At 33.4% G+C, this 144,179-nt stretch overlaps 8 protein-coding genes, 1 long non-coding RNA gene, 1 other non-coding gene and 1 pseudogene across 12 annotated transcripts; 7 read left to right on the top strand and 4 right to left on the bottom strand.

Moving 5' to 3' along the window:
* Positions 1 to 5,139: 5,139 nt before the first annotated feature.
* LOC122606630 (pectinesterase inhibitor 9-like) lies at positions 5,140 to 5,737 on the top strand. Its single transcript, XM_043779469.1, has one exon. The coding sequence runs from the start codon at positions 5,174 to 5,176 to the stop codon at positions 5,735 to 5,737; it is 564 nt and encodes a 187-aa protein (XP_043635404.1). The 5' UTR covers positions 5,140 to 5,173.
* Positions 5,738 to 10,806: 5,069 nt separating this feature from the next.
* On the top strand, positions 10,807 to 11,376 carry LOC122606617 (pectinesterase inhibitor 9-like). Its single transcript, XM_043779460.1, has one exon. The coding sequence runs from the start codon at positions 10,807 to 10,809 to the stop codon at positions 11,374 to 11,376; it is 570 nt and encodes a 189-aa protein (XP_043635395.1).
* Positions 11,377 to 42,134: 30,758 nt separating this feature from the next.
* Positions 42,135 to 47,251, bottom strand: LOC122606625 (annotated as a pseudogene).
* LOC122606623 (RAN GTPase-activating protein 2-like) lies at positions 47,217 to 49,278 on the bottom strand. The gene is made up of 2 exons (XM_043779464.1): positions 49,129 to 49,278; positions 47,217 to 49,029 (listed from the first exon to the last, which is right to left on the bottom strand). Exon 2 carries the CDS (start codon positions 49,017 to 49,019, stop codon positions 47,424 to 47,426), a length of 1,596 nt encoding a protein of 531 aa, XP_043635399.1. The 5' UTR covers positions 49,020 to 49,029; positions 49,129 to 49,278; the 3' UTR covers positions 47,217 to 47,423.
* Positions 49,279 to 55,519: 6,241 nt separating this feature from the next.
* Positions 55,520 to 60,617, top strand: LOC122608717. Its single transcript, XR_006325297.1, has 3 exons — positions 55,520 to 55,719; positions 57,805 to 58,000; positions 59,735 to 60,617. It is a non-coding gene; the product is annotated as an uncharacterized LOC122608717 (long non-coding RNA).
* Positions 60,618 to 67,771: 7,154 nt separating this feature from the next.
* TRNAT-AGU lies at positions 67,772 to 67,845 on the bottom strand. Its single transcript has one exon. It is a non-coding gene; the product is annotated as a tRNA-Thr (tRNA).
* A 63-nt stretch (positions 67,846 to 67,908) lies between these two features.
* LOC122607626 (peptidyl-prolyl cis-trans isomerase NIMA-interacting 4) lies at positions 67,909 to 71,159 on the top strand. Its single transcript, XM_043780642.1, has 5 exons — positions 67,909 to 68,015; positions 69,485 to 69,643; positions 69,740 to 69,849; positions 70,651 to 70,793; positions 70,935 to 71,159. Exons 2-5 carry the CDS (start codon positions 69,505 to 69,507, stop codon positions 70,975 to 70,977), a joined length of 435 nt encoding a protein of 144 aa, XP_043636577.1. The 5' UTR covers positions 67,909 to 68,015; positions 69,485 to 69,504; the 3' UTR covers positions 70,978 to 71,159.
* A 1,668-nt stretch (positions 71,160 to 72,827) lies between these two features.
* On the top strand, positions 72,828 to 78,252 carry LOC122607248 (ribulose-phosphate 3-epimerase, chloroplastic). Of its 2 annotated transcripts, none has more exons than XR_006325019.1 (10): positions 72,828 to 73,058; positions 75,021 to 75,132; positions 75,285 to 75,425; positions 75,502 to 75,615; positions 75,918 to 75,996; positions 76,423 to 76,532; positions 76,613 to 76,669; positions 77,111 to 77,180; positions 77,267 to 77,386; positions 77,984 to 78,252. XR_006325019.1 is itself a non-coding variant. In XM_043780185.1 (10 exons), the coding sequence occupies exons 1-9, from the start codon at positions 72,934 to 72,936 to the stop codon at positions 77,314 to 77,316; spliced, it is 858 nt and encodes a 285-aa protein (XP_043636120.1). In that variant the 5' UTR covers positions 72,830 to 72,933; the 3' UTR covers positions 77,317 to 77,358; positions 77,984 to 78,252. The 2 variants fall into 2 exon arrangements, 1 of the variants encoding a protein (XP_043636120.1); XM_043780185.1 differs by having other exon boundaries at positions 72,830 to 73,058; positions 77,267 to 77,358.
* Positions 78,253 to 79,519: 1,267 nt separating this feature from the next.
* Positions 79,520 to 81,069, bottom strand: LOC122608977 (putative pentatricopeptide repeat-containing protein At1g74400). Its single transcript, XM_043782043.1, has one exon. The coding sequence runs from the start codon at positions 81,067 to 81,069 to the stop codon at positions 79,699 to 79,701; it is 1,371 nt and encodes a 456-aa protein (XP_043637978.1). The 3' UTR covers positions 79,520 to 79,698.
* Positions 81,070 to 84,167: 3,098 nt separating this feature from the next.
* On the top strand, positions 84,168 to 87,858 carry LOC122606517 (two-component response regulator-like APRR1). The gene is made up of 6 exons (XM_043779376.1): positions 84,168 to 84,461; positions 84,782 to 84,943; positions 85,041 to 85,174; positions 85,856 to 86,023; positions 86,089 to 86,185; positions 86,581 to 87,858. The coding sequence occupies exons 1-6, from the start codon at positions 84,290 to 84,292 to the stop codon at positions 87,540 to 87,542; spliced, it is 1,695 nt and encodes a 564-aa protein (XP_043635311.1). The 5' UTR covers positions 84,168 to 84,289; the 3' UTR covers positions 87,543 to 87,858.
* Positions 87,859 to 117,773: 29,915 nt separating this feature from the next.
* Positions 117,774 to 125,661, top strand: LOC122609552 (LON peptidase N-terminal domain and RING finger protein 1-like). 2 transcript variants are annotated; one of them, XM_043782580.1, is made up of 18 exons: positions 117,776 to 117,970; positions 118,630 to 118,734; positions 119,191 to 119,273; positions 119,433 to 119,517; positions 119,623 to 119,709; positions 119,826 to 119,887; positions 120,954 to 121,135; positions 121,217 to 121,277; positions 121,360 to 121,537; positions 121,997 to 122,035; positions 122,373 to 122,434; positions 122,518 to 122,554; positions 123,540 to 123,589; positions 123,684 to 123,753; positions 124,251 to 124,326; positions 124,486 to 124,565; positions 124,639 to 124,707; positions 125,326 to 125,661. In XM_043782580.1, exons 1-18 carry the CDS (start codon positions 117,893 to 117,895, stop codon positions 125,368 to 125,370), a joined length of 1,449 nt encoding a protein of 482 aa, XP_043638515.1. In that variant the 5' UTR covers positions 117,776 to 117,892; the 3' UTR covers positions 125,371 to 125,661. The 2 variants fall into 2 exon arrangements, with proteins under 2 accessions (XP_043638516.1, XP_043638515.1); XM_043782581.1 differs by lacking the exon at positions 121,997 to 122,035 and having other exon boundaries at positions 117,774 to 117,970.
* Positions 125,662 to 144,179: the final 18,518 nt, after the last annotated feature.

Genomic DNA, 144,179 nt, shown 5'->3' with positions numbered 1-144,179 from the left:
GGAGACTGTTAGTGCATGATTCTCAGTGACATGATCATTCTAGATATATGAAGTATATTCATTTATAAGTTCAAGTCTTGTAATTATCTTGTAATTACAGTTTGTCTTTGATATTACCTTGGCATTTTTTTTGAGCCAATTGGGATCCAATTATGTTTATATGTTTGTTTCATTATTATTTGTACTTTGTAGGTTTTAGACATAACATGTAAAGAGTCATTAAGTTAATATTGTTTCTGCTTATTAACAGCAGTTGAGATATTAACTTAATGTACTTCCAACGGGAAGTTAAGATAATTGTGATCTGCGTATTTACAGCAGTATAAACATTATCTTAAGTATATAATTCCAATAGGTAATATAGACGACGTTGTTTCTGCGTATTTACAGCAATTGAAATATTGTCGAAGGCTAATGCTAGTTCTGCGTATATTTACAATGATTAAAGCATTAGTTGAGTTAATGTCGGTTCTGCGTCTTGACAGCAGTAAAGACATTTACTCACCATATCCTAAGTGTTATTTGAGGGTTCTTAGGAACAAGCAAAAGATTTGCTTGTTCAAAGTAAGAACACTCAAATGGTCATTTGAGAGTTTCTAAGAAACAAGCAAAAGTATGCTTGTTCTCAAGAACTTTCAAATGGTTTGAGAGTTTCCATGGAAACAAGCAAAAGTATGCTTGACCACAAAAACACTCAAACAGTTTTGTGTGTTCAGGGAAACGCGCAAAACAGGCCAAAACCCTAATGGGCTTTGGGCTTAGAAACACGCATGGGCCTGCGTGTTTAAGAACACGCAAATGGTCATTTGTGTGTTCCTAGTCCTTGCCTATAAATAGTGGGTGTGTCTCATGCGTGTTCCAACAAGAGTGTAGAGAGAGAAACGAACAAATCCTAGAGAGAGAAAACCAAGAACACGCACGGTATATCTTGTGGGTAATACTCGTCTCGTGCACGAACCGCAAACACACACCCAGCCCCCCGAACGGCTCGTAGATTTAGATTACCATGTGTTTGGTAAGGTGAATCCGGAGAGCCGTTCCCGGAGTGTTTACTATCTCGCAAAAAGATATATATATATATATATATATAGTGATATATATCATCCAAAGGTTGATATATAAACCGTGGGTTATCTCGAGGAATTTCCGCACCTCGACATATCCTTAGGTCAATCTCGGTTAGATAAGAGTATAAGACCCGAGGGACTTACAGAACTATTCTTAAACGGCCCATATCCGGCCTATGAAACTCTCGTCTATGTCTCCTTTAAGATCTTCAAACACAACTTTTCAATGCTTGAAAATGGAAAAGACTTAACATAAATCAACGAAATCAAGCTGAAATTAGCTTCAGAAGAAAACGACGAGAATAAATACCTTGCCGCAACCGAAACTGAAACGTAGCCATGTTATTTTGTTTGGGGGCAATAACACGGCTGATAAAAATTACATAATAAATAAATAAAGGAATAATGTCATGTTCTTTAAAAAATGCTATGTAATCAAAAAATGTCTACATCATCATGTACACGTGTTAAATGTTACTATTTCCGGTAATAAATGAAAGTTCATTGTGGAAAAGTTACACTTTTAAAAGTCAATGTTATTTTCGTGAATTGATCGAAAAGTGTTTTCTATTATCTGCAGTTATCTCCATTTTATATCTAATATTATAAACATATTTAATATATCTGATTTATATACACATTGGAAATGTAACTAAACATAAAGTTTTAATATTTTATGAAAGAGAAAAATATTTTATAGTTTATAAAAATATTTTATACTTTATGAAAGAAGAAAAATAATATGTTATAAAAAAAATTTATGTATTAAATGATAGAAATATCGGAAAACTTTTCTCTAAGTTGATAACTACAAAATATAATAATTATAAAGTAAGTAGTTAGTGGGGTTATGAAAGATAAATTGTTGATAAGAAATATATATATATTTGTAACCCATTTTTACATTCATAACCCATATGAATAATTTATAATCCATATGACCAATTCATAACACATATTGTTGTGGTTATAAAAAGATGATTATTTAAAAAATAAGATTTTGAACAACAAGCGAACTCAATGACAATGTAGGTTTACGGTTGGATGAAAAATGCTAGTAAATTGTTAGTGATTATGGCTATTGTTAGATCAGATACAAATAAACTGATGTGAGTATTGTGTTTTGTTGCTATGTTGAAAGCATCGTGCAGTCTTGTGGTCATCTTGGTTTTGTTATTGCGGAGGAGGTGAGTACCCTTGTATACATTTATATGTGTGTTTGGTCGATTACAATATGTTAGTGAATTCCATGTATTATAATCGATTCGGCTTAGGCCTACGTTGTGTCCATCATTCAAGCGTAAGTATTACGCTTGAATTGTATTGTTGATTATGTGGATCCATATGTGTGTGAGCATGAAGGTGAGTATGCAAGAGATGGTTTGACGGTTCCATAGGGTACATAGATAGTCTTTATGCTTTTTGCAATCATTCGTATGTATATATGTATGCAATTGTAATTACTAAGCATTAACTTACCCTTTAGATGATTACTTCTTTAATAGGTGGTTCCGAAAGTGGAAATAACCGGGGATTTTAATGAAGTTAAAATTGAAGCTTAGCTTGTGAAGGTATTTCCATTTTGTGAAAAATGCTATGCGATAAACCGTAGTTATCCCCTCAAACTCTTGGCTTTTGATGCCTTGTGTCTTTTTATGTAAAAATGATGTACATGTTGAAATTCAAGTCCTTAAGTCTGAATTTGTATGGTTGCATGATTGATATGGTGTCAGGTGGTGGTTTTGACGCTTTAGACAATGGGTAAATGACCCGTTTAATTTGGAAAACACGGTTTCGTAATGGTTATGAATATGAAATCTCTTTTATTGTTGTATTATGTCTTTTGTCCTTATGAAGTTTTGGTTACCTAAATTGTGATGTGGAAATGAATTAAGGAATGTTTGCAAGTCATTTTATATGCCAAAAGAATAGAAAATTTTTTTTATCAATGCCAATATTCGACGCATACACGTTATATGCCGCACATATTTGGAGTTTTTAAGGTTCTCAATGCATTCTGTGCATATATATGATATGCGGCACATATTTCTTGTCTAGTCAAAATGAAAATTGATCGGGTCAAGTATGGTTCTTTCATTACGGATCTATGTGTCAACTATATTTAGTCACATGACTAGATTTTAAACGGACGTTGAGGCTCAGAACCAAAAGTGTTTGATTAAAAAAAAAGTAATATTGGACTCAAATTGTAATAAATAATAGCTAGAGATGAAATTCGCAAGTAGACTCAATTAATGATATGGAGTTTTAATTTTCAAATCAGTTTTCATAATCTTCAATTTATAAGTCTCTTTTTACCTTCTTATATTAGATTTACCCGATTTATTTTATGTTTGTGTTGCAAATGGGAGCATATAATATATTATTTTTTGAACGATGTTTTAGTTGGTTAGTGATTTGAACCATAATAATGATATACAAGTAGACAATAACCCCCCAAAGTGGTTCACGCCCGAAACCATCCATGGTCTTCAAGCGAACATCCTCTCCTCCGAAACCCTCAAAGAGGTCCCCAGGTTGCCACGTGATCTAGACCAAGTGGTTTGGGACCATATAATGTAGCCGTGTATCGCACAATTTTAACCTACTATACTAGATAACTACATCACGTATAAAAAATAATCACGAGATATATATATGGTAGTGGGGGAGATACATGTATTTGGTTTTGATTATTTCCATTCATCTTTTTATATATATAACGTTTTTAATATATATATCAATTTATATATATATATATAACTTTTATTATCGTTACGTTTTACGTTCATATAACTTTTAAAGCATTAATATAGTTATTTTTTATGTTTTTATACAAAAAAACCTATACACATTTACAAGTTCTTTATGTATGAAATGTATAACTTCTTATAACACATACTCATAATACTTTTAACCAACTTTTATTTTAACCCCTAAAGTTTTCATCTTTTAACTTTTGTACCACATCAAAAATAATTTTGTTTTTATTTTCTTAACACTAAACTTTTGGGTTTTAATGGTTTTATCAGACAAGGTCACACGGTTATGATTTTACTTTTAAACATTAATTTGGTATTGATTATTTTCATACATCTTTTTATTTAAATAACGTTTTTAATATATAATAACAACTTTCGTCATTGTTTCGTCATTTTATAAAGATAAATTTTTTGCGTGTGGAAAGCGAATACAGGGGCAACACACGGGTACAACAATTAAATATATACCACTTACCATATTTATTACTAATATATTTGTGATAAAAATGTTTCTACAATGGTTTAACTTAAAAAAAATAAAGATGTACAAAATTAAAATAGCTAAAACACAAACAAGTTTATTTTATACACGAACGAGCTCTAGTCGAGCTCAAAGCTCCAATATATATTACATATGAGTCAACCTCGAACTTGACTTGTAAAACTCAAAATCATGAGTGAGTCTGAACTCTTTGAAAATCAATGAGGTCGAGTGGAGCTTAAACAAACTCAAGTTTAACTAGACTTGTTTACGGCCCTAACTGATAATTAATTAAATTTTTCTGAAATAGACGCGCATTTAGCGACTGTACGTTATAGTTGGAATTTGTTACGTTAAGGTGTTTCTTAATTCGATCTCCACTTTGGTTCATGTACCATCCTTTATGTTGAGATGTGATGTATGTTATAATGAAGAGTTTAATTATAATTATGTTTATAATTAACATCTTTAGGTTGGTTAATAATCAAAACTAACGTGTGTTAGCTAACAAGCACGTACCCTTGTCATATGCCAATCTTTGCCATTGCTTGCACAAATAAAAGGTCAAACCTCCACCAGCTAGCTTAATTGATGCATTAATATTTGATGTATTAGTATTGATTTTTGCAAGTGGACACGGTCTTATTAGTTTGATAACCGAATCATAATAATTAAAAAGCATATTCAAACTACCACAAAATAATTCATTTACTACGAGTATTTTTTTTAGCAAAGTTGCATGTCAATTAATTAGATTCGAACGCATATTACAAGGTTTTCTATATATATAACCACATCCTCATGTTTTCGTATAAACCAACACAACAAACATCACAATTTAAGACAAACAAAAGCTACCAAAAATGACACAGATGATGATTATCTCATTGTTGTTCCTCTCTTTCATAATCTTAGGTTTTTTGGGCACGGTCGAGTCACGTGGTGCACGGACGTACCTAGAGGCGCAATGTCAACCAACGTTATACGCCGATCTATGTGTAAGAACTCTCTTACCATATGCGGAAAAAAATGAACTCCCTAGCCCGCAAAAAATAGCTCAAATTTTACTTACTACATGTCTAGACAAAGCTCGGATCTTAAAGGCTTATGTGGACAAGATAGCAAAAGCATATTATAACAAAATGAAAAATCCTGAAGAACACCAAGACTTGGCAGACTGCGTGAATCAGATTAAGGACAAAGTGAACCAAATTACTCAATCTGTCAAGAAGTTACAAAAGATGGGAAAAGACGGGGAGGAGAAATTTGCGCGGCAAAGCTGGGTCAGGGCTTCCCTAACGGATACGAATACATGCGCCGATGGTTTTTCAGGGAATGAAATTGAGAGCAAGGCAAAAAGTATGATCAAAGAAAAGTTTCTGAACGTGAAACAACTTGCTAGCAATTCTTTTGTGCTGTTAAATTAATGTCAATTAATATTTGTGATAATTATGTACGTGTGTATGTTGAAATAATGAAGACCGAGTGTCGTGGGGATGCCTGATGACTTGTTTTGGTTCAGTCAATCAACAGTTTGACACATTCTTACTCGATCTATCGAGTGTTTAGTTTTAGTTTGGTAGTTTAATTTATGTTATCTCGTGTAATTGCCTGCTTATTTTCCGTGTATGCTCCTTTTTTATATGCATGTGTCCTGCTTAATTAATGTATGCTGTACTACTAGTAGCTGGCTAATTTTCATATGATTATAAAATTTCGAATTTTGAAAAAAAGAAAAAAGATAATAATCCCAAATCATAAGTCTTTTCCGGTGTGTGAGTGTTATTTCCTTGATTGTTCTATTATACTCGTAGTATATCATAGCAATCAAAGGTTCTGATCGCCAATCCTTTTATTCAACTAGTACTATTAACGAAGAACATTACTATTCACTAACATCACAATAATATATACTCGTAATAAAGAATCAATTTATCAAGATTTCAATACAACAAATGAAAATCAACGTTGAATTAACAAATTAGTCAACAATAATGAAAATCAACATTGAATTAACAAATTAGTGCAAGTGTCACATATTGTCTCATTTCATCTCAGTAGATGATGATCTAATTAGCTACTCATAGTGAAAATATATACACAAGCGATAATAATTGAATAATATTGTACCAAATGAAGAAATCAATCCAATAAAGTACCAGAATCATAATCTAAATGATGAAATTATTCCAATCGTATTTGTGATCTTCAAAGATATTGAATGAGATGAATATAGCCTTGAAGACCCTCAATAATGACCGGAAGAATGTAAGGCCCGATTAGGTTTAGTTAAGGCTAGATATTTATAGTTAAGCCACAATTCTTGTTTTCTCCGAACTCCGGATACGACGCATCCTCTTTAACTCCAACTTATGAACACTTTGCATCCGGATCTCCCAAGTAACTAAGTCATGGATGCGGCGCATCCAAAGCTTCGACATCAATTAATGTAGCGCAGTGGAATGAATGCGAAACACTAGCTTTTAAGTCTTCAATATTGTGGCGCACCAGATGAGGATGCGGCGCATTGAGACACTCGGACACAGTTAATGCGGTGAATGCGGCGCATTGATCTCCTTTCTTGACTTTGCAACTTCATTTTTTGCCTTGTGTTCTATCTGTAAGCACCTTTTGGCCTCCAATTGTCGTTTTCAGTAGCAGTTAGATATGAAGCCTGCTAGTAGCCTGAAAACAATAACTTATACAAAAAATGCGCCAAATATATTCAAAAACGACTATACTGAACACATAAATGGCCAATAAACGAGGTGAGAAATATGTATGATCTAAGACACATTACGGTTATGTTCCTAAACGAGTTTAAACAAACATTTTATACATTAACTTATAATATAATTTATATAAGTTAAAACTATTGTTTATCGTACACATATAGAATTATTTCAAGGGAATTGAAGCTCGGGTGTAGATGAATCAAAGTATTCGTTTACAAGGGGATAGTGTACATGTAATTAATGGTTGCGTACTGGTGGTGGTGACGGACGACGGGTGGTAGTGGTGGCGATGGGTGGTAGTGGTAACGACGAGTGCTGATGGTGTGGTTATTAATATAAAAGTAATTGATATAATATGAAATACTATAGTTATTTTAATTGTTTGTGAATCTATGTTGTAAATTATTTTATAGATAATGATAAATCATTCTAATTCATATACCCAATAATAACCTAATAATAAAATTAGGAAAATGATTAATCTTCCTAACCTTTTGATCACAATACTTGGTCAAAATAAATGATAAAGTTAGGAGAAGGGAAAAATCCATAAAAAGATAATCTATTTACATGAAATTTTTATTAAATTTAAGCTATTTTGTTTTCGTCTATTTAAAGGATCCTATTTTTAAAAAAAGCCTAATAAAGGGTATGTCATTAGTTTTTGACAGACGGAGCTCGTTAAGTGCCACGTCACTGCTGCCACGTCATCACTTTTGCTGATGTGGCACTTGACTTTGACTGACCCAGTATATATATATTTATATATAAAAAGACATATTTTTGCCCAATCTGTTTCCCCAAACACATTTCCTTTTTCAGATCTTTAATATTAGAGATCATTCTCATCTTCTTCCCCGTAATAATCCCACCTACCTACATTCTTCAAAATGAACATCAGATTAATCATTCACATTACTAATAACAATTACAATAATAATAAGTCAATAACCAGATAATCAAAGTTAATTTGTCAAACAAAATCAATATCAAACCATTATAAAATATCAAAACATCATATTCAAAAGAATCTCAAATTTACTATGTAATTTAATGGATAAGAAAATAAGAAAAAAACAAGATGGATACTCGTGATACATGGCCTGCAAAGAAAGAAGCCACTTTTTGATTTCCAATCTCATACTATTCTTCTATCTTAATTTATATCTCTTAAATTTGTCTTCACCACCATTTATCCATTAAAAAGGATTAATTGTTAGGTCTAGTTTTTGTTTAAACTGAACAGTCTCCAGTTGCATCTGGAGACCAGAAGATTTGTCTAGAAATATATTGAAGTCTAGTTGCAGCGTACAGTTAATGTAACTGAAGACTTCCTCCAGTTGAGATCTGATCAGAACTGAAGACATTCTAATTGACGTCGAAAACAACAAGTGGAAGATAGAAAAATGACGATAGCAGTGAAGCCCAATTGGCATTCTACTCAGATAAAAACTGAAGAACATCAATTTAAAGCATTTACAATGCTTTACACTGTTTACGAGGATGACCTTTTTGCTTTATGCAGGTTTATACATACAATATCATTTGTCTATGATTAACGTACAAAAGTATATAAAGCAGGTTGGATAAAGTAACATCTTGACTTACCTTATCAAGCATTTGAAAGGAACTCATCTAGTTTCCTTAAATGCTATCAACCATCTCTATACGACAAAATTGGAATTCCAATGCCAACTTTGTCTATAAATAGAGGTCTTTGCACAACAAGAAAATAACTTTGCATATTCAGACTTTTGCAATATTCTTGGTGGACTTGTGCAATATTCTTTCAATTGTAAAAGGGAACACTTCACAACTTTAAGTGTTTCGGTTGTGAAAGAGAATTTTTTCAAGTATAGATCATTTGTATTTCATAGGTTGTTAGGATATTTACATTTATGTATTATGTTGGTTCTGCAACAACCTTGTATTTTATTTAACATCAATAAATAAAATACATTTGAAAATTACAACTTGGTCTCACCATATTTACTTTATTGTATTTACTTATTGCATTGTCATTTACTTATTGTCACCAGTTAAGTAATCTAACTAAGGACTTGGTATACATTCACTGTAGCTGGTCGTCTCCAGTTCAGTAGTTATATTGCAAAGAAATCTCACCATTGACATAGAGGTGTATTGAGTTAGTATCATCTCTTGAGTTGGGACTTACATTAATACAACAATATTAATTAATAACAACTTATATTTTACAAACAAAAATAAACCCCTATTTGTTATTACAAACTTTACATAATATTAATGTAAAAGAAAGGGAATACACATTATAAAGTATATTTTTTATTTTCTATAAATAGTATTTAAAAGAAAAAAAGAACCTCAATTAGAGTTAACCATTTTTCAATTTCTTGATAGAAAAAATAAATGGATTTGTGAAGAAGAAAAATAAGAGATAGAGACAACAGATGAGGGAGAAAGAAAATGGGGAAGAAAAAGCTACCAAACCTTCACCTATGTATTCTTTTAATCGCAAATCCATAAAACTATACAACTGAAAGCTTAATCATATAAATCTTGGTTTGATCTCCGACCAGATGTTAACCAAACCATCATAATTCATTTTTAGATCCAGCCACAACCCACACCTACTAGTATTCTTTATCTTCAACCCACTCAATCACCACCAGATTTAGGTTATTTATAAAACATATAATTGATAAACATTAATAGATTTGAGCATTTTTATATTATATTTGGTTGGTGTAATGAACATAAACTTCAAAATTAAACATAAGTTATTTAGAAAACAATCAACAAATTTTTTTCTTGTAAAGAACAATCGTTAGTTGGGCTTTGATTTGAAAAGTTCTCAAAGGTTTTCACAAAAAAAGGGTTCTCAAAATAACTTTACCCTATATATATATATATATATATATATATGAGGGATGGGAATATAAGGTTGTCGGGTATCTAAGCTTAAGTGTGAAATACTCACATATTGTTTTTTTAATCCATAAAAATCATGGGGGCCCATGCATTTATTCATTAAATAAGAAATAATAAAATATTAGTATGTGAGGAATTTCACACCTAAACTTAGGTGCCGGACAGCCTATATTCCCTTTTCCCTATATATATATATATATATATATATATTGGGTTGATCAAAGTCAAGTGTCACGTCAGCAAAAGTGATGACGTGGGAGCGGTGACGTGACACTTAACAAGCTCCGTCTGTAAAAAACTAACAACATACCCTTTGTTAGGAATTTTTTGAAAATAAGATCCTTTAAATAGACGAAAACAAAATAAGTTACCTTCAATAGGAATTTTAAAGGAATTTCATGTAAAAATGTTATTTTTTTATGGATTTTTCTCTTAGGAGAATGAATAGATTACAATTGTTTTGATTTAAGATTTTTATTTGGATAATCATTTCTCATAAAGATTATGACATGTTGAAGAATCAAAGGATGACCCTTGTCTTATGCAAATCTTTGTTATTGCTTGGGCAAAGAAATGGTCAAACCTCTGCCTAACTTGATGAATTAATTATCTCACGTATTAGTATTAATTTTTGCTAGTGGGGCCGGTCTTAGTTTTATTAACGATTCATAATAATTAAAAAGCATATTCAAACTACTACAAAATAATTCACTTACTACGGAGTATTATTAAGCAAAGTTGCATGTCAATTAGATTCGAACGCATGTTACAAGCTCTTCTATATAACCACATCCTCATGGTTTCATAAACCACACATAAAGATGATTTAAGTTAAACAAAGGCTACCAAATATGGCACAAATGATGATTATCTCATTGTTGTTCCTCTCCCTCACAATCTTAGGTTTTTTGGGCACGGTCGAGTCACGTTCGAGTGCAAGGACGTACCTAGAGACGCAATGTCAACCAACATTATACGCCGATCTATGTGTAAGAACTCTCTTACCATATGCGGAAAAAAATGAACTACCTAGCCCGCAAAAAATAGCTCAAATTTCACTTACTACATGTCTAGACAAAGCGCGATTCTTAAAGACTTATGTGGACAAGCTAGCAAAAGAGTATTACTATAATAAAATGAAAAATCCTGAAGAACACCAAAACTTGGCTGAATGCCTGCAGCAGATTAAGAACAGAGTGAACCAAATTACTCAATCTGTCAAGAAGTTACAAAAGATGGGACACGACGGAGAGGAGAATTTTGCGCGGCAAAGCTGGGTCAGGGCAGCCCAAACGGATACCACAATCTGCATTGATGGTTTTTCGGAGAATGAATTTGGGAGTAAGGCAAAAAGTATGATCAAAGAAAGGTTTCTGAATGTGAAACAACTTGCTAGCAATTGTCTTGTGTTGTTAAATTAATGGCAATATTGGTAATAATTGTAGAATGATCAAGCTGTACATGGTTCAGTCAATAAGCAGTTTCACACATTCCTACGTACTATCGAGTATTTACTTTTCGTTTGGTAGTTTAATTTACGTTATTTTCCGTGTATGCTCGTTTCTTTTATGTTTGCGTCCTACTTAATGTATGTACTACTAGCTAGCACACCTTGCTAGCTAGCTTTCATATGTCAATGAAATTTCGAATTTTGAAAAAAAAAAAAAAAAATCTATCCCAAATTCAGAAGTCTTTTCCGGTGTGTTATTTCCTTGATTGGTCTATCATTGGTTCTGATCACCAATCCCTTCTCAAACGCCTCAACCTTTCTACTCATCATGAAAAAACCTTTGGAGATGATATTCGACATTGTTGTCAGCAAATGTAGATTTGACTTTCAAAGTCAACAAGTGGAATTTTTTGTCACGTTACAAGCTATTCTATATAACCACAGCCTCATGTTTTCATAAACCAACACAACAAACACACATAAAGATTAAAGATTTAAGACAAACAAAAGCTAACAAAAATGGCGCAGATCATGATTTTCTCATTTTGTTGTTCTTCTCTCTCTCTCCTCATTGACGCACAATCTTAGATTTTTTGGGCATTATTGAGTCACATTCACGTGCAAGGACATACCTAGAGGCACAATGTCAACGGATTACATCACAACCCGATCTATGTGTAAAAATTCCCCTACCATTCGAGAAAAAAAATGAACTACCTAACTCACAAAATAGCTCACTTTACGTGTCTAGCCATAAAACTCGATCCACTTATAAGGCTTATGTACGTAGTTATGTGGACTGGCATATCCAGAGATTCAAGTGAGAAGGCGGAAAGAAAAAACTTACTTGAAAAAGAAATCAACACACTATAAAGATTATATTTGAGTACTTCCACACTTGGCAATTTGAAAAAAAAAATTCATATTTTTGTTTAAAACTTGCATGAAAAAGAAATCAACACAGTATAAAGATTAAAACATAACTTAACAACAATTCACAAATCACACGTTATATTACTAGTTATATTTTAACTTCTAATAACGAATTTTATAGCTCAATTAAACTTTCATCATCTCACATTTTAAATAGAGAAAATCGCGATAGTAGCCAAATTTCGTTGTGATTGTACTAAAATAGCTAAGTTTTTTCGGATTATCACAAAATAACCATGTAAATTGCAATATTTCTGGAAAATCGCATAAAGAGGCACAAAATCGCAATAAGATTATCAAGAATCGCAATATCGCAATGCTGAAATCGCAAGATCGCAATGCGAGTTGGAAGAATCGCAATGCGAAATGGAAGATCGCTATACGATTGTGAAGATCGCTATGCGATTATGCTAGATATTGCGATTTTGAATTTTGTGTTTTTTTTTCCACTATTTTGGGAGTTTGATAAATACCGTTCTCATTAACTATATGTACCCTTGTTATCAGTAGTATATTTTAGTTGTTACCAATACGTGTATATATAGTAATGTGTACATATGGACGAGATTAATTGGTAGAAGCTTCAATGTGAATGGTGCATATCAGTAATATATTTTAGTTGTTACCAATACTAATATGCTTTAATTAGTTGTTACCAGTACGTAGTAATGTGTAGAAGCTTCAAAGTGTTATCTCTTTGTATACTCCATTGGAACAAAAGAGAGGTAGTAGTATCTTAGAAAACCGATTGGATAGAAAGAAAAAAAAACGAAAAAAAAACGTGTCTTGTTGATATTTTTGTAAGGATGTAAAGGTGCAAAGTGCTAGTCAAGATACTCTATATTTATTTATATGCAAAAATATATATTTAAGGTTTCCATTCAAATAGATATTAAACCATTTGAATATTTACCCTAAATACTATTTATAAACACATTCATATTTTCATTATCTTCCAATATGGGATAAACACACAATACAAACATACATCTTTTTGTAATAAAGAAATTACATTTAATCATATGTTTGGCTTTTATATTCTATGAACTTGCCAAAGCATGCAATAATCTTGGACGTAATATGTTTTGACAGCGTGACTAATAGTCATACAAACATACTAGCTTATGTTTGGACGTGATATGTTTTGACAGCATTCAATAGCAAACATACTAGTTTATCAACTTCATGACAAACATACAGAAAATCACAATACGATTTTCATAATCTTGTGATATTGCGATTTTTTTTTTATGGATTATATTTAATGAACTAGTATATTTTTAAACAAAGTAAACATTTTGACTATAATACCAACTCGATACACATTACAGTGTATTCAATCATCGCTTATAGCAAGTATACTAGCTAGTATACTACTACAAAACTAAATAAAGCATTCTTTTTTACTCTAAAAGTAAATTATATGGATGGTACCTGAAAGATACCTAGATTACTTTTTTGGTACAAACTTTTGAATCTCTACTCGGACCATAACTAAAATTTTCAAATCCTGTTAGTACAGTACCTAAATTTGAGGACTGTTTATTTGGCTGTTAAGTCCATCCACTTAAAAACTATTTTTATAGAACCAAATATGTGATTATGTATATAATAAAAAAATTAATTATTTAACAAAATATTCGTATACTTTTCACACAAAATATATTTTAATGTTTTAATTTATTTTAATAAAAACTCATTCTCAAAAAAATTAAAAAATAATAATAATAACAAATCAACAAATAAAAAATAAATCAAATTTTTTTTAATTTACTTTTTAGTGAAAATATAATCTTAGATCCTCCACAACCTACCTCTAACTATGTGAGTCCCCTACACAAGATGTTAGGCAAATATAATAAGATAATACAAGTATATCAAGTAACCCAACTGGCAAGTAATTCTGATCTAGATAAAGACTAGTTCAGAATTATGATCCAGATATGGATAAGAAAATACGAGAAACAAGTGCTTGAAACTATATAAATAATATGTATAATCAAGTATTAGGCAAAGAGTCACAATGTATTTTTCAATGTATTTTATTCATTGATATAAACAAAATACAAAGGTTGTTGCGGAACAAAGATAATCACACTTGTGAAAATATCTAAACAACCTTGAAATACAAATGATCTATCAACTAGGAAATACTCGTAAGAATTACTTAGAGTATATCTCACAAGTTGCAATGCCAAAGTTCCAAGCATTTTGCAAGTTATGAGAAGCGTTGTATTTATAGGCAAAGTTCATGATGACGTGGACTGGGCCGTACAATACTTTGTTGGGATACATTTAAGGAAATCAATAAGATTCCTTAAATCGTATATTTTAAGGTTAAGTGTAAAAATTATTTGATGTGTGTAGCAATCGTCAAATTTCCAAGTCAATATTTATTCTAGATTATATTCTAATTAGTTAAATATGGTATGATAAGATTTTATTTTACTGAATGCTAAAAGAAAATACCAAATGTTAAGTAAATCTTTTGGAAACTATATTTTATTTAGAGCAATATATAGTTTGGTTGACTATCATATTACTTGTAAAAATAGTGACAATTTCTTATGAACAAAATTATGACTTTTGGTACTTTTACTCAACCCTTATGTCAATCATCAAGCAGTTAAATCAAAAATTCAAGATACATGATAGAATATATATCATCAATAGCAACATGAATGAGAATCTAAGATTTTACAAGTTCATTCATTCCACCATCAACATCAGTATATAAAAGAGCCCAATTATAGCAAAAACAAGGAAAGGTTCAAAATACAATATGACAAATAACAAGTAGAACACATGAGTTTTCTAAACATGACAGCCAGATTATCTTTTTACCAATAGTCTCCATCTTGTCAGATTATATTCTTGACATCTCTTCCTTCTTATACTAACCAAAATATTTTATTGATCATATACACGTTACAAGATAAAGCACCCCATTTCCCATTATTTCTTTAAGTCGATCGGTTACAAGGAGGCACCATGTTTACAGGACTCTTCCACCCAGGAGACACCTTTCTTGAATCACCAATAAAACCAGTTCAAAACATTCCTCAACACTCTCCTGATCGGCTCCAGTCCTCTTATAAATAATCATCCCATTCTCCAGCTCAAATGCACCAAAAACACCATTGCTAAACAATCATTTATAATACTTAAACTCCACCTTACCCTCCATGTTTTACCCCTGTTCTCAAACCAAAAAAATATAGCCCATCTCACCATAACATCATAAACACTATGACCATGACTTTCAGTTAGCCGCGGTTGTCATTTGTTGAGCTTCGTTGCTGTTTTGGGTTCTAGTCTTGAGTCACCAAACGTTTCTGTTAGCTCTCGTAAGTACCTATGTATTCACTATATCATTCGAGTTTTGTTTTCTTTCTAAATGTGTCATTAAAATCGAACTCGTTTTCTTTGTTCAGTATCACGCGTTTTCAGTCACCGTAACTCAGGAGCTCGTTTCATCTTAGAATTATCCCTACGCTTCTCGATTCCTGTTGCTGTAAGTCTTTTGGCCCTGCTCACCGATGTAACGATTCTAAAAACTCTTGTCACGATATCGCTTTGTCAATGCTATGAGTAAACTTCAGGAGAAATGGATTCTAAACATGAAATGCTAATTAGTGTTCTAATCTTATAAGCATAATTCAAATGACCTTAAGTAATGAACATGGACAGGGGAGGACCTAAAAGACTACATGCTTAAACCCACATATTAGTTATATATACCTGGCCAAATAATGTTACACATGTTAAATAAATTGATTGACTTAAGAAACCATAGATGAGAGACTTTTGCTTACATGACCTACTAGTGAACATGTATATGATCAAGTGTAAACGTCTCAGGAGGTCCAAGTTTAGAGACATGAAAGGTTAATATATCAATACGAACGAAATTATATAACGACGATCTCATGCCTATTCAATAATTATGGATATCTCGACTTATGTTTAAATTCAAACTTTGAGTTTTAGAGACACTAACAAATTGAAACCGATCCCACTGTTATTACTATGTAATAAGATAATATAGTGCTCTTATCAAACTAGCTGATGGATTATTCACATGGGGTTTAGTTGTATAGACACTACTAATATGAGTTCATCAGGAGATTCTAATTTTGAATATATAGTGATTATTGGCATATAGGCCTACATATGAAGAATAACTAAAATAATGAAAACCTTCTGACTATACTAGTATTATGGGTTTCTTGATTCATACTATAATTTAGATTTTGAGCTTTACAAATAAATAAACTTGGCGTTGGTAATATGGACAGTAATATAAAACGGATAGAATTTAAGTGACCTTTTGACTTATAAAATCACATGATTTATTTAGGACACACATAATTCCGGAATACTCAACTTCGAATCACCATTTTCTCGATATCAAGCTAAGGTGAGTTCATAGTCCCTTTTAAATATTTCATTTTTTTGGGTGAGAATACATGCACTTTTATTTATTTTAAGATTGGACACAAGTACTTTATTACTATATATTGCCTGAGTTGTTTCTCATCCTATTAAATCCCCTATTTCAATACCGTCAATTATGGACTTAAGCGCGAATATTTGTGAATAGATCTATTGGGTTTGACACCCCCACCCGAGTTAGTAGCACTAACTTGATCGGCATGATCAAACGGGTGCATGATATTTGATTCATAGTACTTGAGGATGAAAGTACTACGCATGGGGTAAATGTAACATCGTTAAGCTTCGGTATTGGGAGCTCAGTGCTATAGTATTATATATATTATGTATATAAAAACCTTGTGATCCATAAACTATGTTGATATGATAAACCTATGACTCACCAACTTTATGTTGACGTTTTAGCATGTATTTCTTAGGTAACTAGTGTTATGGAATTTCATGGAGTGGAGTAGGAATCTCAAGTATTCAAGAGTCATGTACTAGATAATAAATAAGAACTCTTATGTATTCTCTAGCTACTTTATTGTAAGGTTATGTCTTGAAACGTTGGTATTAATGAATAAAAACGACACGTTTAGTGTTCGTTCTCTTGTACAATTTGTGTTATGATCCTTTGTAGTCATAACTCGCCAAAATGATTTGGCGGGGTGTGACAATGTGACATTTCACACTTTATTCCCAACCATTTGACTTAACCAAAAAGCTTTCCAGAGACAATGTTATTGTCTGGATAAAGCATGGGAAAGTAAAAAAAATAAGGTTTCCTCGTAATCAGTGCAAAGTGGTGTAAGTACTTTACACTGGGTAGCTTCAGATCTTCAATCAGATAGAATTTCCTCAGAGCTCTGCTTCTCAGTGGATTCTCTTCTTCAGTCTTCAGTCTTTGACTTCAGAATGAATGTCTTCAGTTGGGCATCTTGATCTAAAGTGAAGCTTCAGAGAACTAATTCTGAGAGAGTCCTCAAAATTTTTGTACAAGTATTTTCTCTGAACCTCAAATATTTCTGAACAAATTACACTTGGTTGATTTCTGACCTAACAAATTCCCCTATTAGTTCTGAAATAGTGCATGCATTTCAGACTTCTACCTATACATGTTTGTAAGTCTGAAATGCAAGTTTTGTTTAAGCTGTATAAATTTTCTAAGGACATCTTATAGATCATTGATGCCTCGGAATTTACGTTGTTTTTCTAACTTAAACCTATCATCTACTTGTGAAATGCACCATGCAACTTATATACAATACTGAACTGAAAAGTTTGTTACAAGTACACAAATTAAATGAAATATATACAAGTACATGATAAACTGAATAAGGAAACTACTTCTTTGCATGCCTTGAGCCAGAAAGTGCTTCAATAGCTTTCCTTTTCAGTGGAGAGTGATCCTTCTTCCCAAACAATCTTTTTTCTATCTCAACTTTGGCCTTCATCTTTTGTTGTATTCTTGATATCCAAGCACCATTTAAGTGAGATTTAGGCTTCGCCTTCAGAATTGGGATCATCTCTCTGTGTTCTGGTATGCCAAACTCATGAACTGAAACCTGATTGTACTTTTCAGCTGCTCTCCCTTCTCTTTTTATCACCAAGTCAAACAATTTCAATCCATCCTCCTTAACTACATCAACATCAAGTATTTTGGCAGGATTGGATCTATGCTTCATATAATGTTCATACTGATCATTTTCATACTTATTCTGGATCAGAATGACATCTTTATACATTGGTTTGAATGTGGAGAGATCAGCACCACAAGTGTTTTTCCTTGATGATCTTGGTCCAGTCACTTTGGCTTTTGATGATGGTGGTGGTGGCCTGGTTAGTTGTTTCTCAACCTTTTGAACTTCAGCCAGAATCTCCTTTTTCTTTATTTCCATTTCATTTTCTTTATTTTTCTTCAAGTCCTCAGTGGGCATCTTGAAGGTGAGACTTTCTAACTTCTGATCCAAAGGCGAGTACTTCTTTCCATATTCATAATCAGCCATATCAGTTATGGCCTTCTGCACTCTTGGGTCTTGTTTAATTTTCAAGTATCTTTCCAATGACAGACCAAGAGTTGCAGCATCAATGTGATCAAGGGTTCCCATCGAAAGATGTTATGCCCTTTATCTTTCCGTGTTTTCCCTCCAGGCTATGAACTGATTTGAAACCCTTTTCTGAAGTTCAAGGAGTTTCCATTCATCTACTGCTTTATCATGAATTGAATAGCCAAATTCATCAACATTTTCACCGACCATAAGTCCGGAACCCTTAGAACCTTTGGACTTGGGTTCTTCAACCATCTAGGTCTTGCCCTTATCCATCCTAGCAGGCTCAGGCTGCTTCTGAGGTTGTTCCCCCTGAACCGAGGCACTACCAGATGGCACCTCAGTTTGCTTCTTGGTTGCTTTGATTATTTCTTGAGTACTTGAAATCAAACCAATAGGCACCTTCCCCCCTTTGGGAATCTTTGCAGGCATCTTTGTTAGAAATATTATTTGTAGTAGTTGATTTGTAATAAAAACTTATTTTGTACTTGTATTGTAATGTTCTTAAGTATGGAAGGGGGAAAAGTGTAATTTGTATAGAAGTATATAAACCCCCTCCATAGCTTTATTTTGTAAATTTTCACTCATTAAAGAAATCTCATCTTTCATAGCTTTATTTTGTAACCTTTCACTCATTAAAGCTATCTCATCTTTCCCTTTCATTCTTATTTTCTCTCTCGACACACACACTTTCTCACACACATACATTTGCCATTAACACACATTAAAACACACACTAAAGCTTAATTTAACTTCATTACATTTGGTATCAGAGAAAATCAGCTAAACTGAACGATCCAGAAGCAAAATGAAAGCTGAATTTGTTCTTATTTTGGTGTTTTGAGCTGTTTATACATTTGATATATTTGTCGAGGTTATTGTTCGATTAATTTCAGCAAAATTAGTGTGTTTTTCTTCAAACTTTGATCACTGATCGTTTAGGATTCTGTTTCTCTTCATTTAGTTTCAAAATTAGAGTTCAATTTCATCATTTGGTCAGATTTCACTTAAGCTCGGCAAATGCATAGATCAATGGGTTTGAATTCTGGTATTTAGGTGGTAATTTGATTTAGGATTTGTTCGCAGTTGTTTTCTGAACATTTTGGTACAAATTTGAAGTTTTAATTCACAAAATTGAAGGAGAAAATGAAGATTTTCAGTGAGCTCGACAGATAAGTGTTGTTCTGGACGAAGAAGACGATTGCAAACCAACTATCTTGTCGTTTTGTGATTTCTAGTGTTTACCGAGGTGGTTGATTGGAACTTTTTCTATTTGCAGAGCTCCTTGCTCGGTAATTACAAGTTATGAGAAGTTTGACTTAATGTTGAGTAACTTGTTCTATTTGCAGAGTTCTTAACTCGGCAAATAATTGATTTCACTGAAAGTTGTTTAAGTATTGAGACGAGTTGTTCTATTTGCTAGGAAGTTTGCTCGGCAAATACGTGAAGTTGTAGGTGTTGGTTAAGACTTGGAACAAGTTGTTCTATTTGCAGAGATATTATCTCATCAAAATAAGTGAAGAGTGATATTTTGGTTAAGTACTGGAGATCAGTGTTAGTGATTGTACTATTTGCCGAAGTATAAGCTCGGCACTTAGTTAAAGTTGACATTGATTCAGTATACTGGAAGGATACTTATTCTGTTTACCAAGATATTTGCTCGGCATTCTTCACTAATCCAATTTGCTTTTTTCAAAGAAAATTTGTTTCTGGTTTAGATCTTAATCTGTTTTATTTTAGTTATAAAAATTTTTCAATTATTCAAAATCATCTTGCTTTATCTGCCGAAGTCTGAGCTCGGCATTCTTCACAAGTCTGGTTCAAATTTTTTAAAATTTCCTAAATCTTTTACAATGTCTTCAAGAGAAGCTTTGGCTCTTGGTTCGGATGGAAGACCTCCTGTATTGTTTAGAGGATCTTATTCTCGATGGAAGAAAAGGTTTTTGAATTGGACTGATCGTCAAAAGAATGCAAAGAACATCAGAAAATCTTTAAAAGATGGTCCTGAAATTCCCAAAAATCCAGTGAATAATGAACCTCTACCAAAAGAAAGCTGGAATGCTTAACAGAAAAATCGTGTTGAGGTGGATCAAAAATCCATTGCTTATCTTTATCAAGCTCTTCCAGATGATATATATATTGTAATGTTGACTCATATGAAACTGGAAAGGACATTTGGGATGAAGTTGAAAAACAAATGGAAGGTTCCGATGTTTCAAACACCATAAGATTGTCAACTGTTTTGAACATGTATGAGACATTCAAACAATAGAAAGGAGAACCTCTCAGTGATGTCTATATCAAGATTTGGAATATCATCAATGAGTTGAGGAAAAATGATATCAAAAGAACCAACATGGAGTTGAACATCAATTTCATCAAAAATCTTGAGGAGGAGTGGCAAGTTTATGGGACTCAACTAAATCAACAAGCAGACTTTGGGAACTTGACCATTCACACTTTGTTTGAAAAATTGACATTGAACACTGATCAAGTTCTGAAGACTCAAAAGAAGAAAGATGAAATTGTTTATTCTGATCCATTGGCTCTAGTCGTTGAAAAGAAGTCTTCAAGAGTTTCAAGGAAATGTAGAGTTGAAGTTGAAACTGATTCTGATTTGAGTGAAGTAAGTGATCCTGAGCTAGATGAAAAGGACCTTGCGATGTACAAGGAACTAGCTTATTTCACAAAGGCTTTCAAAAGGAAATTTTTCAAGAAGAAACCTACCAACAATCAGCTTAGGTCTTCCTCAGTTTCCTCATATGCCCAGAATGCAAGTGTTCCTAAGTTTGAGACCTACAAGGAGTCAGTTGGTGAAAAGAAGTTTGATAATGAGAAGAAGTTTGAGAGGAAAGTCATGGAAAAGAAGAATGTGGATAAAAAGTGTTATAATTGTGGTATTTCTGGTCATATTGCCATAGATTGCAACAAACCTCGTCAGAAGAATTCAGAATACTACAAATACAAGCTCATGCTGGCAAAACAAGAAGAAAGTGGGATTGCTCTTCTAGCTGAGGATGATAAATGGCTTCACCTCACTGATGATGAGACTGATGAACTTGCAGCAAATGTGTACTTCGTGACAAAGATCAAGAAGTCAAAGGAGCTTGATAGTGATGCTGAAGATTCTACTAAAGAGGATAATGAGGTAATCACAATACCTAAGAAACTCTTAGGATTTTACATGGATAAAAGTGAAGCAACTATTCAAGAAGGTAAAATGAAAAGTAAAGAGATTTCAAAAATAAACAAAGATTTGAAAGAAATAGACCAAATTTTACATGATTTTCAAGTTAAATTTGATCTACTTCAAAAGGAATTTGACACTTTGAAATCTGAAAAAGCTGTTGTCACTTTTACTCCAAATTCCAAGCTACATCTTGAGAAACAAGAACTTGAAACCAAAGTTCTTGAATTGAACAAGATCATGAAACAATTGGAAGTTGAGAAAACAAATGAGATGCTTCGAGCAAATGCTTTGGTTGAGGACATAGAGTCATTAAATGTCAAATTGAAAGAGTCTACCCATGATTTGAAAGAAATGGAAGATAAAATTTCTAACCTAAAATATGATTGTTGCATAAAAGATTCACTCTATCAACAACTTGAAAAGAAAAATGAGGAACTCAAAACTGAAATAGATTTTTTTCAAGAAAAGTTGTACAAGATTAATCAAACTTATCAACAAATCTATTTGAATAGGCCAAGAAATTCAAAAACTCAATTCAACTCAGGGTTAGGTTATGTCAATTCAGAACATTTGCTCAAAGCACAAGAAGAAGTTCCATTCTTGTATAAATAATCTCATATGAAAAGTGGGATGACTGATCAATTTGTTAGACCAAGTCATGGTGATGTTGAGGCAGATGATTTTCTAAAGAAGGGTGCAAATGTTTATTTCAGTTATAAGTTAATTGATGAGTCATTTGATTTTTTAACTCGTCCTGTGTGTCAAAGTAATAAAGATATTCATGAGATTGAGGTTTCTGAAATACTTTTTAAGGAAAAACATTTAGATAATTCTATTTCATTTCCAAAAGCTGCAAACGTCGGACCTTATATATACCTCAAAGTGTTTTGGAAAAAGAAATTGATAATTTGAAAAAGTCTCTTGATGAAAAACAATCACTCATAGAAAATTTGAAGACTCAAAATTATTGTGTTAACATAAGAGACCCATCCAAGACAATTTCCACCATTTGTGATCAACCAGGGTGTTCTATATGAGAAATGGTGAATGAAACTGAGCAAACCAATTATGAAAATATAAAAAATTCAAATCAGTCTACTTGTTCAATTTGTGAAATTGTGAATGCATCTGTGCAAGCTGATTTTAAAGTTGTGCATGTTTCTGTTCAAACTGAATGTGATCAAGATGAATATGATGATTTTTTTTTGTTAATCCAAATGATATTTATTTTGATACATCTATTCCTAAGCTTTCAGAAGAAACTCAAACTTACTTGAATGAATTTGATGATGCAATCAAAAAGTTTGAAAAGGAAAAGGAACAACGAATAAAAGTGGTTTAGGAACTTAATAAAGTCAAAGTGGAATTAGCTTTGACACAATTGAAACTTTAATCATTTTTGGACAAAGAAAAAGTATCAAATTCATTTAAGCAAAGTTCATGTCAGACAAATGTGACTGAAACAAGTGTGAAATTGGAAACAGAATCGCAGTTGATTTTATGAATGGAAATCATAAATTTAATCCTGACTTTGAGAAAAATTTTGAGAAAAAGGAAAACAAACTTGAAATTACTGAGACAAAGATTCCAAGATCATACTCTTCGTCGCATACCCAACAAGGTAAGTTGACAAAATCAAAGCCCATAAAATCTTTCTCAAGTTCGCATACATCAAAGACTTCTGGTGACCCAACACTGACTAAAGTTAAATCTGAAGTTAAGTCACCAAAAGAAATAAAACTCCCCAAGGTTTCAAAACCAGTGCAGAATGAATTATTAGGTAACAAACAACCGAAGACTCATACATATTCTAGTTTTCCTACTCATTCTCAGACGACCTCTAAGTCCACTTTGAAGGTAGTTAGAGACACAACCTCAAGGATTACTAAATATAAAGATCAGTATGGTTGGTTGTCACCTAATAATATCAAGAAAGGTCAGAAGAGTAACGAAATCATCAAGAAGAATCCTGACAAGAACATAAAAACCAATTTGTTTTCTAATTTAAGGAATGTTCATATTTCAGGTGACGTGTGCTTAACTAGTAGCAGTAAGTAGATTCCTAAAGATAGATTTTTACATGCTTCTAGAAAAGTCAAGCTTGATGGAATTTCGACTCATATCAAACAAGTGTGGATTGTTCGTAGATTAAAATCAATAGATAGTGCTAATACATCTAGAACTACTCCCGCTTGTAACAATTGTGTTTAATCTGTATCTTTGTTTAACTTGTAATTCGTAATTCAAATTTGGACAACTATGTGTGTTTATTTGTTATGCTTGAATAAAACCATGTTTGTGTGCTCTTGTTTGTTTATCATTGTGTATATATGTACTTGCATTTTATCCCTCTCACCCGCAAGGACCCAGTATATGTGGGTACCTTAACAATATAACTTGTCCTTGCAGGAATATCTCATTTGTGTTTGGTATGTTGACTCGGGATGTTCTCGTCATATGAATGGTAACAAGTCATTACTCACCAATTTTGTTGAGAAGTTTATGGGAACGGTTAGATTTGAAAATGATCATATTGCTCCTATTCTTGGTTATGGTAACATTGTCAAGAATGGAATTACAACCAAGAGAGTCTCTTATGTTGAAGGTTTAGGGCACAATCTTTTCAGTGTTGGACAATTCTGTGACAATGATCTTCAAGTGCCTTTCAAAAGATACGAATGCAAAGTTCAAACTGAAAAGGGGGTAGATATTCTCACTAGAACAAGGGACAATAACTTGTTCACCATTGATCTTAATAATATTCCAACTCCGTCTTCTGAAATTTGCCTTCTTTCAAAAGCCTCTGCACAAAATTCTTGGTTATGGCATCGTCGTCTGTCTCATCTTAGTTTTCAAACTATCAATGCTTTAGTGGATAAACAACTTTTTGAAGGTCTTCCTGATTACAAGTATGAAAGTGCACATGTTTGTCCGGCATGTGCTATTGGAAAGATGAAGAAGGCATCTCACAAACCAAAGAAACATCTTAGTACTGAAGGTCCTTTGCATCTTTTGCATATGGATTTGTGTAGACCGATGAAAGTTCAAAGCATTCATGGAAAGCGATACATTCTTGTAATTGTTGATGATTATTCTTGCTACACTTGGGTAATCTTTCTTCACGCCAAAAGTTATGCTCCAAATGAAATTATTGATTTCATCAAGCAAACCCAAGTCAATCTTCAATCATCAGTTCGAATTGTTCGCTCAGGCAATGGCACAGAATTCAAGAATTCAACTATTGATTTTTTCTTTAAATCATTAGGCATTACACATCAATTATCTGCCACAAGAACACCTCAACAAAATGGAGTAGTTGAACGTCAAAATAGAACTCTTGTTGAAGCATCTAGAACAATGCTTGCTTACTCAAAGCTGCCTCCAAATCACTGGGCTGAAGCTGTAGCTACTGCTTGTTTTACTCAGAATAGCTCAATTATCAACAAGAAATTTGACAAAACTCCATATGAGGTGATCAATAAAAGAAAGCCAAATGTGAACTTCTTACACATTTTTGGATGTGTTTGTTATGTTCTCAATGATCGAGGCAATTTGGGAAAGTTTGAACCAAAGGGTGATGAGGCATACTTCATTGGTTACTCAAGAGAATCGATTGCATATCGTGTGTACAATCATCGGATGAAAAAGATAGTTGAGAGTATGAATGTTCGATTTGATGAACTCTCAGGAATGGTTCTTGAACAAATCAGTTCAAGACCCGAACTTAATCGACCACAAGCTTCCGCAACAAAAACCGCTTCAAATGTCAAATCTAACTTCAGTGCTCCGACCACAGAGGATTTGGATATTCTGTTTGAGAAATTTTACCATGATCATCCAAGAATGTCTGAACCCGGATTAGATACAAATGCAGTTTCCAGTACCATTATTACTTCTTCTGCACCGAATGTATCTAATGAGTTATCACCATCACCTTCTTCAGATGTAACTTCCCCATCGTCTGATTCTCCTCTTCCTGCTGCTAATTCTGATTTGCAAGGTTCACCTCTCCATATTACTCAATGGACAAATCCCGACACTAATACTGAAGTATATGCCACTGACGACTTTGTTGAGCTAATGGCAACTTCTTTTGAACAAGTGACTGCACAACATACTCCTCGTTTTATTGATGAAGAATTCAGTGATTCTCAAGATCCTCTTCCACACTCAACCAAATGGACTAGATCTCATCCTATTTCTCAAATAATTGGCAATCCAGATTCAGGAATACAGACAAGATCTTCTTCCGTGAATGAATGTCTGTTTGTAAACTTCCTGAGTATAGTTGAACTGAAAACTGTGAATGAGACACTCAGTAGTACAGATTGGATGGAAGCTATGCAAGAAGAACTCAATCAATTTGAGAGTCTTGAAGTGTGGAGATTGGTTCCAAATCCTTACAAGAACAAAGAACCAATTAAAACCAAGTGGATCTTCAAGAATAAAAAGGATGAAAATGGAGTTGTTGTACGAAACAAAGCACGTTTGGTTGGTAAGGGATATTGTCAACACAATGGCATAGATTATGATGAGAGGTTTGCACCAGCTACACGAATTGAAGCTATAAGCTTGTTTCTTGCTTATGCTGCCTACAAGAACTTTATTGTATATCAGATGGATGTCAAAACAGCATTTTTGAACGGAGTTCTCAAAGAAGAGGTCTATGTTGATCAACCAGAAGGCTTTGTGAATTATAAACATCCGGACTATGTCTACAGGTTAGATAAGGCGTTGTTTGGTTTGAAACAAGCTCCTCGTGCCTGGTTTGACGCTCTCACTAAATTGTTTTTAATTGTATGCAGAGCTTTGAGCTCGGCATACTTCAGTCTTCATGAAAATCATTGTATTCAGTCTTAAAAGTTATTATTCGCAGAGCTTTGAGCTCGGCAAATAGTACAAGTTGGTTCGAATGTTTGTCATAAGTCATCTTCAACTATTTGCAGAGCTCTAAGCTCGGCAAATAGCACAAGTTGATAAATGTTTCTTCAAAAGACTTTGTATCTGCTTGCATAGCTCTAAGCTCGGTGATGATATACCCATACCGAGCTCTAGCTCCGTATCCGAAGCAGAAACAGAATACGAAGTCATCTTCGTACAGGTAAAGCTACTTATACCCTTAACGGAGCCCGACCTCCGTTCAGTGAGATTATTCTGGAGCTCTAAAGGTAATAAATACCCAGCTCCGAAGAGATGCACGAAAAAGATCAGATATAGATATGTCCTACAATTAATCTATTAAACATATATTGAAGCTCTGATATACTCGGACACGACTTGGTAACAAGATTACCACAAATCTCCTCAAGAAGGAAACAAAATATTCACAAAAGAGGAAGAGATTTACCCTAATTCTCTTACCCTCCTCTCCAAGATATCTACCCTCTATATAAATAGAGTAGGAAGCCTCACGGCATATTCATTCATTCACATCATATGAACAACATACAAAACCCTCACACATAGTTTATTCGACCTCCGAACAAACCCTAAATAAAACCCCTAAACCCTAAGTCGATCAAATCGACTTAGACACACAATATCCAGCGTAAAGCGGTCCCTCCGACCCTCTGACCATAAGGAAATACCAACAACCCAACCCATACCTCCGGTTGAGCCATAGTGCGATTATTTGATCAAACACTCGGCAAAGAGCACAAGTTGATAAATTTTTCTTCAAAAGACTCTGTCTGCTTATAGAGCACTAAGCTCGACATTTCATACTTTTCATGAAAAAGTTTCGATGTCATGTTTTTGTTCAATTTATACTATTTGCAGAGGTTTTTGCTCGGCAAATAGTTAAAGTTTTTCTGATATGACTTGAAAACAAATTTTCCTTGAAATGATCCTTTAACTTTTGGCAATATTCTTGTTGTTCAAATCAAAGGAGTTTTCGTACATTTCTGTGAAGTCAATTTAAATTAGCTTATTTGCCTAAGTAATTGCTCGGCTTTCACTAGACTTTATACACTTTGCAAAAATTGATGGTGTAAACTTACATTTCTTCTATTTGCGGAGGTTTAAGCTCGGCAAATAAAACAAGATCTCAAAATTTTGTTGCCAAAATCAATTTTTTCAATTAAATATTTTACTGGACAACATGTTTCTCCAAAACATGTTGTTTGCCGAGATCTTAGCTCGGCAAATACATGAAATCAAATCTTAACTTTGGATTTTTTTTATATCTTTCTTTACTTAGTATGTGTCAAGTTTATTTTGGTAAAGCACTTGTCTATATTTGTCTTATGTGTGGTCATTTATAGTTTTCATAGATATTAGGGTAAGAAGCAAGGTATCGAACGCCTTTGTGTACTACCTTTGTTGTCTTATCTTTTAATACTTATGTGATTCTATAAATTGTCATGTTTTGTAAGGTGCCCTATCGTTGCGTGGATCGTAATATGTGATTCGTTATGTCAAGAATGCGGAATCCTCTTTAGATAACTAGATTGCTATTGCCTTTTGTTAATTAATAAGTGATTAATTAACCCAAGGAGATGCACAAGGCTTGTGGTTCGTGTAGAAGAACACACGAAGGAACAATTAACCTTAGCTCTGAAATTCATGAATAACTATCAAGGATTTGAAAATCATTAACCTAATTTCGTAGATTAGGTCTTGTATTTATACTAGTTAAGTATTGGATCGTGTGGGCTTAGGCCTTAATCACAGATTAGGCCCGCAACAATAAGTCAATCGACTTACCTCGTGCTGACGTCAGTACGAGGTTGTTCCTACATGCTAATGACGTCAGCACGAGGTTCGACCTTTGACTCTTTGTTTTGCTTCGTTTAGCTCAAACATAACATCCAATCATCTTTTAAGTGTTCTACGACACTTATAAACCTTGATTCTATGTTCTTGTACCTGCAAAACAATATATAACACACAAACACAATACAAAACATAAACAGATATAATATTGAAGTTCAAACGTAATCATTAAATATCAACACAAGTTCTTATTTAAATGATTACACACAAGTTCCAAAAACATAAACGATAATCAAATCTATGTTGCGATTGTCACAACGAATCTGCATCTACATGTTTCTTATATATCTTAGAGTGAGAAGCAAGGTATCGAACGCCTTTGAGTACTACCTTTGTTGTCTCATTTTTAATATATGTACGAAACATTGTCTTTGTGAAAATAATGTGTCTAAGGTGTTCAAATGTGTTTATTTCTTTGAATTGTGTTTAAAGTTTTTTTTTTCCTGGTCAAATTTTGGTCAGTTTGTTTTTCTTTCAGATTATTCAATATTATAAAAGGATGGCAATGTTTGAAGAAGGTGCTTCAATGAAAATGCAAGCCAACCATGCACTTCAAATTCCTTTCACTTCCAAATTCTCGATTATCACTAAAATTCTAAATCACCATCCGTTGAATGTTGTTCTCACAAATGGTGTTATAGTTCCTGAAAAGTATCTCTTCGATCTATGAGAATCCATTGAATATACAAAAGCTGATAAGAGAAAGAAATCTAAAGACTACTTTTAGTACACTTTGGAATCTGAAGGAAAGTATTATATGTGTAAATTTAACTTGGAACAATTCAGATCCATCTTGGGATTCCCTGAAAGAGAAGAATATGAAGAACTGCCATATGTAGAAGATATGTTGGCTGCAGTTCAAACCTTGGGATATGAAGGAGAGTTAGCATCTTTGAGAGATTTCAAGAGAATGAATGTGGCTACTTTATGGCACACATTGTATAATGTTCTGAGTACCTACTTGACACCTTCTCAGAAAGGAATAGATGCTATGGCAAAACATTCGTTGTCATTATATTATGTAGTCACTCACAATGTGGAGTGTGACTATGCAAAAATTGTCTGGGAGAAGATGGCTCAGGTTGTTAAAGCCAAAGACAAACAAGATAGAAAATACATCCCTTACATCAAATTTTTCACATTGCTGATTGAAGATGTTCTTGATTCCACTGATGTAATTCCAAAATTGAACGACAGCTTCAAATGCGTCATTGCCATGTACAAGTCAAATATCAAAGGCACAGGCAGTGAGATTGCTAAACCTTTTCCTATTCCACCATTCTTGTTAAACTTGGTGTCGACCAACAGTCCCCATCTTAGGACTTATAGAGAGTGGTTAGACACGGTTACGGGGTCTGAAAGTCGACAGACTCCTACCCAAACTGTGCATAGGTCGCCAAGTGAGGGTCCTAGGAGTTCTAAAAGAAAAAGAGGGGTTAGTGGAGAGGGGACTGTTGAGCCAAAAAGAAGGAAATCAAAAAGAGTATCTTTTGAAAAAGAACATGTTCTTGAATCTCCCATCACACCTATCATTCCATCTTCTCAAACAACACCACCACCATCTCAATCAACACCATCAATTCCATCAACACCTTCTACACTACTTCCATCTGTTTCTTCTCCAATTCCACCAATTCTTTTTCCACCTCAATCATCAACAATTCTTGCAACAAAAACAAATATTCCTACTCCAATGCCTGGCAGAAGATTGAAAATGCGTGCTAGAAAGATTAAAACTAAATCTGGTTTGTTGAAGATCACAAAGAAGAAGCACAAAAAGAAACATTCTGCTTCATCTTCTAGCTTGCACAGAGAGGGGTTGGGTACAGTTGATATTGATGAAACTTTTGGTACCTCGACATATTTTGATGATGAACATATCGCAAAAACCATTGAAAGTGTGATATTTGATGTTTATGTTGAGGGTCAGGGCACTGGAAATGATTTTGTGCCGGAGGAACAAGGCGGGAATGAGGGAGAAGTTGAAAATACCAGAGAGGTTTAGAGGTCCGGGCTAGGACAAGGGCAAAAAGAAAACGTTAGCCCTCTGATAGTTGAAACAAATGTATCTATCCGGGATGACAACCCTAGGGTAGAAATCGAGAGCTCCCCACTCTTGCATGCACATAACCCTCCTCGCCATTTTGACTCCTCACAACAGGAGTTAGTCTCAGATATGCACGGGGAACAACCACGTTCACCACACTCTCCTCATTTGGAGGATGAGAGTGTAAAAACAAGAGAGGACCAGTCCCACCTCTCGCCTTCATTTCGTGCACTTGAGGCTAGATCTCCTAGGGACACAAACCTGCAAGCTCAGTTGTGTACTGATGCCGAAACAAGCGGAGAGGGACCCACTTTGTGTGACCCTTTAGGACAGCTTGGAAGTCCTGCCTTAGCTAACATTATGCCAGCTTTAGCCGCAAGCAACAGTTCTCAAACCGAGACTGTATTAATGGGCATTCTTAGTGACCCCGGTATTGTTAGTGGTGTTGCCCAACAACAAGTCCCGGACAATGATTTATCACAGTCTAAGACACAACCCGATTCTGGTTGCAAAGCCACTGAATCTGAAAGTGCTTGTGAGGGTCTAACCCGAGGATCTGAAGGAAATCCTGAAACAGCTTCGGCTGGTTTAGGTCACACCACAAGTGTGCTAACAACCTCCGGGTTGGTTTCACCATCTCCTCAAACACCAACACCAATTCAAACAACACAAATACCTCAACAAACTTCATCAACTTCTCACCAACAAGAAAAAGACAACACTTGTAATCATCTATTACAAATCTTGAGGTCTGAAGGAGATATGATTAACATGATTGACAGGGGAGTGTTGAATGCTTTGAAGTTGAGGGATAGAGAACTTGAGCATGCGCGTCAAGTCAAAGCATTGAAAGAGCAGGTGCAAAGTCCAAAGAATGAATATGATGCTAAACTTGCTGCTTTTGAGCTACGGTTAATTGCTCTAGAGTCTTGCCGACCGGCCTCGGTTTCTACAAGAGGGGATGATCCTGATTCCAATGATCACCCAGAGGGGGAGAACCAAGGAGATGGTCAAGCTAATGATAACATTTCTGCAAGAGTTGAAGATGTTAGTGGTGATGTAGAAATGGGAGAAAGAAATGATGGTGGAAATCAAGAAGTGATTGAAGATCAAGCTAAAATTGATAGATTAGCTGAATGTAGAGCTCAGTCGAATGAAATGTGGATAGAGCTTGGTCCAAATGTGAATGAGGTTGAAGATATTGAAAGTTTGGCTAAGATAAATAGGAGAATTGAATTTTTTGGTGTGGAAGAAGAAGAAGAAGAAGAAGAAGAAGAAGATATGATTGATGAGGATGTTGTGGATGAAGCCATAATTGAATTAGCTGAAGGAGAGGTGGATGCAGAAGCGATCAAAGACAATATTGTTTTAAATGTTCCTGAATTTGTAGAGACTCAAGAACAAGAACATGGAGAAACTACTGATGAACCAGTGTTTGAAGAATTTGCAGACCTTGATTACTTTAAAACTGGTCCGTCAAGTAGAAGTGAAGTTGAAGAGTCGACGAATCTTTATGTGTCAACTCCGAAGCAGTATACTTTTAATGATTTTGAGGGGTTTGATGAGCTGGGAAAAACTCCTGAAGCTGTTTCTCAAGACTTCAAGAAGTCTAGATTCAAGCAAGTGTTAAGAAAAGCAATCATTTCTGAAGAAGAACCTCTTCCTGACTATTTCCCTACTGAATTGACTGAAGAATAGTGAAATTTTGTAAATAGGGGATACTTTCTAAGGGATCAAGCAAGAATGGTTGCACTTGTCATTAAGCCAAAGCAAGCTGCAATCAAATCAAGATTTTTGGAGGAAAGAGCAGTTCCTATCTTTTGCGGAGCTACTAAGGTTGCGAAAGTAGAAAGACCAGAAGTTTCTACTATGTATAAGTTTAAGGACCCAAAACAAGTTGAAGAATACAAATCTCTCCTTAAACTTACAGATAGTTACAATCCAGATATTCTTGAAGATCAAAGGAAGTTCAAGATCTTGGTGCTTATCAGAGTGATTTTGATAAGAAAAACTCATATATCTATACCTTGCTTCCATGTGAAGAGAGAGAATGGCTTGATATACAGATTCAATGAAGCTTAGTGTATTTTGGTAAAGACATTTGTATCATTGGCGATTTTATTATTAATTCAAAATCTGGTAGTGTTGGAATAAAATTACTTGCAAATTAACTCATTTTAATATGTTAAATAACTCAACATTATTAATACTAAATATATCCGTGGACAATATGTGGTGGTGGATAAGTCTTAAAAAAATTTAAATTTTGGGTAAATTAAATTCAATAATAAAGTTTGTAAACTATAATTAGTATATGAAGCAAGTAGTGTCACAGTTGCGTTAGTCGTTGACTTAGGATTATTTAATGTATCGGAATATAAAAATTGTGATATTTGGCAAACTTTGAAAATGAAGTAATTAGACAGAATAAAAATAGGAAAATATTTAAAAATTTAAGTCTATAAATTCTTTTCATGATGTAGTATAACTTTCTATGTTATTATGTAGAAAGTTTTATACCATAATTTATGAAAAGTTCGCTTTCAATATTTTTATTTGACTTAAAGATAATATTTTGATATTCAAAATTTTATATTGCTTTCATAATTATAGTAGTTTTTTAAAGGTTAACCAATGTAATCAAGTTCATTATACATGCAATTAAGATAACGTATATTAGATATCCCGATATTCACGAGTAATTCACACATTTCTTAAAGAAAAAGTATAAATTTAGTTTTGTTACAAATTAAAACATACAATTATTTTTCTTGCAAATTAAAAATTAAATACGTTATAACTAAAATTGTAATTTTGTATAAAACAATTATGATATCACATAATAAATATTTGCTATATGCATTTTGTTTTATACCATTAATATGTTAAGACTACTTATTTGTATATGGTGGATTCAATAATATTTAAAATAATGATAACATCATTATTTTCAATTATTTTTTTATTTAAATATGTTAATATATATGTTTACTCGGGTAATATAATCAAGTATATATATATATAAGAGTATGCTATAAATAAAATTATATTTACATTTAAAAATATTGGTTATGAGTTCAAAACTTTTTAAAGGCATATTGGGAAGTATTTGCCAATGAGGTGGAGCATGGGGGTTTCCTCTAGCATTTAGCTAGTTAGTGGGACTTCCACCGTCAGTCTTGCCCTCGGATTGACTGTGCTGGTGACTTGGTCGATCTCTACCGGACGATGAAGAGACATGCCGCTGAGTCCAATCACCACTGTTGTTCAAAAAAATAGAATGTTCACGAACATAAAAAAAACAAACTACTACCACACCACCGTCGTCGTTATCATTACTTCCTCAATATTGTCATAATATGTTTGCCAAAGTTAACTTCTTTTGGGTCTGTTCTGTCTGTTCTGACTTCCAGCATTGTGTTTCAAAGCCATCATTTATCAGCGTTTAAATAACAAGCACAGCCAACAGAAATCGATAAAAACCTGGCGGGCAAGAAGGATATCTAACACCTCAACTAAAGCGGAACGATATGTACAGAAAGTCGAGTATTTAAAACAAAAAATCATAGGTAACATTCACCATAGCTTAATTTGATAAAAGAATTTTACAAATGCACAAGCATGTGAACCAATTTCTAAGTACAAATGCGTCCACCATACTTGGATATTAAGTCCACGAAACAAATAACAAGTACATGAAATAGTATACTACAATGATCAAGGCGGATTCCATTGCCCATCACAAGGTTTGATCTTTGACTCCAAAGTGCAATGCAAACAATCGTGATGCATATAATTCCTCATAGCTTATGCTAAATCCTGAAAAGCATGAAGAAAAAGTGTCAATTACGAAAACGTAGTTGGTGAGTGCATATGTTTTTAAGTAAATCTTGTTACATAACCAATTTTAAATACGTAGAAAACATGTTATTAGATGTCAACATAAGTAGACCACATGACCGGCAAAATTCCCATATCAGACTATCAAGTTTTCCAAATACCATAATGTTATTTCAAAGCGTTGAAAATCCATGGTAATTATAGAGTTGTCATTTGTCATTTCATCATAAGAGAAAAAGTATATCAAACGACTAATCATATATCACACCCAAAACCATACGATCATCAAGATTTCAATATTCACCAACTTCAATAACTTTCAAGATTCCATATAAGGTCCAATACCCAAACCGTATGTTCAATCAATAATAATTAACCATCAATAATATCAACAACACTTGGCCAAATGTAAAATTTGATGAGTTTGTGCTTGAGCCACTATTAAGACTCTTCGCGTCAAAATAATAATAATAATGATAATGATAATTTGCCCCAATGAATTTATGATAACGGCACATGCTGTTAATCATGTGTAATAATTAATAATAAATAGGTTTGGTGACGACCAAATATAAAGTAGATTAGAGCACCCCATGACCGACACCGTTGAAGGCGGCCACAGAGGCGGCCAAACAACATGTCGCCACTAATGTGAGTGAGGGGACGAATCCTAGTTGCGCAACCCTCTACCTACAGGCCTCAATGAGTTAATAGAAGTGTACAGGGGACTACCGTTTGACAGTACTCAAACTCATCATATAACACATATCACAATGAACATACAATACATATCTCATATCATAAACATCCTTTCAATAATCATATCATATATAGAAAGCAATTTTATTTATCATGTTTTTCACCCCGAAAGTAAAACACATAAAGAGTTTGAAAGGGAGATATGACTCGCCTTGATATGCCGCATATTATATTCACTTATCCAAAATGGGTACTTCCCATTTATCGCTTCTTTGATCATATATCCGTCATGTTCCTCAATCACATTTCAAGCCAAGACTATCCCTATGAGAGGACTAATACCCATAAGTTCTTATCTTAAGCCATCACTTAGAAATGTCACTTTCATTATGTTGCTATCAATTGTGGGATCCAAGTGTATAGCTAATATTCGCATCGTTTTGGTTGTAAAGATTGATGGTGTTAAAGGTTACTTCCATTATATACGCAGTTATAAGTTGTCAGAGTTTCGGTAACTTGGCTTCATTTGTGGTTTTGTTTGGCATCTTAGGTTATCATATGTAATGCCATATTAAGTTATGTTAACCTTATTCATCATTTGATGTGTAACCAATTTTTGCACGAATTAACATTTGTGATATCAATTTATATTTTGGTTAACGTAATTACTTATGTCCATCTCACTTAATTATCTTTTTTTTTATTTTGATTACACTTATCTTCAACTCGCATATTTCTCGATATGTCTTATGATTACTCGGTTTATGAAATTAGTTTAAGTGTTATGGGCCATTATCAATTGGGTCGAAATGTGATGGGTTTTTAAGTGACTTGGGCTTAATTTAGTTATTGGGCTTAACCTTATTTGGGTTATGTGCTTAATGGGTTATATTGGTTATTGGGCTATATGTGTTATTGGGCCAATTGGGCCTACAGACTTATGGCCCTTTTGGGTTCACTAGTTGGGCCTACACAAATTATTAGTTCACTTCAGAATTTTCTGTTTTAACTTCACATTTTTATGTAATGTTGGCTACTATTTGTGGTCAAGACGAATTATTTGGACTTTCATGATTTTTACAAAGAGACTTATGTGTATCTAGTATTTTTGTGAATTTTTCGTGAATTTTTAGATAAGGTTTACTATGCATAAAAATTATGTAAACTAATGTGGTCAAAAAGGTTACTGTTTGGCGACTTGAAATGTTTTATAAAAGTTCTTAGTGATATGACTTTCAGAAAAATCCCACAAATTTATTTTAAGTTATGGACACATTGAAATCACTTTTCACCAAGTTTGACCTTCTGAAACCTTATGGATTAGGAGATAAAAAGTGTTAAAGTTGATAAAATATTCAGACAAAAATGCAGCCTTGACCAGTTTTAGTAGAAAAATCATATCTTTCTTTTGGTTCAGTATTTTTGAGTAATTTCAGTTGGTTAAACTTAACTCGTTTGTCTACAACTTTATTTTGAAAGTTTTGCTTGAAATTGCCCTCACATGCTCGGTTTATCCATCCCAAGATAGAAAACTGATTCTGTCAGATTTGTTTTTGGTTATATCAACTCACCAATGACCTTTCTTGCTTAATTAACACTTAAGTTTATCACTTACAAGATTAATACTTTATTTTGTTGTACTTTTAACATCAATATTACTGATTATAATCCTTTCAATTCCATTAATCATCATCCAAAGATCCATCTCAAATCCAAACTCCTAACAAGATCAATCTAGTACAAATCTAATGCATGCATGTTAAGATCTAACCATTATACATACAAATAAGCTATAATCTTTTACATACTTTTTGAAAATTCCATTTTATTGAAAAACTACATAATATAAACACATAATATTCATCAAAAAATCAGATTTTGAACAAGATTCATCCATCACTTTTAAAAGCTAAATTAAAAGACACACTTTTGATCTTGACATAGGTTGGATCATCGAATCTCCTCATAGATCTCAACATGCATGTGTCTTAGTGAGTGATTCTACCAACATCAAAACTCCATCCTCAAGATTAACAAGAAAATAAGAATAAAATACAAGTTTCATGAAAAGCTTTTTGAGGAAACATGATTAAAACAAGTTGTTGAACAAGAAAAGAGTGTTTCTAGCTACCTTCAAGGACTCGATTATAGGTGAATAAGGGGCTGATTTTTGTGACATTTAAGACCACCAAATGACTCCATACTTGACCTTAGATGATAAATTGACAAGAAAGATTATTATTACAATAGTTTAGATTAGATTTAAGCTCCAATTTTGCTTGTTAAATTTGAAAATATGAAGAAGAATGGTAAGAAAGTTGAGAGAGAAGTTGGAGGAAGTGTGTGTGAGTGGTATGTGTAAAATGATGCAGAAAATTGGAGTGTTGGGAGCATATCCACGTGAGAGAGGAGGAGAAAAGTAGTTGGGAGAGTGGTCATTAGTCTAGTTGGGTGGTGGCTTAAAGCCCATTGGCTAAGCAAAGTGTGTGTTGTGTAAATTTGAATTTAAGGGTGTATATGGTTGTGCTTTGGTCTAGATTCATGCATGAATATTTTTGTATGTATGTATATATATATGTGTGTGTGTGTGTGTAGTGTAATTATTTAAATTAGTTAGTTGTTTAAAGTGTAATATTTAGTATAGGCTCATGTATGAGGATTTATTTACTAGTTATTTAGCAATTTATGACATGATTGTGTACATATATGTGTGTATGTAGCCGTGTATATATATGTATATATATAATTTTTTTATGTGTTTCAATTTGTTACTTAATCACTTTGTTATAAACTTGCACTCACAATAGACGTATATATCCACTTATTATTATTACTTAAACTTCCCTCATGTACATGATAGTTTATAATTACATTTTCAGGATGGTCATTATGTATTTATGTGCATATATACTTCAATTAGCTTGGTGTTTAAATTGTTGGTGTTTAAATTGTTGGATATTTATAAGATTGTTTATTGTTGTCACAACTTGTGAGTCTTGTACAAATACTTTTATAACTGAACTTCTCGAAATAAAGTGCTTGAGATTGTCTTGAATGATTATAGTTATTGTTTATGGCATTTCTAAGATTATTAGTCATCTACGGTTTTTTATTGAACTAGAAGGCAATTATCACTATGCCTTAAATGTCTAGAAGGTCAATTCTCTTAATAAACCTCTAGGGATAAACGTCTAGTTAAGTCCAAGTAGATTGACCTAGTCGGAAATTGAGGGTTGTTACAGGATATGTTCCTTTGTTTGTGGCATAGGCCCATCAGGGGCAGAAACAACCAGAGTTCCCCCGTCCATTTGAGCACCTCCAGTGATCATGTTCCACATATTAGGAAAATTCATCAGAAACTGCAGTGCACATATGGGCCATAGAAGAAATGTAAATGACCAAGATAGCGAAGTCAAATCAGTATTGAACGAAACAGGAATAAGAGTGACATTGTTTCAGAATGTTTTTATGAACTAATTTGAGATCATATGACGCTTGATGAAGAAGGTATAAACCAAATAGACATATAGAATGCGAGTTTACAAATTGGTCAGTGTTCCACTTGCAGATAATGATTCTCTACTAAAAGATACAGAGCACCACCTGAAATTGTTCTGGTGCCAACAGATCCCATTAAAACTTTTAAACAAAGGTCTTGTTTCGAATAATTATGTGTTGGACAAAGCATAACCATGTCTATCATCTATCATTGTTGCCTACTTTCCTGGAAGATGTGAATTTTACGAACAAAACAAAGTCTAGCATAAAAAATCACGTTTCACGTCACAAGACAAAACATTATTGCCATAAAATGTCATACTCCATATTAAAGAGCACTTCTTCTTTTGGTTAACCTAGTCATGAAAGCTTGACCACAAACAAGGTGACAGCAGTAAAGAACATGCTAATATCTCGGAACACGCCCCAAAACACGCTCTTTTCATTCTTTTAGGGGTTTAATTTGATGGTATAATAACACATATATACACCATTACCAATGAGAAATTAAATGGTCCGAAGCAGAAAACTATCTGGTCAGGAAAACATGCACCAAACTGTGACTTGCAGATTATAGCACACTCACACTCCCATAGTTAGCACAAATAGAAAGAGCCCAAGAAAGTATATCGAACAAAAAAAAACTTCACTACATATATTAACATCCCACATCATACAATTAAGTACAGACCTTACAACCTTTGCATAAATCAACAATATATAAATATCCTACCTTGACATAATCAGCATGTCCGGGACAGTCAACATGAGCATAACGTCGTTGGGCCGTTTCATACTCAACGTGAGCCTACATAACCAGACATACATAGAAAAGATATATCACGGATCAAAACTTTGTTCCGTCGATGGATGCGATAAAAAAGAAACGTTAGTTAGCCGTTGCGATGGTGATTCCTCTCTTTTTCTCTTCAGGAGCCTTGTCAATTTCATCAAAAGCAATAGCCTTTGCTTTACCTTCATCTGCCAGAACCTACGTAACACTCATCATTACTTCATTAGCTATATTAGAGTGCAAATAAAAGAACAGATAAGACATGATCAGATCGATAAACATAAAGGGTCCAACTTTCGTTATCGCAGCCGTGAGTGTCGCTTTCCCGTGATCAACGTGTCCAATTGTTCCAACATTAACATGAGGTTTTCTGCATCGTAACGGATTATACCATTAATGACACTATAGCAGGAAATAAAAGCTACATCATGCATAATAAAATCACTATGAAACACTGAACTAAACATTATTTACATTATATATTACATATATACATCTATATCTATCGAGGCAGGATTAAACATAAACTATAAAGTAAAAGAAAAATGATCATTTCAAATAATAATAATACATTTTATCACACAAAAAGTGACAAATTAAATGACAATGTGAAATTCAGTAATAACAAATAATAAACAACAGGTAAACGGAAAAAAAAAAATGATGACGTGTAATAGAGTTAGGATCGTACGTTCGCGTAAAAGTAGCCATGGATCTCCACCATTGATTGTCATTTCCGGAAACAAATGATGACGATGGTGGTGAAACGACGGCGTAGAGTGTGATTGTGGTGAGAGTGAAATCAAACGTCGGGAATTAGGGTTTCTAAATGCAACCGAAGCCATGTCAGTCTGTGATGTGTGGATCAAAATGGATGCAGCACCATAAAAAAAAGGGGGGTTTTGTTGGGGTTTTGACTTTATTTGGGCTGGGCTTCAAAATGGGCTCTATCATTTTCACAATTCATAGTTGCTTTGATACACGTTTCTCTTTCTCATTTCATATTCAATTATTCATAAATCATAATCAATAATATATATAAATATACAATAGTATAAACGAAGTTTTACTTAATCCCATATGGCGAGTCATATGCGACATAATTTGGATAATTCTTTCCTTGTTAGATGTATATTTATTAAGTTTCAAAGTCGGATATATATATATTTTTTTTTAAATAAGTCACCTAACCACTAGACCATCTTTGTGTTCAAAGTCGGATATATATATATTTTTTTTTAAATAAGTCACCTAACCACTAGACCATCTTTGTGACGGCTATTTATAAATACAATGTGTCAATTTGTATATAACTAGTTTTTTTTTCCTCTGGCGTTGCCCCGAGAGACATTACGTAACATGTAAACATGTGGAAAATTATATAAAATGAAATTTTTGTGGCAAAAGTTAAAAAGTGAAAAGTTATGTGATAAAAAGTAAGAATAATGAAACGTTGGTGGCTGAAGTTGGAAAAATAAAAGTATAAAAAGTAAATAGAACAAATCTTTGTGTGAAAAGTAGAAGAAATAAAAGTGATGTGGCAAAAAGTAGAATGACGAAAAATTCGTAAATTTATGTGATAAAAAGTAAAGAGAATGAAACTTTCGGGACAAAAGTTAGAAAAACAAATGTATAAAAAGTAAATAACACAAAAATTTCGTGCAAGAAATAAAAGAAATAAAAGTTATGTGACAAAAAATAAAAGTTTAAAAGTTTCTGTGATAAAATAGTAAAAAGAATGAATTTTCGTGGCAGAAATTAGAAAAACAAATGTTTAAAAAGTAAATAAAACAAAGCTTTCGTGCCAAAAATAAAAGAAATTAAATTTATGTGACAAGTAAAAAAAACTGAAACTTTCATGGCAAAAGTTAGAAAAACATATGTTTAAAATTAAATAAAAGCAAACTTTTGTGCTAAAAGTAAAAGAAATTAAAGTTATGTGACAAAAGTTAAAACATTAAAGTTATGTGGCAAATATTAAGAAACCTAAAGTTAAAAGGTTAAAGTTAGCTGATAGGGACCATTGTTGTAACAAATTTAACAACAGGGACTATAATTGCAGGAAAAAATTAGCAGCCGTTAGCTGAAGACCATTGCTGCAACAAATTTAACAATAGAGACTAAAAGTGTTGAAAATATATGACGTACGCAAACCAATTCATGTTTTTTAATATGAAATATTATATATAGTGCTATACTCTACGTTTACAAATCCTTATATTTATGTGATTGTGCTATACGGCAAGATGAAAAGAGAAGAAAGAATAAGGAGAAATGTACTTGACAGATGTTTATTCGTTCATTTTTACGTGTAAATATAAATGATGTCAACTGAACTAGCTCAAGTTGAGTTAAGAGTACAAATAAACCAAACAAAAACTCTTTTAACATTTTTATATGTTTGATACCTTAGCTTTATGCGTATATAGACACCTAAACATATTATACAACGCTAAAATAACTCAAATAATTATACAAAAGTAACAAATATAAATTCAAATCAAGTCCTCGAAAATTCGAACTCAATTTGTTATAGTTTCAAGCTTGTTTTTTTGAACTCGACCTCTAGGAGTCTAGGGACTGGCTAGGGACTGGCTCAAACTTGATAAAGTGTGACTCTAATGCGCTTGATTTAAGCTCTAATAACTTGATATAACTTGGGTTAATACTTTGACCATAATTCTTTAATGCTCAGCTATCACCAACTTGACTCATTTAGCACTCAAAAATCTAACTTTTATACAAAGAACAGAGACATGATGGTTCAAATGTACAATTTTTAAACAGCTAAAAGACCCGTCCTGTCATCAGGACTACCTTCTCGTGTTCCAACTTGACTCCCTTTACGTGAACTCCGTTTTGTTGCAACTAGATGAAAATCATCATCCTCATCAATATCCGTCAATTCAATTTCCCCGCCTTTGAAAACCGGATGTATATAAGCGTCCTTTAGATATGTCTTCAAATCCAATTGTGGTTCTGTTGCCCTTTCTAGTTTAGAATGTTTTCGACGTTAACACACAGGCAATTTTGCCTTCAGAAATGAGCTGAAACGGATGCATAACTTTGTATACGTTTAATTTTTCAAGGTAGACAACAATTTTAGGACAAACTGTTGGACTAATATAGTAGTAATATTTAAACCATGTGGGCCGAAATTGTCACCTCTTCCCCTAGGTATAGGCTAAGGGGCCCGGAATGTAAATATCAGCATGGAACAACGAAACCCAGAAACCGAACAAGAGAGGACCAAATCCGGCTACATAGTTCAGATCACATTTATAAGCTCTTCATATATATGGCCCTCAATTCGGTTCTCTTTTGTCAATACTTATTTTTCAAATTTAACCCTATTCCAATTGGCAAGCATATATTCGTTTCATGATTCCAATTGGGACAAAGCTGGTTAAGATCAGTCCATTCTTATTTATGCTTCTTTTTTTTTTTGTAATTTACGGGTTTGGAAATTTCTGACACAGTCCAGTTACGACCTAATGAACACCGCGTTAATTATTTCTAACCTGTAATGAGAATTTACGGAATGCGGATTCAAACCGGTTCTTGCAAAATCGATGAAACCAAATGGTTAAGACCGGAAGTACGAGTAGGAAAGGTGTCAAGTTTGCTGCCTGTTTAGTGCTCAGCAATCCTAAGAGCGTAATATGTGAAATTAACAGATTAATAACGATACGCCGATGAACATCTGGCCAAAAGGATGCTGCACTCTCGTACTTCTGGTTGTAGACATTGATTACCTGATGCCACAAAAAAAAATTAATAAAACTAAAAGTTAGTCTCAAATTTTACACCCTTGAGCTTTAGACAGAAGTAAAGAACGTTGTTCGGGTGAAATGGGCCGGGGTTAACCAGGGATACTTTTTGTCCAGGAATATTAATTTTTGATATTATGAACAATCAGTATGTCAAATAGGATGACAAAAATTACTTTCTTTCAAAGATGATCTACATCTCTAAAATTTAATGGATAAGAAGATTTTATGTAGTTAAAATACACTTTGGTCAACTTTTGACCCGTTTGAGCGATTTTTCCATATTATCTAACTCAGTTTTAATTATTTGCTTTTTAAACAGATTTCGCCATGAAAGATATAACATACCCCTAAGTGATCACATTTGTAAGGAAATGGGAAGAAAGGGTAACATCTGAACAGGGAAAAAAAAACACTACCTGATGCCGGAAAAGAAGAAAGCAAAGAATGTGATTCTGAATGGGAGGAGTATAGGAGTGACAGTAGAGTAGACAAGTCCAAGCAAGAAGTACAACTGTAAACGGGGCTCTGTTATTGGCCAAGCCAATGAACCAGGATCCATTGCCTCCTCTCTGTCCTTTTCGGTTTTCACCAAGAAAACGTTCTTCAAGTAATACAGAATCAACGGAACCATTCTAAAGATCTCAGCGGCAACACCAGACCAACCATCTACCATAATATATGTAATAAAAAACGTTGCTTTCATTGGAATCGACACGCCCACGGTTTTAGGAATCCTATATCATAGAGAAAATAACTTCAGATATCAAATCAAATTCAGTATAAAGGACACAATTTTAACCCAATTAGAGAAAATAACTTCAGATTATGCTTTAACTCAATAACAGATCCAAAATGATCCAAAATAAAAAAAACTTGGCTAAAAACAAAACAGGACAGACTTCTTCACCAGTTATTTGTAATAAATAAAATCTAAATTGAAGGGAAAAAACTATATATATTCTTAGTAATATAGTACTTGTCATATTTTTTTTTGAACAACAAACTTTAAACTACACTACCCTACTTAAATACACAAGAAACACCATTGCCAAGGTTTGAACCTTGGTCTTTTCCCCAAGAGGACAAAGCCTCTACCACCCCACCAAAGTGGTGATGGCATAGTACTTGTCACATTATTTTAAATATTGACTATTAGTTGAATCTTAAAAAAAAGGTTTAATAGTAACATGCCCCTGTTGACCCGTTACCCAATCCGCTTCACCGCTTCTACACATGAAGCTTAGAAAATTGAAAACCGTAACCACATACTCGGATGCTGACTGGCTCAGGAACTCTTTGAGTTGCTGCAGAGCGGTTCCGGTGACAATGCTTCCAATAAACATGTTCACGAGTAAAAAGAGATGATATTTTCCAGCTGATCTTGCTTCCAAAGCCGAGACTGCGGTGTACCCCTCTACTTTAGACATTTCCATAAGAATCATTGGAAGAATCAAAAGAAAAATCTTTAGCACAATCCCGGGAAGAAATCCTTGAATGAAAGACTTGACAGATCCTCTGCAACATAATCATGAACTTGATATTTACAAAATATAACTTGATTTTCTTATACATTGTTATGATTTATAGAAGATTTTACTTACTTATTGATAAGAGGTTTCAAAAAGGGAAGTATTTTCCCGATTGATTCAATGTTGGCCAAACTTTGGACAAAGGCAATAGGGAACATGAAACAGAACGTAAGGCCAAAGAAAGCAGCACCCATGATCAATTTCCACACGTTGAGTTCCAAGAAAGGTATTGCTAGGTTGTTCCAGTAAACATCGTGTGGCTCAGGAGCCCAATCTGTGAGCCAGCGAGTTAGGTTCTTTGTTTGTTGTGTTTGAGCGCAAACAGCTGCACCCCATCGTGATCTGAACAAAACAAACACAGCTGGGACCACAGCTTTCGGGTCATCAATGACTCTTTCTCGTTCTGCTACTTCCTAGTTTACAAAATCATTTGATGTAGCAAGTGTTAGATGCGGCGAAATAAGTGGGTTCAAGTAAAAACAGGTAAATTCTTAATGAGGTTCAAGCTCGGTCAAGTCAGGTTTAACTGACCTGCTCACCTGCCATCACCTTTATATCTTCTTTTCATTTTATTCTAATAGTATCTGATATATTGAGAATGATCATGTAAAATAAACTATTGAAATAATAATTAGGTTTCCAAATAAACCGATTCCTAAGGTTGCATGGGATCTTCTTTTTGAATAAGGGTTGCAGGGATCAAATACAGTTTTCACAAGTTTTGACCCAATTGACCCTTCAACATAATATAAAACCCAGGCAGAAAGAACTCTGGTTGCGTTAAACACACAGACTTTTTTGTCCAAGTTTTTTTAATATACCTAACTGATGCAACTTGATGATTGCAAAATCAAGATTATTATATTATACATGTACTAGCTGGGGTTATGTGAATACCAAAAAGGTACATGGGCCTAAGAAGTTCCCATCAATTTACCCTTTTTTTTATATAATATACATGTAAATCTTTGTACAAAAATAATTTAAAAAGGTCGTAAGCATTTGAAATGCCTTTACATGACCTTCAGCACATTTAAAAATGGCATGTTATGGCCCTAAGCCCCTAACCACTTTCGACAAGTTACCTAAGCACCCATCTTGCCGCCCTTAATCAAGACCACCGAGAATGAAGCTTCTTAAGTCTTATTCATCTCATATCAAACAAGGTATTTACCTAGATTAAACAACCCCTAAATCTGGCCTAGTCAGAGTAGTCGGTAAGGTTTAGGACCTATATGATTTGTACCCTATGTGCTACCAGAAAATTAGGGATGACACCCGCCAGTCGAAGTACTAAAATCTGCTTGCTCCATACCAAGATGAGACTCAAATATATAAACAGGTTAAGGGGCTCTTTGGGTATGTGTTCAAAAAGTTATTAATCGAGTATATGACACTCAAAATCACAATCAGATTTTTTTTTATAGGGGTTAGAAGATAGCGTACAAAGGTACTTTGGTCATTTGAAGTTCAGATAGTATGATAAGATGACAATCAGACATTTGATTGTTTGGCAAATTTAAGTATTTAAAAAGTTAAAGAATAAAATAATGACATTATAAAGGATACCTTTTTGTCAGATGGGAGTCAAATCTTTCACATTATGTCATAACTTAGGTAATTAGGTACATATATCTGATCTAATAATTAGTTCAGTTCTGCTCCAGTCAGTATAAAACTGATAATTCTACCAGCAAATAATTAGACAATCCAGAATAAATTATGAAAGTTCTGATCGAGGCTTCAAGTCTTAATAATCAGACAAACAGTTCCAAAACGCAAACCCAAAAGGTTAGTCAATACAATGTGTTGGCCTACAAATTTCCCGTTGCACAAAGAAGGGCCGCTTTGCATAGACGACGTGGAATAGTTGTGCTGCACATACAAGAATCACAAATACAAAAATTACCTGGGGATGGCTTGTGGACAATGGGATCCTAGCATCTCTTACTTCTATCACAACATCCATTAACTTCAGCTGTTCCTTCAGTTCTCTTTCTGTTTTTGCAATATGGCCCAGATACCACTAATGTTCACAAGAAAATGTCAATTTCGACACTAATGATAGTTTTCCAACAGCTTATAGTTTCTAAGGGGGACTCAGACCTTATAAATACCTGAACAGGCCACAACGTCTTTGTCCAGTGGTAAAGATCGGCCTCGAAATCAGTCCAATCATACTCATTTTCAAAAGAGTCAATTACATTACTAGAATTCAAGTCAACATTTCCATAACATAAATAAATAGAATTAAGAAAAACACCACCAAGTGCCATAAATATAGAGTACAAATGCAACTAATAAGTAGTGCCAACTGCCAAATACATAATAATTCAAATAAAAGATACAAAACTAAACATCCATCCATATCCTACAAAAGGATTTCTGATTAGCTTCCTAAATATGTTAAAATTGAACCAAAGCAAGCTAGAGAAAGTCATACCAAAAATGTGACCTCTAATCTTCTTCCTGCTTAATGTCAAGCCCCTTGAGTTTGGATTCCAACTCGTCATCATCATCGTCACCATCCCCATCCTCATCAGCCTCGTTGTCATACTCTTCACCATCAGGGTCATTTTCGTCCAAACTTCCAAGCAGATTAGGCGAATTCTTGAAAATCTCTTTCACATCCTCAACTCCTTCGTCAGATAAGAAGTTACCATCAATATTCAGCAACTTAAATCCTGGTTTACCTACAACTGCCTGGGCCAGGACTCGAGCTCCAGCCCTTCTAATCTGATTGGTGCTCAGGTCAACTTCGGTCAACTGTGGAAAATCCTCCTCAAGAGCATTTGCAATCACTATAGCACCGTCATCTTTCAACTCATTCTCAGATAAAATTATCTTCTTTAGAGTTTCTTTCCTCACAGCTACAAAGGATGCTAATGCAGGCGCTGCTTGAGAAGTAATTTCGTTTCCAGATAGTTCTAGAACTTCTAGGCGAGGGGCAGAAGCTTTGAGAGCCTCTATAAGTGCTAAAGTTCCATCATTTTCCAAATTCAAGTAACCAAGGTAAATTTCAGAGAGATGGGTAAACTCAGAGACAGATTTACTCAAAGCACGGCCAGCCTCAACTCCAAACATATTGTCACGAAGATCTAGCTTTTTCAGATGGGCACACTTAGCAAGTGCTTCAGACAATGCAATTCCCCCTTGAGAGTCAACACGAGTAGACGAACACCTAAAATCCTCTAACAATGGAGATTTTTTCAGAAGCTCAGCAATGGCAATTGCCCCATCATCTCCAGTCATGTTGTTAGCAAAATGAAGAATTTTTAATTTATCTGTGGACGGAAGTAACTCACACAGAGCCTTTGCAGCTTCCTCAGAGATACCGTCATTGATTAGATACAACTCCTCAAGATTACTTTGGGAACTCAAAAGCGCACTAAATGCCCTAACCCCTTTTTCGCCCATAGCATTGTCTGAAAGGTTCAGATACCTCAGTCCAAAACCTTCAAGAGCTGACGAGAACATATTCATTACTTCAAGGGCCTCTTCCTCGGGCCTTCCAGCAACAATATCTGATAGGTCAACATCAGTCAACCGACCACCCTTGAGAGAGGACAAAATGGGGCCAGCTATACGGGCTGCATTCAACCCGAAACTTCGGTTGCTAAAACATATCTTGGTATACTTGTTTCCAGACTCTTGCAGCAGTGGTTTTAGCAGTTCCTTAGCCTCTTCATCCTCAATGAAAGATCGCACTCCTCGGGAAATGTCAAATAAAGATTTTTCGTCTTTTTCTTTAGGGCCTCTCTTGACAGCTTCCACCATTAGTGTACTCGATTCTTTTGCATACAACTGCACAGCAGAACCACCATCACCATCTGGCTCCTTTTCAAAGTGTTGGTTTGCAATAGCATAGGCTTTAGACTCAATTTGCTTAGCGTCTTCGACTGCTTCTTCTTTGCTTAAAAGACCATACTTTCTTGATAAAATTGATGGAGTTGTGAGATTCTTTATTATGCGCTCCACAAGCACTTGTCTTGTATTTTGGCTAGGAGGCCAAAGCTTGATTGAGTACAAGCGGTGTTGGACAGCAGAATCCATATCAAATATCCTGCACCAAACCAATGTACTTTTCAGCGATATTAAAAACAAGCAAAACAAATACCTTACCATTAACAAAAATTAAAGGTATAAGAGGAGGGATACTTACTTGATTTGGGATAAGAGGAGATGAAGAAATCTAGCCCTTATGCCCGGAGATGAAGAAATCCAGATGTATAAGAGGAGGGATACTTACTTGATTTGACAGATTTGTGGGAGGAAGCACAAAAACCCTAATATATAAAGGGAAATGATAGAAAGAAAAAAAAAAAAACAGGCGGTTTTTGTTTTGTTGTGTAGTACTGCCAAAAAAAAAGAGACGCGCTTTCTTTTCGTAGGGTACTGCGAATAATAAATGGGCTGTGAGTGTAATTTTATTTGATTAAGCCCATGAAATAAGAATGTAGACCAATTAAAATTTATACTTTAGCCCATTATCTTTAGTAAATATATCAATAATACCTTAACATTAACAAAAATTAAAGGTAATATTAATGTTTTTAAATAATTATATATAAGTTTGAACTTTTGTACATATAAATTCATAAATTAGTATTTTCTTTTTTATTATAAAATATTAGATAAATTTTTTATTATCGCCTCGACCTTACGCCTCTTGAGCCGAAGGAAAAACCCCTCGAGACTCGTTTCCGTACATTTAAACCTTGTTCCACACCGACTTTCCCTATGGTATGTAACTTATAGATTATAAAACGAACTTATAGATTATAAAAACTGCTTGTAACAATAAAATGAACTAAATCAAATCCAATGATAGTATTATTTCATTTTTTATGAACTAAACTTATCATCTTATCCTAAACCTAAACAATAAATCAAAAACGAGATGTAGTTTATATATAACACAGATATATATATATATACACATAAACAATTAAAAAAAACCTTAGATTTACAATAACTGAAGAAACAATTTTAAAAAATGAAATAAATAATAAGAACAATAATAATAATAGTAATAATAATAATAATAGGGGATTTGATGAGAGTTACCGGCAGTTGAGATGACGAAAAGAGATTCGATTGAAAAATAGATTACAGTTTTCCAGCGGAACAAGAAATGAGAGGGGGGTGGGGGGGGGGGGGGGGGAGTTATGAGTAGGGGTTATGTGTGTGGGGGCGAGAATGAATGTGCTTTATATTTATATTTTTTTCTCCCTCTTGTTTTCAAGTTGAAAAAATTGAAAATTGAAACCAAATATTCATTTCCCCCCCCCTTTTCTTACAAAAATAAAAATATAATTATACGAGTAACAAGATAAATAATGTACTCGTATATGGGTAATTAGGTAAACCGTAAACATACATAATCAATGTAAACTATACGTACATGTTATAGAATAATAGGTTTTATTAATTAAGGTATGTAACATATATAAGAATAATTTTAACAAGATACAAATGAATATATGACATACTTACATAGCATATAATAACTTTATTAATATAGAAAAACACATCTTAATAAAAGTTAAACTTACACACCAGTAGTCCCTAAAACTAGCTTTCCACACCGACATTCCCTATGGTATGTAACTTTGCATGTTCCATACCTCTCTTATTATAACGAAGTGTTACAACTAAAAAGACAACGACAAAAAAGGTGACAAACGTAAATGACAGTACGTAAAATATTTAAAAAATAGAGTCGGACGGTGTAATTTAGTACAAACCACAAAGACCATATGTGCAATTAACTAAACTAATAGCAACAAAAGAAAAGAAAAAAGTTAGGTAACATTCATAATATATTGAATTCACAACATCCATCTAATGTACTAGCATTAAAAATTACATACAAAATATCCTTAAGATTTTGTAGCCCTGCAACAATTAATATTTAATACAATTAATATGAAGAGTAAAATGTAGTTATTAAAGTTAAAAAACCCTAAATTAGATAGTCAATATATGAATAAATATATAACTACTATCAGTAAAAAAAAATTAAACTGCTAAAATTTACAAAACCTATATTGTAAAATGAAAAATAAATGGATTATATATATATATGTATATAAAAGGAACTTATAGATTATAAAAATTGCTTGTAACAGTAAAATGAACTAAATCAATTCCAATAATAGTATTATTTCATTTTTTTTTATGAACTAAACTTATCATCCTATCCTAAATCTAAACAATAAATCAAAAACGAGATGTAGTTTATATATAACATAGATATCTATATATCTATTAAAAGAGTAGTTATCCTAACATTTTAAAACATCTTTCAATTTAAAACTATTTTTAAAAATTGACACATAAGCTTTTATCCCATGTGTCATTTTTATAAATTTTTATAATATTTATCTTATTTAAACATATTTAATGAATTCCAAAAATTCTATATATGGCAAAGATATTTTAATAAATTCTCATCAAATATAAATATTAATATTAATAAACTATTTTGGGGTTTATGAATTTTTTATGGTCATCGTTTGATTTTGACAAAAAAAAATATTATTTAGATTTTTACATGTATAGTCAACTTAATCGTTTGATTCTAGAGGACTTAGAACACGTTTTGGAAGAATTTGGATTCCACATTCCAAAGAACTCAAGAAGTTGTTATTAGATGAGGCACATAAATCAAGATACTCGATTCACCCTGGAGCCACTAAGATGTATCACGACCTTAAAACAGATTACTGGTGGCCAGGTATGAAAAGAGAGATAGTTAAATATGTAGAACAATGCCTTACATGTCTACAAGTGAAAGCTGAACATCAGCAGCCTTACGGAAAATTGCAACCTTTGCCCCTTCCTGAATGGAAATGGGAATGAATAACAATGGATTTGATTACCAAATTGCCTAAAACACCTCGACAACATGATGCAATTTGGGTAATCGTAGATCGTTTGACAAAAAGTGCTATCTTTTTACCAATCAAAGAAGCTTCATCTTTAGAGGTTTTAGCAAATCTGTATTTACATGAAGTGGTAGCACGTCATGGAGTCCCGGTATCTATTGTTTCGGATAGAGATAGCCGATTTACTTCAAGATTTTGGAAGAAGTTCCAGGAAGAGATGGGTACTCGTATTAATTTGAGTACAGCATATCACCCTCAAACCGACGGACAAAGTGAAAGGACGATCCAGACGTTAGAAGATATGCTTAGATCTTGTGCCATAGATTTTGGAGGTAGCTGGGATACGCATTTACCATTAGCAGAATTTTCATACAATAATAGCTACCATGCTAGCATCAAAATGCCACCGTATGAGATGGTATATGGGAGAAAGTGTCGAACTCCTATCTGTTGGGGGGAAGTTGGACAAAGAGAGTTGGGTAGTACTGAAGTTGTCCAGAAAACAACAGAAAAGATCAATCAGGTACGTGAAAGACTTAAAACGGCTCAAGATCGACAAAAGTCCTATGCTGATAAAAGAATACGTCCAATAGAATTTAGAGAAGGAGATAACGTGATGTTGAAAGTATCTCCGTGGAAGGGAATTATTCGTTTTAGAAAACGGGAAAACTTGGTCCACGATATATTGGTCCCTTCAAGATATTGGCAAGAGTTGGCAAGGTGGCCTATAGATTGGAACTACCTGATGAATTGAGTAGTATTCACAATACCTTCCATGTATCGCATTTAAGAAAATGCTTGGTTGATGAAGCTGCGTACGTGCCACTAGAAGAAATTGTCATTGACAATAAACTTAACTACGTGGAAGAACCAGTTAAGATCCTTGATCTTAAAGTAAAGAAACTTAGAAACAAAGAAGTTAGATTGCTTAAAGTGCAATGGAAACATAGAAAGGGATCTGAGTTCACATGGGAGCCTGAAGATGAAATGATTAAATATTACCCGGGAGTGTATCAAGAATGGTTTGTGAGGACACAAATAGAACAAGTGGGGGAGAGTTGTAACACCCCGTAAATTAAGGTAATTTAAATAGGTATTTTTTTTATCTATATAAACTAAAAAAATAAACAATATGATATATAAGTTATATCTAGTATATCTAGTGTATGTGTAAAGTATCCATCGACTAGTTAGTGCCTTTATCGTACACAGTAACTTAACTTAGGGACTAATGTGTCATATATGTAAAGTTCATTTTATTAAATGTAGATAAACTAAATAGATATATATGTAGAAATATAAAAGAAACAGTGAAAGAAGAAAGGGAAGCTAACATAACACTCTCGAGCTCTGCTACAATACGTGCATCTAGTGTCCCTCGTGAGTTAAAGATGGTGTGGTAATCTTGTACCACCATGTTTTAGTTAAAAAGAGAAAGATATGTTTTATGAGATTTGATTATACAAGTTTTGCTTCATATAATTTATTAGTGATTTAGTAACAAGCTGATTGGAATTGATGTAGCAGATACATGGATTTTTACTTAAACAAAAGAAGTAATTTTTATAGTGAATAAAATCATGTAGACAAGGTGTTTGATGTAATTCCTCAAAGAAAACTCGATTTTCAGAGAAGGGTCATATTAGCTAAAGGATAATTTGTAGTTATAAGCTGATGGAAAACAACCCAAAAAGAATAGATAGTTGCATTTTAACCTTTAAGTGATACGTGTATTATGCTTTGTGTATAGGTGATACAAGAGATCAACCAAGTTTTACTTAATAGCTAACGGTGATCATAAGGTGAGTAACGGATATAATAGAATGGTAGGTAATATCCGGAATGCATCTAGATATGTATGAAGGTATGTACCTATCACATTATCAGAAGGTTACTTTATACGAGATTGATCTAGATATCTCTCGTATGAGTATGCCATTTATTTCATGAATGTTGAATGCATAGAATGATTAGAAAAGGAATTCCTTACATATTAGAATGTGACTCTGAATTTGTTTCAGATCACAACAGAAAGATTTATAGATTATGCATTCTTTACATGCTAAAACCCGTTTACTCACTAAGTATTTATACTTACCGTTATATATTATGTTTTTTTTCTTTTAGGTGAGACAAGTGGAGCCCGAAAAGATCCAGGGAAGTGTATAGCTTAGCACTAGCGGTGTTGCTCGTTGGATGGTAACGAGTATCTCTTATGCCTTCCTTTGATACTAGTTACGCCCTTTTTGTGCAACTTATAAAGTTGCAGTTTAAACCAATTTGTAAACCAACTGTTGAAACATATTATGGTAACTATATAAGATCATATTGTAAGTAACTAAATATGTAGTTTATATCAGCGGTAGTCTCGTTATACAGATCCTGGTCATGATCCCGAGCACCTAAAAAGGGTCATGTAAGTGTCTTGAAACTTACTAGTCGTTTTGCATGTAAATAGCCAGGCTAATGTATTTATATCCATACCAGTTTGTATAGGGGGTTTTGCGAGCAGGTCCTAGTAAAACATGTACAGTCGTTTTGAAACTAGCAAGAAAGTAGCGTTTGTATCAGCTTGCATTCAGGCCCTGTTCCATCTTTCCAGTACCTAAAACTGTCATGTATATGTGTCGTAAACCCTTAGTCATTTTGTATGTAATAGTCTTTTGAAAGTAGTAATGAATGAATGCTTTGGACAAAACTAAAAGTCGAGTGGTAGTTGTAAGGTAATTTTCTAGCAGCTGCTCCTGGTAATCTATGCTTTTCAAAGAAACTCCCATCAGCATGGTACATTCACTGTTTGTACAGGATAACCTAGTCATTGTTGGTCTTTTTAGTTACTTTTGCAAGAAAAAGGAAACTTCTATCCTTACCTGATGGTTTATATATATTAATCGTTTTTATGTCAAAGTGTATCAGGTGGTAGTTCTTAGAAATTGGATAGAAAAATCTTTTCATGGAGTCTACTTCATAATACGACTTTGCTTCTAGTCAAAAGACTTGGGTTGTTACTAGTATGCTATTTTAAAGATTCAATTCTACCAGTTTAACTACTTATTGGAGCTAAATATTGCTGGTCTTTTGATGCTCTCACAAAGAAACCCAGCTGATGGTTTTGTTAAAATTACGTCTTAGCTTCTGGTCTTTGAACAAGAGTCAGGTTTATTAGCAAGTCTCATATAGTATCAATCAGGGACTTATGTTAAAAACTACCTGATGGTCTATGGACCAACTGTTCGTTACCAAAGTTATTCAGGTGGTAGTCGTCTTTCAATAATTGATGTAAAATCTGTTCATTGAGTTTACATAGTAACTACACTCGGCCCTTGGTCATAACTCTTGAGTCATTAGTTTCAGTCTTGTGTTTAACACTTCATATTATATGATGTAAAGATCACATGTTTGGATATTGGAAAGGTATACGTGTCAAGTAACAAGTGATAAAGCCAGGTTCTATTTTGAGGTTATACAATGATTGGTAATAGTTACGACAGAAAAATAAATGTTTCTTTTAAATAAATAAAAAAAAATGTTACGCGCGTTTCATGAAACCTAAAGAAGAATTTGTTTTTGAGATCACAGCCGGTTGGATTAAGAGCAAAGAAAAGTGTTTCTCATTATTAAAATCTCTCTCTCTCTCTCAAAATAAACAGGTCAAACCAAAAATAACCGGGGTGCTTCATCCAAATTAACTTTGTTCACTTTTACTTGAGTTAAATATATGTTAACATTGCTTAATCACTATTTACATCCAACTACAATAGTAAAGAAGTTGATAATAATAATGATAATAATTTGTTGATGATCTTAGCCTCTCAGGTGTCGATTGATCTTGAATGAATCGCCGATCCATTGTTGCGTTGAAGGTTGGCTTTCTTTTATTTGGCTTACTCTTTGTATTCTGTAGTATATCAATTTTATTGTACTGCCCTGAACGTTATCATGTTGTATAGGAAAAATTTTCAACCCACCAACCTAAGTTTTTTAAGGTTGGTTTCAGCTTTGTCAAGTCGTCCCACCAACCCGAAAAATATAATTAACACCGACCCATCTTTCCCACTTGACCAAAATAAACCCATATGACCTGCCAAGTACCAACCTACGTGACCCAAAAACAACCCATTATAGTTAACTTGATTCACTGAGGTCGGGTCCGGGTTGAAATTTCTAACCAGAATTTATAATGGGTCAGGCTAGGGTCACAGATTTTCAGCCCGCCAACCCGCTTACCTGACGCAGGTGGACTAGATTGACAACCCAACTTGACTACACACGGGCACACAACTCAGTGTAGAAGTTCAACCTTACATAAAATGACCTTGATAAATGAAAACAAAACATGTAGATCTCGTGGATTAAAAATCAATGCTATTAATATTTTCTGGTCACTCCAATTGTCAAATAAGTATTACAACTTATTAGGCGTCTGCTTATAGAAGCGTCTTTCATGCATCCAAACCAACTAGGACTCCAAACGTTATAGGCAGGGAGCGTCCAAACCACTGCGTCCTCCAATTCAGTCCTCCTGTGGACTCCTCAAGACGCACTAATGTGGGGTACATGTGGTGTAAGTGTGAGGTAGGAGAGAACTAATGTGGGGTAGCATGTGGGGTATTATGTGGGGTAGAAGCTTGTCTTATAGGCAGGGAGAGTCCTAGGGGGAGTCCTGCTAACGTGGCAGTGAGGAAGCTGGAGGATTCTTCTCCTTATAAGCAGAGGCCTTAGAGTACTAAAACATGTTGCGCCTGTTTTGGCTACGGCAGAAAAGTTGGTTTCATATATCTAGACCAAGCTTCTTGAAGCGAGTATAACTCTAACATAGCCTCTTACCCTCCTAGTAATGTGCTTATATAAACATAATAAGTAGAAAGAATGCTTGAATCAGCACTGCGAAGAAGTAATATCGAAATGGAATCTAGCCCCAAAAATGCACTTGTTTTAAGGTAAATAGATAATATATACTACTGTATATATCTTAAGAACTCTCATGGATGGAGTATAAACCTAAAATAACCTTATTTATCTCATAATCTTGAATCTTGATTCACTCTGAAGCACCATTCCCAATTCATCTTGTATTTTTAAGATTTTTTTTTTAAAATTTATGGATATCCATCAATGTGAGTGGTGATAGTAGAACTTTGAGTTAAGCTTCACTTATCTGAATTGTAGTTCTAGAATGCAAATGGTGTGCAAAGTGAAGTTGTTTTAAAAACTTACGGTGCAATAGTTTCCTATTGTCTTAAATATGTATTGTGATTGGAGTGGGCATGTATTATTTATGAAACAAACATCGTGAATGTGGAATTATACCATCTTTTAATCAATGACAATCACTTGGAAACATTTGTGCCTTCATGGGCCCTCACCTAGACAATGCTTAAAATACGCATTGAGATATCTTGTGTTCTATAGAATGTAAACCAACCTGTTTTGAAACAAAATAGTATGCACACAACAAGTTAGAATCGGTATCTTAGGAAGTCATAAACTCATAATTTATGAAACTAAATAAAGGACAAAGAAATGTTGGTGAGTTGACCAATCTGTTTTAAAATGCCCTAAACAGTTACTCATTTCACCTGTTACCCAGCCCGTACGACCATCTTATTTTGTTCCGTATGATCTTCTGCATGATTTGAACTTATGACTTATGAGCCTATGGAAATAGTTACTGAATGCACTACTCTTGAGTTCACCTGAACAAATAAAACTGTAATGAGTAACCTGTTGCAAACTCTAGCAAAGTTTCTCAGCAGAAAAGTACCTTCAGTTAATAGCATATGAATGATGGTGATGAATGTTTGGGTAATTTGGGCAAAGATAATGAAAAAAAAAAAAAAGAGGGGGGCCCGGGGAAGGGGGTATCGTCTCAGTATATTGGATTTCCAATCAGCTTTATTGTGTAATATATCTTGTTCGTTAGCTAATCATGACTTCGAATCTATAAGGTATACTGCATTTTCTGAGCTAGTGCCATTACCTGGCTGTGGGCACAACTCCATTGTTGAAGGTCGATAACATTTGCCAAGAAAAAATTACCAGTAATCTTACAATAGATATTTCCATTACATTCTCTGGCCCTTTTGCTACTTTCACGTCCACTGCATCTGCAACTTTGAAGTCCGAAGTCCCTAAAGAGTATAGGTATGCTGTTCTTTTTCTTGTACGTTTCAGATTGAAATTGTTAGATTTATTTATTTACTTTTAAGTATTGTGTTGCTATTAGAGGTGGCAAAATGGGCAGCTTAGATAATGGGTAAAGATGGCTTGGTTCAAATTGCTCTGGGTTGGGTTTAGTTCATTTTAATATTTCATAAATACCATTATAAGGAAATGTTGGCTGGTTAACCAACCTGTTTGAAATGCCCTAAGCAGTTGCTCATTTTTACCTGTTACCCGACCTGAACGACCAGCTTATTTTGCCCCGTATGGTCTTCTGCATGATTTGAACTTATGACTTATGAGGCTATGTATATAGTTACTGAATGCACTTCTCGTTGAATTCACCTGAACAATAAAACTATAATTACCCAAAGGTGTATTAAAATAAAAATGTGTCAAACCGGATGAATGGGTCAAAGTATATAAAAGTCCTCCAAAGGTGTGATAGAATATATAAGTTCCGCATTTTGTTTTGTTAAGATAAGTTTGATGATAGTAGTTTTCAGTTTTAACACAATAAGTATCGGGAGGGGGTTCCCTAAAGTTATCCCAACTTGACTACCTAAAGTTATCCCAACTTGACTAGTCAAGTTGGGAAGATCTTGACCCTTAGATGAAAATCAAGGGTCAAGATTTAATACTTTAATTTAAATCTTGACCCTTGATTTCCATCCAAGAGTCAAGATTATCCCAACTTGACTAGTGAAGTTGGGATAACTTTAGGGAATCTTTTCCCCTTTTTTATTGAGTTTCATAGATACTTATGGGAAAAGATTCCCTAAAGTTATCCCAACTTGACTAGTCAAGTTGGGATAATCTTAACTCTTGGATGGAAATCAAGGGTCAAGATTTAAAGATAAGTAAAAGAGAAGTGTTCGAATGTTTGATTGTCTGTCCAGCAAATTGGCAAGCCTATTTCAACGCGTACTAAAAATTACCAGTTTTGATCTATCACCCTACTGCCCATTTTCTTAAATCTGCCAATCCACCTTTAGCCACACATACAATCTTTTATGGTCGTTACTCTGAAAGAGGCAAATTTTGACTTTTAGCTCAAACTTACCTTGGGTTCAGAACAAAACTGTTGCTAGATTTAGTTAAACACACCAATTGTTATCTACATGCAGTACTCCCATTGTATAGATTTAGACACAAGTCATTTAAGTATAGTTTTATCAAAATTTTCAAATGTTAATTCTATAGTTGTATATAGGTAGATTTGAACATGTTTTCTACATTAGGATCTTTTTTAACTGAAAAGTGGATTTGCAATCCCTCTTTGTTGAACGGAGTTTCTGATTGAATCCAATCTGTAAGGTCTTATTTAACTGGAAAATAGATTTGCAATTAGGCATACCTAATGCCCTCTTGTGGAACGGGGTTTCTGATTGAATCCAATCTGTAATATTATATTCTATATACTGGTATTATAGTAATCGTATATGTTCATAATAATTTGTTAATTAACACGTAAATAAGATGGTACGGCGTAACCAAGTTAGGTATATTATGCACTAAATTGATTATTAGTTACTGAAAAGTTGAAATGGATAAATTTGGTGAGATCAGATTGACACGTGGCATTAAAAAACAGTCATGCATGTCTCTTCAGAATTCTTCTATCCTGTTTTCGTTATGTGTATATATATATGTTTTGATTTATATGTGTATCTGTGTGTGTGTGCGTGTGCTAATCAAGTAATTGTTTGCTGCTAGTCCTCTTTGTCTGCCTTCCAAAGATGTCTTGCATTGGGATTGTTGCTCGGAAAGATGGATATAGCTTTTACTGTTGTCAACTTCTTTGTATTGGAAGAGGACATGTTACGCTTGTACTATAGGAAATTAGACAAGAAATTCCAATATGGGAGGAGGGAGTTTGCTGAACTTGTTGCTATTGTCAATGCTAATGACAACAGCCACATGGTAGGCATGGATATAGGCGAATCTTCTATTTGTGACATTCTGTCCAAGTTATTATTAAAAAAGAATATCCGTTACCTCAGAAAGAAGGATGAGAGAAAAGCAAACAAGAATGTTAATGTGAAACAAGAGCTTGAACCGTCTCGAAATGAGAAGAACAAAGCTGCTGCAGAATATGGTAAACAGTTGCCCTCTTCTCAACTTATTTGCAAGAAGGTATCTGGGTCTGTACCAAACAAGAATAGCCGTTGCCCCGTGAAGGAACTTAAGAATGTCGAGTCTCAAAAAGAATGAAGCAGCTGGCTTCAGAATAATCAAGCTGCTACCCCTTTTGATAGTGGAGATAATGAAATGGTGAAGTTGGAAGCTGTGTTGCTTAATTGTTGCTGTATTCAATCTGTTATCCTCATACTAGTATCTCCCTTATCCTAACCTTTTAGTCCCCCGCTAATCTATTCTTATTTCATTAGCAGTAGGCTGGGAATTAAACTTTTACTAGCCTCATTTTGATGTTTGAAAATAAAAATCTTGAAAGTCTGATACAGTAAAACATCCTAGAAGGCCTCAATTCAAAACATTAAAGGTCGGCGAACAACAAGTGTTTTTGATCTTGTTTATGTCACAGCTTGTATTTGAAAGAGGATTGCATATGCCGTAGATTGTTAGTGTTCTTTTAGCTTCTGTTGAATTATCAATTTCTGGTTCATATTGGTCATGTATTTTTAATGTTAATTATTGATTTCACACTGGCAAAATGGGATCCATGTCACCACTAGAAAATGCACATAATCTGATTGAAGTCAGGAGAAAAGAACAGGCCCCTTGAGGAAACCGGAGAATGCATTACTGTCCGATATGTTCTCCGTGAAAATGTAGTATGAAAAAACCTATATCTGTAATTAATATCTAATCTTGATCAAGAATGTTTGGGAAGGGAAGGGAAGGGAAGGTAGAGGATATTGGAAATGAAGAAGTCAAGGAAATAAGAGAAACTAGATTGCTTACCAAAGGTTTCCAAAACGGTAGATGATAACAAAAAAGGTTAGTTAAAGTCACATTGTATTTACTTTACCTACAAAAAACCAGTAATGAGCTACAACAGCTCCCTGCATAGATCTCCCAAATAACTTTTTAGCTGAAAGAAACCTGGAAATGGAAAATTAACTTGATAGATGTATTTTCCATAATCCATACTTGATAGAACGACCCATAGCAAGGAAAAGACATTCTACATATCATATATATTTAATTGCATAAGAGTTGAAAAAATAAAATAAAAAAGCATGTACGTTTAGACAAAAGAAGAAGATTCATCCATAAAGACTACTTTACCTTCATAGTTAGTGCACATTAGTTTTCAGATCAAGACTCCAATACCTACTCAACATAATTAAGCATAGAAAATGGAACTACAACAAGATTTAAGAACCCTATTTCAAAGAGGAGTCAAAAACCAACTGGGTTGGATTAGTGGTTAGAGCTCATGCCTCTGAAAACAGAGGTCATGGGTTCGATCCTTGTGCCTAGCAAGGCTGGAGGTCTTTTTCTACCTATGGTAGAACCTGGAAGCAGCCTCTCTACCTTTGGTAGGGGTAAGGCTGTCTACATATCAACCTCCCCATACACCGTCGAAGATGGTATTGGGACCCAAAACTCGTGGAAGACGGCATTGGGAGTTACTTTATTTCAAAGAGGAGTCAAACATTAATATTGGGGAAATGTTAGGTAAAGTATGTCGTATCTATCTTAGGTAAAGCAGGGGTGATTATGTAAAATTCAGGGAGAGTTTATGTAAAATTCAGGGGTTATGTATGTTTATTAAATTCAAAGGTTTAATATGTAACTTTTTTTAATGTGGCAGTACCTAAGCTTAGGTAAAGTCTGCAGTACGGATCATTTTCCCATTGATATTACTACCATTTTCCTATTTTCGAAGCAATCGTTGCAAACCCCACTCTAGGAACAAAACTAATTGGATGAAAACTAGTAATATCGTAATAGGGTTCCACATATGACAGTTCCTTACCCTTTTTAGCAAGCTTCGTTAATTTATCTAGTATTTCCGGCGGATGTTTCTCCCCCCGAATTACTACCGATTGTTGTGTGGTGTAGGTTTACGGTGGATGATAAGTGTCGGATTCACAGAATTTGGCGGGAGTATACTTGGTTTTGGCGGGAGTGATATTGGGCATTTTTTTTTGTTTTTCCATAAAACAACATACTCGATCCGTATATAGGTTACAAATATATGAAATTGTGAATGGTAAAACTAGCAACGGTATTACTGTATGTCACTAGGTCATTGTCATATTATTTTATTGGTTTACTTTAATTTTATTTATATTCTACCTATTTGATTATCAATTAACTAGTTATTTAGAAATACTTTTCCTTGATGATAACTATAATATTTGTATAACTTCAACTTCATGGATTTTCTTATTAACGTCATATTTTGGTGGCAAGTTTGTATTTTTTTTTTTTTTTGGTTATTGGTATTTTATGCAAGTTTTGATTAGCTTACCAGTTACCACTAATAACCCCAATGATACATGCATGGATAAAAATTACAGGAACCCCAATGATACATGCATGGATAAAAATTACAGGTTTAAAACTTGACAAAAATAATGAAAAAATTATATCATGTAATACATGTGTAATGATGATTTATTGGGCATGAGTTATATGCACTGCAGTTTTGAGTAACAATATGATACATGGAAACATTAGGTTCTCACTCATTTACATTTTATTCAACTTTCATAAGCTATTTTTCATTGATATTACAGTATATCATCAATTTTTAACCGTACACTATCAAATATCAAATATACTTAAAGAGATCATATTATCCATATTGAGTGATTTAAGACTAGAAAATAATGATGCATGAGATACCTCTCATTTCGGACGAATGACACTTTTATCCAATATTGTGGTGTTTTTAAACAAATTAGGCCAAGCAATTAGTCAATGACATAACTTCATTTAATTTAACGTTTCATTTGATTTAACTAAAAGTTAAATCATTCAAAATTTGTTGGATAAGAACTTTAAAGTTCAATTTAACTGTATAGAGAAATTTTGATGATCTTTTAATTTTGATTAAAATTAAAAGTCAAAATTTAAGTTTGATTTTTTAATCTTAATAACTGATTTTAATCCAAAGTGACTTTATAGGTAAAATAAGGATCCTTCAAAGTTATACCAACTTTATAGGTAAAGTTCAAAAGATCTCACCATTTGATTAAAATCAAAGTTGAAAATTCAAACTTGATTTTCGATCATTGATTTCAATCTAATAGTTAAGGGTGCGTTTAGTTCAAGAAAACTTTTCTGTTTTCCATGTTCATTTTCCAAGAAAACATGGAAAACAGGAAGCGCGTTCAAGTTATATTTTTTTAGAAAAGTTTTTCATGGAAACAGAAAACACTGTTTTCCACTTTCCTTTGGAAAACTTGAAAACACTTTTTTATTGTTTTTCCATTTCCTTTTCTATCTTCTAAATTTTGAAAACCTCACATTGTTTTTCATTTTTTGGTTTTGAACACATTTTCAAAATTTTTATTTATTTTTTAAAGATGGAAAACTCCTTTCCTTTTTCTAGAAAATTAAAAATGGAAAACTAGAAAAAAATTTCCGCAACTAACCACGCCCTAAGGATTTTCCAACTTCATCGCTAAAGTTGATTCAAACTTTAAAGGATCCTTATCTTTATAGGTAAACTAGGAGCAACTTTCATATCCCTATTCGAGTTTTTCTAATATGTATCTGAAGGGCACACATAAGAGTATAGAGGTGCAAGAAAAAACCGATTAACCAAACCGAATCAATTTGTAACCGAAATCGATTAGCAACCGGAATAGTAAAAACCAATTATAGGTCACCAGAAACTGTCGGTTACTAACCGATTACGCTTTTCAAAACCAAAACCCATTATTAACCGGTTAACCTATAACCGGTTAATTATTCCAGATAATAACCGGTAAACCAATGCCAACTTTGTCTATAAATAGAGGTCTTTGCACAACAAGAATATAACTTTGCAATATTCAAACTTCTGCAATGTTCTTGGTGAACTTGTGCAATATTCTCTCAATCGTAAAAAGGAACACTTCACGACTTTAAGTGTTTCGATTGTGAAAGAGAATTTCCAACTATAGATCAATTGTATTTCATAGGTTGTTAGGATATTTACATTTATATATTATCTTGGTTCAGCAACAATCTTGTATTTTATTTAACATCAATAAATAAAATACATTTGATCGAAAATTACAACTTGGTCTCACCATATTCACTTTATTGTATCTACTTATTGCATTGTCATTACTTATTGTCACCATTTAAGTAATTTAACCAAGGACTTGATATACATTCACTGTAACTGGTCGTCTCTAGTTCACTGTTTATATTGCAAAGAATTCTCACCAATGACATAGAGGTGTCTTTAGTTAGTACCATTTCGTGAAGAAGTTATGCTAAGAACTCTAACACATGGTCATTTGCTCCACGTCGACCTCCAATTCTTCATGTTCCGCTCGCGAGTCTTCGTGCAAATGTCTTGTGGCTTCATAGGCTTCCTCCTTGAGTCACTTGATGTCAATTACCTCTTTTCGCATCTTTCGTGAAACTGCATAATCATACGATTCATTACATACCAATAGTTCCGGAATAATAACTCATTTAGACATAGAAATAAAGCCTTTCAATATGGGTTTTTATGACAAAATGGACGCTCATCACTTATACACCGTCCTCTCGAGCGTCCCAAAGAGGCAAGACGCGGACGACTAATAGGCTGAAAATGCTCTGTGTGGGTCTACATTTGTAACTGTTCGAAACTTTTGTTTTTGTTTTTTTTAATCCCCAACGTTAACTTTACATTTTTCCAATATAAACACTAACAATTTTTCATTTTTAACACAACCAATTCAAATCATTGAACAATTTCTTTCAACTCATTTTTATCCTTCTAAAACCATTCAATTTTAAAATGGCGAGACAAGTGTAGACTGAATCCGAAGATCTTTTGTTATGCAAGTGTTGGATACAAGTTTATGAAATGGTTAACCCAGCACCCCAAAAATCTACCTGGACCAACATATATGAAAGCTTCAACGAATGCACCACTGAAGGTCCACAGAGCATATCTCAAATACTAGGTCACTTCAATAAGATTCGCAATGAATGTAAGCAGTTTCAGGCAATTTATACGAGGTTGAATGCCCAAATTCATTCTGATGAGTTGCTCTATGCAACAGCCCACCAGGAGTACCGCGAGAATTATGGAAGGGACTTCAGATACGAGCATTGTTTTAGGGAGCTTATCACGGTTCCCCACTTTCGTTTTCATTAAGTCTGTTTTATGTATTTTATTTAAGACTGTTTTATGTATTTTATTTAAGACTGTTTTATGTATTTTTATTTAAGTGTGTTTTATGTATTTTATTTAACTTTGTTTTATATAATGTCTACTTTGTATTTTAATAAAAATAGACTTTTAATCATAATTTAAATACACTACAAACTTATTAAAGATAAACATACAACATAATAATTCATAGAACACATTATTAAAAAAACAAATTTATTTCTTAATCTCATAAACTGCTCTGGCATTCATGATGAACTCATTGAATGTGTACATCGCATTAGCAAGTTATTGTTATCATTGTTGTTCTTATTATTTATTATTGTTCTTATTATTTATTTTATTTTTTTAAATTGTTTCTTCAGTTATTGTAAATCTATCTAGGTTTTTTTTATATTGTTTATGTGTGTGTGTATATATATATCTGTGTTATATGTAAACTACATCTCGTTTTTGATTTATTGTTTAGATTTAGGATAAGATGATAAGTTTAGTTCATAAAATAAATGAAATAATACTATTATTGGATTTGATTTAGTTGATTTTACTATTACAAGTAGATTTTATAATCTATAAGATCGTTTCATATACATATATATAGTCCATTTATTTAAAACATTTTACAATATTGGTTTTGTAAATTTTAGCAGTTTAAATTTTTTTACTGATAGTAGTTATATATTTAATTATATATTGACTATCTAATTTAGGGTTTTTTAACTTTCAATTCTAATTACATTTTACTCTTCATATTAATTGTATTAAATATTAATTGTTGTAGGGCTGCAAAATCTTAAAGATATTTTGTATGCAATTTTTTATGCTAGTAATTAGATAGATGTTGTGAATTCAATGTATTATGAATGTTACCTAACTTTTTTCTTTTATTATGTTGTTATTAGTTTAGTTAATTGCACATATGGTCTTTTCGGTTTGTACTAAATTACACCGTCCGACTCTAGAAAAAGAAAGTGCGTCTCTTTTTTTTGTGGCACATATGGGGTAAATCAAATAAAATTACACTCACAACCCATTTATTATTTTCTTTTCTTCTGTTGCTATTAGTTTAGTTAATTGCACTAAATCAAAATAAAATTATGTTTTCATTCTTTCTATCATTTTATTAGGCTATGTTCTCGAGTTTATTTTTAAAGGAAAGGGGAAGAAGTGAAATGAAATGAAAAAAAAAAAAAGAAAAAGAAAAAGAAATAAAAAATATTATATATTTTGTGTTCTTGAGTTTTATAGTAATGAAAGGAAGAGAAGTGACAATATATCATTTTTATGTTTTTGAGTCGAAAAGAAATGAAATGAAAAATAATAATTTGACAATTATACCCTTTTAAACAAAAATATTGACAAATAAACTTTTCAATAATCGCAATGCACCAATTGTACTTAGCAGGTAGCATCAATGCATTTTCATGGGACGAATTCAATAAGCTTGGTGTCAATATTTTAAGACTAGATCTGATCGCCTAACATCTTTTTATTTTTTTTCAAAGACATGAGACTATGATGTATTTAAGTTATACAAGCATACGTAATAAATTAACAAATAAAATTCCTAATATAGCTATATTTTTTTCTTCTTTTTTTGTCAAATAATCATGTTGATGGATAAAGACATAAAGTAAACTAAAAAGTGCAAGAAAAACCCAAAACAATCACATTGTGAAATCAAGAAAAACACAGATGATTAAGATGCTTTTTACCTGAAGTTAAATGGATGTGTTTGGTGAGCAAAATGAAGCTGACCCTGTTTTCTATGTTTGGCTGCAAAGGTAGAAAAGAAAAAGAAGGCTTGAGGAGGGAAAATGTTAGCATTATTATATAGTGGGAGATAAAGGTACATTAATAATTAACTAACATGTACAACCAGTTTCCTTTGCAATCACGTCATTTTTGGGCGGATGAGAAGCTGACCAAATTGTATTGACATGACCCCTCCAATTCTTTCCCCACCACTTCTTTTCCATTGCATAAAAAAACTCAATTATTATTATTTTACTTTCACTTGCTTTCTTTTCTTTCTTAAAATTCACTCAAGAACTCAGTGTTAGGGTTTTTGTGCTTCCTCCCACAGTTAACATAAATCTGTCAAATCAAGTAAGTATCCCTCCTCTTATACATCTGGATTTCTACACTACCAGAGGCGTACGTACCAGCCTGAGACCCCGCATGTTTTTAATATCAATCGGTATTATTGAAAAGATATATTTGTTTTGTTTGTTTTTAATATCGCTGAGCAGCTTAAAACTATTTTTCTCAAAACCCTTAGTTCATCTACCCAACTTCCTTGTTCATCTACACAACTCATTATTTAAAATGTTGTACATCTGAACTAAATTTAGTTTAAATCTGTAAGTTTGTAAATAATTCATCATTGTCGCAACTACGAGTCATATTACTTTTGAATTTAAAATGAAGCGAAAAATCTAAATAAATTACAAAATTGCTTTCATTGAGAGTCGAACTCAAGACCTCCCGCTTACTAAACGGGTGCTCTAACCAACTGAGCTATGAAAGCCGATTGCTTACTATTACACATTGAACCTATTTAACAATGCAAAAATGCAATCAACACTAAAAAGTTAAGGTGTGTGCGATACAAAAAGAAATACAATCTGAGAGTAGAATCAGAGACTGCGTAAACTATTTTTCTCAAAGACCCTTGTTCATCTATCCAACTCGGCACAGGTAAAAACAATACCCATAAATAATACACGTAGTTATACTTTATATTGATTTCCATCTTGTTTATATGACTGCAGCTATGTTATTCCCATATATATATGTTTGTATATGTATGTATTGTAATTCGGTAAGTTTTATTTTGGGGTTTTAGCTTGCTGGTTGTTTGCTATCTGTATCTGTTATTGAATAAAGTTTTCATCTTTTTTTACTCGACTATTTAGGTCTACTCTATTTATATATTGTACATATGTATAATCCTAAGTTTCTTTTTTTATTTTTGAAGTTTAAAGTTTATTGCTTTTATGTTCAAAATTACCAGATATGGTTCTTGTGTTAGTATTGTCATTACTAGGTTATGGACCCGTGTTAACACCACTAGCACCCTTAAATTTTCACTATTTTGTGCTGATTTATATAAATTAAACGGGTAAACAGTGAGGGTTTTCCTGTTCACGTTATCCGGTGATGGATAGACATTCTTTTAGCTCAGATTTAGCAGCCTAATCGGGTTGTTCTTTTTTTCATTGTTGCCCGTGACCAATTCCAACAACTTTGCTAGTGACCTTCAAGATATTGCTTAGGGCAGGATTAATGGAAATATTGTAGCAAATGATGAAATGATGAATGAACAACTATAAAATTGTCTGTACTATGAATAAGTAACATTTAAAGATACACATATAACAGATATACGGATTTCATTATTGATTACTGCTATATAATAGATAAATAGATATATAATCAAAGTTTAACTAAAGAAGATCAAACGGAAGTTGAAGACTTCGTTCTCGTTGAGAATCAAGACGTTGAAGGCATGGATTAGTAAAATAAGGGGAAGTATTGGTGTTTAATTTACTAATCCATGTGTGTTGAAGTTATGGAACCACTTATGTAAATAGGTTAAAGTTTTGTTTCGACTTTCGAGTGTAGTATGTTTTTATGAAAATATACAGGGGTCTATACTATCAAGGGATTAGTTCCTTAAAATGTAAGAAACTTTGAACGAATGTCTATAGTAGGAAATAACTAAAGTTGTGTGTATTGTATGTAAACAACTTTGAAATAATGTTTATTGTATGTAAGAATTTCGTTTCAACCAATTACAATCTGACAAGTGGCACCTGTATATGGTTGCCACATATGTTTTCTTACATACAATAAACATTTTTTTAAGTTGCTTACATACAATACACATAACTTTAGTTTTTTCCTACTATAGACATTCGGGCAAAGATAGTTACATTCCAGGAAACTAATCCCATACTATCAAACCCTTAAGTAGATTACTTCCATAGCTGTCATAGAAACCTATTCTTGAATGGGTGCCATGTTAGGGTTGACTGGGTTTTGACTCTTCACAACATTCATCACCACCAACTTGGCGCTTATATACAATTTATGTAATCACGTTTCACAATTGGAAATCAAAGTATAGTTATTGTCTTTTATCATTGCGTGTTGTGTTCATAAAGATCTTGGACAACAAACTAAAATGGGAAAGGATGCAAAAGGTGGTGGAAAAGGGAAAGCAAAGGCAGCTAGTAGTGAAGTTGGAGATGCAAAGGGAAAAGCAAAAGCTGGAAAGGCTGGAAAGGCCGCTGACGGTCTTGGCACCTGCACATATGTAAAAGGTTTCATCTACTTGTCGGCTTTGTGTTTATATTACTACGTCTGTTATTCTAGGTATAACATATAACGTGCTTAACTTTGTCGAAAATTTATTTCAGCAAGGCATATTTTATGTGAAAAACAAGGTAAAATCAATGAAGCGTACAAGAAGCTCCAGGATGGATGGCTTAGTAATGGAGATAAGGTTCCTCCTGCTGAGTTTGCAAAGGTAATTGTCTTGGTTTGATAACTGTCATTCTTTTATATGCCTTGGAGCCTTTATTCTTTGGCATTATAGTTATTAGAGCAATAATAATAGTAGAATATGGGGTTTTTTACATCATTAATAGTATCTTGAAGAAGGGGTTTCAGATAGCCTTGCTAGATAGACCTGTTGGGTGTAACCACTGTTATACAGATGTTGCTCTAGGAACCAACGCGGAAGTTATTAGTAGTCTGTAATTTACGGCTTATAAGGTTCCCTAACTTCTCATTATCTATCACTGTAGGCAGCGTTGATATGAACTCGCTGATTAGCTTTTCATTTTTTAATAGGATTAGCTATTACAAATCACCCTTCTTAAGTTACATTCTTCTATTAATGTTGGATGGGTTGTAGCAGTTTGGTGCTGAGCATATGCATATCCCTAACCTGATAATGACCACTACCACATCAGTACTATTTTTTCAAACAGAATGAAGCTTTAACAATAATCTTATTATCAGTGATATAAAGCAAAGGAAGCAAGATGACTCTACCAACTCTTCTTGATAGTTGAAACAAATGTGTAAGAACATTATGACAATTTTTAAGAATCAAAGGATCCTCTTCCATCCTTGCAAGACTTTTACTCACATCATTTTGTTTGACAATTCTCTTGTACTTCCAAATTTTGCTCTCCTTACAAGTCAAACACCTATCTTTTATGTTCGAAGCGAATGTTTTTTCGCAGGCACTGTACTTTTTTGTGCCATGTAGCTTGAGGCAGCCTAGTTATATCTCTTCTTGTCACATTTTTTTTGTATGCAGATAGCAGCTGAATATTCAGAATGCCCATCAGGGAAGAAAGGTGGAGACCTTGGATGGTTTCCACGTGGAAAGATGGCTGGACCATTTCAAGATGTTGCTTTTAACACTGTTGTTGGAGCTACCAGCCCACCATTTAAATCAACGTGAGGCTACAATCTTCTTATTTCATTTTCTTGTTTTTCGTCACTTTTATACCTAATGTTTAAGCTCATACACAACTTCTTTCAATTTAATCTTTTTTTAATGAATCGTTACCGACTTGTAATAACTTTGTTCACATACAGACATGGATATCACATCATCTTAGCCGAAGGTCGGAAGAACTAGAAGATCTAATCAGCTTTGTATGATCTCCTTGACAATTAAATAAAGATGATATTGTGTTTAACCAGTCTAATGTATTTTCTATCTTGAACATATGGAACACTTTCGGATTTTGCATTTTGCTTCAAGAATCCGTCTTTATTCGGTAAATCTCTCAATGAAGTGATTTTTGCCGCTTTTCTTAATCTTCTGTTAATAGGTCCTAAATATTACGTATTTAACTGGAATCCACTCACCGCTAACAGTGGCTTCTGTTTGTATCAACAGACCCCAATGATCAACTGTGTAAAGGTTGTGCGTTCTTGATGAGCTATATGTGACTATTGTTGGTTTTGTGTTATGGACTTGAGGGTGGACAAATCTGAACTTGGATATTAAAATTGATTTTAAGGGAGTAAAATTTATCAACTATTCGGCAAATAGCTGATGACATCTCAATAGTTGTCAAATCTGAAAATATATAGCTTTTAAGATATAAGATACACATAGATGTTCATGTAAAATGTTTATAAATGTAGATACTGAACATGAGGAGAAGAAACTGTGATTTCCGCATATTTTGTCGTCAACATTAGTATAGCTGTGTATTTGCTACCAGGTACATGATAAGTCAGTTTTTGATACGTTATGCTAACTCTGTTGATATTAGGATGATCACAAGAAGTAGCCACTTGGTGGGTCATGCCATGACCACGCCTTTAGGCATGGTTGAATGTGGACATGATGAACACAAAAGCAGTACATCATAGACATCATTCTTGACCATCATTGTAGTGAAATCATATATTACTGAGTGTTGACTGTTAGCCTAGGATAGCAGGATGAGACCATTTGCTCCACCATTGTCCTTTAACAATGTAAATGTCACTCATTTGCCATTTTGTTTGTCATTTTCAGGTTTTCTTGAGTTTGATGTGGCTTAAAAAAAAAAACAACTCAGATTTAACAAGAGTTAGAATTACCATGACCATGTTATTTATAAGATTTGTGGAGCATTTAAATCATGGAAAACCAAACAAGATAATCTTTTGACGATGTGATATTTTTTTGTATTGTTGGGTCTCTATAATTTAAAAAAGGTTTTTGTTTGAAACTAACGGGCATTAAAAGGTTTTAACTTTTAAAAATTGGAATGTACTAAATACGTGTAATAATTGGTTTCTAAAATATTAAATTTAGATTCTTTGAGCAAAGAATTTCTTTCTTTTTACTTCCTCAACCTTGCACTTACTACCACATCAAAGTCATTTGTGTTATTATTTCGCTTATTTAATACATATATTTTATCAATTTCATTTTATTTTTATATTTAACTATTCCGGTTTTTACTGTTCCGACAAACCAGTTGGACTATAACCATCCTTGCAACCAGTTTAATGTCTGATCCGATTCGAAAACCATTACTAAAATTCAACGAATCCACATGTGTTATAAAAGGAGATCAAGTGGCCCACCCGGAGTCCTTTTTGGGGTTGTGGTGAGGGGATGTTGACTTGAAGATCAGGAATAGAATTTTAATTTTCCAGGTTTCGGGTATTTACTTCTTCAGACGTGTGTCGGTCGTGTTAACGTACCTTGGTCTACATGGGTGTCTTCGGGCTCTAACCTCCAAAACTTTGTTCGCTTGGATGTTACTATTAAGGTCAAACCATTAACCAATTAACACGATTTATAATTTTCCATCAAAAATACAAAAGTAAAAAAAATTATAACCAGGCGTGGAATTTCTTAGCGGAATGTTCGATTAGCTCAATGCTAGATTTTTTATGGTGTCCTCTTCAAATTGGGGGCATTTGGTCCCCCCACCCACAAGCCAAAACTCAACCAACCATTCATTCAAGATAACCAAACTCACCTCCTACACACGCCAAGCCAGTCAATCTAATCAATTCCTTTCCTTTCCATTCCCACATTCTCACTGTAAATTGCTTGAGGAAAGGGAAAAAAGAAAAATAAAATATGACAAGTGCTGCTACTACTTCTTCTACTTTGAGTTCATCAACAACTCTTGTTCAATCCTCACATACTTTTAATGGTGCCTTTGGCAAGGTTTCTAAACCCAATTCATTTACTTTTACTTCCAGGTACATACTTACATACATCTTTTGACTCTTTTTTTTTTTTTTCTTCTTCAAATAGGTGACTATATATTTCTTGTATTAGAAGCAAACTCTATGTATGTTATTTTGATTTAATTAAGTTAATTAAAATGCATATATATAACTGGAAATTTTGTGTCCCTCCCAATTTAAGTAGAGAAGCATGAAATACTGGGTCAATTTCGGTGTAGGATGGTAATTCTAATTTCTAACTCATATGCCCCATTACACGTTTAAGGCCTAACGAAACGTGGAGAGAGCTTTTCATTACGTTGTATAGCAAGCCTACGTTGACGGTATGGTTGGATTTTGGGGAATACAATAGTCATCCACCTAGATAGTTACCTTCCGATGTTTTCCATAATCCTGTGTGCTTGATTGTGCATACGGTATACTGAGATGTGAGTGAAGCAACTTGATCATATCATTACGGTTAATAAGTTGTTGTTCCAGATCTTCACTCTTTGTGTAGTACGGGTGATACAGAATGATAGTTGTTGGGTCTAAACCACCGTGAATTGATGTAGGAGAACTTAGACCAAGCTAGAAAGGGGCACCATGTAGTTGGTTGCTCATGAGCAAAGCAGTGGAGGCAGGTCTCGAGACACTGGTTGAGTACCTTTGTTTGCCATCCATTTGAGGGTGCTAGCTGATGTTCAATTGCAGCTTGGTTAAGCATCAAGTTTCAGTTGGGAACTCCATTTAGATTTCATTTTTGGGAGGGTAGGTTTGACTTTGGACTCGAACTCCAGTGCAAGGCTTGTTGCCTTATAAGCTGTGCGGATCTTGTGAATTCGTACATCGGTTTTCAACTTTTTTTAAGCCCAATATAAGAACACTCCCAATAAACAATGATCGGGCCTGTTTGTCATCCGAGAAAATCTTCTAGCAAACTCTTGTTGGTATCCTTTTACTGACCCTTTTTCTTTAGTCCTACACAGATATTCGTTACGATCCTTGAATTAGGGAGGCCCAAAGTGTTTTTGTTGGGCGCTAGTCAATTTTTCCTACTATGCAAGATCCTGATCAGCAGATATCCAAGAATAGAGTGCATCTTTCTCCATATGCCACATCCACTTTTTCTTCATCACTGTGTTGTAAAGCTGAAAATATTTTTCCACTTTCACGATCCATCCTCTTGGGGGACCCTTTTTGCTAAAAGCAGGAAATCTAATTTTGTGATAGATTCATTGGTTAACATTGGAATAATTGGACTCTTCATCATCTTATCCTTCCGCCGCCCCTTGACTTTTCTCTGACTGCCGCCTTCCTTCAAGGACTCCACAGCATCAAGCTTGGTAGGGATCGCAGCCAAGTGTGCTGCGATGGAATTTGGAAGGTTTCATTCTGCCTTCAGAACCGCTCCGGGTAGCCAATATGTTTACCTCCAAATTTGTTTCCCGCCAATGGAACCAATAATAACATGTAGTAAAATGTAAAAGTCAGCAGGAAATTTAATTACTTGAATTAAATGGCCAATTCGAGAAAAGCAATCTCTCCAAATACAAAAAACAATAATCAAAATTTCTGAACAAAATTCAACTAAAGCCTGCTATTCATGCTACTAGCGTTTCCTAACTGCTCGTGGAAATGCTTTCGTGAACCACTCCTTTCCACTAATTCGCTGCCGTGTTGACCCATTGGATCTATCCAATTACTGAATATAGTATTAAGCACATTAACTCTGGCCCAACGTAGATCAGGTCACCTGCATTGATCCGATTCTTCTACCTGCTATAAACCCGCTGGATTCTATGATAATGTTCTTATGTTGCTATCTACTATAATTTAGTGTTTTTTTCCATCATGTGGACATTTGTTTTGGAACCGAGGGAGTACTTATTTAGGGCTTGTTCTATGAGGCCATAAACCTCTTGTGCTGATTTGTATTTTAAATATAGCTATCTAATAATATGGTATTTTAAATATCGAATTTTATGAATATAGGAAAGCAATTAGAACTGTTGTGAAGGCTTCTCGGGTTGATAAATTCTCCAAGACTGATATCATTGTTTCCCCATCCATTCTCTCTGCTAACTTTGCTAAGTTGGGAGAACAGGTACACTAAGTTTCTTATATATGTTTAAGAAGTTAAAACTCAATAACCTGAAGATACCTGAAGTAAATTTGTGTTGTCATAAAACATTTTTCTTCTTGTTTAAATGTCTGAAGCCATAGGATTGTTAATTGTATAGTATCTTCTTTTTATAGGTCAAAGCTGTAGAGCTGGCAGGATGTGACTGGATACACGTTGATGTAATGGATGGACGTTTTGTTCCTAATATTACCATTGGACCTCTTGTTGTAGATGCATTGCGGCCAGTGACTGACCTCCCATTGGATGTGCATCTGGTATTTCTCATTTCATGTTTTAACATTTATGGTTATAGATTGAAGCTTTTGCTGATTAGAAACTGAAATATTGCAGATGATTGTTGAGCCTGAGCAAAGAGTGCCAGACTTTATAAAAGCTGGAGCAGACATTGTCAGTGTCCATTGTGAACAATCTTCCACTATTCATTTACACCGTACAGTTAATCAAGTAAGATTTCCTATTTGTAGCATTTGAATAGTTTTTATGTTGCTTTGCTGTAAAGTATTGTATTTACTTATCTCTTATGTATTGCGGTGGACCTTTTTTAAGGATATGTTGTAGGTAATATTAAGGAGTGGAAGTGAAATTTCAATTAAAAAATTGACCCGTGTCATCCTGTTACGGTGTTACCCAACCCACCCATCATGCCATAAAAAACTTTTGCTGAAGCAACACACGTATTTCATGAATAACAAGAAAAAGATGTTTAGAGTCAATTGCGTACTCACTTCTCATCTTTTATCTTCCAGATTAAAAGTCTTGGAGCTAAAGCCGGAGTCGTTCTGAACCCTGGCACACCGTTATCCACCATTGAATATGTCCTTGATGGTAAGTTGTAGTTTTTCTTTTACTCATTTAGTTTCTCATATGAAGTATTACGTTTTCGAAAAGAAAACATTTGATGAACAGTGACTTGCAATGCAATCAAAAACCTTTTGTTGGTGATCAAAGGGTGTTATTGAATTACAAAATTATTTTTTGGCTTGTTCAAACCCTAAAACCAGTCTGTTTACACTTGAAAAGAAATTCAAAGTTATTGAAGTATTTAACGGATATAAGTATGGAGAACTCTTTTCACAAAACTACAAAAGATTCTTTAGTCTCAATATTAGGAAAATTTTCATATTGAAGTTAGATTATTATTAATGTTAGTGTGTTTCTAATCCAAAAGGATTGTCTATCATGGATATTTTTTTTGTATTCGAACATTGAAAATGTATGTGACGGGTGAGGTATAATCTTTTTATTCAACAGTGGTCGACCTTGTGTTGATAATGTCTGTAAATCCTGGATTTGGTGGTCAAAGTTTCATCGAAAGCCAAGTAAAAAAGATCTCAGACTTGAGGAGAATGTGCGTGGAGAAGGTATATCTACTTTTTGGTATGTTTTAAGACTTAATTTTATTGCAGAATCACCTCATGTCATTTTCAATTGCACTTAACAGGGTGTGAACCCATGGATTGAAGTTGATGGTGGAGTTACTCCTGCCAATGCATACAAGGTATAGCTATATCTCATAATGAGCTCTTAATCTTTCTTAAAAGTTACATTTTCAATTCTTAGAGAAATTTCAGTAACATTTTTGTGAATTTGAAATTAGAAATGGTTGAGTAGTTAGATTGACCAAGGACACTTAATGTACACAAAGTTTAAATTCAGTAGAATTGATTAGTGTCTCAGATATGATATACAAAAGTTTAACTATTTTTATAATAACATGATTGTTTCGGGGATTTATGCATTAAAATTTGAAAGTACACCTTGGGCAACTTTTCATCCGTTGACTTCTTGTTTTAGTTAGTTTTTTTAAATTAGCCCGTTTGATCCATTAGAGATTTAACATAACTCGAATCACTCCAACCAGAAGTAAAATGTTTGACTTTGACATCTCTAATGAAAATCAATAATAGGAACTCAGGCAACATGTCACTTTTGATTGTAGGTTATAGAGGCTGGGGCAAATGCTTTGGTAGCTGGTTCTGCTGTTTTTGGAGCTAAAGATTATGCTGAAGGTAACCAACATTTAAAAAATAGAAACACATGTCTTCTTTCTTGTTTCTTACCCTTTTCTCTGTGCCATTGGATATTTGTTCTGCAGCTATTAAAGGTATCAAAGCCAGCACAAGACCAGTGGCGGTTCCTGCATAGAACGTGTCAAGTACATATGTGATTTCAGCAGTCATCGTTGCTGTAAGAAACTTCTGTCTTATTGAAACTTGTGGGTATTTAATTTTTGTATTCATTTATTTACACTGAAGAAGTGTGTGTGACATTTGAGTCTTAAACATTTCTTGAAACTAAATAACCGAAGATCATGCGTCATAATCAAACTACTTTAATGTAGACATGTAGTAAACTTGTTAAGATCATTTATTGTATAATCCTTTTAAGGCTCAAGTACACTGGTTGTCATGCCAAAGCTGCATACGATGGTCGGGGAAAATCCAGGTGTTTGGATGTGTGTTTTTGAAGTGGTTATTACTTATTACATTTTTCAAAAGAGTCAGATAATCAGTTGGTAAAAGTTGGGGGCAAATAGGTAATTTCATATTGTGATCATCCTGGCAATGAAGAAACAGAAGATCACAAATCTCCTATTCATTTGAGAAACACATCCCAAGTTTCAAACACCACATAAGGATACAGCCAGTGGAACGGAAAGGCCCGTATCTGAGGGCTTATCTCTGAACCCATTAGTTGTAAACTTCTGTAGGACCTTACGAGCTCTAAATGTATGATATAAACGAACTCTTATAAATTGATATTTGATGAACTTTTTTATCTGTGCTTATGCTTAGAAACTTTGCGTCTGCAGACAACAGGAGGAATATAATGGCGGATGTTATGCTGTTTCATGCTGTTGCAACATTAATCATTTGCTGAGAGATGTACAAATAAGGTCCATTTGTAAGTTACGAAAAGGTGCTTGTGTACAATGTCTTCATATAGAAGCGTAAATAAGTGTTGTTTTGTTGTAACAATTAGCCTTGTTAATTAATGCTTGTTTGCGAAGCATTGTCGTTGTATCCTATTTCTGTTAGCAGCAAACATACCTAAAATTGATGAAAAATTCTTAATCGTCTAGTCTGCATATCTAATGTTGCAACAGTTCAATCAGATTACAAAAATTCTATTTATTAGTGTTCCAGCCATGGAGAAAATTGAAACATTTCTTTTTCCACTTTCACCGGTAGCTTAAGAAGGTATGAATATAGATTTCTTGATGTCCTCACAAAAGGTCAGATTCGGACCTCTGATCTCTATAGGTAATCTGGAGGTGATCAAAGAACGTATTTGACAAAGGTCACAAGAATACCCGCGTTAAGCCATGTACATGTCTTTTTAGAACGGCTTTCTAATCTACTTCTACTCCTAAATTACACGTATGTCTGAGATGAACCCAGAACTCTCAAAAAATCTCTATTAATCCACCCCCACAAATGTGGGAAGTGAGACTTGAATTCAGGTGGATTTTCCCGTCAAAGACTTTACAAATGAGCCACTAACCCCATTGGTTAAGCCATGTACTGATGTACATGTATTTTCTAGATTTGTTGTAAACAATGAACATGCCCTTAGTTTGTTTTATTAGTTCAAATGTCTGCCTCAAGTTAGGCTATATTTGGTATTAAATAAAGGTTTTTTTTATTAGTTCAAATGTCAGCCTCAAAGTTTTGCTATAATAAGTATTAAATTAAGAACTCTGATAATGACATCGATATGTTATAATATGTATAAAAATTGGAATTTTTATACATAAAACACCAACCTCTTGGATGTCTTAACAGATTTTTATCAGTTTATGTATGTAAATATGTAAGGTTATCAGTTTGCCTAAACAAACCGTCCACTTCAGCAATACATAAACAAACTGTTCCAGCAAACTGAACCAACATACTATTCTCATTTAACATTAATCTAACTAACTGAAACTTAATTTACTCATGTCACATCATCATCTACATTAAATTAAATAACACACTATTATATATACATATACAGTATATAAAGACAAAAAAATAATAAAATTAAACCTTGGCCCAGATTCTCAATGTTTTATCAATTTGTCTTCAAGCAAATTGAGGCAACAAATTGAAACCTCAATGCTAGCGAACCGAGACTTCGAAATGCTTGGTCCAAGCAAACTGGCATGATATCTCCATTGAAGGTGGCCTAATTACTTATCACCAACAATCCTAAGGATGATTACTAGCAAAGATGCCAAGACGTTTAAGTTAAATTAGAAAATACCAATTGGTCATGACTCATGAGTTATTAGTATATCGGTCCAAAGGAAAAGTGGAAGTTTTGCCTATAGAGAGGTTTATGGTTCAAATCCCGACATTAACGTTATTTACTAACACGGAGAAAACTAACTACTAACACTGAACTTTTGAAAATTAGAAGGTATATATATTTTGTTAAAGAAAATACTCTCAACTACTATGATTGGGAACTGTTAACCTTTTGTTACATATAAAAATATAATCCCAAATCGACTAGTTCCAAAAATACATTTTGTCGAGGACTTTAATCAAAACTGCATTCAAAACCTCTCATATTTCCCTTCAAGCTCTCAATAATCTCATAGATATTGCAGGTAAATATATGCTCATTATCTGCAGCTACAAACTCATTGATCTCATTTCCAATCTCAATCCAGCTACGACCCGGAATTCTCCTCTCGTTAACCCGATCTCTCACGATCTCCTTCTTCTCCCATATTCCTTTCGAAGCATAAACATTCGACATAATAACATCATCACCTGCTAAACTCTCCTCAAACTCAACCAATCGTCCACGAGCTTCTTCAGCAAGATCAATATCCCCACGAATACTACACGCACTAAGCAATGTCCTCCATATAACCGCATTTGGCTTCATGGGCATTTCTAAAATGAAATCTTTAGCTTCTTGTAAACACCCTGCTCGACATAATAGATCAACCATACACCCATAATGTGATAATCTAGGCTTTAACCGGTAACGATTTATCATTTTCTTGAAATATTGTTTTCCATCATCAACCATAGATACATGACTACATGCCATTAAAACCCCAATGAAAGTAACATCATTTGGAACGATTTTCGTATCAATCATTGTTTTAAAAAGTGCTAGCGCTTCTTTTGCTTGACCATGGATAGCGTATCCGGTTATCATGGAAGTATATGTCGTAACATCCTTATGCTTAATGTCGTGAAATAATATCTTTGCAGTTCCTATATCTCCACATTTTGTATACATGTTTAGTAGTGCATTATATAACGATAAGTCCTTATCGATGTTTTTGTTTCGTCTAACCAAGTTATGTATCCATTTACCCGTGTCCAAGGCACCAAGATCCGCGCACGCAGACAGCGCTACCGTCAGCGTGACATGATCAGGAGCCACATTCTCCATCTGCATTTTTTCAAACAATTTTAGACCAACTTTCGGTTTTTGGTTATCAACATAAGCGGAAATCAATACAGTCCAAGAAACAACGTTCTTTGTCGGCATTTCATCAAACACTTGGTGTGCATCTGCAAGATTACCAACACAAGAGTAATAACTCACTAATGATGTCTGGATAAAAATAATGGGCTTATAACCAAGTTTTACGACAAGGGTATGGAACGGTCGTGCGTCGTGTATCGACGAAGAATTTCGTGCGCAGATTTTGATCATGTATAAAAGAGAAAAACTATCAATTTTGGAAGTGTTTTTCCTGATTAAATCACGAAATAGAAGTAAGGCTTTAGTAGATGTATCATTGGTGTTTAAATATTGTTTTAGTAATTCATTTGGTCTTGGTTTAGTTCTATTATTAAGGTTATGGAAATGTGAAGGTTTTGTGAGTGCACATTTTGGAAAAACTTTGTGGTTTTGGACTAGGGGAGCAAATTTCATGAACCTCATTAGTGTATGCACAACATAACCATCATGATTGGGTTTTTCATTGTTTTTTTTTTTTAAAGGTAGCGGGTAAATGACTAACACCCTAACTTTGATGGGCCACGCCGGGTTCAAATCTTGGCAATGCCCTAAAAGAGTTTGCTCTCCCATGTGTAGATGTGTATAACATTGCTAAGGCCCCTCTCCCATGTGTAGATGGGTATAACATTGCTAAGGCCTCCACCACATTTGCATGTGGCAAGATTTAAACCATGACCTCTTAGGAAGAAACCACAATGTAGAATACTCCCTAACCAGTAGGCTATCCTTAATAGTTTATATTTTTCTAACGGCAATTCTACTTAACTTCTAAATTAACTAATAATTTAACAATGCCCGCGATGACAATGAAAAGGTAATGTTACTTTGGCGAATGATAGAATTCGTCATAAATAAGTGTATATTTCTAATTTTGTTTATCTCAAAGTAAATGTCAGTAAATATTTATATTTTCTTTGGGTGATGGTATTTGTAAAACAAATGTCATTTGCAGAATAGAAAATTTAACTAAATGAGATAATTACCACAATGATTAAATCTGAAGGCTTATGATTAAATATTCACACCTATAAAAAAAATTTTACCTTAATTAATACCTCCCATAGTTACCCTGAACATACTAAAGTCCAATTCTTAAAAAATTTGAGGGGCTTAGAGATAAAGCTTCAAATCATTGTCTAACCAACTTTTACAATAGAGCCCGCAATGCCTTCTGCTTTAACAATTATATGGAAATGATTAATCCTCCTAATATAAGGGAGTGAAGATTGTATCTCTTCCCCTCACCACCTTTTTACATTCTTTCTCTTCTTATCCCCTCCCCTCTCTCATGCAAGGAATGTCCCTCCCCTCCCCTCTCCTTTCTCATATAAGGAATACCCCTCCACTCCGTTCACCACCTTTTTCATCATGTTCCTCAATCCTTACAAAGTCATGAGAGAAAGAGAGACTGCCATCACCTCTCTTCTCCCTTCATCACGGTATCTATAGTAAGGATTGCTGCTCACCTCCCCTCATCACTGTATCTCTCCCCTCATCGACCCACTCCCCACCCCCTAATAGCTTAAAAATTTTTCTAACTTTTAGAAGAGGACATGTGAAAAAATCAGATGTGAGATTAGGAAAGAGAATTAGTGGTATCCACATGTAACCATTTAAAACTAATAGGAGGATTTTTAAGCTTATTTTTTAGAAGGATAAATCATTTTTCATTATATTATGATGATAACCGGTCTTTTTTGCACAAAGAATTTGTCAAAATATAAATTAATCATTTGAGTCTCTCATGTTCCTCTTTTAACATGATTAGATATTTTTGTCCTGTTACGTTCCCCGTTAGTCTTTCTCTAAATAATCGTTGCTCAAACGAACACAAATGTTAGATATACAAAACTCAATGTCTTAGATGTCTGTTTTTGAAACAACTACTCGTATAATAAAACTGCCTCTTTACTTGTTCGGTTACTACACAATTGTGGAATTTTATGGAGAGTTGCATCTGTTTAATAACACTTTGTTTTCAGAAACAGAGTTCAAAAGTATGACTTTCGCTTCTGCAAAATAGAGAATTTTTATTTTGAACGGCTAACTATAACACCCAAATGGCTAAAGGCATATACATATTGACCCAATTCAAACGCATTAAGCCCCTTATCCGCTTATAGTATTGGGAAAATCCACCTGCGGATCTTCCAATAGAAAAAGAACCTTGGTCATTATTATATATATTAAAAAACATGAATCGGTTTGCGTGCACCACACATTTTCAACACTTTTAGTCCCTGTTGTTAAATTTGTTGCAGCAATGGTCCTCATCAGCTAACGACTGTTAAATTTTTTCCTGCAATTATAGTCTCTGTCGTTAAATTTGTTACAACAATGGTCTCTATCAGCTAACTCTAACCTTTTAACTTTATGTTTCTTAATATTTGTCACATAACTTTAACCTTTTAACTTTTGTCACATAACTTTAATTTCTTTTACTTTTAGCACAAAAGTTTGCTTTTATTTAGTTTTTAAACATATGTTTTTTTAACTTTTGCCACGAAAGTTTCATTTTTTTTACTTTTTATGACAGAAACTTTTAACTTTATTTCACTTAAATTTAATTTCTTTTATTTTTGGCACGGAAGCTTTGTTATATTTAGTTTTTAAACTTTTATTTTTCTAATTTCTTCCATTAAAAATTCATTCTTTTTACTTTTTATCACAAAAACTTTTAAACTTATACTTTTTGTCACATATCTTTTATTTCTTTTATTTCTTGCACGAAAATTTTGTGTTATTTACTTTTTATACATTTGTTTTTCTAACTTTTGTCACGAAAGTTTCATTCTCTTTACTTTTTATCACATAAATTTACAAAGTTTTCGTCATATTACTTTTGCCACATCACTTTTATTTTTTCTACTTTTCACACAAAGTTTTGTTCTATTTACTTTTTATACTTTTATTTTTTCAACTTCAGCCACCAACGTTTCATTTTTCTTTACTTTTTATCACATAACTTTTTACTTTTTAACTTTTGCCACGAAAATTTTATTTTATATAATTTTTCACATGTTTACATGTCACGTAATGTCTCCCGGAGTAACGCCCGGGGACAAAAAAAACTAGTTTTATACCAAAAATCAACGCTTTAACCATCTCAACCAAATTTCTTTGATAAAAATAAAAAACAATTATACGATTATTCCTCTTTATAAACACTAAACAGGATTCATATGGTAGGCAAAGACTTGGGCCACAATTGGGCCTGGACCACACATATATAAATCAAATACTCTATCCAAAAGAAAAAGATACACACAGAAATATCTAAACTCTGAAAAAATCCAAAAAAATATCTTAGGGAGAGACCTTTTGGTGACGTGTCTTAGAGATATCCCTAAATTGTTTATCTCTTTTTGCACTTTTTCTTCCACGTCTGCCCTTCATCTAACATGCCCACTCATGACATCCAACGGTCCATATTAATCAACCCATTTTCGTCTTTCCAGGCCAACAAAAGAAAGAAAAAAACATCACACAGATAGATGAACAACAACACTTGTACTTGTCTTTCTCTCTCTCACACACATATACACATACATATAACAATTAGTTTGACTAATTGTTTTAGATAGTTTGTAGTTGTAGTTGATTTTGGAATGTTTAATTGATTTATTAGATATAATTTTGGAAGATGGATCCAAATGAATTTTTATTAAGTAGAGGTGGTGGTGGGAATAATAATAATAATAATAGTAACAGTGAAGGATTTATTGATAGAAGTAAAGTAAGGATATTACTTTGTGACAATGATCTCAACAGTTCTCAAGAGGTTTTTCTTCTTCTTTCTAAATGCTCTTATCAAGGTATTATTATTACTATCATCATTTTCATTATTTTTATCATTTAGAGTTAGTATAGTTATTATTATTGGAGTATTATTAATTATAATAAAAGTGATAGTACATAATTATTATTGTGAGCATGACTTTTTTAATTATATTAGTTATTCTTGATCTAGTCCTTATGTTGATTAGGAAATGATATAATTAGTAGATGTAAAGTTTACGAGATTAATCCGATCTGTTTTTGTGTAAAAGATTAATATATATATTTAGATTTTATTTTTTATGAGTCTGGTGATCTGAAAAGTAGTAAATGATTCGGTTTACTGTAACTTATATAGTGACATCAGTAAGATCGCCACGGCAAGTGATTGATGCCTTGAATGCGGAGGGGCCTGATATAGATATTATTCTTTCCGAAGTTGATCTTCCCACGGCTAAAGGCTTTAAGATGTTAAAATACATTACGAGAGACAAAGATCTGCGGCGAATACCTATCATCAGTAAACAACTTGTGTTTTTATTATTTTAGGCCATTTTTTCGGGTTTAATGGAGATTTTGTTTTGTAATTATCTGTGTTTTTTTTTTTTTTTCGTTAGTGATGTCTGCTCAAGATGAGGTTGCTCTTGTTGTCAAGTGTTTGAGGCTTGGAGCAGCTGATTATCTTGTGAAACCTTTGCGCACAAACGAGTTGTTGAATTTGTGGACACATATGTGGAGAAGAAGACGTATGGTATGTATGGATAACTACCTAATTTCTTTTTAAAAAGGGTATAGGAGGGCACCATGTCCCCGGAACCACATTGAATACCCATCATGACCTCCATATAAGGTTTTTGATGCTGGTGAAATACCTTCATTTAATACCCACATGATTTGGGCATCCCGCGGAATCAAACCCGCGTCTCTCAACTTCATATATGGGCCCAAGCTATTGATAACGGGTACCATTCCCTCTATTGATGAATTGGTATCATTACCTAATTTTTTGATAGAGCATATATGATATATTAGTCGAAATCGTGAATGTAGAAACGATACATGATCTGCTTGCTTTCAAGTGGCTTGTTCTCCCTGAGGAGGTGTGAGAATTCTTGGCTATCCGGTGATGATACAATAATAGTTGCTATAAATTTGTAATTCAATTGCCATGCATTCTTACCTATCGTGCGTAACTACTTATGTGATGGCTGTTGCCATAAATGGGTCTAACACCTACTTTGAGTCTGTACGAGTTAGGATGTGTTCATCGCGTATGAGCTTTTTCTAATTCTGTTACAAGTGTTTGTTTTATCGGCTGTTACATTTACGCATGTTTCATCATAGACAATAGTCGAATTCTTTCAGTCATCCTAGTCATGATGCCAATATTAAGTTGAATATGTTTTTAAGTTTTTAACGTTTCTTTGGGCAGCTTGGCTTGGCTGAGAAGAACATCATGAACTGTGAATTCGATCTGGTGCCTTCTGATCCTAGCGATGCTAATACTAGCAGTACTACTCTATTCTCGGATGACTCAGAAGACAAGTCACTTAAAAATTCCAATCCAGAGATTTCCGTGTCTATTTCTCGGGAGGACGAGGTAAGAATTTTGTTCACTGGATATACGTAGTTTTTCAAATCTTGCTAACGAACTTTCTTTTTCAGGGTAACGTGATGATACCTCCTCAATCTGTGAATATGCCACTTCTTAACTTATCAGACGATCAACCTACTGTCCCAGAAATTAATGAACAACAACGAGGTTAACAGGCCCCTTTCCAAGTTCTTTTGAGGTGGATTTTTCGACCCATTTACTTATAAATGGGTCAATCTGGGTTGTGTTTCTGTCAAAAACAGGGAATAAATTCTTTAAAAAAAGGGAATGGGTCAAACAAGTTGAAAGTTGTTCAAACACTGTTTCTAATACAATATGGTTTTTGTAATCATAATTAGCCCTTTGTTATTTATTGAAGTTTGAATGACAGACAAAAAAGTGTTACTCGGCAAACCTAATTTCACCTAGCCCATTTCAACCCGACCTGTTATAGCATGTTACCCAATTCATAGGACCTGCCCAACTTTGCACCTCTAAAAGTTTATTTAACATCCATGCTTTACGTTGTTTCGGTATTTCTGATAGCTTTGGTGGTGTTTCAGGGAAAATTATGTTTGGTCCAAAGAAGAGTGAGCTGAGGATTGGTCAGTCTTCGGCTTTCTTTACATATGTCAAATCTAGCATGTTCAGAAGTGCGAAGCACGGGGGCACCATTACTGTTAATGAATCTATGACCCCGGTATTAGGCGACAATCTAAATTTAGGTGGCGGGCGAGTGGATAATATAACTGTAGATAAAATAACCATCAATCTAACTGATGAAAGCGCTACTCAGTATGTACATGTTGAGGAAAAAGTTAGTTCATTCGGTGAACAAAAGGTCAGTGATGCTCAAGGATATGATTACATTCAAGCTCACGAAAACATTCATAGCAATCACAGCTTCCCTGATTCAGTTTCTGTAGACAAATCGTCTATTTCCCCATTAGCACCAGAGGCAGAAACACAAGATTCAGGAAATAACCATCATCAGGATATTTCGGGTTATAATGCATATTCTGCTTATCCTTATTATCCTTCCGGACCAATGAATCATTTTATGATAAACATGAATAATTTGCATAGCCAATATAATCACGCTGCACATTGTCCGCCTCAGCCCGTACCTGGTTTGGGCTCATTCCCTTACTTCCCAATGAATCTTTGCATACCTGGCCAAATGCCGCCAGCAATGCACCCGTGGCCTGCTTATGGGAGTTCATCTAACAGCAATGTAAAGGTACATCAACTTGACCGTAGAGAGGCAGCCTTGCTTAAGTTCAGGCAGAAGAGGAAGGAACGCTGTTTTGACAAGAAAATCAGGTATCTTAATAGGAAAAAGTTAGCAGAGCGGCGACCTCGTGTAAGAGGACAATTTGTGAGGAAGATCAATGGAATTAATGTGGATCTTAACGGGCAACCTAGTAATGATTTTGATGAGGATGAAGATGATGATGAAGAAGAGGAAGATCAAGCAGGCAGAGATTCATCTCCTGAAAACGCTTATGCTGTTTTCCATGGCTGAGAGTATGAGAACGATTGTCATCTACTGAAGATAAAGTGTTTCACTTGATAAAAAAGCGTATGGATGTCGTTGTTTTGAAGTATTACCATGATTTTCCAAGGCATGAAGGGTGAAAATTTGCAGGCATAGATGTATATTGGGTTTCTGGAGACAGAGAATCTAGTCCCTTGTCATTCCAGATGCTATATTGTTGCACAATTTCTTGTCTAACTGAAAATGTCAAAGCCGTGCAGTTTTTTGTCATGATTAATGCAAAATTACGTGTAACCTGTTTGTAAAGCTACCATTAATGAATTAAGTAGAGGAATTTGATATATGATAGGTGTGTTTATCAAATGATTACTGAAAAATTGCTCAGTGATCCTGATTACAATTACAACTGTTTGGTTATAATTTTTCTGCCCTTATAATTGTTGAAATATAATGCGGAAACAGGAACTTTCGTTTATTTAGTCACTGACAAAGTGCATTACAGCAAACTTCTGTTCGATACAAACCAGGCAAAAAGTAGCAAACTAGGCCATGTAACTGAAGGTTTAGCTAACGTCCTGGCTTGAAGCGAATGAGGACAAGGGTTGCCAGTACTAGGCTGCAAACATAAACCCTGGTAATATATTTGTTCCCGTTCATTCTCCTTTTGATATTGCTGTCAGAATTTTCTGGCTCCTGTTCTGTATCGTCCACTCTATTGAGCTGCAAAACCAACATTCTTTGCCAATATATAATTTACTGTGTGGAGCGGTAGGCAATATCTATATCTATACTATCTATACTATATTATAAAGCAGATTCTTTCCAAATTTTCAACATTGAATTGAAATTTTCAATATTGATTTTAAGTACATCCCCAAAATACCTCTCTCATCTATTCTATATTTATCTAAAATAACCATAATACCCTTTCTTTCTCCTCAAATCTCAACCAATCATTTTTTTTTTACTCTCCTCCATAAATCAATTATTCCTCTAATTCATTCAAAATCTTTTATCTCAAAAATCATACGTCGATAAATTATAAAAATTGTATGAGTGTTCTTAAAATTTCCTGCTCTTTCATTAGAGATGTCATTCGATATACTTTCGACGAATTTTTAAATCCGAGGGCGGAGGCCGTAGGCATTTGACTATCACACCCTCTGACCTAGCTATCACCCCACCATCTCACTGCCGCAACGCGCGGGTACTTACTCTCGTATAATTTAACGGGTTTGTGATACCATTGCTGCTGTAACTGTAGTTTGCAGGTGTCGATTTTGTCGCACTTTTTGAATTGGTCCCTATAAGGTATGATTCATCCCTAAAGGGTCAACTTTGGAGCATAGAAAGGTTTGCAAAAATGGGGAAAAGTTTTATATGGGATGAAAGTGGCCCGAATGACTCTTTCAATCACATAAAATATTCTAGATCATATTTTCTTTAATAAAGGAAACATAAACTTTAGTAACCAAATAATATACTATTTGTTTAATAATTGTTTTTGACATTGTTGGTGGATTTCAGGTGTAATAAGGGTGAATATTTCATTGACTGGATATCTTTTTGAATCTTGTTAACTTCTAAGAAACGATTCCACTATATATGTTTCTGTTACACGAATTTTGTTGTTGGATAATATCATAATACAAAGAAGATTGTTCTAGTTATAGGCACAAGGCACAACATTGAAGAACCTGGTTGCTAAATACGGAGTACTATTTCAAGTTATGTGTATTATATGATCATATACAATATATAGTTTTGGGATTAAAAGTAAATGGTTTAAAATTAGATAAATGGTAATGATTAAATTTGTTGGGGGGTATGTGGAAAATAGGTAGCAGGGATTAATAGTGCAAGTCAATATATTGAATTTACATTGAGAAATACTACTATGTCATGTTCAAAAATACTTTGAATGTTCAAAAATATATTAATCACATTAAGTAATACTATGTCATGTTCATATACAGTAAAACAACCGGCTTAGATATGAAAATGAACATGATCAATATAATTTCGAATTTCTTGCATTGTGTCTCATTCATGTACCAAAAGCTTTTAGAGTTTGTACGTCGGCTCAAAAAAGATCCCTGTCCCGGCAGAAAATTCAAATGTTAATTTATGTTAGCACAAATCAAACGAACGGCATGTACTTTCCAAATAGCATCTTTGACTTTCACTTTCCCAAGTCAATCCCAGTTTTTTATATATCTTTCTATAATTCTATATGACTATTTCTAAACTTATATCCATGTGGCCTCAAGTGTGTTTGGTGCCACACATTCACTTTTTCCTTTGGAACAATTCCCTTTTAAGTAAATTTCACGTATGGTCCTTATAGTTTGTATGAATTTCATTAAGCGTTCTGAACTTTTAGGAACTATTCCCTGTACTTAAACGGTAGATATAGAATCAATGTCAAGGTTATTTCGAGATGGATAATGATAAATCAATTTAATTGGTATGTTTAAAAATTAACTTAATAATAAGATAATGACAAGTGGATAAATCAGGGGGCGGGATTAGGAAAGAGAATTCGTGGAAGCCACATGTCAAATTCTTAATGTATTAGGTTGATTCTTATCTATAACCTTATAAAACATAGAAGGGAGACGCTTGTGAACGAGGTCAGACTTTTATCTACTACAAGTATATAATATACTAAAACAAGGTGATAGTTTTAGAGAATGTTTGAGGTTGAGTTTTGAGATGAATTTTTTATATTACGTTTGGAAATCATAACTAATCTGTTTTTAGTGTTTGGTAAAAAGTTTTAAAAAATAGATTAATGGTGTTTAAATTTTTACAAAATGCACTTTTAGTAAAGCATCACCCCTTACTATAGTAAAGCATCTTCCTCCTTACTGTAAGAAAATGCTGTCGAATTCCCGCAATATCTTTTGCACCAATCTTTTGTTATACTAAAACACATTTGCTTCAATAACTTATCGACCAGTCACAACTCTCGATTTCTTAAAGTTGACTTTTGTTTTCAATTTTGACTTTAATTTGCATTTTTTTGTTTTCATCAAAAATTTACACTTTTTATCCAATAATTTTTTGATATAATAAATAAATAATAATAGATAATATATATCTGATAGAATAATAACTAATATCTATCTAATAGAATATATCAAATAGAATAATAACTAATATATATCAAATAATATGTTCTATCATATAGATATATCGTTCATCTAAAGATAAGATATTATAATAAATAATGTAAATTTAGAATGTAATACATCATGTGTAACAATAAAGCAAATAAAATGATAGTTACCTATTATGATTTTTTAATGTTTGAATATCGCTAAATATGTCACAACTTACAACTTTAATGAACATATTATATTTTGTAATTTTTAAATATCGTTAAACATGTCACAGTTACAACTTTGCTGAACATATTTTAAAAAGATATTTCAATATAAAACTCAAAGTGTTAATATATAGATCAAGTTTTTATTACTCAAAATGATATATTAATTTTTAAACTATAATAAATTAACATTCAATATTAATAACGTCGTAAGCTCCATATATTAGACACGGACCTAAAATCTAGTACCCTGTATAACTTCCTCCTAAATATAAATTATTATAATTATCTACCAATATAAAACATGATTGTGTATTTTTTTGATCGACATTTGGCGCAATTCTTGCACGACATGTGTCACTTTTGGTGTAATTAAAAAAAGATTCCTAATTCATAATTACCTAATTGTAATCAAATACTAATCTTTCTTTAGATTTAATATAAAAAAGATTTTTGATCGACATTTGGCGCATTCCTTGCACAACATGTGTCAATTTGGTGTAACTAAAAAAACTTCCTATTTAATAATTACCAAATTGTAATCAGATACTAATCTTTAGATTTAATACATATATATATATATATTATTATAGATTTTATTATCATTATTATACTTAGTTTTCATATATATGATTTATAAAAAAAAATTAATAATGTTAACGACTAATATATTAACACAGAACAGAATTATCTTAACAGATAAGATATACGACTTCAAAAATTTGACTTCACGATCATAAATCACAAGGCTATTTGTCGTTATCCACTATGCTTAAATGTTTCAATTTTGATGTGATTGTAAAAATTTAAGGTAAATACGAAACTCTAACTAAACATATATTATATTTACATTAATGTTTGTTATAATTTAGCTTTGATTATCGGTTTACTTTAACCACAATTTATAATACGGATTTTTTATAATACAATTTATATAGCTACCGTACATCGTCCGGGTACTAGGACTAGTGATTATAATATAATATGTCTTTTAGTGTTTTTTATTTGATTTCTTCATCTACGTCACTTATTATAATAATATGAAGCTTGTCCAAACCGGATAATTCTTTATATAGATTCATAAAAATTGGTCTTAAGTAGGAATTTACGAATTGTATATCTATAATCTATAATATCTATCTTATCTTAATATATACTAAAAGACAACTAATTTAACCTCAATTAACCATTCATAAACCACGATTTCTCTAACTTATTCGTATTATGAGAACATGTGATCTCACAAGACATTATTGAGTGTCAAATACGGGATGACAAGTAAGTTTAATTGTAATTCTTGGTTCTTAAATACTTTTCATAATATATTATCATTTATAATAAGTATTGCAAAAAATGTTTGAGGATATATGGTTTTATTTTTTCTATTTGATTTGACATTTTAGTATTTACATTTGAATATGTTACTTTTTTTTAGATATATTTTTACATGTTAACGTACAAGTCTTTTTGTCTTGCATATACTTATTTTTATTATGATAATATTGTAATCCCGTGTATTCGACACGGGTCTAAAATTTAGTACTATATTATAAAGCAAATAGCCCATGTCTAAATTTTAAGTTTCAACATATACTTTCTCAAATGTTCATTCTATCTATTTTACATTTACCTAAAATAACTATAATGCCCTTTCTTTCTCCTCAAATCTTAACCACTCATTTTTTTTCTTCTTGCTCCATAAATCTATATTTTCTATATTTATATTATAAAGGAAATAGTCCATGTCTAAATTTTAAGTTTCAACATTTACTTTCTCAAAATAATTCTTATGTCTATTCTATATTTACCTAAAATAACTAAAATGCCTTTTCTCTCTCCTCAAATCTCAACCACTCATTTTTTTTCTCCCTTCTCTATAAATCATTTTATTCCTCTAATTCATTCAAAATCTTTTATCTCAATAACCGTACATCGATAAATTAAAAAACTTATATGGTGTTCTTAAAATTTAATGTTCTTTCATTATAGAGGTCATTCGATATACTTTCGATGAATATTTAAATCTGATGGTGTAACCCGTACGGCTTAGGGCGGATCAGGTTAGGTAGATTAGCCCAACACCACCATCGCCATTACATCACTTCCCCACCATCACCAACATCACCCCCGCAATGCACGGGTACCTTATTCTCGTATATTATAAAGCAAATAACATTGTTTAACATTTTAAATTTCAACATTTATCAAAACCAAATAATATCAATAATTTACATTAATCGTCAACGTCGCCGCCACCACCAATCTCCGCCGCTATCACCACCAACCGCCACTGCCGCCGCCACCACCACTGCCATTACATCATCACCACCGCTGCCAACTTCGTGAGTACCATTTTCGTTATCCTAAATTGATATAATAGTACAGATGCAATATTAGGTAGGATATATTGAGCTTGGAAATGTTCTACCCCCCTATCAAACACTACTTAATTCTATAAACTTGACAAATCTTTGATAAGCTCTAATAGTTTTGTTTAAAAACTATATTTGGTAGTCACTTATGAAACTTGCCGTGAACTATGTCACATCAAGACATATACACCCGGCCGCGTACACGAATATTGCCTTCGGTTGTCCAACCAAGATCCTCTTCTATATATATCTCCATACATTTAACTACAAAATTGACTAAACTTTGATCCACTTACTAATTTTGTTTCTAAAGTATCCCACGTCATGACTCATACTCCTAAATAATACGTACTCCTGGGCAAATGACCATGTTGCCTTTGGTTATCTAACCAAGATTCCTCGATCTTTATATATATATATATATTGAAAAGTTATTTTGAAAACCTTTTTTTTGTGAGAACCCTTGAGAACTTTTCAAATCAAGCGCAACCGATGATTATTCTTACATGAAAATTGTTTTTTGATTATTTTCTGAATAACTTATGTATAATTTTGAAGTTTATAATTGTGTGGAGGCATGAATTAGCATCCGTTATACACTTATGTGGAGATTTGGATTCTTGATTACATGTGCACGAATATTGCTATGATTACATGTGATCGACTTGCATACATGTGATCATAACAATATTCGTGCACATGTGATCAAGAATCCAAATCTCCGCATAATTGTATAACGGATGATAATTCATGCTCCACACCATTATAAACTTTAAAATTACACATAAGTTATTCAGAAAACAATCAAAAAACAATTTTCATGTAAAAAATAATCATCGGTTGGACTTGATTTGAAAAGTTCTCAAAGGTTCTCATAAAAAAAAAGTTCTCATATATATATATATATATATATTACAAAGTAAACAAGGATGTCTAACTGTATTCTGGATAGTACATAGTGTCAATTAAAACGGATGGATCAAAATAATTTAATCGGATGGATTAATTTTTTTTTATATATAATGCAAAATTATAAATCACAATCAGCTAATCCTTTGACATCCTTTTCTGTACATCAAATTTTTCAAATAAAAACTATGAGTCTTACTAATATAAATGGATGGACTAAATCACTAAAACACTTAACAATTTTTTTTGTACCTCACATATGTTTTTACTCACTTTTAAACTATACATTATACCATAGCTATCACTTGGCCTTTATTTTAATTATTAGAGAGTCTTGTACATCAAACGAGGTTAACCTAGTTAGATAGTTAAGATATATATACAAACCAAAAGTTGATATTTTTACCGAAAAACCAAAAGTTGATATCCATTACATTGTTTTAGCTATATTAAAATTTTAAATTTGTACTTTTGCTTTATGTAACTGACGAAAATTTGATATTCTAATCACATAAGAACATCCGCAATGCTTTTCATCAAACGAAGAGGGAGAGAGCTAATTGGTATCAAAGACTTGACAAACACCAAGTTACTTACTTAAAAAAAATATTTCCAAGGTTATTAGCTTAGTTGAACGTATATTAGCTTTGCTAAATACCATGTAGATCTCTACAACTTATATCTTAAATCTTTCTTATCTATAATACCTTTTTTAAAATCTCAATTAAAGAATTGAAATATTTAAAATAACCTTCTTTTTTATTCATTAATTTAAATATTTTCACCTAATATACTTATAATACCCTTAGTGCAATAATTTACAACATAAATTCCACAATCTTTAAAATAACTACACTAACTCCTTTAACATCAATTATAAAGTTACATTTACCACCATTGCCGCCCCACCACCCGTCACCGCCACTGGCGCCACCAAAACCCCAGGCCATTACCATCATCACAGTCGAATTGTGTGGGCATAAGACTCATTTATTATAACTTTTCATCTATGTAGTTCAATCATTTAATATTAATATTTTGTAAAAATTAATTATAAAAATCTCAAACATGTCTTATGAAAATCAGTTACTATTTACATATCTATAATATATAATATATAAAAGATAAACCTTAATTCATAATTAAAGAATTTTGAACCTATAAATGAAGTTCAAGGTTTAATTAGAATCCGAAATTGATGATATCATATACATTTTTTTAAACTCTTTTAGTTTAATTTAATAAATTCAAATATGGTTATTAATTATGAAAAGTAATTTCTATATTTTATAATTATAAAAATAATTACTTAATATATATATATATATATATACACGTGTGTTATATATATTAATGAAAAGTAGTTACTTAATTTTATAATATCTTTTTTATAATCATTTTTTTAATTTTAATTTTCTTATGGCATATTGTTAGCTTTTTGAATAATTAGTGCTAGTTTTGTATTTCCTATTTGTATTGTCCTTGTATTTAATTAAGTGTGGTTGGAGGGTTGTTTTGATAATTAATTAAGGGCTTGTATTGAAATTAGCAAGGGTGCTAAGTGTAATTGCTAGGTGTATATAAACCCTCCACCACTCTACAATTTGTAACCTTTTTGCACAATATTAATAGTAGTTCTAATACCTATATTCCCTCAAATATCTACTTTCCTTTATTACTTCTAAAGGTTCACTACACAATTTGCATACATTTCACTTGGTATCAGAGCAAAATCACAACTTGTGAATGATCCATAGATTGATTTTGTTCATCTTGTGTGCTATTTTGTGTTTTTATCCCAAAACCGAAAGCTTTGATCTTTATCCTCTATACTTGTTAAAGTAAACGAATTTCTTACTTTAATCCACTCCTTACCTTCCTAAAACATCACCCATAAAGTTTCAAATCCTATCTCAAATCACAATATCTTGAAATCGAAAAACAAACATTCTGTTCTGAATACCGGATTTCATACCGGTTTTCAAGTTTCTTGATTTGTAGGTCTAATACCGGGTTTCCTCAGTGTATTTCATTGTTCTAATACCGGGTTTAATACCGGAATTCGTACCGTCTTTCTATCAAAATTTTCATTTTTATTTTACTCTCAATACCTGATTTACACCAAAACCGGTATTAGTTTACCATTTCCTAAATTTAATAACTCTTCATAATTTTTGAATTTATCTTCGAAAATCGGTTTTCCTACTTCCATTGTAGAAAACCGGTATTAGTTCATAATTTCTTGTTTTGGCTATTATAATACCTGGTTTACCCCAAAACCAGTATTTGTTATCTTTTTCTTCAATTTTCTAACCCGTTATAATCTTCAAGGTTTTCAATAAAAACCGGTATTAGTGAATTTGTCACTAATTACCGGTATTTGTAAAAGATTGTTGTGTGGTTGTGTTTGTATGCTTTAATACCTGGTTTCCACCAAAACCGGTATTTGTTCTTCTATTGAACATTTCTTAAGCCGAAATTCTGCTCTTCTCTTTAGCTGAAAACCGGTTTTTGCTCTTCCAACACGAAAACCGGTATTAGTTCATCTATTGTGAAAAATCGATTTCTTTTTGAGATTGGGTGTGTGGTGGTTGTTGAAATACCTGGTTTACATCAAAACCGGTATTTGTACCTTAATTCACTACTTTTGTGAAAACGTTACTCTACTCAACTTCTGTCCTCAAAACCGGTTTTTATACTACCAATGACTAGTTTGGACTCTTTGATCATCGGTTCTGAGACTCGCCCACCGGTATTGTACCGTGACTGCTATCCACAATGGAGAAATCGTTTTATGAACTGGGTCTCTAAACAACCTCTCGGAGCTCAAGTGAAGGAATCATACAAGAATGGGCCTGCTGAACACACTAATCCAGTTACCAAGGAACCTCTACCGCCAGAAAGCTGGAGCGCTTCACAGAAAAACCGCTCTCAAGCTGATGATTTTGCTGTATCCTATCTCTACCATGCTCTTCCGAATGAAATCTATCGAAATGTTGACTCCTATGTCACTGGTAAAGAGATATGGGATGAACTCGAAAAACAATTTCAAGGTTCAGAGGTCTCCATTGCCATTCGTCTGTCATTTGTTCTTGACTTGTATGAAACCTTTAAGCAAGAAAAAGCTAAATCTCTTGAAAGTGCGTATGATCGTTTTTGCAATGTCATCAATGATCTGAGAAAGGAAAAAGTCAAGAAAACACAAATGGAACTTAATATCAAGTTCATCAGAAGCCTAGAAGATGTTTGGCAAACTTTTGGTACTCAGATCAACACCCAATCAGATTTTCACAAACTTGACATCCACAATTTGTATGAAAAGTTGAAATTGAATTCAAGGGAAGTGATGAAGAAACAACAATCCAAGGCTCCTGAAAACTCTAGCACAGATCCACTTGCTTTACTTGCTGAGAGAAAGTCTTATCGTTCCTCCAACATTTCCATTGACGAAATGCACTCTGATGACGAACCATTTGTTGAAAGTGATCCAGAATTGGATGATACAGAGAAACAAATGTCTCGTGACTTGGCATACTTTACCCAATCCTTCAAACGCAAGTACTTCAAGCGTCGACCAACAAACAATCAACTCCGCACTTCATCTGTGTCTTCATATGCTAGAAGTTCCAATGCTCCAAAGTTTGACTCCAATGACAACTATGCTCCCACTAACAAGAAGATTGAGAATCCCAGAAAGTTTGAAAAGAAGGTTTCTGATCCAAAGCCTGAGTCAAAGAAATGTTATAACTGCGGTGCTCCTAGTCATTTTGCCATTCACTGCCCAAAGCCCACTCTGAAGAACAAAGAATATTATTAGAATAAGTTGATGCTTGTCAAACAACAAGAGTGTGGCATGGATCTTCTTGCAGAGAATGAACAGTGGCTCCATTTGACTGATGAAGAAACCGAAGAATTGTAGGCAAATGTCTGCTTCATGACAAAGATAAAGAAATCCAAAGCTCTTGATGAAGGATCTGCCAGCTCGGAGACTGAAGATGACGAGGTAAATTCTAATCTCCATTCTGATATTCCTCTTTTTGAAATTACTCGTCTTCTGTTTGAATGTGATAAAACTGTTGCTCATAACAACTCTTTAACCTTAGACATGTCTTTGTTAAATGAAGTTTTGATTGAAAAGGACAACCTTTTAAAGGATTTTCAACTTCAAATTGAAAAACTTCAAATGGATTTCGATGTTCTTCCGAAAACAAAAGCCTCAGTTTCTTTCACTCCTTCATCTGAATTACTTCTTGAAAAACAAAACCTTGAATTAAAAGTTCATGAACTAACTCAGACTGTTAAAGAAGCACAAATTGCCAAATCTAATGAGTTATTCCGTGCTGACGCATTGTCTGAGGATCTTGTTACCCAGCAACAAAGACTTCTCGAAACCAAACCTACACTCAAAGAGTTTGAAGATAAAATCTCTGATTTAAATTATGCTTGTCGCATCAAAGATTCTTTAAACCAAAAGCTTGAGAGTAAAATCGATGAATTAAAAGAACAAATCAAATTTTACCAAGTCAAGGTTTACAAACTTGATCGTTCTAACAAGCAAATTTTTCTTCATAAACCTAGAGATTTTGATTCTAACTTTACTCAAGGGTTGGGTTTCGAGAAACCCAATAACCTACTCACTGGCAGAACTGAAGTCCCCTCACTGTACGATGCTGATCTAATGCGATATGGCCTAACCATTCAATATGTTCGACCAAGTTATGGTGACTTTGAGACTGATGAGCATCTATCCAAAGGTTGTAGAATTAACTTGAATTATGATCAAATCAATGACTCTTTCGATTTTTTCAATCTTCCACTTCATTCTAAAAACAAACCAAAATCTCTCATCATTGAGGAAATTGATGAAAAGTCTGAGGATAACAAACTTGCTATCATTTCAGGTAATTAAACACCCAAGGTAGACATTCCTGCTCCTAAACCATCTCCACCAAGACCTTATATCCCTCAAGTAGTTTTAGAAAACCAAGTGGCCGAGTTGAAATAAACCATTTTGGAACTACAACGTGTGATAGATGCTCTAGTGTCTCAAGGCCATTGTAACTCAAGAATGCATGATAAACCTGCTACCTCTTCTGATAGTTCTTCTGATTGTATTGATCCTAATTGTCCTGTCTGTTATGTGCTGAAAACCTCTTCCACTTTCTCTTCTACAATCAAATCTGTTTGTGAATTAGTTGATGTTACTTTAGCAACTGATAGTGATTCTGATTCTTTGTCTGATGTGGATAGTCCCGTAAAGTATCGAAGTATCTCCATCCAAACTGACCATGATAATGAATTTGATGAACCGAAAAGTGAGACCAATGACCCATTTTCTGATGTTGATAATCCTATTGAGACTCGTAACATTGCCTTCCAAACTGACAATGACAATGACTTCAATGAATTCTACAGTGAGACCCTTGATCCTTTGGTTGAGTTTGAGTCTGAGAAGAGTGTCAATCAAACTGCTTCATATGATCATTTCTTTCCAAATATTGATGAACCAGTCAAGTTTTCTGAAGAAACTCAAGCTTATTTCAGTGAACTTGATACCTTAACAAAGAAATTTGAAAATGAAAGAGATAAACTGTGGACCTTGCTTTTAGATTTCAACAAACTTAAATTGGAAATGGAGTATAAAAACATCATACTTCAAGCTTTTGTTAACAATAACTATGAAAAAGCTTTCAATTTGCTCAAATCATGTAACTTTCCAATAAAGCAAAATGTTGTAGCTAAACCAATGTCTTCAAGTTCTTCAAACTCAACCAAAGCTTCTCCTTCCCCTTCTGCACCAATAATCCCCACCAATGACAAGTTTTGTCCTTCTACTTCTTCTGTCCCCACTGTAAACTTGGAATCAAAGTCTAGAACTAAATTTGTCAAAATGGATTTTTCGACCTTGCCAAATCTGAATAACTTTCTTGAGGAAGACCTAGTTTTTGATCCTGTTTTCGAAAAACATTTTGAACGAACAAAAGAAAAGGTTCATTCTTCCGAACAACAGCAACCTTCTGTCTCATAACCAAAGCTATCCTCTGTCTCAAAACAAGGTACTAAGAAATATCAGAAAGTTTTTCAAAAGAAAGAGGTTTCATCAACTGTCAAATCCTCAAAACCAAAGAACAACAAATCTCCATCTGTTGTTCAAGATTCCAAGTTCATAAGACCACTCCCAAGTCTACTTTACATGACCACCTTTTAAAGGCCATTATTTCTCTCATCAAAGACTTAAGGTTCCACTTGATAATTCTGCACCTACCCAACCTAAGTATCACAAGTACTCTAGCTTCCCTAAGGAATCGTTTGTCACCCCTAAATGCACTTTGACTGTCATTAGAGACGAGACCTTAGGATCAGCTAGATACCATGATCAATATGAATGGTTTACAACTACCTCAAAGAAACCCGTTAGAAAGACACCTGTGGCTAATTCTCATACGAAATCCCCTACTAATGACAAACATTTTCATGTTTCAGGTGACTTGCGCCTAGACATTATGAGTAGGTGGCTTCCTAAAGATAGATTTTTGCATGCTACTAGGACAGTCAAGACTAATGGGAAAACCACATCTGTTAAACAAGAATGGATTGCTCGTCGACCTTATGTTTCTAGTTCTAGATCTAATAGGACTAGTTTTTTTAAACCATAAGTACTTTGGATGATTGTAATTTGTCTTTTATTTTTAAACTTGTTTGTGTGATGTTTCTTTTATTCTCAATAACTGTACTCTTATGCTTAAGTGTTTTATCTTTTCTTGTTTGTGTGTGCTTGCTTTTATTCTGTACTTTCTCTCGTGATTCATTTCTTTCTTAATAAATGCTTTGTATGTGTTTCCCTAACCCTTATGGACCCAATTTACCATGGGTACCTAAAACCATATTCTCAATCTATTCAGGAATACTTTATATGTGTTTGGTACGTCGATTCCGGATGTTCGAGGCACCTGACTGGAAACCGATCTATCCTAAGGAACTTTGTTGAGAAATTCTTGGGAATTGTTTGATTTGGTAATGATAACATTGCTCCTATTCTTGGATACGGAGATATTGTTCAAAATGGGATTACCATCAAACATGTTTCGTATGTTGAAGGACTTGGACATAACTTATTTAGTGTTGGTCAATTCTGTGATAATGATCTTCAAGTTCTCTTCTGTCGATATGAATGCAAAGTTCAAACGGAAGATGGTGTTGATATTCTTACCGGAACCCGTGATGACAACTTGTTTACCATTGATCTTAACTCACTTCCCACTCCGTCATCCGAAATTTGTCTTGTGTCCAAAGCCTCTGCTCAACAAACCGGGTTATGGCATCATCGTTTATCTCATCTCAATTTTCACACCATTAATGTTCTTGCCAGTAAACAATTGGTTGAAGGACTTCCTGATGCTAAATTTGAAACAAAACCGTTTGTTCCGCGTGTGCCATTGGTAAAATGAAGAAAGCATCGCATCATCCAAAGAAACATTTAAGCACTGAAGCCCCCTTACATCTTCTTCTTATGGATCTGAGTGGCCTGATGCGCATTCAGAGCATTCATGCAAAGCGTTACATTCTTGTCATTGTCGATGATTATTCTCGTTATACATGGGTTTTCTTCCTTCGAGAAAAGAGTGAAACTCCTCAAGTTATCATCGATTTCATCAAAAAGACTCAAGTCAACATCCAATCAAACGTTAGAATCATCCGCTCTGACAATGGTACTGAATTTAAGAATGCCACTCTTGAAGCTTACTGTTCCTCCGTTGGCATTACTCATTAGTTTTCTGCCACCAGAACTCCATAACGGAGTTGTTGAAAGACGTAATCGAACTCTTGGTTGAAGCTACACGCACTATGCTTGCTTACTCTAAGTTACCACAAAATCTATCGGCTGAAGCAATTGCTACCGCATGTTTTACACAAAACCGCTCAATCATCAACAAGCGGTTCGATAAAACACCTTACGAGGTGATCAACAAAAGGAATCCTAATGTGAATTTTCTGCATATTTTTGGATGTGTATGTTACGTTTTGAATGATCGTGAAAATCTTGGTAAGTTTGAACCCAAAGGGAACGAGGCCTACTTCATTGGGTACTCAAAAGAATCCATTGCATATCGCGTCTACTTTCGTCAAACAAAACATATCATGGAAAGCATGAATGTCAAATTTGATGAACTATCTGATATGGTTCTTGAACAACATGGTTCTGACTCTTCCCACAACTGTCCATCGAATTCCGCATCTTTCACTCCATCTGTTACTCATAGATCTTTTCCTACTCCTACACCTGCTGAATTAGACATTGTGTTTGATGAATTTTATCACGATCATCCTCCAAGTCAACTAACAAATTTGGGCACTCCTGAGGATTCAACCACGACCACATCTCAGTCAGATTCATCCAGCTTCCATCAGCAAAATCCATCAACATCTTCATCGTCTGAATCATCTCCACCATCTTCGACTGACTCTCCTCCTGAATCCCCTGCACCAACTAGTTCGTCTCATGATTCCTCCCAACAAAGTTCTTCCAACAATGCTTATCATCCTTCTGACAATAACTCTGATCCTGATGATGATTATGTACTTCCTACTGAACCTTCTTTTAAACAAATTGTTGACCAACATTCTGCAGGATTTCTGAATCCTGATGAAAATAATGAACCTGCTTCACCTCATCCTCACTCTGGTAAATGGTCCCATTCTATGCTTCCAAATCCTCCATCTCAAATCATTGGTGACCCAAATGCCAAAATGACAACCCGCTCAGCTTCCATTAACGAATGTTTATTCGTCAATTTCCTGAGCATTGCTAAACCAAAAACAGTTAACGAAGCTTTGAAAGACCCTGACTGGGTTCGTGCAATGCAAGAGGAATTAACTCAATTCAATCATCTGGAGGTGTGGAAACTGGTTCCCAAACTGAATGTCAACAAAGCTCCAATTCCAACAAAATGGATTTTCAAGAACAAGAAGGATGAAAACGGAATTGTTGTCCAGAATAAGGCTAGATTGGTAGCTAAAGGTTATTCTCAACAAAACGGCATTGACTATGATGAAACCTTTACTCCAATTGCTCGTATAGAAGCTATTCGCATGTTTCTTGCTTACGCGGCATTCAAGAACTTCACAGTTTACCAAATGGATGTCATGTCTGCTTTCCTAAATGGAGTTCTAAAAGAAGACGTGTTTGTCGGTCAACCAGAAGGTTTCGTGGATCCCAAACGCCCGAATCATGTCTACCAATTGGATAAAGCATTGTATGGTCTCAAACAAGCCCCACGTGCCTGGTATGATGCTCTATCTACTTACCTTCTGTAGTATGGCTTCACAAAAGGTACAATCGACACGACCTTGTTTATCAAACGACAAGGAAGTGACATCATTCTCATTCAAATTTATGTTGATGACATCATCTTCGGGTCTACCAACCCCAAATATTGCAAAAATTTTTTTGCCCTTATGGTTGACAAATTTGAAATGAGCATGATGGGGGAGTTAAACTTTTTCTTGGGTTTACAAGTAAAACAACTTTCAAATGGGATTTTTATTTGTCAAAACAAATACATGCAAGATATGTTGAAAAAGTTTGATATGCTTAATTGTCAACCAATTGGTACACCAATGGAAGCCAGAACTAAAATTCATGCTGACCTCAATGGTAAACCCTTTGACCAAAAACTGTATCGGAGCATGATTGGCTCATTAATGTACCTCACTACCAGCCGTCCCGATATTATGTATTCCACTTGCATGTGTGCAAGATTCCAAGCGGGCCCTAAGGATAGCATGCTCAGGCTATCAAGCGCATCTTTCGGTATCTTAAGGGCACCATGAATCTCGGTTTATGGTATCCAAAAGATACTGGATTTGAACTAACAGCTTACTCAGATGCAGATCATGCAGGATGCAAACTTGATAGGAAAAGCATTTCTGGTAGTGTACAGTTCTTGGGAGATAAGCTTGTTGGATGGTCTTCAAAGAAACAAAATTGTGTTTCCACTTCAACCGCAGAGGCTGAGTATGTCACAGCTGCCAGTTGTTGCTCTCAAGTACTGTGGATGAAAACACAACTATTTGACTTTGGCTTTAACTATGATCGTATTCCCATATACTGTGATTCCAAAAGTGCTATTGCTATTTCATGCAATCCAATTCAACATAGCCGGACGAAGCATATCGATGTGAGGTACCATTTTATCAAAGATCATGTTGAGAAAGGTAACATAGAATTATACTTTGCCCCGACTGCCTACCAGCTTGCTGACCTTTTCACTAAACCTTTGGACGAACAAAGGTTCAATCTGTTGAAAACCAAGCTGGGTATGTTGAATTTATATACTTAACTGCTTCTGTACCATACATTCTATGCTTATTTTGCTTGTCAAACATTTGATGTATGCTTCTGTGATCTTACGTGCAATGTTTGAGGGGGAGAAAAAGGGTAGAATGCATGAATTTAGGGGGAGTCAACTATTCTCTTTCTTGACTGCATGCTTCTGTCTAGGGGGAGTTTGTGTTCTTATGCATAGTTTGTTCTATTTGCCTATCTACCATTCTCATGAATTTCTTGCTCGTCACCATGAATGTATTCCTTTGTCATTTTTCCAAATCACTTTGGTTTGCAAGTTTATCTCCAAATTTTCTTTTTCAACACTCAACACTAAAAAAAAAAATTGAAAAAAAAAATCGGATTTCAAACCAATACCGGGTTTCAAACGAATACCGGATTTCAACACCGGTAGTCAAAACCTGGTATTGACTACTATAAATACCGGACTTTGACCCCAATAAAACCTTTCCAAAATTTTTCTAAGTTTTTTCTTTTCTTCACTAATACCGGCATTCTCTCAAAAACCGGCATTCCTACCGGCTTTCCCTCACTTTCTGAATATCTCTGTTGATTACCGGTTTCTGTTCTTCCTTTCTTCAATCCCGGCTTTCAGGTATAACGTTTACTTAAACCGGCTTTCCTTGACTTTACCTGTTTTAATACCGGTTTTCACCCCCAAAACCGGCATTTCCATAGTTATAGTGTAGATACCGGTTTTCTTTCACAAAAACCGGTTTTTCCCAGTTTCTTTAATGTTTTATTATCGGCTTTCTCTTATATGTTTAGAACTTGTAAATTTTCATTTTCAGGGTTGACTTCGTGTCGTTTTCGTGTGCTTTTATCTGACTGTGTCACGTATTCGGGTATCTTATTTTCCTATTTCTTTTCATATTACTTCATGCTTGATTATCTTTTATATGTTTTTTGTGGTATACATGAATTACTTGCTTACTTGCCCTATTTGTGTGCTTATTTGCGTATATTCTGTCGTGATATTAAAATTGGTTTTCCCAAACTTAGCAAGTGCATCGATTTCAAGTTTTCACTTGATTTCTTGATGCTTTGCAAATATTGGTACCACTTCATACCAATATTAGTTCTTGAAAACCCACTTTTCCTAAAACGACACTCTGCCAAATTTTTCTCTCACTAGATACCATTTTTTTTCACAAATTTTGAAATCCAATAACGACCTTCAATAACTTGGAAAATTCTTGAAATAAAAACTTAGAAAAATTCTTTTTTAAACTTATTTCGTCATGCATTCTTATATAGATTGGTGTATCCTTGATTTTTCGTGTTTATGAACAATCTAATGTTCATGAATCTTGATTGGACTCACGAACAGCTGTTGCCTCATTTTTCTATGTTTTTACATACAGTTAATTATACTTTGATTTTCCCTAATGAGTAAGGTATCGAACGCCTTGATGTACTACCTTTACATCTTTTGTGAAAACCGGTGTATAATCAACTGTGTTTACTTGAAATACTTTTCTTTCTAACTTATCATACATTGGGTTTTCTTTAGAAGCAAGGCATCGAACGCCTTGATGTACTGCCTTCGCATCTTCTGCAAAACAAGTTGTATGATCTGTTTCTTTAATTTCTTTTCACTCAAATACAGTGAGTTTTTATCAATCTTACATTATTTTCCCCCAAGAAGTAAGATATAGAACGCCTTGTTGTACTATTTTTACATCTTTTGTGAAAAACGGTGTACGATTAGATCTTTTTGAAAAAAATTAACCTTGGAAACAATGTTTCCTATTCGCATACTTGTTAATCGCAGAATGGATTTCCTCGTTGATGGTGCCATTGTATATATGCAGCCCTCATCTCTCTCGACAATCAAACCGATACCTTTGACAAAGCCATTATTGCAATCCTTCAAGCTCGATTTGACCATCAACATCAACTACTACTCCAAAAACAAGAAGCCGAACAGCAATAGTTTCTTAATAATGCACAACTTGAAGCAGCTTTAAAGAGAATTGCGGACTTAGAAGAGTCTTGCCAACAAGCTACAGTCGTCCATCGCAGACGTGATGATCCTGATGATCAGGATCAACACGAGGGGGGAGAATAGAGATTCTGAGACGATTGAAGTAAGAGCAAGTGCCACCACTGAAGTTGTTGGCGACAATGTTGATGCTGGAGATGAAGCACAGACACAAGATGCCCCTCATGATGCTCAACAAGATGTTGTGATGACCGAGGAGTTAAATGTAGAAATCACAGAGGTTCAAGCAAGGAATGCTACTGAAGTTGTAGAAGATGTGGACTTGAGAGATGATGCTCAATCTCAGGGCTTTAACCTTGATTCATCAGTGATGGTCGATAATGTAAACGAAAATGATGAGTTTGATGATCCTTTTGTCGATGGCAACGATGTTGATCCAAATGATGATAATGACTCCTCAGATAATGATGATCTACCTCCCCCCAGCTTTGACAACTATTCCTCTGTTCCTCAACCAAACCTAACTCTCAGCCACTTAAACCTTCACCAACTCATTCACCACCTCAACCATCCTCGCATACAAAACACCACCGTTGTTCCCCATGTTCAAATCAATGAAGGAGGCTTTAGAACCAATGAAAGAAGCAGAATAGATTATCTGCCATCCCTCCCCAATTATTCCGTCTTACAAGATTCCTTGAAGAAAAGGCCTCACATATCTTCTCAAATCAAGATGAACTCAAAAAGATCGATATTGACGAATTAAGAGCTAGAAGAGCATATAATCTTGAGAATCAACGTGCTAAGTACTTAAAAGACTTGATTGATGCCAAGAGTAAAAAGGTGAACAAAGAATGGAAGAAACAGTTTAAATTGAAGATTGTTGATGTTGATAGCATTCATTTCAAAGAATGGCGCGAACTGGGATTTGCTAGACCTCCTGGTCTGATTTGGTTAATTGTCAAAAGGGAAGATGGTCGGAAGTACATGATTACTGAAGCTCGTTTCAACTTATTGTCTGCCGAAGACCTCATCTTTCTCTTTCACTACTTCGCCCGAAAGCTCCTTTAGCCAGATCCAGAAAATCAAGAGGCCTATTATGCGATAAAGAGATACATGGATAGTCTTATCCTAAGTCAAACACAAAAAGACTTCCAATTGGGCATCGAAAAGAGAAGGAAGAAAGTTAACCTCACCACACCAAACCAAAGAATAAGAGGCATCAATCTTGATAATTTTCACATTGGGGCTGTGTTTGATAACCCTAGGGGAGTTGTATTTATCAGCGATCAGGGGCATAAGATATTCATCCGACTCGACGAGCTATGCAAGTATTCTGATGGCACCCTCAGACAATGCTTGAGAGTCATTGAAAGTCTCCATGAATTTGAAGAGTCGGATAAAGAAAAAAAAAGATTGTTGAAGGTGATTAAAAAGATCAAATCAAGGCTTGAACATAGAAAAAGATCGAGGACAATCATTGCGGCAAGGCTTCCCAATGAACAAACATGCGTCATTCACGTACCATAAGGGTCTTGGGTAATTTATTCGCCAAACAATGAGCCTGGTCTACACAACATGCCTCCTGTCAACTTCGACGACAACATAATCGAACCTCCCAACCGACCTGCTGATCCTAGATATCATTTTTTCCCAAGAAAGTACTGGAAGGAAGCCAAGAGCCGATACGATAAAAGAGCATTCAAACCTCAAACCTTCTTTAAAGACAAAACCGAATCCTCCACCAAGAAAAGAAACCGAAGGCAGAGGAAAAAGAAGAAAACCCAACAAGGACCAACTCTAAAACCGCACTAAAGGGGGGAGATTGTTAGCTTTTGAAATAATTAGTGCTAGTTTTGTATTTCCTATTTTTATTGTCTTGTATTTACATAAGTGTGGTTGGAGGGTTGTTTTGATAATTAATTAAGGGCTTGTATTGAAATTAGCAAGGGTGCTAAGTGTAATTGCTAGGTGTATATAAACCCTCCACCACTCTACAATTTGTAACCTTTTTGCACAATATTAATAGTAATTCTAATACCTACATTTCCTCAAATACCTACTTTCCTTTATTACTTCTAAAGGTTCACTACACAATTTGCATACATTTCACATATCCTTTTGTTTTATATCTTACCTTATTATCAAGTTATGACTTTATATAGGATCTTTATCATATAACATTTTAAATATTGGATAATAACTATTTAATTTTACAGCATTAGCATTTTATGATATTTAAATAAAAAATATTACCGATATGTATCCGGTGCCTATAATAATAAAAAAAATAAAAGATTATTAAACTGACAACATCATCATTTTTTAACATCTTTTATCTATTTTTTTCAAATTATGATATCAAAAAAATTTAACATATCATTAATTATCTCTAATACATAAAAACTTTCAACATGTAGTAGCTACATTTAACTTTATGTTGTTATCTTGCAAAATATATAATTAACATACAAATCCTTTTAATATTTTTTGTTACAAAACATTTTTAAAATTAATAGTCAACATGTCTTATTTATAATTATTAATTATATTATAAGTTATAACAAAAACTTATTTTAAATTTGCGTATTATGCGGAAAATAATCTAGTAACTAATATAACACATAATTTAAATTTTCGTTGAGATTTTTTTGTGTGTGTTTCCAAGAACAATTTTATAAACAAACTAACTAGGTAACACGGGTTCGCCTTGGACATATTAATAAAATCTTGTAAAAACGTATCTTTGGCACTGAAGTTGCGGCAATTCAACGATGATCATAGCCTCGGAGACCTTATGTTTTAAATAAATGTAATTAAATTAATAACCAGCATAATATGCTGATAATTTAAATACTTGTATCTGTTATGAAAAAGTTATTTAGATGATAAAAAATTAAAAAACCATGTATGAATTATTAGAGTTTTCAAAAGAAAATAAAAACAATTTTAAAAAAAATGACATTAACTCACTCTTCAAAAAAAAAATAATAATAATAAAATGAAATAATCTTTAAAAAGGAAAGTGTATATGACATCATAAATAGATTAAAAATAAATAAACTTTATGAAAAATTTTAAAGTTCACAAATAAGCTATGATGTGACAATTTTATACCTATCGCCCACATCGTTATTGGCCATTTTATTAAGTGTTTTAAGTTGATTTTATGTGTATTTGGCGCGTTTATGGTGTTTGTTAGTGTTTTCAGGCGCTAAACAGGTTACGTGATCATTTGACACATTTTTGGATGAAATCTGAGGCCAAGAAGTTGATTTGTGAGTTCGTGAGTTGTTTAAGGTTGAGAAGATAGAAAGTTGGAGTAAAGTCACAAGTAAAGAGAGTGGTTTTGATCATCAAGTCTTGACTGCACCGCAGTGGAGAAAGCATGAGCCCACTGCGCCGCAGTCACCTAAAGGAGAAAATAGGACGTGGATCCTCACTGCGCCGCAGTGAGGGAATGCACATCCCACTGTGCTGCAGTGGGTGCACGGGAGCTGAAGCCCTTGGACGATTTTTGCATCAGATTTGGAGAAGTATAAATAAGAAACACAACCTTAATTCCCAACTTATCAAAATTCTTTCTAGGAGCTGCTCTACAAGGGGTTATTTCAAGGATCGAAGCAAGGATTTCTTCCATCAATTCATTGAAGATTCACGAGCACCCATCTAGATCGTATCTACTTTTATTGTCTAGCAATTTCAATTTCTCAAACGATTGGTGCATCATGTTTCTCTTTTATTTTTATCATTATTTTGAATTGATCATGAGTGGCTAAATGTTCAATCATCCACCTTGATAAAACTAGACGAATGATGTGATTGCTATATTTTTAATTCAAAGAGTTGATTTTAATTATCATTGTGTCGAGATCTTGATGATTTAATTCCTTAATATATATTATTTTGATATTGGTGGCATGTGTGTTCTTTGTTAGTGGTACTAGTTGGATGCATTTGTGATTTTCAAATGGTTGTTTGTCTATAAGCAATTATCACTAGTTCATGGTATGATAGTGAATATCATTTTAATGAAAGGAATATGTTGTCAACGTGCTTTATAACGGTTGGTGGTACCACGTTATCATCATATAGATACAATTGTTAATTCGATGATCAAACAAACTAAATGTCGGTAAGGTTGTCTAGGAATTGGTGGTACCGGCTTGGGTAATTTAACTAGCAATCTAGGTGATCGGGTAATTTGTTCACGGTTGGTGGTACCACGTGAACACCTTAATTCTTTCACGATTATCATTTTAACTCAAATGAATTTGTCCTTAATTAAATGCAATCATGTTTGAAGTCTTGTGAATTCAAGGTGGATGATCTTTATTATTATTGTCTGAAGTTTTTATTTACTTTTATGCAAATTGTCTTTTAAATTTCTTTTAATGTAATTGTCAAGAGAGAATTGAAGCAACACCCTTTTTCTAAATCATTTTACCAAACAACTAGTCTAAATCAATTCCCGAGAACGAACACGATCTTACCGTTTAACTGTATTGCAAACGGTCGGATCCACTGCCCGATAGAGTGTAGTAGTAAGTTTTTAGGTGATTCTAATTTATAATTTTTGAACTCGATTTAGTACATCAAGCTACTTTTATAAAATGTTGATGTCATAACATTTTCATTATTTTATATAAAGAATACGTTATATATTTGAAATATCAATTAAACCAAGTGCGAAATCAATCATAAAAGGTTATCGGGAAACTACTATTAGAAAATGTACTTTCGTCGTGCACTATACTTTTATAAGTTTGTAGACCTTTTTTCCTTTTTGGAAACTAAAAATACCTTGAGTAAAATTGAACACCTTGCTCATAAATAATTACAAAACACGTTTTTTGTACAAACATCGAAAGGATTTTCCATAATACCAAGATAACCAGTCCAAAATAATTTGGATGCTTGTGTTGAAAAATACCTATTTTCTTGTAATTATGTTTGGTATTATGTGAAAATGCCTAAAGGAAAAAGTTTCCAACCATGAAACAAGTGTAAATACTTGTATAAATTACTCTAGTCTTCGTATTATAGTGTTTATTTTTTGTGGGTTGCTTAAATTTCAACGGGGGCGCCGATTTTATCGAATCTAAGCTCCAAGACGGCCCTCTTTCTCCATTAAGTCATGGACTGGAAGTCTGGAACATAAAATATATATTTGCTAACTAAAGAAAATAATTAATTTTATTAGAGTACAATGGATTCTTTGGATTATTTGTTTGCATGTTTAAAATAGTGTTGTACTGGTAAATGCACCCGCATTTTGTTGCTGGCGGAACATATTGTAAGTAGGGATGTGCATGGTCCAGTTTAGACGGTTTTAGTCAAAAATCTCAACCAAACCAATACATACGGTTTCATGATTTTTCAAACTAATCCGTCCAAATTGTTATGTCGAATCAAACCAACCAAAACCAATTAATCCGGTTTGGTTTGGACGGTTAAGCGGTCTTTTATTTTTTGAAATTAAATGTACAAAAGCATAAAATAATACGTAGCATCTAAGATTCGATATCATGACATAACAAAATATTCATAAGTCTTATAAAACAAACAAACATAACAATTTAGGATTCGATATATATCATGTCTACAACTTTGACAAATAATAAGTATATACAATTTACATTATTAACTATTAATATAGATATAAACTTACATTTATTAAAAGTAAATGGTCCGGTTTGGTTTTACCGGATTGTATAATATCTAAAACCAAAACCAAACCATACAAATGGTTTACGGAAAAAACAAACCGACAGTTTAAAATTTTGATTTAAAACCAACCAATCCGTCCAAATACCCCGGTTTAAATGGTTTAGCCGGTTTGGACCAAATCATGCACATCCCTAATTGTAAGTGGACTTCGTTAAATTAAAAGTCATGCAATGGTCGTTGACGTCTATTATAAAAATGGACCTGATTTGCAGCAGATTTTATGCTATACTTAACGTCCGTTAAAGCCTTTTTTTAGTTTTTGTTTTATCTACATATTGCATAGTTGTACCTACAAGCTATACTATTAAATACAGTTAAAGTTAAGTCAAGTAAGTAACAGCCATCAACGACCGTTGAATGAAAGGACCTGTTTTGTAGAAAATTTGTGACTACACTTAACGACAATTAGAGTTATTTGTTGTTTTGTCTATGTAATACATAGTTGTACCAGAAGCAATAAAATCTATACTATTATCTACAGTTAAAGTTGTGTCACATAAATTAAAAACTGTCGATTACCTTTAGATAAAAGGACTAGTTTTGCAACAGCTTTTTTTGTGACTACATTTAACGACGATTAAAGGTTGAATTTGTTATATTCATGCAATACATTGTTGTACATTTTATGCATAGATAACTTGTAAAAGCATAGAGCTTTTTTGCATAGTTATAATTTGATCCATTTTTGTTAAATACTAGTTTTACGGTTTGTCTAATATACGAGTAATTATCATTTTATTCTTATAGATCCATACTACTGTCAGAAAAAAGGAATTTAGAAATAATCATTATATCTTAATGAATTAATTTACACCATCAGTATCTTAGTTTTTAAAATATTTGCAATGCACCTTTATATGAATTAGTTTTACATCAATTATTTCCACCATTCGTCGTCGCCACCATTAGTACTCGCCGCCATCACCCCCGGTTGCCGCCACCACTATATCACCAATGCATTGCGCCGGTATCCTTATATCTTCTATAAAAATTTTCATTGCCACTTTACATCAATTACATTTATATTAACCCACACCACTCGACACCGTCAAAACCACCAATAGTCGCCACTATCACTACCTGTCTTTGACACCACCATACCACCGTCATGGCCACGACCGCCGAATTGCGTGAGTACCGTGCTAGTTTTATTATGATGGTCCTGGTGAGTTTTTCCCTCCACATTGCGCGGGTACCGTGCTAATTTTTTTCAATTGAACGGGCATAACCTGTTTAGAAGGGCTTCACCTATATCAAGCTTCGTCTTTAAGGAAACTTATAAAGTGGTTGAAAGCCGAACGCATTTGAGAATGGTGTGGATTTGATTTGATGGGCGGTGATCAAGAGATAGTGGTGGTTGGATACGGTGTGGGCTCCGCTCTTAGCCGCATGGACTCCGCCTTTGGAAATATTTTGATTGGCTAAACCAATCAAATTTGATTGAACATTGTGTAAATACATATATAAAAAAAAAAGTCATCAAAAGTATATTAGATGAACTCTCTAATAAGACTCAAAACTTTTTTATATCTTATCGATGTATGATTTTTCAGATAAAAGATTTTAAATGAATAAGATTAAAGTAATGATAATGGATGAGAGAGAAAGTGAAGAAAGTGTATGGCTAAGATTTATAGATGGAGATGCCCTCAAGTTAGTTTGAACTTGAAGGGTCAAGTTAAATAAATTTTGAACATTGGATTATAATCAAAGGTCAAGATTCAAAGATGATTTTTAAGATTATTTTTGAATTTTGACCTTTGATTAAAATTTAATGGTCAAGATCTCTCTAACTTGACTAAGAAAATCCCTTCCCGAGATTTATTTACTGGTTTATTAAATAAATATGGGTTCAAATGAATATTTTCCTTATATCAAACGGTAAATATAAAGGAAAATGACAATTAACAAACATCATGTTTCAACATCAAAATTACAAAAACAACATAGATAAACAAGATGATTAGAAAGAAGAGGTGGTATAAACAAAAAAAATGAGAGAGCATCGTATTAAAACAAGAAATTAGGGTTAACACTCTTATATGTAAAGTTTCCTCACACGATGGTTTAACTCACGAGTGTAGAATAATAAGTTAAGTATGCATTAAGATGAACTAGTATTACTTTAAAATATAAATGCGAGGATATAAATAAAGCAATAATTAAGCAAATAAATGAATGGTGGAACACGAATGTAATTTTCAAGTGTATTTTATTTATTGATGTTAAACAAAATACAAGATTGTTGCGAAACCTAAATATTACAAGTATGTAAGTATCTAAACAATCTTTGAATTACAAGTGATTTATACTTGCTAAATAATCTCCTCGGATTGATATACTTAAAGTTGTGAAGTATAACTGTTATGATCGAGAGTATTTTAACAAGTTCACCAAATTGCAAAAAGTAATTTGAACGAGGGAAATGACTTGATATATATAGGCAAGAAGAATTAATATTTAATTCTTTTTGCCGTACAAATAAAGTTACATGCATTTTAAAGAATATAATATTTATTCCTTAAATGCATTGATTTAAAGTACATGAATAAAGTCACGTTGATGTGACTTGTTGTACTTTAACCAACCACCTTTACACGCATGTAAGAACTTTTAACAAGGGACAAATGGATTGCCCGGATAAAAACGAGTAAAGGTAAACAAGTCAATTCCTCGTAATCAGTGTTCAGACTTGTAAGGTCTCGAACACTGACAAGGGCTCCAGTCAGTAGATCTGGTAAGACTGCCAGTGGGCTCCACTGTTTGTCAGTCTTCTTTCTCCATACTTCAGTCTTTGACTTCAGTAGGAATGTCTTTAGTAGGATCGATCTGGACTGGAGTGAAGTCCAGTGAGCTAATCTGGTGGACACTAGATATTCTGTACAAGTAAATAGCTCACTAACCTTCTATTATTTCTGGACAAATCTTCAGTGACGCTCCAGTCATTAAGTCTAGAATGGGTTCAATAAATCTGGACCTAATATTATATATATATATATATATATATATATATATATTGACTAAGTATAAAGGTTTATTGGTAATACATATGTATCATTGGCGGAAGATATGAAGGACCAAAGGGGTTATGGTCCTTCTAAAATTTTGGATCATATTTAGCAATTATATAGTATTTAAAGATAAATAAAAGTTTTTATGTTTTTTTACCCCCTCATAAACAAAACATAGATGCAAAAAAGAGAAAACCTAAAATTCTAAATTTTTTTTTGACCCTTCCAGTACTCGTTCAAGTTCCGCCCTAAATTTCTATATATCAAGAATGTATTTATATACCTTGAAATTTATAGTTCAAAGTATACGTAATTTTTTTTTACAACTAAACACAAAATCCGGACTTCCATCCAACATAATCAAATGGTCAAAGATAACCAGTATCATGAGCTGAAATACTCCGTTGACCACTAGTCTAGCTGATTGGAAACTCATGTCCATTAAGTTGAACCGAATTTAAGAAAAATCTCACAAAGATGAAGCTAATGATTAAATTTTACCTTACGAATAGAATCTAAGTAATTGCGCATTTGGTTCACAGAATGTTTTTGTAAGAAATGAAATCTGTCAACGGAATTAGATTCTGAAGGAATGAAATTTGATGGAATGTTTTTTGTTTTCTTAAAATTCAAGAGAATGAAGGAATCAAATTCCATCCAATAACCCCAAGGAATGGAGATTCCATCATTTGATGGAATGTTTACATTCCAATGGAATGAAATTCCATCATCTTTTGACAACCAAACGTACCACGGAATGGAATCTGTGAACCAAACGCACCCTAAATGCCTCGTCGCTCCAAGTGTGTGGTTCATTAGTATAAATTTGGTAAAAATATATATTTTTTAAAACACAAAGGTGTGTAGTATAAATCTAAACATATTATAAACTTAGTGGCATCAATTCATAGGTTGTGAAAAAACACTTTTTGTATTATTCATTTCTTATCTATAGTTGTAGAAAAATGCTTTCTAGTTTTTCATTTCTGAGTTTTAAAAAAAATGAAAGGAGTTTTCCATTTTTAAAAAAACAAATAGAAATTTTATATACGCGTTCAAAACTAGAAAATAAAATACAATTTGAGGCTTTGAAAATTTAAAAAATGGAAAATAAAAATGGAAAAAAATAAAAAAATGTTTTCTAGTTTTTCATAGAAAAGTGAAAAACAGTGTTTTTTTTTTCATGGAAAATATTTTTGAAAAACTATGATTTGAACGTGTTTTCTATTTTTTATGTTTTCTTAAAAAACAAAAATGAAAAACAAAGATGTTTTCCCCAACTAAAAGAGGTTAGTTTTCTTAATTTTTTTCTTCCTCGAGCTTTTAAAGTATGCTATCATTTTTTATGAAAATATTTAAATTGAAATTAACAACGTCACAATATCTTACAAACTATATATTAACCGCGAATGGCGAAGCCTAAAGATTGAAAAGTGAAATTTGTTAGCGAGTTCATTGTTCAAATTTTAAATTATTATTATTATTATTATTATTATTATTATTATTATTATTATCTTTTTCAAAGTATTTAACTTTTTATCAACTTTTTTTTTTAATCCTTAAGTTTTTCTAGTTTTCAAAATATTTACCTTTTTATCAACTTTTAAATTTAATCCTTAAGTTTTTCTAGTTTTCAACATAAACAACAATTTATAATTTTAATTATTTATCTTTTCATTTACAAATTTAATTTTGTACTAGTTTTCTTATACTAATTTTTCATTTTTATCTTTTACATTTTCAAAAGTATGTAAAATAAAAAAAAAATTCTTTAGCTATTTACATTCACACTTATCCTGACATGAATTATAAGTAAAAATAAACATAATTGTTCCCTTACGTTATTTGACAAAATTAAATCAAAGTTAATAATCTAGTATATTGTTTTGAGTATCGTTTTGTTGTGAGGAAGGTTGTATCAATTCCAAGTCAAACAATATCAAAGCATCAAGCATACATCAGATAAGACAAACCAAAGCTGTCTACAGGGTTGTTTAACTATGATATACACTCATATATAGTATAATCCTTTTTTTTTTATTTTTTTTTTATTTTTTTTATCTATATTTACTTATAAAAAGTATTGAATATCTTAAAATTCAACATTTTTTTCTTCTCAAAATACCCTTATTTAAACATAAAACCCTTATATACCCTCCTTTCCCCATTCTCTATAATCATTACACACTCTCATCGATCTTCTATTACCCTCCGTCACTGCCCTCCTTCTCCACCGCTTCCCTTTTATATTGTCTAATGCCTATCACCTTCTAGCCGTCGCAACGCGCACACACTATGCTCGCCAAACTAAAAACAATACTTAATTTCAGCCCAAAAACCAACTTTCTATTTTAAACACCTAATCTACAGTGAAAAAATACTACTACTTATACTTTCCATTCACCGTAAATTCCGTACTTTCTTTTTTTCATTCAAACTGAATGAGAACGAAAGCTCTAAAAAAGTAAAAGCCCAACTTGTAACATATGCAAAAACAGTTGTACACACACAGTAACTGTGTGTTGTTGAAATATAAAGAAAACACGTCTATGAATTAATATCATCCATGTATCATCCTCGGAAGCACACATGACACGACACACGCCCTTTCACCACCTCTAGTTACTACTACTACTACTACTACTCGGTCTTTTTTGTTTCATAATTTGCAGGCCATAACATTATTATTTTATTTTATCAAAATTTTTTGGTTATTTTGTTTTTCTTTTCGAATATGGATATTGAATATGGATCATCTTCGTCACCTGGTTTCAATTTACAAGGAGTTGATGATGTTGAAGATTTTGTTTGGGTGAGTCGTTTAAAATTTTTTTGTTTTTCTTTTTTTACTTGTGTTTTTTTTTTTTTTTTGTTATGTTCATGCTTTATATACTGATTCGAACCTCGCTAGATAAACATCTCGATAAAAAGTATAGAAAATAGCCATGACAATACTAGTTAGGTGTTGTAAATAAGAATCTCAATTTACCTTTTTTTTTTTTTTTCTAATGTGTGAACATTTGTAAAAGTATTGTCCAACATGAATAAACTGTCTCAACGTTTGGGTTCAAATTCAGCTATTGACGTTTAATTACTAATTACAACTAATGTATATCTTTAAAAAAAAATACAAGAATAAATGTCTTTAGACGTCATTATAATGTTGATTTGTGTGTGTGAACATCATTAAACATAACATAATCCTGTTTTTAGATATGTGGATTAGTATTTGTTGTTAGTATCATCAAATTTTTGGAATTTGAGGGAGGTAATAGTATAAGCCGGCTTTGTCAATATCAAAGTTGATGGTCAAATTGTGACAAGTTTTGAAAAATGGGAAAAAAAAATATATGGTAACAACATTAAGTAGCAAAACGGGGAATTAAACTGTAAAGTGATATTGGATGGAAGAGATCTTTCTCGATATATTTTTTTTTTTTTTTTGAAAATTTGGTTATGGACTCGATGCAGGGGAATCAAGAAGAGTCCAGATCGATGTCGTTAGGGAGGTTTAGTCATGTTTATGATCTTATGGAAATGGGAAACAAAGCATTCAGAGAAAACCGCTTCGAGGAGGTTAATACATATTTTTGTTTCTTCATATTGAAATTTTGAAAATGTACTATATCTCCATATGGATTTTATAACTTCTAAGTAATTATCTATTATCTAGTCATGAACATGTTATGCATAAGATGATTTGATATTTGTTTTAGTTTTGTATTGAAAATGTGTTTTAGGGAGCACTCATTTTCCGCTTTTCAAACTCTATATAAGGGGTGTTTGGTATTCTGTTTTCAAAACATAGTTTGCATATATCAGCAAAGTCTTAAAAAAGCGTGTCTCAACCTGTTTATTGCGTTCTCTTTCCAGGATAACGTATATAATCAACTCTTTCAAATGGTTTGCCAAATACCTATTTTTGATTCGTTTGCGTTTTGCAAATGTGGTATCCAGATAATCATCATCAAAACACAACTTCTAAATACCCCTTAGTTGTACTTTTTGCTAACAATAATGGTCATAAAGCAGGCAGTCAATAATTACTCGAGGGCTCATCGTATTAAACCAGATGATCCTGTCATTCTTAACAACCGATGTGCTGCGTATCTCAGGTTTAAATATCTCAAATGTCATTTATGTTCTTCACTAAATTATATGTTTTGTGGAATTTTCAGCAATTCATGTATGGGTGCACTAAGTTGTTCATGTATTAGGATGCGTTCCTGTTACATTCTTTTGTGACAACAGAAACTTCTTATTTGTCTATCCAGGATCAGTCAATTCCTAAAAAACAGACCACCTTCTGTATCTGAACATAGACCATTGAGCGGGCTTGATCCTACAATCCATGCTGGCGTATGTGATCTATATTTATTTTGTATGATCTTGCTCGTTCTTTTGTTTTTTCTTAGCTTATGAAATCTTGAAAGATACGTTTTCATACTTGAATGTTCATTTTAGCTTGCATTGAAGGATGCTGAGCAGTTTATGAACTTGCGAAGTCAATCTGTAAATCCTTACATACTGAAAGCAAATGCACTCATTTTGGTGAGAATTTTCATCTCTCATGTCTTCTCTTTTGATCCTTTTCAATTAAGTATTTCTTCAGTATGTTGCAAACTTTCTATATGTGTCCTCTTCTTCTGACGATAAACTGTTGGCAGCTAGAGAGGTTTGAGCAAGCACGTGATGTAATTATTGCCGGTATTCAGATTGATGCTTCAAGGTAATTAAGAACATCATACTTTGGCAAGTGTTTCACATCCTTTCTATTGTAGGTAGAAAATTTGGCCAGATTTTTGGTTTTGGGGATAACCGGATTTTTCTTTGAGTCGTGTGATCACTTTCGCTATAACGAATTTCGACCCTATGGATTGCCACAAGGTATCACAAAATCTTCAATGAGATAAAACAAAGGACGTGTCTTATCCAAGGCAACTAGGAGTTTGAGTCTGAACTTTGAGATAATGTGAATTTTCATGTGCAAAATCGAAACCAGATACATGTTAGTGTATATAATATATAAAGAGACACAACTTTTGGATATGAAAGTTTATAACTCTTATAAAGTTAAATTAGTTGGTTTGTATAATTCTATTACTGTCCAAACGAAGAGTTACAACTCTAGAAAAAAGCAAGATTTAATTTCAAAGGATATTCAGGCGGGAATATCTGTTAATATGAGTTAGAGTACTAATTTACACTTTTGAGGGCACTGCACGCTAGACCTTTGTAATGGGTGTTGCCTCTTAACCCTGCAAGGGGGCACATCCCCGGTGAGCCTTGCTATGCTATGAATCAATGTAGGCCAAGCGTCCACACCGCACTCACCAACTCGTAGTTGTGCTTGACCCGGAATCCCTTGGTTTCTAGTAAATCACAGTCACACCTAATTTGGCACTAAAATCATTAGAATGAATGAGTCCCTTAGGGTTATCTTGATATAGGGCAATTTTCAATTTTGTATTGATATAATAACTATCCAGAACATATTAAGATTTCGGATGAGTGTTCTAGGTTTACCCAAACCCATCCCCTTTCAACTGCTAGAAAAGCAATGCCTGTTTCAACCCATACTGCACCTGTAGATCCAGTAATTTTGCCATCTCTACTTCCATGTTGTCTTTTGTTTGATTTTGTCTGTTAAATGTCTACGGTTCTGTTTTCTTTTCAACTTTAACTTGCACCCCATTTCTATATTTTCAATTCCATGTTCATAGTTATAAACTTCATATATGACTAGTTAAAATCACATTAAATATGACTGTTAGTGTGTTTCTGGTGTAACACAGCAATGCTCTACGGAATTTGGAAAGAATAATAACAGAAATATTTGGGAGGAGATTCCATGGGAGACCAGCGCGTACTGATGATTTTGATTGCACACTTTGCTTAAAATTACTATATGAGCCAGTTACAACTCCTTGTGGACATACTTTCTGTCGCTCTTGCCTCTTCCAATCTATGGACCGAGGTTGGTGTCCTACTTGTTTTCTTCTAAAGCTAGATCTCACATTTTAATTCACTGATTCTTTTGTCCCTCGATGAATGCTAGGGAACAGATGCCCTTTGTGCCGAACAGTTTTGTTTATTAGTCCTAGAACGTGTACAATAAGGTGAGGTTATTTCCATACTTACCAACAGTCAGTTGTTTTTTAATTTTCCATTTGACGGAATTAACTCATTTTCCTTTTTCAGTGTGACACTAAACAGCATAATAGAGAGAAACTTTCCGCAGGAATACGCAGAAAGGAAATTAGAACATCAGAGTTTAACAAATATGGGTCCTGATCTGTTACCTCTTTTTGTCATGGATGTTGTGCTTCCTTGCCAAAAGTTACACCTAAATATATTTGAAGCTCGTTACAGACTTATGGTGAGTTTCATAAGATCCCATATTCCTATAGTTACTCCGTCGTGTTCCTTAATTAAAGGAAATACTAAGGGCGTATACAAAGATCTTATTGGCAGCAAATGACTTTGCAAGACAGGTTGGGTAACCTGTTTGGGTTGACCTGACACACTTCTAGTCCATATTCTTCTAAAAACGATCACAAAGATGATGATATTTCATTGATAACCTATTTTCTGAATAATCTGATTTACAAGATTTTCTGCTCTAGAAATACACTGTTTGATAGTTTTCACCAATTTGGCCCGTTTCGGCATTAGGTTAACTTATTTAGTTTACATGGTTGACCATTTAGAATAGACAAATTCCAGTTGTAAATAGTCCAAGTTGTCACCTCCTTATCAGTGACCCTGATTTAAAAGCCTATGTTGGTCTATCAAGTCTCACAAGAATGTTATAATTGGCCTTTTTGTTAAATGGCAGGTGAGGAGGATTATGGAAGGAAACCACAGAATGGGAATGGTATATAAAAAGAGCTCCATTTATTTCCGCTATGATTAATGGGGTGTTTGAATTTGTTGTTTGGAACTAATTATCTTATTATTGCAACTTGAAGTCTATACTCTTTCTATCAACCAAATGTGAGATACATTCACTTCCATTTACAAAACACACGTCTACTGTTTTAGTTCATTTTCACTAAATTCTATTTTTTGGACTTTCAGTATATTAGTTTTGTAAATAGTTTTATTACACTTAAACTAAAACAACTGATTAATTGTAATCCCTTTCAGAAACTCTTAAAACGCCCCTTCACGTATTTTAGTGAATCAACTTGGATTGTTTTGATCTTGTGTAGGTTATACTTGACCCCACAACCGGATCTGTAGCTGATTATGCATGCGAAGTGGAAATCACAGAGTACACTTTTGTTATGTCTTGTTCAAATTTGTAGTCAATAGACATTATACATCTATGTTAAATTTACTCCTATTTTCTTGCAGTTGTGAGCCTCTTCCTGATGGACGGTTTTTCTTAGAGGTGAATGATTACTGTCATTCTTCGTGTATGTGTCTGATAAGTTTTTGGAGGTGGCAATATTGTTTGGATTGCCGGTTGGGTAATACAAGAAGAATGTGATGGAGTTACTTGAAACACTTGTCTTCTTATAACTGGATTTTAGTTTATAATGACTGGACATGTTATCTATAATTCCAAAAACTATAGTATTATAAAATAGTTCTCTAAATAAGGTAAGTGGGGAGGTTTTAAGCATTTTAAATACACTTTGGGAGACTTTTGAGCTTGACCCATATTTATTTAAAGGGTTTTGCTAAATGCAGGGCTAAGGGTTGTAGTTAATGTACATTAAATAGTTGTACACTTACCATAAAATTCAGAGGTGGGCTTTTGATATGGAAGGTATAAATTTTTTATGCACGTTAAGTGCAGCCCTTAGGGCTGCACTTAGCATTTACACCCCTACAAAGTAGTGCGCTATCTACTGGAAGTGTACGTCTTATTGGTTTGAACTGGCAAGAATGGTCCGGCTTGCTTGCTGACTTGGCAGCTGCCTTGAAAGCTTATTCAGATAGCTAACAGTTATGATGGCTCCTTACTAAATAAGTTTATCTAGTTGTGAGTTTCAGTCTATCAGATAAAGTCCCCTATTTAGCATCTTTAGTGCCTATGCTCATTGATTTAGCGCTTCGTCCCTGTGGACTTTTGAATGGCTAATGTGCCATTTGACCTCAAAAACTACTTTTGTCAAAGGCTTACATACCATGATATCTTATGACCTCCATGTTTTTTAAAAAACACACAATCTACAAAATGATAGATACACCTAATGAATATATATTTTTCTGTAGTTGTGAATGTAGATAGTATCCCACTAGTTGTTTCCATTTTCCTCAAATAAATACGAAGGAATGACTCTAGAAACAACAGCATCCGTAGTTTTCTTTCCACATTTGGAAGCTTCTTTAATTTGTTATACTCATTTTAACTTTTCAAACTCATGTAGGTTGAGAGTCGGCGAAGATTTCGCATCCTTCGAAACTGGGATCAAGATGGGTGAGTATAATGATTATTTACTCTTCATAACCACTTATCTGACTGCTTCTAATAGTTCCTTAACAAATTTGGGTCTATTCTTCTTGATTTTAAGGTATCGGGTCGCTGAGGTTGAATGGGTACAAGATTTGTTGCCACCTGATGGATCAAGAGAGAAACATGATGTAAGTATACTTGGTTGTCCAATTGTACTCTAGTTAAAGTTGTTATATTTGAACCATTTAGCTATGTATATTTTTAATAGGTCAAGTGAATGAATTAGCCAAAAGGGGGAAGAGTCAAATGGGTCCTAAGTCGCCCACATTGTATTTTGAACGCTGAAACTTTTTAACTAGTTTGTTTGATACATGTTGTACAAATATCGTTGTTATAACCCCCTTTTATGCATCAAGATATAACTAAAAAAAATTGGCGAAAAAAGTGGTCGCAGGTCAATCAAATCCAAACCGACCCAGTTTGATTCATACAAAAAATTATATATTCCAAATAGTTATCTAACCCATTTTAGTCTTGGTTGTGTCAACTAGTTCGCCAATCCATCTAAACCTTCTGTATTGCCACTGTAGACAGTTATGAACAAAAAGAATGCCAGTCTTTGGCATATATCAGTGCAATCAATATTATTTTTTTGTTAAATCTAAGTGACTGGTGATGCATACAGTTGCTGCAAATCACGAATAAAGTAGCAGCATATGCTCGATCCTGGATAAAGGTGGCTCAAGAGGCTGCACATAGAGGTATTAATATAATTAAGAATTTTAATAGTAACCTAACTACATTGAAAAATGTCATTGGCGGATATCATTAAAAAGGTTTATCACACTGAAAAATTAAGTGTTGAATCTTACTTAATCTTAAAACATATCTTGGAAGTGATATTAAATATCTACATACAGATCAAACACGACTTATGGAACTGCATAGAGCGGAAGGTCTGATGCCTTCAACAAACGATCCTGAATCCTTCAGTTTTTGGGTACATTTTATGGCATGACATCCCATTGCTTTTAGTTTATATGAATCAGTATCTGATCTTTAGATTGCTCCAGCTTGCTACCCTAACAAATCAGAGACCTCAAGAAAGGTTGTCTCTTCTTCGCCTTAGAGATACAAAAGAGGTACCAAGTCTTAACTTGCTAGTCTTCTGTGACGACTGTTCTGCATTGATGGAAAATTTTTAATCTATACGTTTTGATAATGTGTAAAAGTATAGGTGTCGAAATGGGGCGAGTAATGAACCAGTAAAAGTGGATTCGTTTAAAAACGACTAATTTTGTCAAGTTTCTTTTTTTTTTCTTTTCTTTTTTCTTTTTCATTTTTTTTTTTAAATAAGTAATATATCAAATTAAGTAGTTTTGGAAGTTACCATTATTTGAGTATTAACTATATCTGAAGAAATTCACTTACACTTTGTATGGCATTCGACCTGTTTAATTTGTCTCATTTTTTTGTTTGGTTTAAAATTCGACCCATTTGCCCCACTGGAGTTTAAACATATTTTAGCTAAGTTTCTAAGTTTGAACCGTTGGAGTTATAACATTATCCGCTTCACATTTTCAAATATACAGGCTGAAATTGCTGCATATTTCCTTCTCTATAATGTGAAAGCTCATTTTCGTCACATAAATGAGATACATGACATTTTGGAACAAATTATTGGACCACACCAATATGTTTAATTATTCTAACTTTTCGAGTTCATTGTATGCTTGTTAATTATATATTATTGGCTGCAGAGGTTAAGAAGGGGGTACTATGTAATGAAAGCAGAAGAACAATGATGTGGATTTGGATGAACATGAGGACATAATTACATTCATTAATTCATAAAGTATAGTTTTGTTTTGTTTTATAGGCAATTCAATATTCTTTTGTACTACTATATAGAGGTTCCAAAGGGGAGCAATACACACACAAAATGGTACAGAAAGTGCAATCCATTTTTTCTTTAACTTGTTTACTTTATTTGGGGTATAGAACAGTTACAAGCACACCCCTGTATTCAACCCCTTTCACAATTGTGATTTTTGTACTCACACATAAAGTTTAATATATGATGATTTTTGCACTCAGTTCTTTATTATCATATTCAATATATGTGACAACCGTCATTTGAGTGTACTTTCCGAAACACTTTCCAGTCATTTTAGTTCGTTTGGTTTATGTATGTTATTAGTCTTTAAGACTTTATCATGGAATAAATGAATTTATATTTGATTCGGGCTTTATGAGCATCTAGACTTTGTAAAAATTGTACGTGGACTCGAGAACAGGAGGAATACTAGTTGTCTTGTGGAAATGTCAAATTTAGTAAAATACTTAAAATTAAATCAATAAAAGATTTAATAAACAAATATAGACATGTTTATAACCGTTGGAAAGCTATTGAAAAATTACATTCAAATATGTCGACAAAAATGAATTTTCGGGTCACGAGTCTTCTAGAATGGTCGAGTCAAACGAGCTTTAGTGGAGTCAAAGATGGTCAAATTTCGGTCAACTAAGGGATAGAAATAACAAAACCCTAACTAACCTAAACCTAGCCTCTCATTTCCTCCCCCTCCCCTTCTCACTTCACTCCCTCTCCTCCCTCTTTTCTCTCTCAGCCGCCCCCTCCTCCCTCTCTCTCAATACAACCGATCGGCAGCCACAAGACCACCACCGAACCACCATCAATCATCTTCTTCTTCTTATTTTCTTTTAGTTCTTGGTAAGAATGGCATAAATCAATGCTTGATTCGTTTGTTCTTCATCAAATTCGTGTTCTTCTTTGAGAAATACGCATATTTACGGATATATATATATATATAGGTCCGAATTTTTCTTATCTATTATTGTTTAGATCCGAAAACTTTACCTTGGTATATATATAAATCGGTTGTATTATGTTTATATATATATGATTAAATCCGAATTTTTTTTATTTACATATAAATATATATATATATTCGGTGGGGTATATATATATATATCCGAGATCCTTTCTTATATATATATATATCGGGTCTTCTTCTTCTTTTGAAAATCCTAAAGTTTGTATATATGTATATATATATATATATGCGGTTTGGTTATGTGAACATAGTAGACCCGAAATCTTGGTAGATCCGAAAAGGTATAACCGGAATCCTCAAGATCCGAAATGAAAATCCGAAATCTTCTTGGATCTGAAAACTTGGACCGAAATCTTTTCAAATCCGTGAAGTTAGATCCGAAAATCTTTGAATCCGAAAAATATATACATCCGAAATCTTCGTTCTTGTTTAGATTTGATGTAATCTTTGCATTTTCGGTTTAAATATAAATATATAAGTCGAAAATAGTTGAAACCGTGACTATATATATGATTTTTGGGTTGTTCTTGGTTAGATCCATCGTAAAACTGAATTGTATTAGTGATTTTGGTCTTGGAAATCGGTTATGGTTCATAGATCTAACCAGAAATCTTGATTTTCGTTCGGTCAAAGTCAGTCAACGCCGGTCAAACTTGGTCAAAGGGCAGATTACCATTTTTGTTTAAATTGATCATTTGGATAAAGTCAAAAATTTGGGTTCGTATAAAACTTTGGTAAATTAGTCAAAGGTTAAAGTTTTTTTTAATAAAGATAAATTATATATTTTAATTAATTGGATTTATATGTTTAAAGTTAAATCTAAGTTCAATAAATAATTAAATTAATATGAAAATATAAATATATATAAAGACTAAATTAATTATGGATGTATACAAAGTATTAAATTGATATGGACATATGTATATACATATATCCAAGGATTTTATAAGGACAATATCAATGATATGATTTTCCGAACTTAGACAAATCACATTGTGACGTTCCAAATGAACACTTGACGGGTTATAAACAAAAGACGTGACATTATTAATGGACAATTTATAAGGAAAAAAAGACTATTATATACATTATGACATATGACGAGACATAATGGCATTTTTTAAGACACTAGTATAGGACATGTACGACTACAATTAAATCCAAGTTCTTACTGGGTGACTTGTGGACAATGTAGGACTTTTGGACAGATAGTGAGCTTGTTTCAGTGTTTCTGACAGTTCGTGTTCCTGTTCGTTGATATAGGATATTTATACTTGTGCTGCTTTCAGATGAGTTTCGTAGCCCCTCTTTTTACAAGTTTTAGGGTGGAAAATATACTTATTTTCAAACAGTTTTGTCGATTTCTGTTTTATGTTAAATATTGAGCCTGCGCGTATAGAGTTACTTGTGCCATTTGACGTGCTTTGATCTTGTTGTATGTGTGTGATTATGTATTTGTTTGTTGTGCTTTGTACGTACTTATTGTGTCTGTTGAGACTTGAGACTTGAGACTTTAGACTAAGGCAGGTACCGTAAGGCCAGACTTTTAGACATTGAGGCATTTGGACTTATTATGGCGTGACTCTACTCGTTATATATTGAACTATTACTTGTTTAGACTTAAAGGAATCGACAAAAGTCTTATTTCTTTTGTTAGACTTTTGACATAAAACCTACGAACTCACCAACCTTTGTGTTGACACGTTTTAGTATACTTTTCAGGTACTCAGGCTAATCAAGAATAAGGACTGCTATGCTAGGCTGGACTTCGGAGATTAGTACTCCTTATTAATTGTCAGACTTTAAGGCTGCATGTCTTGGATTATTTCTTTATGGACTTGGTTGTAATAAGTTATTCTGGCACTGTTATGACTTGAACTCATGTTTTTGAGAATATATTTATTATATTCTATTTCATTTAGCAGTATCTATGTAATTACATGTCGTGCTGTACTTTTCATGACACCTCATGTTTCCGCCAACGGTGGGGTGTTACAATATAGTATTATAAAAGAAATATTATATTAAGATAAAAAACAAACATATTTCATTCTATAACAAAACAAATGTATCATAGGAAAATATAAACACAAATAAAAGATTTTATATCATAGGAATTTTCGTTATTCTTTGGTAACATCCTTGCTGAAATATGGGTAAACAAATGATGATGGGTTGCCAAGTATATATATATATATATATATATTCAACATTGTTGTAAGAATGTTGGTGTTGTAGGCACCAAGATAGTTGGCTAGATAGAAAATGAGATTATACTTCATTGAATTGTTTCACTTTGTTTTGCATGTTATTCGAAATTGATATAAGTGTATCTTTTGAACAGTTTGTTGCGGCCAAAGGATTCGAGAAGTGATCCATCTAAAACAATTATCATTGCCTGCATTATTGGCAACACTTCATCATCAGGCCGATGATTCATGATAATGGTGTAGTAATGGAATTGTAAAAAAAAATATAAGGGCAATCAAATAAGAACATCTTTAAAATAGGTACAGAGAACACTTAAAAATTACGATTCGATACATTAAAAATTCATAAAACTAATATGGTGTAAACTAATTATCATTATTTAAGTGTTTAACAACACATTGATTTGTCAAAATTGAAGAAATCATGTTTTTTTTTGTGTGCGTCCATCTGACCATCTTGGATGCATATTCGTCAAAATGGATGCATCCAACAAAAAACATGATTTTTTTTTTTATTTTGACGGATCAATATGTTGTTAAATAATGATAATTAGTTATACACTATGTTAGTTTTTTGGACTTTTAATCCATCAATATGATGTTTTTAAGTGTTTGTGTTCTCATTTTAAGGGTTTTTTCACCGGAAAACCACTCATACTATATATATATATAGTAATATTTATTAAAACAATAGTAATCCTAACTTTTTAAAACACTCCTCAATATAAAGCTATTTTTAAAATTTGCCACATAAGTTTTCATCCTATGTGTCATTATTAAATTTTTTTGACAATATTTATCCATTAAATATTAAATAAAAAAGATATTTATATACAAACTTAAGAAACCAAATCCCTTATATTTAAGAAACAAACCCATATGCAAAAAAGAAAACTAAAACTGTATAAACTTAAATATGAGTTAAATTTCTATATATCTTTTTTTTCCCCTGTAAAGACAATATTCTTTATTTAACTTTTTTGATCTTGGATTCATTTAATCAAATCGTATATTATCAAAATCGTTTCATTATAGGAATTTAAATATTTCTACATAGATAATGATATCACAATTTGATTCATTGAATTTACGGGTTATGCGGGTTCATTTCTTTCACGGGTAGCAATTGTTTTAATAAAAACATGGGTTATAATTACAATTATTCCTGATCAAATACGATATTTAGAGCAAATATGCAGCCACAAGATACTGTCAATCTCATTTAAAAAGTAGCACAACACCATTAGGTTTCTAAATATGTTCAACTAAGTTTAATTTTTTTTTGGTATTTAAATGTTGAACATTATATATATTACTGATTTCAATGTCAATATTAAAACTTTTAAAAAAATAAATTTAATATCCACACATCGTGCGGGTAAAAAACCTTGTGTATATATATATACAGTAATTAGTTTTTGTTATTAAATAAATGAATTTTGTTAGGAAAAAAACTAGCCGTTAGGAATTTTCTTAATAAAATGAAAATAAAAACGTAAACGCATACACAATTACACGCCTACACAAAATGCATCTATATATTTTTGTATCTATGAAATCTCGCCCATTATTGTCATAAGCTTGGCGGGCCCAAGATTGAAACGCATGCCGACCCAAAGTTGAGAAGGTGAGCTATTTAGCCCATCACTATTGGAATGAATTTTCATTGTATTTATGTTTATTTACATCTATACTCCCTTAGAAAGTAAATCACTATTTTCTCTAACTTTCACCGTTTGAAATACCTAAATTATTCCTCTCTTTTATTAACTAATTTAAATATCTCCACATAATATACCTATAATACCCTTATTGAAATTAATTAAGTTTATATTACCCTATTAGATCAATTACTTTTAAAATAATAAACACATGCTAGGTCATCAATACCGGCGCCACCCGTGCTGTCGCCGCATTGTGCGGGTACCTTCTCGTTTCTTTATAAAACAAACTAGCTATCCCTCATTTAATTTTCTATCTTTAAAATATCTAAAATATCTTTAATTTTTAATACATTCTCAACTCATACACTACATTTACCCAATTTAAAGGGGTGGTAGTGCTATAAGTTATGGATTACTATTGCTCTTAAGTTCAAATTCAAAGTCAATATGATACATCATACATCATATTGAGCAAGAACAGTTAATAAAATAAAAACTCTAAGTTCTAACATAAATTCCATCATGACCCATAATTTCCATAATTTGAAAGAAATTGCTCACCATCACCCTTACTTTAACGTCAAAGTGGAAAGATGCATATAACTTTAAGAATACCGTAAAAACTTCATATAGAACTTGTCTTAATTCGACCCAATTTGAGCATAGAACATATAATGTATATATAAAACCCACATTTGACTGTGAATTGACTTTTTAATATATGTAAAAAACTGAAATGCATTTACAAATGGGAATTTGTTTATTTGGGAATCATATATATTTCAAATTTGTTCCTAACGATTTTTATAGCCTACAGTCGTAAATATGTATGAAATAAATTTGTGTTGGTGTCTCGAATGCTAATTGATAAATACTAATTCGCTGCTAAAAAGATAAAAACAATAAGTGGTTAGATCATATTTAATAATATAAATAAGCAAGCTTGGATAAATGGAACATTTGTCTTTGGAGACAAAGATCAATAATTTCATCCTCATGCCTTGCAATGTTGGAGGTTCTATTATATCTTAGATAAACACTCGAAACAGCATCTCTATATTGTCGTAGTAAAGGTAAGATTGTCAATATCTTAACCTCCCTTATTTAGTCGAAGTATTGGGAACCATAAACTTTCTCCCAAATCTCTTTGTCACAACATCCATATCATATGTGAGTAAGCACCAAATTAAAAATTGGTTTTTATTTAACTTAAAATAATAATACAACATTTCATTATATTAGTAGACAAATGTTCACACTGTGACGGTGATGGTAATAGTGGCGGTGACGAATAGAGATGTTAGTGATTGGCGACGATGACAAATAGTGTATGCTATTGATGTAAAAGTTATTATGTTTTTTATGAACTAAGGAGTATATATATATATATATCTTATAAACTAATTCATTAAATGTATATTAAGTATTCAATAGTCTTATGAATAATGTAATTTATATTAATAAGGGCATTTATGTGATTTTAAAGATAGAATAATTGAAATTGGGAAGGGGGTTTATATAGTAGTAAAGATAATAGAGAATATGTAAAATAAAGACTTAGGGTTTCACTTAACGTGCATAGAAAAATTTTAATTATTTTTTAATCAAAATCTCAGTCTCTTAATTTTATGATAAATATACAACTATTGAATGCACCTTAATGGAAGTACTCAAAGCTTCATTTAGCAAACCGGGTTGTAATCATTAAAAACCCTAAATATTGGTGAAATCCAAAGGCCAAATCTCAGCCTTTGGATCAAAAGTGATCAACGATCCATGTTAAAAAAGAAAAAACATGCAGAGGGGTAATATTATAATTTGGCACATTATCTCATTCCCCTATTATCTATTCCATGATCCAAACACACCCCCACACACACAAACACAGACAGATCTTTCTTTTTTCTTTCTCTCTTTCACCATCAGTAGTAGCACCATAACCACCACCACCACCACTACCACCAAAGTGTTCAAGTCACCATCGCGTTCTAATTGAAATGGTACAACCATCTTTGCCTCCGTCGTCGTTATCATCTCTATCATTCATCATCAATTGATCTTAAAGATGTTAATAACAATGGAGGATCTATTGAATATAAATATATGGGTTTTTGTTATGTAAATTTGAAATATTCAAATGTAATTAGATTACATGTGATTAAATCTATTCTACATGTTAAAATTTATTGGTTATATAATTGACTTTGATGTTTGGTATAATATTGCCTACAAAGTATTTGATAAAATGTCTAAACCAAAGTTTCTTATATATAATGTAGTATCAAATCACATTTGATTGAGGATTGCATACAAGGTGTTTGATGAATTGTCTAAACCAAAGTTTCTTATATATGATTTAATATCAAATCACATTTGATTGAGTATTGCATAAGGTGTTTGATGAAATGTCTAAATCAATGTTTGATAATATGATTTAATCAACTTTATGATTCTGAATTAAACTTAGGGAAAAATCCATAAAAAGGTAACCTATTTACTTAAAATTCCTAATAAAGGGAACCTATTTAGTTTTCATCTATTAAAAGGATCATATTTTTAAAAAATTCGCAATAAAGGTAATGTTGTTAGTTTTTAATGCCATCCCTCCATTAAATATCACGTCACCGTTGTCATGTCATTAAATTTTGCTTATGTAGACTTTGACATGGACTGAAAATGAAAATTATACTTTGACTGCAAATGAAAATGATAAAATGACTTTGACTTGGAGGTCTCGTCGGAAAAAGAAAACAGAAAGTCAGAAACATATATATACAACTTCAAAACCGAAGGCAGATCTTTAAATTACACAATATCACCACCGACCACCATATATCACAGATTAAAAATCAATATCAACACTAAAACCTTGCATTATTATTCGTGATTTGTTTTTATAAAAGGCTCAACAAAATAGAATAAATTTGGAAGTTTATTGTGGCTTAAGATTTTGAGGTTGTCGGAAACCTAACCGATTCCGGCTAGGAGGCGGCGGTTGTTGCTGCTTTAGTGAGAGACGGTAGCGCGTCTATCCTTGATGTGTGAAATCTAGTTATAAATATTATAAACACGAATCACTAGAAAACTGAGTACAACACACTTACGGGCAGTGAACCCGTTCGTATGCAGTATAATAAACTGGTAAATCCGAGGTTGATCACAAGGACTTTGTAAGCAATTGTAAAATAAAATGATTTAAGTAAAATTGGGGTTTTGTGGCCGAATTGCCACATTGCAAATAGTTAGTAGAAAGAGTTAGTAATCCCGTATAATTAATCGCAAAGAGAATTGTATTGTTGAATCTTAGCAAAGATTTAAAAGGAACACCTACTTGGATCAGCTCACATGCCAATCATCGGGTCTAAACATTACTTGCATTTATTGAACGACTTAATAGGGTAACCAAGATGAACTCCCGTTATACTTGATACTTTAATTGCTTTAAATATGATTATTGCTCCCGCAATTAATTTCTACTCAAAACAATTAAGCATTAAGAACCTAAGTTTATTTTATGATTTAATCTTTTAAAAAACTTTTTCCCGAACTGCTTATTCGCCTAATCAGATCCCTCTATTATAAGCGTTTACACACTCGAAATGGATTCAATTGTTTAAAATCTTTATCGTTGGTTTCTCCCGAACTCCAACAACTTTAGATTAATTAAAGACCGATTAACCGTTTCATAAACCAATTGACAATGACATAGATTTCTCCTGAACTTCTAATTACAATTATCAATTAATTAATATAAAAGATAAAAACAATATTTAAACCCAAATAAATGTGGATCTACGATTAAACATAAAAATCTTGTTCAACACTTGCAAGCAACATTAAATCGACCCTATGACATGCTTACTACCCAAGCGGGTGCAAGAGAATTAGCTATTCATAATTAAAAGACAATAACAAACAAATAGAGAAGAAATCATATTATACCAAATGATTGAAGATAATCCGGTAGCAATAATGATTACAATCCCAAGCTGAAAAAGATAAGAAACCCTAACAACTCGTTTGCTCCAGAGTGCTAGAAACTATAAGAAAACTAACAAAAATATGCCAAAGATTCGTCCAGTAATGCAGAACCCTAATCGTGCTTATATAGGAAAACCCCGTGTAACGCCCGTTATGTGGAAAACGGCCGTTACACGGCTACTTAAACTATAACTTTCGTTAATGGGGAAACGGCCGTTACACTCTAGTTAGATCCTCACGGCCGTTTCATTGTATACCGCCCCGTTACAGGTGATTTTAGGATTTTCCTTTGTAACGGTCGTGACATCAGTAACGGAAGTTACGTGCTCCAGGATCCGTTTTCTTCGTCTTTCACTTGATTTTGACCGAACCCTTCTCCCGTTTCTTCCATAAATCATCTAAATCAACCAATTCCTTCGTATAATCATTTTCCAACCTGAAAACGCTCAACACAACCTAAACGCATCGAAAGTTGGATATAAAACTATTAAAATAACGAATAACTAGTTCTAAAATCACGTGGGAAATGGTATAAAATATGACACATCAATCCATCAATCTCTTTCCACCGCCGACAAACAAGCAAGCACTGTTTCCGATCACCGGATCCGAGAAACTGAAAGATGCACGCTGTGCAGACATCCAGAAGGATCAATATATCGCCGGAAACATATATTTCTTCATCAGTATTCTCTTCTGTTAAAAAGGAACGAAATTTCTTTGGATCATTCGCCGACATCGATTTCACGACGGAGATTCTCCAACGGTTAGAGATTCCAGTAGTAATCGAGTGTGACTGGCTTATCCACGACGAGATTGTTGGTCTCGATATCAGTATATCCATATGTATATCTATATTATATATATATATATACTTATATATTTATATGGATGGTGGACTTGAAAATGCAGATTAAATTCAGACTTGTATAATATGCTTTGAGGGTCATTAATTAATTTTGACGGTCCTGCACTCCTTTTCCTTTCTCCCAGTTGTTGAAGTGAAAAAATATTGTAGTTGATGAACTTAACGGGGCGTTGGTGTTAAAAACTAACGACATTCCCTTTATTGCGAATTTATAAGAAATAAGGTCATTTTAATAGACGAAAACAAAATTGGTTCCCCTTCTTGGGAATTTTGGGTAAAAAGGTTACCTTTTTATGGATTTTTCCTTTAAATTTATGTATAGAGATTATAGAGATTTCTGTTTTTGTAACTGTATGTGTAAAATCATATTTGATTTTGTATATAGATTCTATAGATTTGTGTTTTGTAACTTTGTTTTGTACAATCAAATTTGATTTTGTATTGAGGTTTTAATTACCTATGTTCTTGTGCCTAGAATCATATTTGATTTTACTCTTACAGTGTGAAAATTCTAAATATAATGAACTATTCAGAATAAAAAATGATTTTACGCATACATTTTGAATAACCTATTCAAAATCAACTATTCAAAATCAAAAATGATTTTACGCATACATTGGGAAAAACCTTTACAAAATCATATATGATTTTTTATAACACATTGAGACAAAACCAAATGAGTTCCATACAAAGAAAACCATTTAAAATCAAAAATGATTTTACCCATAGAGTGTCAAAACCTTATACAAAACCATATATGATTTTATTCATACATCTAGACAAAAAAAAGTGAGTTCGGTATCATTAAACATATTCAAAATCATATATGATTATGTATATGCTTCCATACAAATAAACTTATTCAAAATCAAAATTGATTTTAAGAATACACTATGAAAAACTAATTCAAAATCATATATGATTTTACGTATAAATTTGAGACAAGACAAATGAGTTCTATATAAATAAACCTATTTAAAATCAATTTTGATTTTATGCATACAGTGTGAAAAACTTATACAAAATCATATATGATTTTACGCATACATTGTCAAGAAAATATACAAAATCATATATGATTTTGTGTAGCACAATGAGTCAAACCAAATGGATTCGTTAAAAAAAATTTATTCAAAATCATTTTTGATTTTACTCATAAAGTCTGAAAACCTATTCAAAATCAACTATTAAAAATCAAAAATGATTTTACGCATACATTGGGGAAAAGCTATACAAAATCATATATATGATTTTGTATAGCACATTGAGACAAAGCAAAATGAGTTACATACCAAGAAACCCATTTAAAATCAAAAATGATTTTAAACATACAATGTGAAATACCCATACGAAATCATATTTGATTTTATTCATACATCTACACAAAAGAAATGAGTTCAATATCATTAAACCTATTCAAAATCAAATTTGATGGAATTTCATTTGTTTGTGTAGATATATGGAACTTCATTCAACCCTAAACCCTAAAAGCTAAACCCTCAAGGGCTAAAAGCTAATCCGAAGGGGAAGTGTGATTATGGGGGCCTGCGGCCCGCGCTTTAGTTTAGGTTTTGAAGGCACCCTGCAACTTCAAACTCTAAACTAAAGCTTTATCACGGGGCCTTTTGGCTCCGCGCTTTAGTTTATGGTTTGAAGTCGTAGGTTTAGCCCGGCTAACCCTACCACTTCAAACCCTAAACTAAAGGTTAATTTTTAATCAGAAATGATTTCACATGTATAATGTTAAAAATCAATGCAAAATCATTTTTGATTTTATGTGTAACAATCGTGGTTCCTGACCTTTTGACCATATGTACAATTTAACTAACTATCAAGTTGGCTAATATAGTTCAAGTGCAATTTGGAGTTTATGTAAGTGCAATGTGTCCAAATAGATCAATTTATCGTTTAATTTAGGACTTATGTGCCAGTCGATATCATCGTTGGTGCAAATCGAACCTAAACCTTGAGATGACATTTATATCTATGTAACATTCTTGAATTTTGACCTATTTGACTATGTCTGACTTTTGTTGACTATGTGGTTAATTGTAACGCTCGTGGTGTTGGACCCATTTACTTTCGTTAATTATGTATGTGACATCTGCCTTTTCCTTTTTGGATTCTTAATTCGTAGAGTAATAGTCTAAAAGACAAAATGAGACTAATTCGTAGAGTAATAGTCTAAATAGACAGAGTGAGACTAATTCGTAGAGTAATAGTCTAAAAGAGAGAATGAGACTAATTCGTAGAGTAATAATCTAAATAGACAGAGTGAGACTAATTCGTAGAGTAATAGTCTAAATAGACAGAGTAAGACTAATTCTTGGAGTAATAGTCTAAGTGCTGGAACCTCACACCCCCTTATCTTAGACTTATTTCCCTTCCACCCATCTCATTCTATCTTCCCTTTCTCTCTCTACTTCTCTCCCATGAACACACACAAACACATATCTCCCTCTCTCTAGATTTCTATCATATTTATGGAAATTTAAGCAAGAATAAAACTAGAATAATAATCATCAAGATCTTCTAAGCAACATATCAAAGATTTGAAGGTCAAAGTCCAAGAAATTCTTTCATCTAGCTAAAATTCGGGTTTGACTCTTTGAAGATAATTTTGGTAAGTAAAACTCATCTCAAATCCACCATTTTATGTTTATAATCATGTTTCAGGTCAAATCCAAGTGTTCTTGAGTGAAATTGTAGGTCAAAAGTGAAATGGGTCGAAATTAGGGTTTCAAAGTAGGTAAACTAGGTCAAATCCGAATCTAAACTAAAAATGGATGTTCTAAATCAATTTTTGCAGTAGATGTACCTAATTTTCGTTCACATATACTTCCAAATGAGTTCCAAGCCTTCAAAAAGGCAATTTGGCCGATTTAGGGTTTTTGCAAAAGTCAAAGTGGGTCAAAAACGGGTTTTGATGATTTTGTGAGTCATGGGTTAAACTTTTGAAGTGGGTTATGTTCATTGATGTTATTTCATGTCTAATAAAGCATAAAATTCAGTTTTGAAGCATTACAAACCGGTTTCAAGTGTCTAATTAGGGTTTGGATGTTCTTGGTCAATTTTGACTTTTTAGTCAAACCATTCTTACCCATATTGTTGCCCGTTTTCTTCCTCTATGTCTTTAACTCATTTAATCCATGTCATAGTCAATTCCTAACATCCTCCAAATCTCATATCCGTCCAACAAACATCATTTTGATTCTCATGATCGAACGAATCCCGAAGAATGAAGTTATGAACGTGTATTGATATGCATATATGTATGACTATAGGTTGTGAACGTGTGACGCATATTGTACTCTTGTGATCATTCTTAACTTGAGTCTTGCCGATCAAGGTGAGTTCGTAGCTCCCTACTCGTTTGAGATTCGGGCTGAAAAGTGTACAACCTTTGTGTGTTAACTTGTTTGTTTATGCAATTATGTATTTGCCTTGATTGATGACATAGTTCAATTGTGCATACGTTTGATTCCTTGATGATGACATGACTTGATTGTGCATAGGTTTGAGTGTCTTGAGTAATGACATTGTTTGATTGATGGATGTGTTGACGTGTAAATACGTGGTTGTTATATGATTATTGTATGTGCATGTTTGGTTGATTTTTAGGTTAGTTGTGTATATATGGAAGACGGTAATACCTTTGAAAGGTTGGAGATGTGGTGGGAAGGCTGCGAGTGACCCTATATATAAGCATCAAAGGCCTTTCAAAAGTAGTATCATACGAAGTATATACACATGGTGTTTGTTTCTGGATGGACATTGATGGTCATGGTGCAATTGAGTACATTGAAATACATTACGTGCAATTGAGTACAATGAGGTACATTACGTGCAATTGAGTACAATGAGGTACATTACGTGCAATTGAGTACAATGAGGTACATTACGTGCAATTGAGTACATTGAGGTACATTACGTACAATTGAGTACAATAAAGTACATTACGTGCAATTGAGTACAATGAGGTACATACGTGAAATTGAGTACAATGAGGTACATTACGTGCAATTGAGGGACATTGATAGACATGTTTGACATTATAGAACTTGTTAGATACTTATTGATATCATTATTACTTGTTCTTGTTTACTATGCGTATTCTAAATACCTTGCGTAGTTCATTATGTGAGTACATATGTGAGGGTCATTGATGGACATTGATTGATTATGGATTGTTTGAGTATAATTGAGTTATTTATGATTAGGATAGTTATACATACATGGAAGACGATGATACATTTAATGAGTTGCAGATGTGGTGGGAAGGCTGCGGGTGACCCTGTATACAAACATCTAAGATTCCTTAAATGTAAAGTCGTATGAAATGTATGTGTATTGTGTTTGGTTGTGTTTGATGGACAAGATGTACTTGAGACAATAGGGTGTACAATTGAGGTGCAATGTGTGCAAGTGCAATAAACAGGTACTTTATGTACTTAATGAGAATTGAATGACATGAGAACAATTTAGGAACATTGATGAACTTGTTTGACATTTTAGAACTTAATGGCTACTTGTTGATGTCCATATTTTGTGTTCTCGTGCATTACATGTGTTCTAGCTATGGTATAATTTGTGCAATGGATACTTGTGGGTTTAGGTTGCGCTACGAGCCAACCTAAATTGAATAATTGTGCCTTTTAAGGACTTATTGTAAGTGTGTTCGTTGTTCATTATCTTTGTTCATAATGCGAATGGATTTGGCTTTAAATCCTTGTCATTTGCTCCTACGAACTCACCAACCTAGTGTTGACTTTGTTTAGTACACTTTTCAGGTATTTCAAGAGAATCCAAGATTTGTCGGTTGATTGATGTTTGTGCTAGAGTTTGGGGCTTGGACTTACATGGATCCAGGATTCGTTCGTCCGTATTTTGCATTATGCATTATGTACTTGTTTGTTGTTGTTGGATTCACCGAATCCCCTCTATTTCATATAGTTCATGTTCTACGATAATCCCATGCATACGCTATATCTTTTCAGTAGTATTTCGAGCCTAGCTCGGGGTGTTACATTATGCATACATTTTTAAAAAGTTGCATTTTAAAACCCTAAAAGCTAAATCCTTGGGGGCTAAAAGCAATCCGATTGGGAATTGTGATTACGGGGGCCTGCTGCCCGTGCTTTAGTTTATGGTTTGAAGTCGTGGGGTAAGCCTAACGGCTTAGTTTGGGGTTTGAAGTCGTAGGCTTAGCCTGCTAACCCTACGACTTCAAATCCTAAACTAAAGCTTATTTGTTAATCAAAAATGATTTCACATGTATAATGTTAAAAATCAATGCAAAATCATTTTTGATTTTATGCATACATTTTAGAAAAGTTGCATTCTAAAACCCTAAAAGCTAAACCCTTGGGGGATAAAAGCTAATCCGATGGGGAAGTGTGATCACGGGGGCCTTTGGCCCCGCGCTTTAGTTTGGGGTTTGAAGTCGTAGGATTAGCCTGGCTAACCCTACAACTTCAAACCCTAAACTGAAGCTTAATTGGTAATCAAATTTGATTTCACATTTATAATGTTAAAAATCTATGCAAAATCATTTTTGATTTTACGCATACATTTTTAAAAAGTTGCATTTTAAAACCCTAAAAGCTAACCCTTGGGGCTAAAAGCTAATCCGAGGGGGAAGTGTGATCACAGGGGCCTTTGGCCCCGCGCTTTAGTATAGGGTTCCCTAAATCATATATGATTTAGTATAGGGTTTTGTATAGGGTTTTGACGTTTTTTGTCTAGATGTATGAATAAAATCATATATGATTTTGTATAGGGTTTTGACACTATATGTTTAAAATCATTTTTTATTTTAAACGGGTTTCTTTTTATACAACTCATTTTAATGTGATATATGATTTTGTATTGGTTTTTCACTATGTATGGGTAAAATCAATTTTGATTTTGAACAGGTTTCTTTGTATGGAAGCCATTCGCTTTGTCTCAGTGTTAAATGATTTTGTATATTTCCTTAACAATGTATGCGTCAAATCATATATGATTCTGAATATGTTTAATGATACCGAACTCATTTGTTTTGTCTAAATGTATAAATAAAATCAAATATGATTTTGTATCGGTATTTCACACTGTATGTTTAAAATCATACATGATTTTAAACGGGTTTCTTTTTATGGAACTCATTATGGTTTTGACTCAATGTGCTACACAAAATCATATATGATTTTGTATAGTTTTTCCACAATGTATGCGTAAAATCATTTTTGATTTTGAATAGGTTTCTTTTTATGGAACCCATTTTGCTTTTTCTCAATGTGCTATATATAGGTAAAATCAATTATGAATTTCAATAGCTTATTTACTAAATGACTATATATTCATTCTATTATATACATTGTTTACAACACATATTACATTCAGAGTTAGGAAAGTTGAATTACCTATTAACACTTCACAAATATATAGTGATCAAATTTATTATCAAACTTTGGTTTCGACATTCCATCAAACACCTTGTATGCAATACTCAATCAAATGTGATTTGGTTCTAAATTATATAAGAAACTTCGGTCTAGACATTTTATCAAACACTTTGTAAGCAATATTGTACCAAACAACAAAGTCAATTAAATACTAATAAAATTAAACAAATTCAAGAATAGATGTATGTAAAATCAAGTATGATTGGCTGTATAATCAGTAAATACGTATATAATCAAATTTGATTCAGTACATACACTTTGGTTTAGACATTTAATCAAACACTTTGTGGGCAAAACTCAATATAAAAATTTTAATCAATAACAACCAAAGATACAACTTCTTATCATATGAAAAAACAAAAATGATAGAAAAAAACTACAAATCATGGATAAAAATGGTTTGTTTATCCATTTTTTATATAAAAAACACAAACTACATAAAATATCACTTTAGTGATATCTAAAACATCATCATCCATTTGTTGTTATTGCTAGTGGTTTGAGATATGGAGATCCACAAAGAGCGGGAGCGCAAGAATGATGGCAGAGGCGGTGGTGGTGGTTGTTGCCGTCGTCTATGGAGAGGAGAGAGGGAGAGAGTGTGTGTTTGTGTGTATCTATGTGTTCCTGTGTGTGTGTATCCATCAAGAAGAAAGGAAGGGGAAAAGATGAATTTTGTTTTATTTAGCAAATTTACAGTAATACCCATCCGTGTTTTAATTTTATTTAGGAGGTAAGTGTTAATCTCAACCATTGATGGGATTGATCCAAGGACTAAAATTAAGCCATTAGGATTCAAGGAAAACTAAGGTTTGATTTGAACAAATACCTTAGCAAACCCTGCTTCTAATAATAAGAAAACATCGTCGAAGTGTCCGACAATGAAATTTTCCCTTACTAACTTTTCGGGGGATTTTCTAACCAAAGCATAAGACATTGATTAATATATATTTAGTGGAATTAAGTTTTCTTTCAATATATAAGTAGGGATCGAGTATTGTAAAACAAGTATTAAAATAAAACAAATAATACAAGATCATAACCCTTAGATCATGGTTAAATTGATGCACGAAGATTCACAAAGCAATTGATGAACAATGATTTTCAGTGAAAAAAACCCTATTGTTTTATTTGTTTTACTTTAATACTTGTTTTATTTTACCTAAAACATATAAAAGCATGTTTCAATGATTTATTGTAACACCCCAAGATTTTAAGGTAAAAGAAATTAACCCCTTTTTATAGTTTTGGCATTAAATTAATTTCCTAGTATTTTATTTTTGGATATGGGGTTAATTTAGTTGGAACTTTAACGGATAGCGGGTAAAATACCCTAAAAATTGGAAATGGGTCGTGGCACCCATAGGATGTGCCAGCGACACACTCATCTAATTCATATTTCCACTATTCTTCTTCTTCCTCACTTTCTCATGCAATCCACTCCATTTCCTTCAAAATCAAGGTCAAAATACTTTCAAATTCAAGACTAGATATCATCCTAACAATCATCACCATCAATTTATCTCCATTCAAGAGTTTGAAAGTTAGGGTTTTGGTGGTTCTAGGTGGTGGCCGAAATTAATTAAGAAAAGGGAAAAATTGGTGAATTGAAAACCTAAGCTATTATCTTCTATTGTGAGGTATTTATTTCTATTTCATTATTTCACTTGTTATTGAGAATTAGGGTTTATGGATGAACCATTTTGGGGGTTTTGCTAGAATTTGAGTTATGGTAGTTTTTTCCCAATTTCTTAGTTAACCTAGTTGTCATTGAGTTATATGATGCATTTGATTATGAAATTTATAGGGTTATGTGATAATTTGAGTTTATGAGAAAATATGAGCTTTTGTTGTTAATGGAATATGGATGAAAATGGTAGGTTGAACTACCTAATGTTAATCTTGAGAATGGAAGTAACTCAATGACAAATGGGTTGGGTTTTAGGTTTAGAAAGGCTAGTGATTGAGTAAGACTAGGTTGAGCTAGTCAAGTTGTGAATGTAAGTTTAATGCATTTTTATGATATGATTATAGGTTGAGCTTGTTGAGCATTACTATTATAGCTTTATTGTCCTTGTTGCGGAGGAGGTGAGTATATTTGCATACCTTTATATATACGTTGGGCCAATTACCATGAGATGTGAATGTTCCAAGCATGGTAATTGGTTCGGTGTTAAGCCCATGTGAGGCATTGTTTATGAGTCCTTAGAACCTCCGGGGCCTAAGAATCCCGATAGTTGATGTGATTTGAGGCCTAAGAACCTCCGGGGCCTAAGAATCCCGATTGACATGATTGTTATGATTGTTTAGCTTATATGGATCCATATATGTGTTGTTAGTGTACAAGGTGAATATGTAAATGTGACATGACGATGCCATAGGTTACATGTAAAAGTCCTTGTACTTTGCCCTCCTTCGTATCCGTAAATGTATGTAAGTATATTCACTAAGCCTTTGCTTATATTTTTAGATGTTTACTCTCTTATAGGTAGTTCCGGAAGAAGGAAGTAGTGTGACCTAGAGCTTGAAGTGTTTGAAGCGAAGTTTTTGCAAGATTTAAGGTAATTAGGTCATTCTTGGAAGAATG

The sequence above is a fragment of the Erigeron canadensis genome, chromosome 7, assembly GCF_010389155.1.
Source record: "Erigeron canadensis isolate Cc75 chromosome 7, C_canadensis_v1, whole genome shotgun sequence".
Taxonomy (NCBI): domain Eukaryota; kingdom Viridiplantae; phylum Streptophyta; class Magnoliopsida; order Asterales; family Asteraceae; genus Erigeron; species Erigeron canadensis.
Note: the sequence above shows the minus strand (reverse complement) of the source record. Positions and strands in the feature narration are given on the sequence as shown.

Coding starts and splice junctions, on each gene's coding strand:
- LOC122607626 (XM_043780642.1), top strand. CDS start 69,505: ATGGGAAAGGATGCAAAAGGTGGTGGAAAAGGGAAAGCAAAGGCAGCT. Junction 69,850..70,650: donor CTCCTGCTGAGTTTGCAAAG/GTAATTGTCTTG, acceptor TTTTGTATGCAG/ATAGCAGCTGAATATTCAGA. Junction 70,794..70,934: donor AGCCCACCATTTAAATCAAC/GTGAGGCTACAA, acceptor GTTCACATACAG/ACATGGATATCACATCATCT.
- LOC122606630 (XM_043779469.1), top strand. CDS start 5,174: ATGACACAGATGATGATTATCTCATTGTTGTTCCTCTCTTTCATAATC.
- LOC122606623 (XM_043779464.1), bottom strand. CDS start 49,019: ATGGATTCTGCTGTCCAACACCGCTTGTACTCAATCAAGCTTTGGCCT.
- LOC122606617 (XM_043779460.1), top strand. CDS start 10,807: ATGGCACAAATGATGATTATCTCATTGTTGTTCCTCTCCCTCACAATC.
- LOC122608977 (XM_043782043.1), bottom strand. CDS start 81,069: ATGAGGTTCATGAAATTTGCTCCCCTAGTCCAAAACCACAAAGTTTTT.
- LOC122606517 (XM_043779376.1), top strand. CDS start 84,290: ATGGATCCAAATGAATTTTTATTAAGTAGAGGTGGTGGTGGGAATAAT. Junction 84,462..84,781: donor TTCTAAATGCTCTTATCAAG/GTATTATTATTA, acceptor TAACTTATATAG/TGACATCAGTAAGATCGCCA. Junction 86,186..86,580: donor AATTAATGAACAACAACGAG/GTTAACAGGCCC, acceptor GTGGTGTTTCAG/GGAAAATTATGTTTGGTCCA.
- LOC122609552 (XM_043782580.1), top strand. CDS start 117,893: ATGGATATTGAATATGGATCATCTTCGTCACCTGGTTTCAATTTACAA. Junction 118,735..119,190: donor GAGAAAACCGCTTCGAGGAG/GTTAATACATAT, acceptor GTCATAAAGCAG/GCAGTCAATAATTACTCGAG. Junction 121,538..121,996: donor AAGCTCGTTACAGACTTATG/GTGAGTTTCATA, acceptor GTTAAATGGCAG/GTGAGGAGGATTATGGAAGG.
- LOC122607248 (XM_043780185.1), top strand. CDS start 72,934: ATGACAAGTGCTGCTACTACTTCTTCTACTTTGAGTTCATCAACAACT. Junction 76,533..76,612: donor GGAGAATGTGCGTGGAGAAG/GTATATCTACTT, acceptor TGCACTTAACAG/GGTGTGAACCCATGGATTGA. Junction 76,670..77,110: donor CTCCTGCCAATGCATACAAG/GTATAGCTATAT, acceptor TTTTGATTGTAG/GTTATAGAGGCTGGGGCAAA.